At 33.6% G+C, this 132855-nt stretch overlaps 1 protein-coding gene across 3 annotated transcripts; it reads left to right on the top strand.

The window, feature by feature from the left end:
* The first annotated feature begins 13407 nt into the window (after positions 1 to 13407).
* On the top strand, positions 13408 to 112000 carry LOC111054821 (cadherin-99C). Of its 3 annotated transcripts, XM_039441771.1 has the most exons (27): positions 13408 to 13504; positions 19963 to 20028; positions 26418 to 26596; positions 29423 to 29545; positions 49214 to 49465; positions 72886 to 73035; positions 73767 to 73985; positions 74571 to 74765; positions 75562 to 75699; positions 77904 to 78218; positions 82754 to 82906; positions 83346 to 83486; positions 84299 to 84583; positions 85515 to 85688; positions 86701 to 86910; positions 87472 to 87603; positions 88222 to 88338; positions 88664 to 88913; positions 89897 to 90048; positions 90834 to 90977; positions 97260 to 97481; positions 103643 to 103908; positions 105977 to 106204; positions 107197 to 107293; positions 107703 to 107838; positions 108394 to 108517; positions 109405 to 112000. In XM_039441771.1, exons 1-27 carry the CDS (start codon positions 13417 to 13419, stop codon positions 109541 to 109543), a joined length of 4695 nt encoding a protein of 1564 aa, XP_039297705.1. In that variant the 5' UTR covers positions 13408 to 13416; the 3' UTR covers positions 109544 to 112000. The 3 variants fall into 3 exon arrangements, with proteins under 3 accessions (XP_039297705.1, XP_039297708.1, XP_022197635.2); XM_039441774.1 differs by lacking the exons at positions 13408 to 13504; positions 19963 to 20028; positions 26418 to 26596; positions 29423 to 29545; positions 49214 to 49465 and adding exons at positions 56735 to 56934; positions 62140 to 62338; XM_022341943.2 differs by lacking the exons at positions 13408 to 13504; positions 19963 to 20028; positions 26418 to 26596; positions 29423 to 29545; positions 49214 to 49465 and adding an exon at positions 62120 to 62338.
* The last annotated feature ends 20855 nt before the right edge of the window (positions 112001 to 132855 follow it).

Below are 132855 nucleotides of genomic sequence, written 5' to 3'. Positions count from 1 at the left end.
CAGAGCCTGGAAAAATATTCTTGTCAAAACCGACTAATAGTGACCGCGAATTTTTGACTGTCAGCATCTTTAAAATTCATCTTTTCCACCAAGGCTTGCTTACTTTCCACTACTTGAAGGCAGTAAGAATATTATTAGTTTCATTTCAATAATTAACCATCAAATGTACTTTTAATAAATCATCGAGCGCAATATGAGTGTCCCAATCTTATTGTAGCAATATGATGGTATATGTAGTGTGCGACCAGCATCCTGAAGATGCGTCGCGTTCCGCCTAGCAAGTGTTCTCACGACCACAATCGTAGATCCGACTAGGATCGCGGATCTGGGGTCGTCTCCGGGGCACATGGCACTGCAATAGTCCCATCGCAGCACGCGAATCGCGGGTGTATTGGCGACTGTGTCGTGGCCAATTAACAAATGCAAATCGTGGCCTTTCGGACCAGTTATTCATTTGCATTGAATGTTAGCAGCACCCAATCTGATTCCGAGAGAAATGGAATCTCTTACTTCATAGAACTAAATTTCAATCTTGCTCATGTTTGTGTGTTTTCGATGCTGTATGCCTGCAATATTATGTGAAGTAGGCTGCTGCATGGCAGTTGAAAGGTTCCAGGTGAAAGCAATTTCCAGTGATTGAATTTATCAATATCGACAATGATCTCTATGAATACGCGGTTCCGTGAACGAGGTTTCTAATGAATGAACTAACGTATCTGGAGAAGGAAGAATGCCTTCTCCCATCTATTTAACACTGAATTAAGACTGTTTTAAAATATGATATTTGCGTTTTTCAAACTCTATCGGTTCAGGTGAAGCTTTCATTGGAAATTATAAAAATTGATATTTTGATGTTACATTCATCATTTGATAAAAAATTAATAACCTATTTCTGGAGTAAATATACACTGATCGGTGCTGGGCAATCAGGATCTCATCTTTGATAGTTTTGACAGTTTTCAAAAGTGTTCTCTGTTTTCTCTTTCGATCACATATTAATTTAGTATTTTGACGAATTTGTTTGTATTCTCTAGACATAAACTGTATGTAGTTATCGTGTTAGTAAACAAATAAATGAGAATAGATCTCCTTCAGATCTCTTTGGTCTTTTAATCGATTGAGTTTGAATTATATCTTCACTTTCAATGAAGATCATGCTGAATAATATAATGTATACGGTATTCATCTTATTCAGAGAATTAATAAATCAAATTACAATATTCGAATGGTAATCGTGGAATGCTCATATTCAAATTATGGTAGGGCTTGTTCGTTAACTGAAATCGTTTGTGACTGCATGATTGTGTAGTATTTGTATGTATTGAAGTCGTTTATAACTGCATGTATAGTACATTATTAAATACATTTCTGTATTCCTCTGTGCTTTTTGTGTTTTCATGTCATAATGTCATGTTCTATGTTGTAATATAAGTCTTATGTCATAATATCTTCCTAGAAATGTGTTGCACCGTAGATCACAATTTTGCTTTATTGTAAAAAATTGTCCAGTATCGTCTTTCCAAAAGTCATATACTAAGTCGAGAAACATGTTGCCCATTATTTTTTCTTTGAAATATATAATAAATTCATTCATTGCTCAAGAACAAGATTTTTGTCAGTGAATAATAGAGAGACTTTAGTAAAATAAAATGGAAAGTTACATTCCTATAGTCTTCTAGAATTTCTTTTGATTAAGTTCCCATTCCACTAACAGGTATGACAAGTATTCCAAAGCTGGTGGAGATTTTATTAATAAACTTTTCATATAGTCTATTGTATTTATTTCACGTTATCCATAACAATTTGTCAAATTGTCAAATTGGTATGAAAAAATAAATTTTGACTGCAGCTAATACGATACTATTGTGAATTATATTAGCTTAAATTTTATTCTAATACTAATATGGTCACTTGATTTCTAAAACACTTGAAATTAAGTACTTCGAAAACTATTTCAAATTAATAAACATATTCGACGTCTGACTGTAGTTTTCGGCCTACTCATAAATAAAAGCATTTGAATTTTCACTTTCCATCTGGAATAACTTTTTCCTTTCTGAATCATACTCATCACTCATAATTACGAATGATATAATACATATACTTTACTAATACTGTAATGCAAAATACTGCACAATTGATACAACACGTTACAAGTTTACAAACTTCTGTCTGGTTAGACCATTGAATCCATCAGTTTTCATTTTTAGTAAATTATTAAACATATTCAACGTCTGACTGCAGTTTTCAGCCTATTCATAAATAAAAGCATTCGAACTGAGAGGATAGAGAATGAGCGGCTCGTGATGAATTCATGTTGGGAAATGAGTAGAATGTCATTCACTTGTGATAGGTTGCTAAAATCCCCATTCGTAAATGAATCACGTCAGTATTGAGTGAGTCAAGCCATCCATTTACTTTATTCAAAAAAGATAAATCCTTTTTTCATGAGTTCATATTCTCAACAAACAAAATTTCTAGATTTCTCTTGATCGTTATAATCCAGAAAGTCCAAGCACTAACGCATATCATAATGTGGGATGAATCTTTGTTTCGTTTGGAATTTCCGGTTTGCCACGATCGGAAGCTATGGAATTCACCAGAGCTTTAAAATATGTTTTTGACTTCTATTCATTTCCGCCACGTTTTCGTTGGAACAAGACATTCTAAAACTTCGATATGAACTTGCATTTTTTAGTGATGAGAGAGAACTATAATACAGTGGATAGATCGAATAGAATCACATAAAAATAGATCCGGATAATTGAAGTTACCAGTGAGCCTGACGGTTTGTTCTCCGAATGTAAAGCTTCCGACTACACCAATAAAATCAACAAAGACTAATTGTTGGCTTTCAGTCGTGACTTGGGCGGGTGAATCGAGCCGTGCTTTACCATGAATGTCACCTAATTGAATAGGACCGCTGTTTCTACAAAGTTTGCGAGCTTCGTTTACAGTAAACAAAGTTTACAGTAGCGGACAGTAAACGGGCAGTTGCGAATGGCCGTAGGTGTGGCAGGCTACCTCCTCTGTGCTCTGTCTGGACGTCCGGTGACTGGTGACTGGTGACCGGTGACGTTCTGCCTTTGACACCGAGCACAAGTGTGCAGGTGGCCAACCAGCATTTCCACTGATTTGCATTGCAAACGGCCATCAATAAAACACCACCAACACCTCTTTTCAGTTCACACTCTCGCACAAAGATCAGCCTCCTTCTTCTCACAGTCTCTATGAATCGGGCAATTAAAGAAGACAGACAAACTCACGGTGCTGCTAATATTCTTGCCCTTTTTGGAAATCGCCTTCTCTTCCATGATCGCATATTGTATTCAAGCTTCAGCGGTTTTCAATAACACTCTTTCCGTTGTGACAAGCCACAAGCGCTTTGGATACTCTGCCATCAACATGTTTTTGTTAAACTGCTCCTGGCTAGTATGGATCTGGGAACTGAGTTCGTCTCTGAAGTAACACATAATAGGACTGGAGCTTATTAGATCTGATACTTGAATTCTACCAAAATTAATTTCCTTCATCATCTCCTTACTCATATAAGAAAATTAATGCTGTATCTCTATTAATTTTGGCGAAGTTAACATCGATTTCTACTATCACATCTAACTGAAAGTGCGGTAATCAGAAGAAATTTTTTCGAGGTTTCCAATGTTTTCTTTCATCCTTGAATAAAATCATGTTTCAGAAATTGGAGGCTAGGGACTTGGAGGACTCACAAAATGAATGACTATCTTGGAGGACTCACAAAATGAATGACTATCTTGGAGGGCTCACAAGATGCTTATCACTTTGGTTATTACACGACATTAAAATTTTCCTTTTTCTGTGACACTGAACTGAAGTCGTTAGTTCTCAATTTTTTGTGTCAGTTGTTGCAATTTACTTGGAACAACATCCTGTATTCTTATGAATTTAATTATCACCATAGCTAGTTTTCTTCTAAATATCATTAACAGAATAGCAATCCTCCTAATAGGTCAATTTGTTGTTATGTGTTGAAGAAAAACATTCTCTAGGAATTCTTGTGTTAACGTTCGTTAAGAATATTTTTTCAAATACATCAAATCAACACCGTAATATTCATGCTCGAATCATTATCCTAACTGGAATAATTGAGATTGTTGAAGAATTCTCAAACATTCTCTACATCATTAGAAAGTAAAATAAAAACGTTCTATATCGCGCAAGAGGAGTGCGCTGTTGACTTATATTACACTTAACGTCCCAATTAAGAACCAGCTAAACATCATCTTTGAAATTTTATCACTGGTCTCATTCCAAGCTGAAACGGAAGTTGGTAGCTCGGAGTGCCAACACGCAATTGGAAAGCACGCGATAATGAATCTGAATGAATTAAACTATTTCTCTCATCAAGTTGTTCTCTCTCATCAGGTTTCAACTTTGTGGGTTTCTGTAATATCATATCAACCTATTGATGTCAACCACGTGAAGCTTGTTCTTAGGGAAATGCAATAATAGAAACGTTTCTTCAAATAAACGAGTATTCTGGAGATGGACCTGAAAGTTATCACTGCTGCTTTCTAGGATTCAGTATTTCTTGACTGAGATGCGTCATACAAATACGTTACCATTTGTATTATCCATCCTCCAAATTTGAACTTGACAAGGAGTCAAGAACTTGAGTGATCACGAATTCACACATTAGTTCATGTCAGTCTCTGTTTTAGAATTATAAACTACAGAAAAGTGTAAATACACCAAGTGATGAAAACCTCTCACTTCTCGTTAAGAAAAGCGATTAATTGTTTAATTATTTACACGTGCTAGACGTTTCTATAACTATAACTGCGTCGTGTAGTCTATTCCTATGAAATACATAACTCACTTTTCAGCTACCATGTGGTATTTCTTCACTAACAATAGTATTCCTCTCTCTTCATAAATGATACCTGATTGGCTTAGCGTCTCTTTGTGCGTTTCGATTATTATTGTCTCAGGTTACTTAGTGCGGTTATAAACGAGGCTTGATTCAAGAGCAGGTTATCGAACCCCGAACATCACTTTTCTAAGTGCTTGAAAGTTCACCTCTATTGACGAGCTTAGCAACGATCACAAAAGGATCTCTCTCCTCTGTACTAATGAGCCTATTGCTGTGCTCATGGGAGGTCAATGTCTGGTAATTGGTAATGCATAGCAACGCTCACCATCCCTGCCACATTTCAAGAGTGGGATGACTTTGCTGGAAAAAGGTATCTCGAACACCTAATCACAAGACACACTATTGTGAGGCACTCTCATACATTAATAGTCTCACTCATATTTATGACTAAGTACACTTTCCTTAAGATTTGCTTCACGAATTGATGGATGGAGCTCTGATTCATTCACACAGAATTATTCAAATCCAATCACACAGGATCAAAAGGACTTATATTATTGACTTGTTGAAATAAGTTTTTTTTTTAAGAGCGGTGATGAATCATCAATCTTCTTTAGGATTACTGATGTTTAAAATTTATTACTTGACTTTTTCAGTAAACTTCTATTTTCTTATTCAAAATCTCCGAAGTTAAATGAAGTGATAATATATCTTCATCACGAAGCGTGAAAATACTCTTCAATGAATTCCTCCAATCAAGATAAGAATTCATCCATCTTATTCTGATGAGATGTTGTAGCCTAATCAGTGATCCCAGAGTAGCGCTATAGAACATTATGAAACTCTTTCGAGATTTCGATACTGAGCATCCAATGCTGTCAATGTCATATCATAATGTCATCCATGCCATAACATGATTGAATAGTTAACAATGGCTATAAACTATCATATAACAATAGAAAAATAAAATGATAGTTTTGGAAGCTCATCCATTGATTGTTTCTGATACCCTGCAATCTACTTAGACCTACCACAATCAATCACTGATTCTTCTAAATGGGATATCATGGATCTTCATGGATATGAATCTTCATGAATCTTCCGAAATAACAACAAAATATTGAGAATTTAATAACATAGACTTTATTCTAGATTATTCAATATTACACTCGGCGCAGTAGTGTCCCTTCAAATGTGTATGATACCTCCCGGAACACAAGCCGTGTTGCGTGAATAGTAATTGTCGGTTAGAAACGCCGTCGTTCGAAGTGCATTGTGGTCAGACACATCGAGGCATTTGAGCGTGGAAACACAAGTTTCGGTAACTCCAGTCTGATGAGGTTTCATCGGTTTCGATTGCAAGAATTATTTTTTTTAACGATTGTCTAATAGTATCTTCGAATTGCTGAGGATATGAAGGTTTGATCATTGTATCGCTGGAGATATTTATTACCTTATGTGTCTTTTATTGATTTTATCGATGTCTCTAAAATGTCTTTTATTGACACATATTGCGATATGTGTCTCCTTGATTTGTAAGTACTGTACTATAGCTTTGTTGCTGTAAATAAGAGTACAACGATAGATTACATAGAGTAGAATGCAAAAGGATTTGTTCCACATTCTTCAAAGCATTCTCTTTATTGTTGATTTTTTTGAAATCATTAGAAAAATAAGTAATACACAAACTTAATTAGTTGAAGAGACTTTCAAATGTTGTCAAAAATCCACTTTATTTAAATCCTATTATATTAAGCGAGCATTTTCCCCCTGTGGGTAATGAAATTTGGAACAAAGTAGGTATATGATGTGAAAATTCGATTGCACTAGGTCTCCTGGGATAACTCGCTGAAGGACATTAAAAGGATAAATACGTCCTTGGAAAAACAGCTGGAAATTTTGTCGTCTGTCGATACCTTAATGGAAGTGAGTGAACTTGTGTGTGGGATCATCCAGCTGATCTCACGAGAAGAAAAATTCAGCAAAAGAAACTTATTTTCGTTTATTTCTCTTTTTTTAGAAAACATGTTTACTTCAGAAAGTCCAAAATAGTAACTGGATGCTGTTAGTGATACATTGTATATTAACAAATAATATTGTATCAAACATAGTATATCATTCTAAATTGAATTCATAGTATATCCATTTGTAATTGATGATGTGTTTGAACTGAATAACAAGCGATATAAAAATTTCTGTCAATAATGGCCGCCATCTTGTATTTTTTATTGATGTCGAATATTTTCGTTGTTTCATCGTCAATATTCTTATTCATCTTGTTGTAACGAAGAGATTGAGACCATTTGCAAGTCTCTATCCTAAAGTAGTAATGAAAAAATCGATTTTATAGTTCAAGCTTGTTACCTCATGCTTATGGGAAAACGCACCAGAAATCATGCAGGGTTTTCTTTGGAGGGCGCTGGAGAACTCATTTTTTGACGTACAGGGCATGAAGATACATCGATCCAAAGTTGAAAAAACTTCCTGAATTTCATAGATTTGAAATTTCTCTGTATCTCTTGCACAAAAAAGTTATAATGGAATAAAATTTGAACAAATTTAGAAAAAAAGTTTTTTGGGCTTTTGAAGGTTATAACTAAAAAAAAGCGTTTTAGAGGAAAATTTTAAGAAACAAAAATTGTAGAGGAAGATTTTAAAAATATTTTCGTTTAAAAGAACGGTTGAATATGTTGAACGGTTGTTGAAATACAAGCGATATAGCAAAACCCTGAAAATTTTGGCGCTCATCTTGTTTCCGAGTTGTTTGCTTGTGATTTCGACTTATCATCATCACGATCCTTATTATGCTAGACCTAGCAAAGGAATAGAGACATCTTCCACGGCTGTTACTCAAATATGACCACGGAATGACATTTGCGCCCGTACTATACCGTACCTCCCAACTTTACTGTAACTTACAGCTGATGATGATGTGTGAGCAGACACCAAAGCATGCTCCTGTCAAATATTAATTATTTTTATTCAAATAAAGTGGATTTTTGACAACATTTACAGTCTCTTCAATTATGGAAAAGTTCCACAACATCAACATTCACGCTACAAACTTAATAGCTTTTCACTGAATCAATATATTCTTCTATCATCAATCAGCATAACTAAATCACTCACATTTCTTATCTGTTTTCTGAATTAGAAACCAGTAAATATGTTCATGTGTTGGTGGTGGCATCTTTGCGCTGGTTTTTCATAGAATTCTCAATCATTCAAGAATAGAGTCATAACTAATCGTTCTGTTATCCATACTTATTCTATCTCATCGAAACTTCATAAGGTCCGATTGTATACTTATAAATTCCAACTTGGGATACCATTTTTGGTCTGTTTGTGTTTTTGTAATGAGAGTAGGTTAGAAGCTGTCAACTGGTTACGTCTGATTGGAAAACTCTAAATTGTATTACCAGTTTGCAGTACAGGCGTCAAATTCTTGGCACTTAAACTATCCAGCCAGCCGTGAAGTGCTGCGCAGGATCAGGATATTATTGCGAGTAAAAGGAATGACGTAACGGAACTAAGTCCAGCAAGTTTAAGCATCCTTTCGGAATGCGACTTGCTGGATGATTGAACTCACTTTGATCTGAGTGGACAGAGAGAGGTTGATGTGCTATTGAATACAGTATAATGCAGACTGTACCCATTCAACTCCTCGAATAGGCGAAAATGAAAGGATTTTACGGATTGGTGATGGCAAACGTCTATGCGCCTATGGAGGAGACCTCTAGTTTAGACCTATGGTTTGCTAGTCGTTGTAATAATTTTCCCATGAATAGTATCATTCTTTGGTTTTGCATTTGAAGTAAATTAATCAGATAAATTCAAAATTATAGGTAATTAATTTTTTCGGGCTCAAAATTGTGTAAATCAAATCATGAACTCTACATAACCTCTGGATTATATTTATTTTAAATTGAGGTTAAAAGCAGTTTTGGGCAAATACCTGTTATTTTCACATAAATTGTATTTATTGCCTATGAATGAATGAATAAATAGAATATATGGACTATTATCAGACATTAATAGAATACATGAATGGACAATAAAATCTTGCAGAGATTAATTTTAAAAATCCACCTAATTCGTTTTTATCAAAATACAGCAACTTGAATTGTTCACGTGGAAGTATAAAACAAAGCAATTCCTGATGAAACTCACTCCATGAGAAAGATGTTGAATATATTTTCAAGGGAAATGGAAACAGATATATCAGGGATATAAATTGATGTCATTTTATTTTTCTGCTGAGGTTGATGCCCACATGAGCACTCGGCTTTTGTCTGGGTAATGAGAGAGATGATTTTGAGATGAGTGGTTCAAGTGGTTCAGCTCTAGGTGGGTTCCGAACCACCAATAATCGATTTTTGAACTCTTAAATGGTATTCAGTTCAGAAATGGAGTAGGCTACTCACAAATGGAGTAGTAGGCGTGTGGAGCTTAACTTATTTTATCGATAGCTTATCAGCGTGACCATGAAACCAAATCGCTTCCCGAAAATTGGATTCGCACTTCAAGAAACGAGTTATTCAATCCCTAAAATAGTTGGTATTGCATTTATTTACATGTCCAAAGTGTCTTGAGGAACATGAACTATAAATTTTCAGCATAATATCTCATAATACATCAGTTACTCAAGATTCATATTAAACTGATTGATAATTCATTAAAATATCATGATAATTTAAGAGAGAAATAACAGTATTGAATTGCTTTCATCAAATTCACTCCAATCTCTTATTAATATAAGCAATCCCTGATTTAAACTTTAATCCCTGGTTTAGACTTTCAGGATATTCTCCATTAGGATTCAATATTTCTGAAAGACAATATAGATTACCGATTCAGCAGATTGAAGAAAATTCAGCTTGACCAATATTGTTTGCTTTATTACTTCATTATCATGTGACATCAATTCGAATATTGTTCTTGATTGCTTTTTATTGTTGGTTCCAAAGACCTCATTGGTATTCATATTTTTAGTCATAAACATGTTTATTGCTCCAGCTTTATAAGTCGCCCCTTAATGATTTTATCTTCAACAATAATGCCTCAAGTTACTACATATCATCATTATACTACACTAAAAACTAACAATCAATACTCATAACTCTTCAAATGCAACTATGCAAGTCATAGCCATAAAATATTTACTGGTCAATGTTTTATTCATGAATCAATATGAGTACTGTACTATAATATGAGTCATCATCCGAAAGTCATAAATTTCAGCTTTTTACCCTAGAAATGCTATTGGAAACTGGCCATGGAATTTGCCTCGATACTGATTCCTGACCTGATGTATCTATTGTTTCATCCATTCCAATACTATTTCAAAGACTCCTTTTACTGACAAATGAAACTATTGATTCATCGTCAGAGAAAAGCATTGATTAACCAACCTCTCGTGTCATGATCCTCATACATTTAAAGATCATTTGCTTTTCCATTGGGAATATTCTAATCCTCTTTGATTTCGAGCAATAAATAGTTTGTACCCTCAATGTTTGTTTGTGAAATTGGTTATTTTTTTAAACTAAGGAACTGGTGAGAGCTCGTTGTTGCACCTACTCGTTGGCCATGTTCCAAAGATATGTCATACCTACCATGTTAACTCAATCAGATATTTACAGTACAACATCTACTGTATTACGCCTTGATTGTCTGTTCCATAGAGACAATTTGATCGAATATGAACCAATAAAATGTTATCACATCAATTTCATTGAAAGTATGTAATTATTGATCCGTAATAGTTTATGGAACTCCTTCAATGCCAGCAAAGAAAATATTAATAGATGATTATTCCATTCCTCTTTGATGTAAGTGAGGGTGTCACAATTTATGCTATGAATAATCCATGATGTAGATGACTCATACTGTTGATGATTAATTGTGTTGTGTATTCGAAGTGGAATTGCACTCACTCCCCTATGATGTATTCATAACTATTTGGAGAGTGCTTACTAAATTTTTCACTATGTTATACATTTTGCAAGTTGGTTAGTTAGTTGATACGAACTTCTCAGTAAAATCTACAGGGACTTTAGATGTTTACTTCTTTACAGGAAATACCTAAGCTATAATCTGGAAAACATAAATTTATCCCTGGATTCTCCCCTCATATTGGTTAGAGAGCTAGTGACAGAGAGCCCAGGATAGAAGTCATCTGAAGCGGTCCCTAGTAAACTAGCGTTCCCGAGCATTGCATCCAAACGTTCAATGAGTCATAAGTTTCGAAACATAATATTAGGAGACACTACAAATCTGGATAATATCTGTTGCAAAGGAGTTCTCAGAACCCCACCAGCAGACTGGCAAAAAAGAAAAGTTGGCGTGAGAAGTCGAAAGGTGTGGGCGCAGGCGCAGTATACTGGCGCCATTGAGTCTGTATTGGAGTCGATCAGCAATGTTTATCCATGCTTGAAAACAAACTATCAGGTGGATGGTCTGCCCACTCAACTGAATCCCAGTCTCCTTTCTTTCTAGCTGCAGAAAAACTATGCAAGATTGTCCATTCTTGATTCACAAATCAGAAAAACCATACTGAGAAAGCCACACTAGTATTTTTATGCCGGAAATCCAAACCAGGCACACTGATGTCAAAGAGGATCTATTCAGTATGCAGATCGTCATTGCTGGCTGGCAATGCCGCAACTACCTTTTATTCAAGGAAGGTAACGTGATTCGAATTGTAAATGAATATTACAGGTGGAATCGAGTGATTCTTCTGGAGAGTACACTCACCCTGGTATTATAAATTTTTTCTTCACCGGAGTATCCATGGTTCCATGCCTTCAGTAACAGTAACAGTAACAAAATATCCTTGGAAACGAAATACTTTTTTTAAATTTAATTATTTGTTTGCAACGTCATCTCACTCGACTGATGCATCAGCTAAATGATATGAAACATTATCATCCACCCTGCTATGATTGTCTAAATAATCATGGAAATACTATCACTGGACATTTTTGTCTCTACTATCTACTTCTAGAATAGGCTCTTCATTAACTAACTTTTAATTTTTATTGTTTGTTTTTTAGTTTATTGTGATTATCTGAATAATTGATATGACAAAATATGTAGGTAATTGGAATCAGTTTGATATGTGCTTTATAAATAAACGTCAAATACTTTATCTATTTCATAATCCATACTTCACAGTTTTGTTTTCATACTCTACTTTATAATGATTTGTGATACCCGAACACGTTTTCGTAGAATTGACTTATTCAATATCATTCAATAGAAAAATTGTTTCAGATTATTTTTCGAAAGGGTTATGAATGTATCAAAATTTGAACGAGCCTTCACTCTAGTACCAATTCATTGTAGGTACTCGTGCATCATGATTATTGCTTTATGGTATATTATTGCTTTATTAGTATTCAAGATAGTGACATAATAATGGTTTCACACATTAAATTTTTATAGTTGAGGTTGAGTTTCGATCAACTGGTCCCCATCCTATTTCCTCTTATACTTGATTAATTAGCAGGTGAATATAATTTACTCTCAGCTAGATCCCTGTGTTTCAAAACAAGCAGAATTGATATATTTTGTAAACAAACTATTTTATTCACCAGCATTCCAACAATTCTCTTTTTCAATTATTCTACTGTTTCCACATTGTAAAGAGAATAATGATTCTTGTTCTCCATTTATGCACTTGCAACAGAACAGCTGATAGCTGTCAGTTGTATGCTTTGTAGTAAGAAGCCATATAAATAAAACCACTTCTACTGAATATAAAATATTGGACAGATATTGTATGCAAATAAGTTTCGGAGCGTGAGCTTTTTATGTGTTGCAAATCCGTTGGTCGAACACAGATTAAAGATACTATCAGGCTCATGTTTATGTAAAAATCATAATAACACCCTAAGCCAGGTACAGGGTTACCTTCGAGTGGCTTAATCCGAGAAGTATTGCTTTGTTAAGCTGTTTAGAAGTTTTGTAAACATAATTTTGTAAAGCTTTGTTAAGCTGTTAAGAATTTTTGTAAACATAGTGATCTAAGCTTACTATCTGTTTGAATGGCTATTGTTATACATCCTATTCCACATGTCAGTGTCAACTGCATATTTGTTATCAAGCTTGATGAATTTTAGTACAGTAACACAATTAAGATGTAGAATGTAGAATGAATTTGAGGTTCGCTAACATAATGAATTACTTTCAATACTGTTATATTGTTACCTCTTCTCTTCTTAGTTTATATAAGTTTCTTATTAGTTTGATTTTACAGTAAAATTCCCCAAATGGCGGAGATGATTCGACACACACACTCAATTAAATCGACTCAATCATATCACTTGGGGCACTACTATAAAATACATGGTTCAATAACGTAAACTATTGAAGTTAATTATTGTTATTCATTTCTTAAGTAATTTCATTCGCATAGGAAAATATCTTCGATTTTCCTATAAACTATTTCTATGTTATTTAATATTCATCTCGATTCAAAATTTTAAATTTTTTTGATGCTATTCCTCTTTTAACTCATTCCTAATTTGAGTTTCGATTTGTTTGTTACAGGAGACGGTGCCATGCCACAGGGCATGCCGAGAATGGGGGCAGCCCGGGCCACTCTCCTCAGCCTCCTTCTATTCGTAGGGGAGGCCATCGCAAAGACTGGTACGTGCAATATACATGATTTTGTTTTATATTTTCTTGAATTTTCTATTTCATTGAATGGGAGAATGATAAGCTCATCACACATACATTTTCTCACAATACACAGTTATGCTAAGGCATTTCCCGTTTCTTCAGCCAATAAATTTTTAAGCAGTTGAAGACGTTTCTTGATCTGATGCAGGGGATCTGGTTCATGTAATACTTCAATACCTGTTCTAATCCAGGTAACAGGGAAAGTGTGTCAAATAATTCAAAAAGATGTTTATAGAAGCATGGGGAAGAGAGATGCAGGTACAATACAGTAGCTTTCTGTGTTGTGAAGGTGATATTGTGGTGGATATCCATATTGAATGAAATAAACTTGCAGTTGTTGAAGACCATTGATTTATTCAAGCAATTTGAGATACTGAATCTCCAGGATTTTTATAATTATTAATTTATGTTTGAAATTCATTCTCATTCAATACAATACTGTATATGTTTTATAGCAGAGAGTTTCAGTAGATTTTGAATTTAGAGATGAATGTATGCAGTAATAAGATCAAAGCATGTTGTATGGACATCTGGGCATTCACAGGAATCGGATATAGAGACCGATGAGCTGTGGAGATTTATAGTGGATGGAGAAGTTACATTCGAAATAAAGAGTCAGTTGAAGTGAAAATTACACACAAATTCCCCAACAATTCAGTGACCCAACAACATGCATTAGGAAGATAGAGTAATTTCAGAGGTCGGGTCAGAAGAACGAAGATTTACATTCTGTTCTGTATAATTTGAGCAGTATAGAGCCTGAAGAGGAAATCAGTGGTCGGAAAATAGAAAAAAGGAACGATCAGAGGAAGAAGCTACATCGAAGATAAAGACGTGAACTGATTGATGATGATTTTTTCAATTGGTCTGTTTTAGTCCTTCTCCTATTCCGAACAGCCTCGATTGTTGCTCAAATTGGGCGTCTCTTTTACCAATGTATCTCTGATTGAACATAGATATTTATTTCCAACAACAACACGGTTGGAAACAAACAGAAAAAGCAGGGCCGGCCATGTTACTTTCGATTTGAAGCGACGCCTCTGAAGAGAAATGCTACGTTCATCCGAGACAGTTGGCCACACCCTGTGTCTGTATCATGCAAATAGACGCTTGCTTTCGGCGATTTCACGTGTTCATCTCTTGCTTCTTCTCCTTATTCTTTTCACCTGTTGCTCTGCCGCTGCTTCACTTACCTGTCAAGCGGCTCTTCAGCTTCTCTTGTGAAGCACAGAGAAAGTACTCAACTCATGATTTTTCTTGTCATTGAAATGCACTTTAAGAGAGTTACGATTTTCTCTGAATGCAACCGTATATTATTTTGAAATGTTTTGAGGTTGACACAGCAGAGGAGAGTAGAACTTAGAGCATAGAGAGAGAGGAAAGCATAGAGAGAGAGAGAGAGAGAGAGAGAGAGATGAAAGCATAGAGAGAGAGGAGAGCATTAAGAGCAAACTTCATGACACCTATAAGTTTAAATTGCCAATGATAATTAAATATAATAATTAATACGGAAAAATTTTAATACGTATATATTGCCCTCCATCATACTAAATAAATAGTTGAAATCAACTTTCTCATGAAGTTACAAAATAAAATGTATGACTGTCAAATAATTTTAATTATTAGAACAAATTTATGGATTTTCAATCCATATTTCTCGCTCCAGAACGAAGAGCCATTATAACTTTCCTTTAAGTAGAACTTGAAGAATTTTCAATAGTTGTTCGGAGCACTTGAACATCTTACAAATGGAAGGGTTCTCCCCTTCCAAATTCCGAAGGATTTCATATGATTTAGTCTAGTAGTATGTGGTCCATCATTCCGTAATTTGCGCTTATATTTCTTTTCTATCAATTATCCTCATGAAGGCTAATGGTAGTACATTACCAGACATTATTTTCTCTTGTCTAGTAATATACTAGTAATGATTATACTTTACTAAGGTAAAATGTGAATTTTTCATATTCAATTCAGTTACTGTAGGCTATTTTTATTACTCTATAATACAACTGTATATTTCTACTATTTTTCAAATTATTCTATTTTTATAATTAGCTAATTTTATATTTTTTTCTCTTGTATTTTCCATCTTTTTTATTAAAAATTGTATTATGTTGAAAATTATTGTATTGTGTGAAAGAGGCAAAATGGGGGTTAACCTGTTGTCTCCAAGAATAAATAAATTATTAATAACTAATTTATAATAACTGTCATTGGATAATTCATAATAATATCTATCAGTAAGAAACAATTTTAATCAACTTGATTAATATTAGGTCTCAATAAAAGGCTGAATGGATAATATCGATGTTCATGCTTCAGTGAATATACCCAACTTTGGCCCGGTTTCACCAAGCTTAGTCAAGAGATTTAATCATGGTCAAGCCGGGTACGCTTCAGCCTATATGAGTGCACTGGAATTGCTGATCGACATAGAAATCACATGCTCAGTGCACTAGTAAAGTGTGTAGGCAATTTTACCATGTTCAAATGTTTCGACCAAGCCTGGTGGAACCGGACACCAAAATAAAAATATCAATGTGTCAGTCTTATTTTATGTTAAATAATGAAAATATTCTCAGTTCAAATCACTTCAAATATTAATAATTCTATGGAAATTATTGCCGACTGGCCTAGTCGAGTGGCCGGCAGCGTAAACGTCCAGTCTGTTAGAATAATTGCACCTAGTAGTGGATTCGAATCCCTCAAAGAAATATTTGTCCGATTATCGCTCATCTTATTACCCAAGCACGAAGAAAGCTTGATAAAGCCCGGTCCAGACGCTCAAGTTTAGCTTCAGTCTTTTGCTCAAGCAAAAGTCGGAACATGTAAGTCGTTGCGTCTGGACCGTAAAACGGATGGGTCTTCAAGCTTAAGTGTCAAACTTAAAATGTATCGGCCGGGAATCTTTTTACCATCAAACCGTCCGTCTTTTGCCTATCCACCAAAACCTAAATTTATTTATTTATTTCATTGGCAATTACAGATCATAATTATAATAAATATAATATGATTGGGAGAAGACAACAGGCATAGCCCAAAACTGTCTTCTCCCAAATTTTTACAAATAAAAGTTTCAAAAAAGAATAAGGTTAAGATTTCAATTTCAAAACTAATGACTAAACTAAAAATTTTGAATTTTGATATTTAAAAACTGATTTAAAACAAAAATATTTCACTCAAATCTCTACAAATTGGAAATTTTTGTATTGAGTAATTTTACTAAATGACGTAAAAATGGAGATAATGATTTCAGATTCGGATTCAGCGCCCTCAAATTAATAAAATGCCTCGCGAGTACTTGAAAATAAGAAAGTTCTTTTATCGATTTTATATAACGCTTTTTTCTTTCTTGATTCTCATGATACTCTCAGAATTTGATGTTGATATTATGATTCTAGTTGTATCGACAATTATTATTAATATTAAAAATAATTATTAGCATTGGAATGCTAATAATTTGTTTTAAACAATTATGCTAATTTCATTAAAAGCTTACCGAGTTGAAAGCAGAGAAAAGTTGGGAGAAAAAATAATAAGCTACATCGAGTTATCAATATTGCATGCCTCATTGATTGCAATCAATAGTCCACACGACAGCTGATTTTTAATCAAATTACAATGGTTATTAATTGCATGCAAGTAATAATCCACTCGACAGCTGATTTATGATGTCTATAGTCTGATTTTTACGGTAATATTGGCGTTCGAAAGAGACTTCTTTTCCTTTTGTATTATCCTTAAAATGCCAAATTTCAAAAAACCTTGTATATAAGTCGACACGCAATTTAAAGAGGAACATAACATACCTGTCAAATTTCATGAAAATCTATTGCCGCGTTTCACCGTAAATAAGGAACATATAAACAAAATTATAAACATATTTTCAGATTCATCTTGCAATTCTCGAAGCAATGCAACGTGAGAAAATTTGTGTCTTTTCAACAACCAGTCCCTACTCCAATTCTACCTTTCTTCCTATTTTTTACACACAAAACAAAAGTGGCCAAGAGTACTAGCTCTTAGTTGATGACGAACTGAGCTTGTGAGCACAAAAATAGGAAAACGGACGACAAGACGGATACGTGTGGACGCAATTTTACATCCGTCTTTTGCTTGAACCAAACGATCAGTCTTTTGCTCAAACTTGAGCGTCTGGACCCGGCTTTACATACAGTAGCTCAAGAACTCATTCAATTAGTGATTATCCAGCAAAATAATTCATCTAGTACTGATTGATGATATAATGGTTTCAATTTATTGCTATCAGAGTCAGAGATTAGTCATCAGATTAGAAGAGATTAGTCATCATGTTGTGAAGACGAAAAGCATTATAATTATTATTGGTAGAGCTTATGATGAAGTTTCTGAATTGATTCAATGAGAAGAATATTTATGAGCTGGGCTATCACTAAGTGTGTAAGTATAGCTGAGTGAACTTTTTCAATCGAAATGAGAAGGTTCTCTGAGAATTAATCATTGCCTGTGCATGAAAAAAGCTGAATTATTCACACTGAATATTTTTATAGTTTTTTGTCTGGTCAAGTTAATGCTTTAGCCGCCTTTCACCTGATTATTGCCTGAGGGCGATTATTTACAGTCTCAGTAATTAATGTGTCATCTACTTTTTATGCCATCTACTTTTCATCTCCCGCTTATCGGTCACTGATATCATCTGATTCCAAGGTGTCAAGTTAGTTAGCTACAGAATAATAATTATGCCTTATTTTTCGCCAACTACGGAAACAATCTTCTCTAGATCTCATTTCCAAATTCTTACAATGATTCTCGAACACTTCATTCAAATTATCCTCCCACACAATTTGAACATCAAATTGAGAAAATCCGATAATTGACTTCATTAAAGATCATTTTCGAAGCTTACATTTGATTTCATCAACTATATTATTTGAATAAATTGAGGAAGAATACTGTTCTTGAGAGAAATATTGTAAGCCTTTGGATAATCAATCGATTTTAGAATGGAAAATTGAAACGCTGACTGAGTAATAAATTTATAATATTGGTGTTTTATTCTGCTGATGTTGATGCCTACATTAGCTCCAAGCTTATGCGTGGGTAATGGATATTGTTAAAGTAACTATTCTATCATGATTTATGCCTTTCTAACTGAAAACAGGAGTATTGCTTACAATCAGTCTTACACAGAATTACTATATTTTCTTATTCAATATTTTTTTTAGTTTGATTCTCACCCAGCCAAACATTTGAACTCTTGACAAAAATGTACAGAGCGCACGAGGTGGCACGCCTGTTACTTCTCATGCACCTGGACGTAATTGGTGCGTGATTACCGGATTGAAGAACATAAAACTTGATAGAATTCATATTTCCATGTATCTTTAGCTCTAGAATGATAGGTACAGTGGTAATGTATTGAAGTGTTGAATGGTTGTACATTGGGGGTTGCAGATCATACCAAATAAGGATAACAATAGTGTCATCATCAGATATATTTGAAAAGATGTTTTCCAAGTGGAAAGATAGCGGGAATTATGAAGTTCATTACAAGGTACAATCGTCTTATTCTGAGTGAGCCTCTCACCAGATAAGATGCGGTGCAGTCGACTGAAATTCGTGCACCACCTGCCCGCCCATTACAGCTCATCCTTTCGTTGGCATTAGAAGGGTCTCCAATGGGAGCGTGATAGGTTACTTCTGTGAATACAAGACCATTCCCACTTGAGCTGCTAGTGGAGATAGTTGTCTCATGAAACAGCATCTTCAATCTTAATGGCTCACTTGGAAATATACGATTTTGAGATTCAGGCTTTGATTTTTATTCTATCATGGGACTGACTATACTACTAAGTATATTTGAGTCAAATAGAACGAGACAAAATTCAAATACAATTTCTTCATCAATAAAGAAATGTACATGATCTCACATTGAAACAACCCCCTTCTGTTGAACTACTGTTGTAGGACTACCTCAAAAGAGAGTGATGGCTTTAGACGTAGTATATAGCCTGCTCATTGGTTATACCGTCATTCTTCATTCCAGACTCCTATTGATATTCATTCACACCCAAGTTCAGATAAGTCACTATTTCCGAATATGTGATGCAAATGCTAGTATTGTATATTTCTAATGAGTTTTGTAGGGAGAAACTAATACATTTCACTCATTAATCTCACTCGTTTGAGATAAATTCTTACACAAATTTCAAAGCTATAACGCTGGATGTTCTATTTATATGTTCTATTATGTATGTTGTTGTACGTTATTTTATGTTCAAATACTGAATCAGGTACAGATAAGGGAGGAAATTATTTTGAAAAGTGAAGGCTGATGGTGTTTTTTGAATAATTTCGTTATGCATACCAGTTTAAGATCCAATGTAAAACTAGTCATATTTCTCGACTGATTTAATTCAAGAAGAATATTTATTATTCCTTTGCAGGTCTTTGCGATGTAGAAACCGGCCAGTCCAACATCATCCTGGACATTGAGGAGAGCCGGGAAGGGCGTAAGTTTTCTCACTTCTCTAAGCATTGATATTGTTCAAATGATAAATATGTAAGGAAAACACAATTCTACTGGAAACTGCATTATTGATATTGTTCAAATGATAAATATGTAAGGAGAACACAATTCTACTGGAAACTGCATTATTGATATTGTTCAAATGATAAATATGTAAGGAAAACACAATTCTACTGGAAACTGCATTATAATATTGACAAATTCAAGTCCAAGATTGTGAAAGAATATATTCGGAATAATGATTGATGCTATTTATTATGAGACTGATTAATATTTTCAATAATTCCAAACAAGAATCATTTGTCTTAACTTGCTACTATTGCAATCACATAATCAGCTTAGGATTAGGAACCATTCTTTTATGAGGATTACCCCACAAATAAAAACCAAAATATTTTTGTAAATTCCAATAAAATATTGGATCTCTGTTTTGAAAATAGGAAGCTGGAAATCAAACTAAAGTGAATTTATTTATGAAAATCATAATGAAGCTATATTGAAAAATAGCCTTGGCGAGAAAAGTTTATTTATTTTCCTCACCATTCAAGGTATCAGACTATTTATGATATTTGAAATTATCTTTTGAATTCGGGCTGATACGATTCATTGTTGAATTGTGATTTAGCAGCACAATTCCAGTCTTTCAGGTTTTTTCACAAATGTGTTTCCTACTGCACCTATCTAATATCAGATAGCATTGATGGCATCATAATACCCTCTTCCAGTTGTATCCTGTCACAACCAGCTTCGCATTCAGAGTTTCAGCCAAATCTTAAAAAGAAAATACTTGTCAAACGCCATTAAAAGCAAACCACTATCTTTCTACTCCAATTCCAAATCTACATGCTATTGTTGAACTGTTTACACGACATTTGTATGTGTATAACATGGATTTGCTGTCTCGAGGTCGAGAAATTATCTTGTTATCCTCTCAAATGCCAAGGTTGATTGCAAATTGTACTGGAGGCATTGTTTTTGATAGTGTCAAATAATGTGCGTCAGCACGTGATCTACACACTAACTACATTCAATCATGTTCTACTTTCAAAATCACAACCACATTAGCGAAGCTGAACTTGACAAAACATCACGGAGAAATCTTGAACTCCACACATGGACCTTGTACCCTTACATCTATAGCATCAAATAGACAAGGACCCCACACGATTCAAAATTCTACTTGGAAGTTTTACTCCAGAATGATTCTGTGAGAAAAAATACCTCGATGTCTCCTATGTTATTGATTAATATGGAAAATTGTATCGTGTTATGGAGAGACTGCTTGTAAATTGCCAACATCCTCTTTGAAAACAATTGGAAATTTCAAAGCAAATTATTTGAATAGATGAGAGGAAATCATTGGATAATTGACTCAAGTATCTAGTATAATACTCCAACCCTCCAGTCATTAAGACAAAATAATGTGAATATATTTTCACTAATGATTTCTTTTCACTGGTTGCATATAGGTCAGTTTGTTTGTCTACGGCCTATAAAGAGCCAGTAGCTCCAAAAATAGGCAGATCATTCGAAACGGACCATAATTACGGCGGTAGGATCACAGCATTTTCAAGCTCACCTTATAATTACTGTGATTAGAATTTCGCAATATTCTTTGGTGCTTTCATTATGGTTGTTCGGCCCGCTCTGTTTGTAATTGATAGGTTTTCTTAGAGCCTTGAAAGCCCTGTATTGATGGTCTCAACCGATATTGTTATTTGAGACATTCGATACGGCCACCTTACCTCAGTTCATTCCTGCACAATCAATTTTTATGAGAGCAGAAAGCTGTAGGCGATCATTATTTTTTGAAGCGTGCTATTGCATTGAGTGTCATAAAAATGCATTGCATTTGCTCTATGTAAACGAATCAGGTCACGTGGAAACCAGATCTAGTCCATTATACAGGTAATTATTCACACTGTTTTTATTAATTCACTGACACTATGAATGCAAACGCTCTGTGGCTCTATAACTTTATACGGCTATGCCTCTCATAGTTCTCACCCTCATCACAATTTTATACTTTCACATTCTACGAGAATCTAGAAACATAAATTTTTAATCAATTTTTTACATCATTATACATGTTTTATACCAGGAAACGATAAAAAATGCATGAAATAGGCTCATTATTTCTGTATTAATATGATTTCATGAAATATAGAATCCAATCCAATTATTTTTTCCAGGAAAAGGTTAGTCGTTGAATCATATAGGATTACATTTTAATTAATCGTATTTGACATCAGAATAAACTGTGCTTACTGATTATTGAGTAACAGTTGCAGTTGTGGCTGCCCTGTATATGTACGCGAGCGAAAAATGCACTTTTCCTTCTACAGAATTCGACATCTACAATGTTGTATCAATCTTCTTCGAAAAAATTGAATGATTTCATCTCGACGTCTCACCTTCTTTCTTTTTTGAATGCTGCTACGTTGGATTCTCTACTAACCAATAGGCGATTACGCTTATCCGCCAATCCATCTACTTACAACGCGTTAAAGTAGCGCCTAATTACAGGGCGAATTTGCGCGATGCATTTAAAAAACAAGACAAAAACGCTCCATTCATTAGATTTCAGCTTCCAGCGATAGGCATTTACCAGGTTTGAAAAGTGGTCATTAAATTCATCACACGTGGCCGAGCTGTTCAAGAGAATATGGTATAATTTACCCGGATACTGTTTAAAGCGCTACTTCCACAACTTATAAGCGCGAATGGTTTTTAGCAGTCAGCAGTCATCAGTCACCCTACTTTATCATGATTCATGTAGAACACTGTAAGCTTATTACAAACGTGAGTGGTAAACGTGTAACGTGGTTACTGTGGCTGTGGTAAACGTTGCCGGATTATTCCCTTTTTGATTGATTCTTGTTAAACTTTGAATATGATTTTCAGTTACTACAAAAAACAGTTAATAACTGTTATCACAGGTAAAAGATAGCATATGATTGGTTTATGCTGTATTTTCTTTATGCTTCCATCAAGAATAAAACTGGATGTGTTCTCGCAAATGTTCAGCTACTCAAATTTGATCTTAATCTTATTGTCATACCTTCTGTGAAGAAAAGATTATTCGTTCATTTGGCGAACAGTCAATCTTACACGATCCGTCGTTTTTCTCTACTTTATTTATAATTTTCTATTTCGAAATTTGATTCTATTATTTTATCATAAATAACATATTTTTTTACTCTTATTTTGAAATCATTTTCGTCATTTTCATTGGAGGAATCCGTTAATCATGTAATTGAGTTTAGAATACTCCTTTCTATTGATTTAATGTTGAATCATAATGTACTTTTTCCGTTCTTTCATGATGTGTAGAGATAATTTTGATGACACTATTAATATGGAAGTGTATTTCTACCTGAATTATTAATCATAGCATCAAAAACATTGATTTTTTTGCTTCTTCACTTGCAAAACAGACAATAGAGGGGTCATAGAGGGTCCAACACTGTGATATAACAAAACTTCTCATTCTATCTTGAAAATGCCCTCATCACTCTCTATAGTTGACAATCTTTATACAATTTGAAAGAATGAGAATATTCTACTTTCCTGCAAATTCCAGGGTGTATTGAGTAATTTGAGGAATTACCAATCATTTGTGCATTGTATCTTGTAATCTTCGATTCCACTTCCTTCACAGCATCCTCAACTCCCAAAGCCTCCACAAAAATTGAAGGAAACTCATAACGTATCCTTCTCAACTGTCAATTTTGCAAGTGTTCTATTTTGTAGGAAGTTTTAAATAGTACAGAAAAATACTTAGCTCCACTACAGACTTTTCAGCTTGTCTCCATTGAATGTCTCCTTAGAACTTAGCAATACTCATCAAGTAGTGACCTGATTCTCAACTGACCATGCAACCAATACATTCACTTTCACGCTGTGTTCTTTCTTGGGCGTCATTACCCTAAACAGCTTACACAAGGATTCGGCAGTACAGATTGTTACTTGTAAAGTACACAGTTCTCACACCCATATGTAACATTGAGTAATAATGTTGTTACATTCAGTTAGATCTTTCTTCCAGATAATGTATGCAATGGGATCAATATTGCTGAATAGTCCACGTGGGTATACTCGATTTATAGTTCTGCTTGAATCAATTCATTAGCTTTAACCGACTCATTGGTGGATTGGGTCACGAAATAAAAAAGTACTCTTGTTCTTTAATCCTTGATTAGGAGTACTGTAATACTCATCCGCCCCGTCTCTCAAACTAAGAATCGGGATAAATTAAATAAATAGAATAGAAAATTGTTTAAACCACAGACTTAATGCTGACACATTAATGTGTCTGTATTTCAATAATTTCAATCATCTTATTTATAAATACAATTATCAATGATCTATGATGATAGATATCATAATCTGAAAGAGGAAAACTACGCTTAGCTTTTACTATTCCTCTTTCAAATGTCAATGGCAATGAAGTCCGAAAGTGTATGGGAGTTATGTGTATGTCACGCACTTCACATTCCTGTTCCGAGAATACTCATTGAGTATTAGATCTGTGGTTTGACAATTTCCTAGTCTTTTTATTCAATATAAATAAAAACCACAAAATCAATTTCACAGCTACACAAAAAGTAAGAATCGGGTTTCACCTCTGCCCATTGAGTATATTCTCAATTTCTTAATTTTCATTTCATCCTTGATGTTTCCCTTGTAATTTTATGATTATCATTACTGTGCTAAAGTCGTGCGATGTCAATATAAATGCAATTTATACACTTCAAAGTTGTATACACATACTCGCTAAAAAGTTAGTTATTCCAGAATTGAGAGGTGTTAATTGCATTTTCAACCCATCAAAATAATCCTCTTTCCACCACTCTCTCTCTCGAACTCAATTTCTCACGTTCCTGCGTGAGAATTAGTAGTATGCTAGATGTTTGTGTGTTAGGGATACCAGTTACTGATATTATAGCATCATAAAAATTGAGAAATAGTCTCCTTGAAACCTTTTATCCTTTCCGTGGATAATCATGGATAAATTCATTTTCATAGCAATTATACTGCTCTTTATTCAATCAGGAATATAATAGTGGATATAATCATAGAGAAACGATAGCATAAGTAGATATCCCATGGTATAGGGCGTTTATGTCGCAAGTTTTACTGTTATCCCAAGCCAATAGTTCACTTAGTTCTTTCCCATGCAGCTGTGTGACGCTGGTAGTCTCTCAAATTGTGACGTTCATTCACTCTCACCCCAACAAAACAGTAAAAATTTACAATAATCGACAGTAATCGGCTTGAGATAACAGTAAAAGTGGCGACACAAATTTCCTATACCATGGGATATCTACTTACGCTATTGTTTCTCTATGACATAACCGATAACATAACGGATTCACTTTTTGTGTGTAAATATGGGTACATTCAATTTCTGAAACACAATTTTTCTCAAACTACCATTTCAAATTCAAAGATGTATCCACGGATACTAGAATACCATGTTTTCTAGATGCATTGGATGTATCTAATTGGATTCAATGATGGATTAATGGATTGATGGATTGAATTTCAAATTTCAAATTCAAACATGTTCAACATTCGTTCCCCTGAAATTATGATTACATAGTGTACTCGAGAAGGCATTTTGTTATTCACCTCTTAAAATGGACTCAAATAAGAAACCTAGAAATAGAATAATTCTCCAAGGATTAATATTTTCTTAGATTATGATATTTATGCATTGTGATTTCTCTCCAGCGATCAAATTCACTTTCATCAAGTTTCAGATTCGCATTTGAGAACAGTACTGATGAATTATAGAAAAACGATAATATTACTGCATCATAATAATACTTGTATCGTAGATTGAGCAGTGAACACTGTGATCAGAGATGTAGAATGATGTTCTCCCATGAAGAAATAAAAGCCCAATATTATGCTTTTTTCTATGGAAAGGTATTATTCTTACAAAACCCAGGTTTCAATTCCTAGGGCATCACCAGTTTCAACTCAACCTACAATAATAATGATGATTCTCTGAACATTAAAACCTGGGTTTTGTATAGATGAAACCCTTTTCAGTAGAAAAGACTTCATATTGAATTCATTTTTCAAAATAAAATACGATATTCTGGCTCCAGTTGTATCCATCCTCTTCGATTCCATACTCATTCATACATGTTTTTCAATAATAATTCATAATTAGGGTCTATGATTAATTGAAGGAAAAGAATAATTCTTCCTTTTCAATTAAGTTATTCAGTATTCAACAGTATTCGAGCACTCAAATTCAGAACTATAATTTCTATAGTATGTTATCCTATAATTTTTATAAAATGGGTCACATTAAACTGTTGAATTTATAAAATAATGCATGATATTTTATCATTTCAGAGATGAACCAGGAGACGATACCACCAGAACTTCCTATTCTGGGGGATCCTTTCACAGACATTGCATTGGATTTAAACTTTCCGAAAGGCAATCCAATATTCATCCTGAATGGGAAGAAACTACAATTACTTGCCCCACTAGACAGGGATCAAGATAATCTATCTCACATAGTCTTCCAGGTATGTAAACAAATTCATACTCTTAATTCTCCAAGAAAACTTGGAATTTCTGTTTTCAAAATTTTCCTCTCCCTAAATTGAATGTGTTTCCTATGACAGTACTAATTTCAATTTCATTGATTTGTAAAGACAAATTTGAGACAAATTAGGAGACATCAATCTCCTACATATTTTTAATATTCTAAATTTATTCTTTATTCATGCCATAGGCTATATAGTCCAGTCACTATATACATTGGTGCATGCAATTTATATTGTAGTTCTGATTTTTTAATATATTATTTGGGTACATAAGAGAAGTCCAGAACCAATTTCTTCATGCAAAATTTCCTTGTGCTAGATACAGAGTGGCCCAAAAATCTCGTATTTTCGGCTCATTTTCCAGTTCTCAGCTATTTCTGCCAAATCTCGTAATCGGACAGAAAAATTTGCTCCCGCCTTTTTTTTAGATTATAAAATTCTGAATAAAATGAGATCATTCGGAACTCTCTATCTACAATGAGTATTGAGTTATGATTTTCAAAAATGAGTGAAATTTGAAGAAAAAATCAATTTTGATGAATTTTAGTTTTTGATCAACAATATCTTCCGATTGTTACCATTTAGATGTATTATTCAAAATCCCTCTGGGCGTATTTTTGTGCTCTACAATCTGGGATCAGGTAGAGCGCTCTATCTTATAAAGATTTCCAGGTACACCTGACATCAATGCTCCTTGTATTGTGAAAAACACCTAATTTTCAGCTTCAACCATCATCACCAACTACATTGTCCTCACATTGATATTTCGCACAATGACATAAAATCATGATATTATGTTCTATAAGAATCACCCATATTCCAATACCCAAAAAATGGCCAATTTCAATATTCAAAGCTATGTATCTCGGTAACCCCTCATTATAAAAATCATTACTTGATCTTGAAATGTACAATAGAGTTTTCTCCTTCATCTGCTCAAAATGATTCATGAAAAAATATGTTCGTAAAGTGAGTTTTGATTGTTGAAAAAAATCCGGAAATTGAAGATTTTTTTCTCATATTAACGGTTTTGGCAGTTCTGTGATAAGGATAAGTCATACAAGACAGATTTTAGGCAACTGAGCTCGTAGAGGATGAATTTATCTACAATTTGGAATCAATCGTGAGTTCACATGATGAATCTGACTCGTTTTAGAAACTCTAGATCAACAGTAAAATAACGAAAAAAAATGTAAAAACTGAAATCGCCATTTTTAAAATCTCCTGTAACTTTCGAATTGTATTGGAATCGAAAGTATTATTTATTGGAGTGGGTAGAGGGGGGCAATTTTCACATTCTCACTAGATTTGGAAATTTTATCAGAAACAAGACACGCGGCTTTGAATATAGAAATTGGCCATTTTCTGTATATTGGAATATGGGCTTAAGCACACTAAACAATAGATTTTCCATTTTTCGACCGAATTTGACTTATGATGCATGAATTTGGACCGCCTTGACGAGACGAGAAGAATGAAGTGTAGTACGATGAAATCTGAGCACTGTATCAAAAGTTATAAGTGTTTGAAATTTTGATCCTTGAGGTGTCCTTAAGCGCGCCTCTGCACTAGGAAATAATGAAATTAAGTGCATCTAACGGGTGATTCTTATAGAACATAATATCATGATTCTATGTCATTGTGCGAAATATCAATGTGAGGACAATGTAGTTGGTGATGATGGTTGAAGCTGAAAATTAGGTGTTTTTCACAAAACAAGGAGCATTGTTGTCAGGTGTACCTGGAAATCTTTATAAGATAGAGCGCTCTACCTGATCCCAGATTGTAGAGCACAAAAATACGCCCAGGGGGATTTTGAATTATACATCCAAATGGTAACAATCGGAAGATATTGTTGATCAAAAACTAAAATTCATCAAAATTGATTTTTTCTTCAAATTTCACTCATTTTTGAAAATCATAACTCAATACTCATTGTAGATAGAGAGTTCCGAATGATCTCATTTTATTCAGAATTTTATAATCTAAAAAAAAGGCGGGAGCAAATTTTTCTGTCCGATTACGAGATTTGGCAGAAATAGCTGAGAACTGGTAAATGAGCCGAAAATACGAGATTTTTGGGTCACTCTGTATCTTGCACAAGGAAATTTTGCATGAAGAAATTGGTTCTGGACTTCTCTTATGTACCCAAATAATATATTAAAAAATCAGAACTACAATATTAATTGCAAGCACCCCGTTTTTTATGTCTATATTGACTGGACTAATAGAGATGTTAGCATCAACAACAACAGTAGCATACGCTATTATTTAACATTCAAAACGTAACAATTAAAATTGATATAAATCTAGTTTTATCTTCGTAAAATATTCGTTATACGACTTCGTAATCGTATCTTCTAGCCGTTATATTATATTTCCTTTCAGTTAAAGCTTCAAACTCGATCCACATCAAGGGATACTGTAAAGAAAATAGAACAGTTTTTTCTAATAAGCATTGGATATGATTACAGTAACTTACTAATGATTACGTATAGTGATGGAAGATTAGTATGAATATAAAGCTACTCAAGAATTGAACGTTTTTCAGAGACTGATAAATGAATGGGTATCTTCTCCGTTCTCCATATTTGAATGAAATAATGGATAGGAAAACCGAACTCATGAATAATGGATAGCATAACTACTATCAAATCTGACTAGCTAAGCTTGAAGATGAAAAATCAAATTTGTTATTAATGATAGTAGTCACTCATGTGAATGAATATCATAGCGATTCTCAGCTTGATAATTTGAACGACGTTTTCTCGTTTTGACTATTCTTTTGGTTTGTTGTTTGTACAGGTCACCTGCACCGTAAAAGCAACCAACAGAAAAAAAACTCTTCCCGTGATTGTCAGGGTGTCTGACATTAATGACAATGCTCCTCAATTCATCAACACACCTTACGAAGTGACTGTGTCTGAGGTAAGTTTACTCACATATTTATTCTACTCAGCTATTTTATTTTTCCCAGTTTTTATTTCATACAAACAACCTTATTTACAAAATAGTTTAGAAACGTTTGTCTTGATTTTCCTTTCATTCCTTTGTTGAATATGTTCCAATTGCTCTGATTTTGCTAAAAAATATTAATAATTCTTGATCAATAAGTGGGAGTTCAGCCTACTCAACCGATTCTTGACTGAAATAATAATTTATTCCTTTTTCCTTATAATTACAATCCATTTTTCATTCCAAATTTCTGTCTCCCCCCCTATCCTACAGCGATCATGTCATATATAGAAACATAATAACTCATCATTCAACGATGGCTATCGTTTATCACCTTGGTAGTTATCATTATTGATTTATCATCATTAGGATCATCACCATCAACTACTGATGTAGTTTTATCATCATAATCATCATCATCATCTTCTTCTTCTCCATCAATCTTCATGGCTGGAGAAGATACTGTTGTCTCCTAGCAAGACTCTAAGGCACAATCTAGGAGTGTATTTTGCGAGTAGGACACTCTTGTCGCCATTATCGGACTACAAGTACTAATGTGCTCTAGGGACAGGTGATTAGTTTTACTCGAGGTTGATTTTTGTCCAGCGTGATTTATGCAGCAGGCGATAGTATTGGACAAGAAGTATACACTGGCCGCAGCCGGATAGGTTCACTATCCTATTGACATAGGTCCGATGACACGCTTCAATGATCGGCGGGCGATCACCTGATCACCGCTGACTGCATCCAGAGACAGATTTATGTGGCCGCTGATATGCTCCGGCCACCCCGCTCACTAACATGCTCTTCCCTTGTTGCTCAGTCTTATGTCTCTGCGTGAGTTGTAAATTTTATGAATATTTTTACTCGCATGCTCACTGAACCGCTGCGAACAACTAATAGCTCAGCCTTACTCCATACTCGCTATCATCTACTTGAAATCCCACTTTCAAATAGCGTCGTAATCTAAACATATCATCCTCTATCACGTTTCTCCAAGGCTACATCAACAACACTAACAACCCACTATCAACGTTGATCTTGGTTGTGGCAGTGCAGCTCTAAAGATGCAATCCACGGCAGATAGAGAGAGAGAGTGCTGCGGCTGCGGCTGCGGCGACAAGTGAATAAATGGAGCAACAACTCAGTGGGTAGTTGAGCAATAAGGAAGCCTGAGGGAGATCCATTTATAATAATCCATGCTTGAAAGATAGAGGTATGACAAAGAGAACCTGACTTGATACAAAATATAAAATACCTAACGTATAACCTAACAAGGATTAATGTATTCATACTTATGGAATATTGAATTACCATTAGGCATATATAGAAAAGCATTGTTGGAGCTATTCTCAGATTCCGGCTAAATTATATAAACATTAATCGATAATTTATGTTTCAATAATAATAATATCAGTATGACAAACTAGGTTCAGGTGAATAAATCTAATATTTTTTGGTTCACAATTTATGCAGGGGGAGCTGATTTTTTCACTGAATTTAGGAGGGGTGCGTCTCCTTAGACAGCTTGAGAAGGAGTTGGTCACCCATGGCTTATAATTATTATATCATACATATATAATATATATTATATTATACATTGTATATTGATTGCTGGATACTTGGAAATGTATATTCAACAATTTCAAGAAACACAACATTTATTAAAATGTTCTTATATCAGCCTTTCACAGATTGCTGGAAAACATTTTAAAGTTATTATTAAAAATCTATTTCCAATCCTTCGAAATGTGTGATGTCTTTTGTTCTATACTAGAGATTACAACTAACAATCCTGTTAGATTATCCATAAGTAAGAAAAAAATTGGATGTTTGAATTTGGACGTTTGAATGATCCAAGGAGATTAAAGATTTTTACTTCAATTCTAAAGAAAGACAGTAACCGAATATTATCTTGCTGTTACCAAACCAATACACATTTCACTGAGAGTTACAACGGACACATTGATGTGAAGTAAACTCTTAAGTAAAAGGTGAATGAGAACCGTCCAACGTCCCGACATGAAAGAAAAGGAATTTGAATATTATTCATGAAGCACAATAAAAAAGGCTCACACTTTGAATCAGTTAATAAGTATTCCAGGCATGGCCATTTCGTCACAGGGAATAGAAACCTCATGAATAATATTTCTAAATGTCCTACCCCCACTCATAGTGATTTATAAATTGTTAGTTATTCGAAGTTGATTACAAAGCACAGCTACTGTTGAGAAAAAATAATGTTCAAATCTATTGGTATTTCAGTTCATATTGACGGTTTATTGCTCAAACATTTTTAATATTATTTTTTCGCAACACACTTGGAAGTCTTCCAGCTGCATGCTATAATTTTTATTAATGTGACTTCTGTCTTTGTATTTCGTGAACAAGCTTTTGATTTCTCCATTTTCTAAAGCTTGTCAATTTTCTTGGTAGTTTTTGACTTGGATGTCAAGTATAATGATGTTATTCTTATAACCTACTGCTATTCAATGATGTTACAACATATTTTTCTGGCCATTCGATATTCTGTCGAGTTTTTATTGAGTTGTTCTGGCGGGTCGTAAAAGTCGATGAAATTTTGGTCCAGTCATGCAAAAAAAAAAAAAACGTTTAGAGTGAAATTTATTCTTTCACTTATTTGTATCATTGTGAAGTCTGTCTTGACATTTTGAGTTTGAAAATTGAGTTGAAACATTAACAACTGGTTATTATGTGCTTAGGCAAAGTTCAAAGTGTTTTCAATGCCGTGAACAAATCCATTGTTTCGACATAAATATAATAAGTAATTGACATAGTCAATATCGACGAAATGTACCTCTTCCTCCAGCTGCTCCAGTTACAATATTTTTATTATTGTGTTCTTTGTGTAGTTATTCGTATATTGATATTATCCTATAACAGTATGGTTCAGCCTTCTGGTTAGCTGAAATGAAAAATCTCGATTCTATGAGGAAGCAACATTTATGAAACCTGAAGCCTAATCATAAGATCAGGAGCTATATACTGGTAAATAAAGAGGATAACTGTATGAACACATTCAAGAACTGGTCTTTTATCTTGAAGATTCTAGTTCATGAGTATGAGCTCTCACTCTTCAGTTTTTGTTCTTTTGGACCAACACTCCCAGTTTCAGTTGGAGATCATAATTTTTGATAAATATTCAGAATATACTCACATTCTTATGAGAGAACTCTTTGGCTATGACATTGTTAACTGGAAGTTGAAAATATTCCACTGCGATATCTTCTTAATATTTCTGAAAATAAATTGAAAACCATCTAGCACTGTAACAATGAATTACGCTGATAGAAGTGAATCAATTGATGTTGTAAATTCACTCAGCATTTAAATTCTCGCTTTGACGAATCAACTTCCAGACAATTCTGAAAACCATGGAGACAATTGAAATCATTGCTTGGAGATATTTCTATTCTACTTCTATTCACCATTCATCTCCATAATAGCTGATAGAATTGTACTGACTTTTTTATATTATAATAATTACAATAGATGCTAATATTTTCATTGGCTTTAATTGAATAATGAATAATGCTTTCATTAAGAGCATTATCTTTTTCACCATAATTGATGTCTTGAAGAAAGCTCCCTTCCTCAACCTTAATTCAGTTCTCATTCTTGAAAACTAAATCCTATGTGATTCTGGATTAATCCTAGAAGCATTGCAATATTCATTCTATTCCTTGAAGTTCTTCAACCAAGATTATATTGCAGATCAAAATCTTGTAAACTGGCACATCGATTGAAAAACTTTTCAAGATTTGCACCTGCAATACCTACACGACTCGTGAAAGTTTGCAGAAACGACGATGTTTGGTCACATGATTGAATCGAAGGAACTCGTTTGTAAAAACGAATGTTGGCTGTATGAAAGTGAAAGCTTAATTTATTCTAGCTAAGTCGAATTACTTGCTGCATTCTTGTGTCGGGGTGACATTTGCACTGTGTTGTCAGCGCTGAGTTGCTGAGACGAGGTGAGACATCTTCAATCTCATGGAGATACGATGCATTCCAGACCAGTCGTGACATTTGGTCCGCATTGGCGGCACGTATCTAACGCATGTCTCAAACTTCTTACAACTGGCCGAGTGATGTATCGCCCTCACATATGATGTGATGCCGCACCAACGACCTGGATACACGTCAACGCTAAATTCGTTCGCTTGTACCTGTCAAATGTGATAACTTCCATCATTTATCTCCGAGGAGAGAGCTTCGAAAATCAAGTATTGTATGCTATGTTATCACCCCGTCCACACAAACTCAGTCTATTCCTTTAATAAATTACTTCCTGATGCATAATGCGCTCATTTACATTATTATGGTGGAGAAGTGGAGTTGATCAAGTAAGATTCACTGAAACACATACTGTGTGATATTTTCATATTATCAGTAACCATACTATTGGTGCATGAGGCGTATCTACTACTGGTACATAAAGAGGATAACTGTATGAACACATTCAAGAACTGGTCTTTTATCTTGAAGATTCTAGTTCATGAGTATGAGCTCTCACTCTTCAGTTTTTGTTGTTTTGGACCAACACTCCCAGTTTCAGTTGGAGATCATAATTTTTGATAAATATTTAGAATATACTCACATTCTTATGAGAGAACTCTTTGGCTATGACTTTTCAACACTGGCAACATTGTTAACTGGAAGTTGAAAATATTCCACTGCGATATCTTCTTAATATTTCTGAAAATAAATTGAAAACCATCTAGCACTGTAACAATGAATTACGCTGATAGAAGTGAATCAATTGATGTTGTAAATTCACTCAGCATTTAAATTCTCGCTTTGACGAATCAACTTCCAGACAATTCTGAAAACCATGGAGACAATTGAAATCATTGCTTGGAGATATTTCTATTCACCATTCATCTCCATAATAGCTGATAGAATTGTACTGACTTTTTTATATTATAATAATTACAATAGATGGTAATATTTTCATTGGCTTTAATTGAATAATGAATAATGCTTTCATTAAGAGCATTATCTTTTTCACCATAATTGATGTCTTGAAGAAAGCTCCCTTCCTCAACCTTAATTCAGTTCTCATTCTTGAAAACTAAATCCTATGTGATTCTGGATTAATCCTAGAAGCATTGCAATATTCATTCTATTCCTTGAAGTTCTTCAACCAAGATTATATTGCAGATCAAAATCTTGTAAACTGGCACATCGATTGAAAAACTTTTCAAGATTTGCACCTGCAATACCTACACGACTCGTGAAAGTTTGCAGAAACGACGATGTTTGGTCACATGATTGAATCGAAGGAACTCGTTTGTAAAAACGAATGTTGGCTGTATGAAAGTGAAAGCTTAATTTATTCTAGCTAAGTCGAATTACTTGCTGCATTCTTGTGTCGGGGTGACATTTGCACTGTGTTGTCAGCGCTGAGTTGCTGAGACGAGGTGAGACATCTTCAATCTCATGGAGATACGATGCATTCCAGACCAGTCGTGACATTTGGTCCGCATTGGCGGCACGTATCTAACGCATGTCTCAAACTTCTTACAACTGGCCGAGTGATGTATCGCCCTCACATATGATGTGATGCCGCACCAACGACCTGGATACACGTCAACGCTAAATTCGTTCGCTTGTACCTGTCAAATGTGATAACTTCCATCATTTATCTCCGAGGAGAGAGCTTCGAAAATCAAGTATTGTATGCTATGTTATCATCCCGTCCACACAAACTCAGTCTATTCCTTTAATAAATTACTTCCTGATGCATAATGCGCTCATTTAAATTATTATGGTGGAGAAGTGGAGTTGATCAAGTAAGATTCACTGAAACACATACTGTGTGATATTTTCATATTATCAGTAACCATACTATTGGTGCATGAGGCGTATCTACTACTGGTACATACTACAGTACCTGTCAGCAAGATATCATCCTAGTATGATTTTGTTGCCAGTAATTATGCTCTCCTCTTGTTCTAACTCTTTCTACATAACGCGTAGTTTTTCTTATTCGCTTTCCTAAATAGAATATTATTCATCTCGATGCTATGTTCGTCCTATTTCGTGACTGATTTGGCAACCGATGTGTTCTTTACTACCTTCCACCGGTGTGTATCTCAGTCAGGAATGTGTCATATATATATATATAGCGAGTTTTTGCAACTTCAGTTATTTCGCTTCTCGCACCCCAATCGCCATCTTTCCTTATTTATCCAGTCTCCTTCAAAGAGACCTCTACTCTCCATTTGAATGTGGACATTGGATACCCATCTCTTTCGCGGTCTACCACGCCTATTTCTGTTCGCTGGTACCCAATTCCATACTTTCAAAGGAAGTCTTCCTTCATTCATTCTGCGCAGGTGTCCATACCATTTCAATTGTTTCTCTCCAATGACATCCATTATCGTGTTTTTGCGCTCATTCTCTCTCTTATATATCATTCCTGATTCGATCCAGCAACGTCAATCCTAAACTCCTCCTCCAGTACATCATTTCCGCTGAAAGAAGTTTCTTATTGGAGGGATTCGTTCATGATTACACATGACTGCCATGTTATTTAAACTGAGCAGAAAGCAATTGACCAAATTATTATCTGCGGGTGACTATATACTATTCCTTATACATTATTCCTCACAATTCATCACTTATTCTCATTATTCATTCGCAGTCCATGCTTCAGAAAAAAAACATTGAAGTGCATGTTATGTGGGAGATGATAGGATTTCCTGATGAAATTCCTTCCATCCTTCCTTCATTTTATCATGATCAGTCCACGTGTTTTTAAAATTCAATAAACAGGTGAGCTAGTCGCATTTATTCACCTTAAAACATGTTCAACTATCAACTTTGATAAGACTTCAACACTGACCACTTGCTACTTGACTACATATTTTATTTCTTACTTTTCCTATCAAAAATAATTTAGAATTTACAGATGGAAATCCAATTTCCATCTAGCTGTTTACCCTGTTGGCAATATTTGCAGTAGCAGAAGTCTTCGGGGTGAATTACAGCATTTAATTTGGGTTTTCGTTTAATAATAAATTATTAATTTAGAATTTAATACCCTACCTGGAATGAACTGATGCTATGCAATCCACTAGAAGGGTGAAATTGTATTTGTATTATTATGAAGAGAGTTGAGTACCGCTGAACAGTAGCATTGAAGAACTCATGGACTGGAATCTGTACCTACAGTCTGCACTACTTATATAGTTCAATGCTGATCAAAATATGCGGTTACCATTTCTGAGTTAAGAACGTAATCCTGAACTTGGCTGTCCAAGCTCAGTTATGCGGTTATCAAGCGCATTCATGTGCTGGCGCCTATGTAATTTTCGTGTCTCATTTGATAGATGAAATAGGAACAAGAGTGAACATATTAGTTAAGAATCCGGTCACACAACATGTTCCACTAGCTTGTTATTGTAGACACCTGACTATTTTCTTATCAAAATCTTCTTTTAGAATAAATTTCTGTCAAATTCAATTGGATAGCTAGCTTAATTTTCTAGTAATAACTTTCGCGTCTGATAATTGATAGTTTTTTGGAACAATCAGCCAACCTCCTTATCCATTTCAACCAAAAACCTTTCTACTTGAGGATGAGTTATGATGGATCAAAACATCAGAATTTAGAAATTGAATATTCATAAAAGTTTGTTAACGATTTAATATTATTTTTGTAGTTTAATCTGTTACAACGGCTAGTTTGCAAGTGACGACTGAATCAATTTGATCAAAGTGTTTATAAATATTAATATCGGGGCACCGAGCTTCGCTCGTTATTTTTATTTATTGATAAACAGAACACAATTCTCTAGAATGATCGTGTTTATATTTTACAGCTGGCTATACGTAAGCTTATGAATTTCGGGGATGCGATATTTTAATTTTCCACTGAATCACTTGCTCACTTTTTGCTATCAACAGATGACGAAAGTCTCAGCTGTTTCAGCCAAGGGTGAATTATCCTTTTAATATCGTTTTTATCCTTTTAAGCGATTTTTCCCAAGGATGAGACCTAGTGCAATAGAATTTTATATCATAAACCTACTATGTTCCAAATTTCGTGAAAATCGTTAGAGCCGTTTTCGAGATCCGTTGAACATAAATAACCAAATATAAAAATAACCAGATAACCAGATATAAAAATATAAACAGATATACAGAAATTGCTCGCTTGATATAATAGGATTAGCAAGCACAAGATCATTCGTTCGTGCGTGTCAGATGATTTATATGCCAATATTGGAGTAGTATTCAACTGTTTTAACAGCTTTGTCATTAAATTAAATTTGAAAAGATCATGTCTTGTGCATTGTGGAGCAAGACGACATTTTATCAGAATTTAATTACCTCACCTAGAATGAAGAGGTGGTCGGTCATCTGACTGGATATCACCGCAGTCGCAGTGCGGATCGTCAATTTGCCTCCAGGTTGTGCAGTTTTCTCTATCCTAGCACAAGTTGTTTTGACTGCATTGCCAACATAAACTTAAATGAGATAGAAAAAAGATAATGATTTATTTAGATAATAAGACTTATCAATATCCAGTTTCTCTAATAAGAAAAGCGGATCCTTCTAATGAGTTGGTAGGGATAATGGATAGAATTGAATATTTACAATTTGTCAACGTGTTTATTTTGGTTTAAATAGAATAATTTGAACTTACTTTTTACTACCTCGAATTTTTCTTCAAAATCAAATAGCATTGTAAGATGTTAAAGAATTAACTGTAGATGCGGATGGAGTACTTATCCACCTGTTTATCTACGTATCAACCATGTACACCATTTAAGAAGTTTCTTCAATCAATTTGAATTGATCCTTACTTTCTAACAAGTACGAAATTTATTCAATTTTCTATAATATCAGCGTTTTCTGAACGTATTCCAGTCAATTTCGTAATTCAGATGCAATATTGATTCTGAGCAAAATTCGAATTTTACAAGTACTGCCAAATGCATGAAACATTGTAATAAATCAATGTTCATTTGAATAAATGAACTTTCTATTTTACGCTTTGCACTTTGCAACCTCTGGAACAAGCGCATTATTAATACCTTTCCTCAAGTATCACTCTTCAGAGTCAACTTCTTCGAGGAGTCAAACGCTCTTAAATAATCACTTCAGCTCTAAATAGCTACATGAAACTTAGCAGACCTCAACCAGTAGTTCTGCTAACTGAAAGTTTATTGAAGTAAATAGATGTTGGTGTCACTTATCTGTCCGAGGACAAGCCAACTTTCGCACCGTGGAGTCTGACAACATTAATTACTGAATTAATTTGCTGAACATAAACGTTCTATAAACTACAGACACCTTGTCACTCTGATTAAAAACTGGTGTGACACTCATGAAATAGAATCCAGCACAGTTGTTACTGAGGTAGTTTACAGTTACGCCTTGTGTGGGCAATTTGGCTTCCGCTTCTGTGGGTAGTGAAAACTACTTTTAACACTATTCGTTCAACAAGTGTTCATGTTTTTCAAGTTTCATTCTGAATTGTATTATCTCTGTAACACAGAGATATTATATGTTTGTTTCTATATTATTGTACCATCAACTGAAGTAGGGAAAGCTCCTCACTTTAGTTATTATTAAATTGTGAATTCATATCTTAGAACAAACCTCAATGTTGATCTTTCTGGCTCTGAACTCATCATTCTGAAGGGGAAGAAATCATGCTATTTTCGTTTTAAAATATTATTGTTAGGAAATGGATTCTGATGTGTTTGCTGAATCCACAACGAATTTGAAGTTAATTTTTAACTCGCTGTGGGTGGGTCAAATATAAACAATCAACAAATCAGTTGGTCAGAGTTGGTCTTTCAATTGATGATGGAGAAAGTACATCTGACATGTTGCTGCAGAGTCTTGTGGTTTGGCAGTGGCTTCAGGAAGTATTGCTGATCAGTGAGGATAGAATGTAACATTCTATGCATACATAGAATTCAATGTAACATATAGAAAGTTACATTCTATACTCTCTGTCGCTGATGGCCTTGAAACAGCAGATCACCCTAGTGCCTGGTGATGGTGTAATAAATAATTTATCCATTAACGATTGTCTGTGCAAAATCAGATCCAACATGGGTATTTTTCCCATCATGGATCTCTTATAGTTATTTAGCTTCTAATGTCCCGTTATCATTGGATGAGTTTAATTATCAAATATTATTCAATCAAAAGCTCACATTTGAGAAAAAACCTTTCGACAGCGGGTACACGAAAAAGTAGTTTTTGAAAGATTGAAATTAAAAATCTGTTTCCAACTCCAGTATTTTGTCAACACATGATGTGCCGAGCACTCCTTTTAATTCAGGCCTTTTCCCAAGTTATAATAGTAAATTTAATACGCAATAGACTAGAGTCATTATTGTAAGTGAGTTAGCGAAATAAATTATTTTCTCTCTCTATTATGAACGGCCATGACTTCGAGTTTCCCATGATAGATATTTAAAAATTGTGGCTCCGAGTCGTCGAGGAATGTAGATTATGGAATTATCTCTAAAACTTAGCCTTCTTGTCGCGACATAAAGTGCGATAAGTTGGAAAACAGCAAGCAATGAAATTATAACAAACTACCGATTTTGCAGTTACTATTTGGTCCAAAGGCTCTAGAAGCCACGCGACGATTGGTCAAATTGATTCCTTTCGCCCAATAGGAGACCTGTTTCTAAATACAGTAGTGGGGATTCCCCAGTCGAGAGACCAGATTACGTTTCGGAGGACACTTTGCTAGGAGCACTACGAGAGTAAAGATGTAGTCACTATGTTTCGCCCTTTTTGGGCAGGTTTATAAGTTATTTCATTAGTTAATGTAGGAGCTAGTTTTATTTTTTATTAATGTTTAAATTTTCTAGTAGTGCCATGTCCTGAAAGGTTTAATTGTGTTTCTTCTTCATGTACGAATAATTGTTTCTTCAAATAACCGCTAAGGTACGTAAAATAAGGTTAAAATATAATTTAGGGAATTTAATTGATTGAAACTTCCATAAGAGTATTGAATTAATTAAGCCTGTTATTTTTCAAGTTGATAATATTGATTGAGAATTATCCTTTTGATTTTATTAGTGATGGAAGATACTTATAAATTTTTTCTAAAGAAGTATAGAAAGTTTTCAGTTACGTTACATTTGAGTTATTGTTTCTGGAGATATATTATCGTAGAGTATTGCTGAAAGTCAGGAAGATAGCCTTTAAATTGGAATGAAATTTTAAGATTATGTTCATATTGAGTTTAAGACTCAATTTTATATTTTTCTGACTGTGTTTTCTCATGGCGTTAAGGCTTTTAACTGAACGCTAATTTATTAAATTATAACAGAACTTTTGAATTATTTGTGAAGAAAGATCCATTAATTCTGATACAAAGAATCAGTATAGTTTAAAGATAAAAATCTATATAAAATGAGGATTCAAATAGAATCAGAGAATTTAATTAATTGTAATCAATAGATAACTCCTGTTTTAGCTTTTGATGAATTGTAGGAAGAGTTAGAAATTAATGCTGTAATACATTTATTTACAGCGGTTCATGTGTGTCCCCAAACCAACTTCTTGTACTACCACCCCTTTGGTTCCGCAACTTTATGTAACACCGCTTCAAGACACCCGTTCAGACGACAGGTCTAGGGACGTAAGAGGACGTCGCCGTCAAGCCAAATTCAACCGGTAAAAGCTCACCGCCAAAAACAAGGTACTGTAACCCCGACGATAAAGCAACGTACAGACCAACGAAAGTGCGTGTAGTGAAACAAAGGTTCATTCGAGAATGTCAATCAAAAGTGGGGATTCAAAATTATTATGAAATGGGTTATATGGGTTACTATCGACGAAACTTGGGTTCAACGGGCTTTTCTTTCTTGAGTAATTCCATGTTGAAATAAACTTGTTATTTGATGACTGATATTGTTTGGTTTTGTGACGTATTGCTATCTAATCGGGGATAGTAATGCGCCCCCGAATCAGATGAAGAATGTCACCAAAGTAACATGAAATTGTTGTTTCTGTTGTTCGATTTTAGTTGCCACTGTTTATTGAAGCTGTTTGTATTTTTCAATTATTTCAAATTGTAGTGTTATTCTATAGTATAAACCTATTAAATCAGGTATGGCAAGATTAATTGAAGTTTTCTTGACTCTAGCCCGTTCACCTGCATGAATTAGGTATAGACTCAGGTATTTTCTAGATGTGTCGGCCTATTTCTAAATTCTAAATTTTATTCAAAATTATCTTATCTATTATCTTTTAAAAGGGGCAGGCACAATGACTTGAATTATTCATGTTTACTAATCCGCTTTCGATTTCAACATGTTATACCTGAATCTTGTTTGGTAATTAACAATCGGATTTCAACTTTTTCATTGTGCTCCAAAATATTTTTGCTCTCTCAACATATTTGGGTAAAACAAGCGAAATAAACAGTGAATGTTATTTTCACCACAGATTAAATAATGGGAACCAGTTTGAAGGTGGTCCCTGGTCCCCTGAAGGCACAGCCAACTTAATCAGCATTGTATATTGTTACTCTCGTTAGCACCCTGCTGTTTGTTATACGTGTAGCTCATTTATAAATTATGGTGGCAACTTCATTTAGGAACCAGAACTCTATTTCCGAGAGAAGTGCCGTTTTTCGTGTTCACGTTTCGTTTACCAAACAGGCTATTTTCTCAAAATATTCTCAAACTATATTTCATTGCAACGCTTTGAATCCAACTTGGAATATTTATGATCTATACTTGGTTTATCATCTCTACCTTGAAAGATTTTTATCCGCCACAAATCATCCAGCAAATTTCACCCCTTCATAGTAAATCACCCAAGCAAACTTAAATTGAACATCCCTTGTGGTCTACTAATAATAAACTGATATTATCCTATTATATTAAGCGAGCAATTTCTGTATGTCTGCTTATATTTTTATATCTGGTTATTCATGTTCAACGGATCTAGAAAACAGCTCTAACGATTTTCACGAAATTTGGAACATAGTAGGTTTATGATATAAAACTTCGATTGCACCAAGTCTCATCCTTGGGAAAATTCGCTAAACGACATTAAAAGGATAATCCATCCTTGGCTGAAACAGCTGAGACTTTCGTCGTCTGTGGATAGTAAAAAGTGAGCGAGTGATTCTGTGGAAAATCTAAATATCGCATCCTCGAAATTCATAAGCTGACGCTGACGTATAGCCAGCTGTTAAATATAATCACGATCATTTTAGAGAATTGTGTTCTGTTTATCAATGAATAAAAATAACGAGTGAAGCTCGGTGCCCCGATATTAAACATGTAAAAAGAGAATCAGGTACACTACATGGACTTGGATGATGAGAATTATGTGTAGTACCGGATAAAACAGAAATAATATCTATAGTATCAATATCACGTAATCGTTTCTATAAAGCATAGTACTACAACGTATTCTACTGTATCATGTGAAATATTTCTATAACAATTTGTATTTTCACTCAAATTCAAATTGATCATCAACTTTAATCTCTTTCGATGTCTGATTCTCTCGATGTTCTGTTCTTCTCTATAATCATTCATCTTTTCATATTCATATTATTTATCCATAAACATTCACAATTTTGTTAAAAAAACAACAGGTATTCGCCCAGGCATCTAGACAACCTCCCAGTTTTACAATGTAGATTGTGAATTCCTTCATGTTGAAATTTATATAAAAAATTGAACGTTCCTAGCATAATTGCAAATATTTATAGCGGAAACAGTGGTGCAGGAAGCGAGACCACAAAACGTGAAAAGTGGAAAACAATAATAATTGCAAGTCACTCATCCACATTACTCAACGTGCCAATCTGGAAGTACTAATCAACAAACTGATTTACACTCTTTGTTATATTCCCTGGGTGGTCTTAACAGGTACCTGTTAGAAACTTACTAATAAAATAAGTTTCCATTTACCTTGTTCAATTATTACGCAAAATTAATCAAGGCGAAATAGAAAATTGGAATTTTAGAATTTTCTCATTCTAGACCTCAGTTTCACAAATGTGGGAATGCTATGAGTTCATTGTCATATCTTATTCAAGCTAATCAGGCGTTTTTGACATGCTTTAAAAAAAGGCCAGGCTTGATGGAATATTCCGATAATAAATCATAAAAACATGAAGATGATTTAAAAATAAATACATTATTTACATAAATAATACATTCTTGAAAATAATCCATAATCTGTGTTGGATATGATAATTCCATTAACTAGCATATATTCTATTATCATTATTGATATTATAATTCCTTCACCTTCATCTTCCTGCCCCACATTTATTCATCCTCCTTCAGAAAATAGATGGCAGTGAATACTGGCATGTTTCTCTGCTTGTTCAATCAAAAAATAATGTATTCATGGATCTCTCACTGTTATAACAAGAATTATTCCTCAGATTGAAGATACCCATCATCTGAGTCTTAGAAGACATGGCAAATATCTATTTTTGATTCATTCACATAGATATACGATCCATGCTACAATGCTCTCATAGTTGTTCACATTATTAATACACCATTTCTAGTTTTAGCTTGCTCTTTTGCAAATGAATTCAGGTCAAGAAAATTTTGGTTATAGATTTATTCTATTTCACTCTTTTATCGGATCGAATTTGAAAAGTAAGAGAATCTTCATTCCTTATAGTAACGAATCATCTTGAATAAGTGAAAATACCAACTCATTAACATGAAATACGTATTTCCGAAAAATAAGCTATCATTGGTTTGAAGCTCATTTAAGAATTCATTTCTTTCCTCTTTATAACGTTCTTTTATTTCTTCCCTGATTTCTTCCATTTTCATTTATACTATTTCATTACTTCAATTGTTATATAGAGGTATTTATATGGATGCTAGATGATGTATTACACTGTAACGTAGGTAAATTTGAAACATTTGAGACTTTAAATAGTCTTTATGAATGTAACAGATAAGAACATTGTATTTTCTGTACATCCCTAAAGTAACGGACAGCGGACTTTTTCACAGCTAGTTCAAGACACAGCTGGTTCATAGTTACATCTGGAATCAAGTTTATGAGTCTACTAGTTTATAAGACAACTAGGATTCCTGCCAGAAATATGGGGAATGTTTTTATTGTACTTCCAGTTAGTCAAGATCAACTTGATATAATATAGAATATTATCTTTTCAAAAACCCTCTTTCTATTTGAACAAGAAAAATAATAATTTTTTCTCTGATTTCTGAATAAAATGGATGATCGGATTGAAAATGCAGTAAGATGTATCACAGAATCCCATTGAGAACAATAATTTGTAGCTGAAAAGGCCCATGCGCTTTACCTGAGCTTAATCTAGTTTCATTCTAACGCTATCATGGTAATCTACTAGAATTTTCAAACTACTACTGTACTTCTCTTTCTACTAGTACTAGAATTGGGCTATTAGATAAGAAGCTATGCAAATCATGGGAACCTTTTAGAATTGGGGTAGTGTTTTGAGCGTTGATCTGTACGTGAAGAATCCTGAGCTCTGAGCTGTCAGTCGGTGTTCAGTGGAGCAATAAGTGCTAAACTGAAAACGGGCCAGTAATGATATGCACTTCACAATGAACGCAACGCAATGTGCGTTGGTCCCACCAATTAGCTCCCACTTGACTTGTGCCATTATCCTGTCGACTAACGTTCTCTCGCGGTATCTCTGTGAACCAGTTCACCTGCAATTACGCTGCTAAACCGTGGTCCTCTCTTTCCGCGTTGCCATTTTAGGTAGTTTTGCTTACTGCAAATGGCTTCGGCTGTTCAATAACCGTTCATTCATTTTCCTCGATTCCAGTCCAATTCATTATTTTCTGAAATGAGATAGTAATAGAGGCACTCCAATAGCAGGTGGAACCAGTTTTCGAGAATCGACTTCTTCTTAATGTCAATAGCATAATCGTGTAATGAATTTTTACATTCCATCGCAATACAGTTACGCTATAGGCTCTGCTTATGTTGAAGATAGTCACAGAGATACCTAATTCAAATAAGTTTTGCGCGCATGAGAGTAATACTAATAGGAATGTAGGATCTACCATGTGCTCAATAGAATCTCTAGTTCTCCCCATGCTCTTATTTAGTCATAGTTCTCATTCTTATTACAATTTTTTATCAGCTCTGATTGCTAAGGTCTTTATGATTATCCAAGGAAACAAACAGGAATATAATAAATGCTATTTATAATACCCTTTTTAATGTATTAGTATAAATGTATTTTTTAATGTATTTCCATAATACATAAGAGTATAATGCACATTTCTCATCAATCTTCAAACTGCTACAATTAGAAAATTGTTATACTTTGAATAACTTCGAAAGCTCTTAGCTGATATCAACCAATATATACTTCATCACAAGCTACTTGCTTCAGAGCCTCTTGGATTCTCGATTTCATTATTTGATTCTCCATAGGCGTTGAATCTCCGCGAAAGAAACTCCCTAGAAGGTTGCTACTCATTAGGGAAATTGAGCAGATTATTGCTTATTCATCAGTAAATACTGCAACGCCAATGGAAAAGTGTTGAATCTATTCCAGGATTTTCAATGAAAACAAATTGCAAAAATACCGTCAATATTTGAAACTCATGTTGTTGACCTCCAATATTCATGATATTTGAAGTCTCTTGAAGCTTATCAGAGCGTTAACTTATTAATGCAGGATGATGAGTGTTTGGAAATGATGGTGAGGCTTCTGTAGAGGCAGGATTGTTGGAGTCATCTGTTGGTGCTCGGTTCGCATTAGGATCACGTATTTACTGCGTTTATGAGACAAACTGGAATCGAACTGGAAGTCGAGGGTCATCGATCGCGTTCTTCCCTTTTTCTCTCGATTCCAGCTCCTTTTTCACATGTTGCGCTTCTTTTTCTCGTCACTTTCCTTCCTTTTTCAGTTGGTCTCTTCACTTCATTAGCTGTCTATACGTCCGGTCGGTCGGGGCACAAGCGGCCAGCGGCCCTCATCCTGTTCCTGTATAATTTTACTATCAGACCTGTAACTCACTCGCTTCCAATCTCACAAGTGTGTAAAACCGACTGAAGCAGTCCGTCCATCTTGCAGTTGCGTTTTTCATGCCAGATCCAGTGATGTGTGTACTCCAGGCGCACTGCACTCAGCGCTCACAATCAGCCTCCACTTGATTGAGAACGTGTGCAGTTGCGACCACTTTCAGATCCAACCTCACTCAACAAGAAAATGACAAATTCACCATCAATTACGCAACTAGCCACTGTGAAAAAATCGCGTGCTACCTGAGACACACGCAATTTGTCTCTACAAGGTGGCGAATGTAATAATTCGACATTACCTTCACTGTAATATTATTTCATTATGATCCAATCATATCAAGAAAAGTAAGGACATTGCTTTGGAATTGTGACTTTTGAAAAGTTACTAACAAATTTACTGGACGGTTACTCAAATCAAAATCAAAGTTTGATTGCGGTTTTGGAATTAATAAGGTTATCGAGGGCTGCCTCAATTTATTATTCTGTTCCTAAATCCAGAAATACAGTAAATTGAGTTTTTATTCTTTTGCCTCAATTGAAATTGAACTTTCTATTGTGTTTGCTCGTCTCATCCAAATAATGAGTATTCTAGAAAAAGAACCGTTGCTAAGTTATCAATTCATTAATTACTTTTGAATTAAAACAACTAATTCCGGTGAGATTTTAACATCAATGAGGGCGACGTATTGTAGCACCTGATGGATGCATTAAGTCAAGCTACTTTTTAATAAAATAAAATTTCAAGATTTTTCTTTGTAGATGTAGTGTGGAAATGAAATATCTTCTAGTCTATTTCAAATTTTCTAATCAATCCCATCCTAGAATATTTATGTGGATCTGTTTCCTCTCACATCCCAAGATACGGTATGGCATATTCTATTTCAGATAGTCATTATTTCCATCTTTATTTGTATTCAAATTATTCAAAACATATAAATATTAATGGTATATACCTTGCTCATTTTGTAATGTAAACAATAAATTGATTTCATGGATAAATTGAGCCTTTTGTCATAATGAAGACAACTGTATTAGGAAGTGAGTAGGTTTAGTGCGAGTCAAGTACTGTACTTCAAATAGAAGCGTGGTCTCCAGTAATCGATAGGTACAAATCCAAATGCGTGGTGTGAGTTATTGTTTATTTATTTATTACCGTCTAGTAATAAAGAAGTGCGATGACTTGATCATTGCTTGATGATCCTTCATTGTTAGAAAGAAGTTAAACACCAGTAATACCATTTCCTAATTGGTACTCACTTACCTTGGCTGTGATAATTTAATGCTTGTACCAGCATCACATTGCCTTCCGTGCTCAAGCAATGTCTTCTATCTCTGTGAGCGGCAGACTGTTTAAAAGAAATATTATCAATCTTCCAGTATAGATAATATGTACTTATCATTCCTCTCACAAAACAGTCAGCAACATTGTTTACTGTGTATGGAATCAATATATTATGTGGGAGAAATTCACTAACAGGCTAACAGGTCACCAATGTGAGCAGAATTGTGAAGTGACTATTTCAGTGCAATATAACTAGCAGAACCAGTACTAGAATCTAATATAAATGGAATCAATATATTGTGTGGGAGAAGCTACTCTTACTGAACTATATAGATGAGTATTGATGAGATTACGCAATATTATGTCATCAATGAAATAAAAATGGCAAAAGGGATTCTTATGATAATCCGTAAATTAATTGGTTTGATATTTAAGATGAAAATTATACTAAAATATGTAAGTTTTTTCAAATCTCCAATATATTGTGAAATCTACTTGATTTTGACACTTGATTATTCATGAGTGCTTTTTTAGATGCGCCCGGACTTCACTGTCGAAAAAACAAGATGGATTTTGGAGTTTCAGTTGGTGCACTACTTTTTTATAATCTTGTTTTGGTTTCTTCTGGATACTTCTCATTATGAAGTATGAACATAATAACTATGTCTTCTTGGAGAACCTTCATGTTGTGTCAGTTTCAGGTAGCAATATATTGGAGAACAAATTTCTTTCTTCTTTTCACTTACTAGTCGTCATTTAGTGTTAGAATGCTTGAAATTGATAAGAAGTCTTTATATTTGGACCCTAGATTGTACATACACAGCATTTTGAGTAAACCTTATTTTGATAAAAATCGCCTAGTATGAGCAATGGTTCGTATCGTTCCCATGATATTGTGACGTCATAAGAATGACTGCCAGATTAGTGTTAAATCAGCCTCAGAGTCGTATATGCACCATGACAGCCACCATGGATGTACAACTGATGTTGGTTTTAAACTTGGAATTTAACACCATGAATTATATGATTATATATATTACACATAGATTATAACATTATAGATATGTTACTACATTACATTGATAGTATTCTTTTCTCTGTGGTAACACATTGTAACAAACGCGACAATCCTTTAAAAACTAGATTCGCTCTAAACTTTCATTATGCCATTTTTTGTTGAAAAAATGCACCCAAAAGTAACAAACTATAACCTCAACCCAAAGAATAAAAAAATTGTATGGAATAATAGAATTATCCAAGAAATTGAGTCAGAAAACAAAGTTTTCAATGTGATTCACATTTTTGAAAACACATTTTTTTTGTTGCAGTTGACACCGGTGGGCACGACGATCTTCCAGGGGCTGCGTGCGGTGGACGCGGACGCGGGTGTGAACGGACTGGTTGAGTACCGCGTGGCTCCGGGCGACGGCGTCGGCCTAGGCGTCGGTTCGGACCGCGTCAATGTGGCGGACGGCGCCGGATTCTTCTCCATTAATCTGCCACACCAGGGTCAGGTCACCGTCAACCGCAGCCTCGACTACGAACGCACTCAGCGCTATCTGCTCACCATCGTCGCAACTGTGAGTATTATTTATTTATTCATTTCATTTATCAATACAACTTCATTAGGGTGAACTTAATATCCTTTATTTTTTCGACTTCTATAATCTCCAATCATTCAACTTCATTTATCTATTCATTTTTTCCCTCACATTTTCTTGATTCACTGATTTTCTAGTTCCACTAGCAATTCGTGCTCACAGCAAATGATAAAATTCAAGAATATTAGGTTCATAGTGTTGTTGTTACTCATTTGATTTCTCACAGTATTCTAGCTATTGACATTAGCATAGCAACGATTTTTAAATGTTTCACCGTAACTTTTGGGCCTCCTATAGGCTTCACCTATTGTAGTTTGATGGGGTGGGGGGAGGTTATCTTGGATTTTTGGGCTTCTTTTTCGGACTCATGGGGGGTGTAACCTGGAAACACCTCCCTTCGCAATTGAAATTAAATTATTCAAAACATCTCGGATCTCCATATTCGAGTTCATGATTCTAGAATTTATTATAGAACTTATTATAGTAGAATTATTTATTAGTAGTAATGTTCCACTCACTGTGTGATTCACATTCAGCTGTAGAAGATCTTCAACACATTAACAGACTTCTTCTAAAATGCTATCAAATGACTTGGTAGTCTCTCAACATTTAATATCGGTATTTATACTTGAATTCAAGGTTTAAAATTATTATTATAGCATATATTTGAAAAATGATAAAAAATTCTGTTTTCACCTCAGTGGTGACCTATTTAGGAAGTTCAGCGGTAACTCCCCCATTCAAGTAAGTTCCTATCTACTCGCCTATTTGAAAGATCCGGCTGCCGTTTTCAGAGTTCCAAATAATTCAGAATGAATATTATATTTATTAAAACTTGAAAAATTAGATGATAATCTCATGTTCTCCGTATTTATCATTTTCTGTAAGTTTGCTGTTGACAATATTTTAGTATCTACAAAATTCAGCTTTTAATACTCTGCATTTTCTAATTTAGAAGCATCTAAGACTTTAACTATGAGGTTCTTTTTTAGCTTAAAGTGAAATAATTAACTAAAAATAGTTTGAGTTTGGAAAATGGTCATTAGTAGTAAGTGAATCATCACGCAACATATAAGGCGCGTTTCCATTTCGGCAAATGATTGGCGATGTTGAAATTATACCACAGCTATTGTTAATTCGGTCACGATTTTTCAAAACAACATCCATCATGGAAAAAGAACCATTAGACTTCTCTCAGGCTAAATAGTTTTTCTGTAATGAACCTATGCAAAAATGGGATTGAATTTTGCCAGATGCAACGATGATTCTGTAACCTTAAGGCCAGAAAAATTTCCCATGATCCAATTTGTAACCTCTCTATGATTTTGTGACCTTGAGACAGAGATTATTAGTACGATTTTCAAGTGGACTAACTTATCATCTCATTGTTATTACGTAGTGATTCATGAGCCCACATTATAACTGCTTACTAATTCATACTATTGATTATTGTGCGTTCAGGTTTGCATAAATAGAACCAACAGTTCTCTGAGATCAATGTTGGGTGACGTGTGCTATTCACATTCTAAACTCACTTCAGATCTTTTCCTCATTTAAAATATTGTCATTTTTGAATATCTATCTCATAAATGAATATTATATTCATAATGAATATATTAGTCTGGCTTGTTTATTTCAAACAGTCATTTCTTAGTTTCCTTGCAGAATGAGATGGAGTTTGTAATTTTGTCCATAATTTGTATATTATGATGAGAATTATCAATTATTGAGACTTTAGAGTTGAAAAATCGTGTTCAGCGACCGAAAATACATGAGATAGCGTTCCTGAAAAACATAATTTGAATGCATAGACTAGTAGGAGCGATGTGATAGACAGGCCACTACGCGTATTAATCATGGGGGAGGACCGCGCCGCAGCGTAACAGTGCTACTTATCTATCTAGTCCAGTCACTATATACATTGGTGCATATGCAATTTATATTGTAGTTCTGATTTTTTAATATATTATTTGGGTACATAAGAGAAGTCCAGAACCAATTTCTTCAAGCAAAATTTCCTTGTGCTAGATACAGGGTGGCCCAAAAACCTCGTATTTTCAGCTCATTTTCCAGCTTTCAGCTATTTCTGCCAAATCTCGTAATCGGACAGAAAAATTTGCTCTCGCCTTTTTTCTAGAATATAAAATTCTGAATAAAATGAGATCATTCGGAACTCTCTATCTCCTATCTCTCTATCTTGATCAAAATCTAAAATTCATCAAAAATTGATTTTCTCTTCAAATTTAAATCATTTTTGAAAAATCATAACTCAGTACTCATTGGAGATAGAGAGTTCCGAATGATCTCATTTTATTTAGAATTTTATATTCTAGAAATAAGGCGGGAGCAAATTTTTCTGTCCGATTACGAGATTTGGCAGAAATAGCTGAGAACTGGTAAATGAGCCGAAAATACGAGATTTTTGGGTCACTCTGTATCTTGCACAAGGAAATTTTGCATGGAGAAATTGGTTCTGGACTTCTCTTATGTACCCAAATAATATATTAAAAAATCAGAACTACAATATTAATTGCAAGCACCCCGTTTTTTATGTCTATATTGACTGGACTAATAGAGATGTTAGCATCAACAACAGTAGCATACGCTATTATTATGCCAAAACCGTTAATATGAGAAAAAAATCTTCAATTTCCGGATTTTTTTCAACAATCAAAACTCACTTTACGAACATATTTTTTCATGAATCATTTTGAGCAGATGAAAGAGAAAACTCTATTCTACATTTCAAGATCAAGTAATGATTTTTATAATGAGGGGTTACCGAGATACATAGCTTTGAATATTGAAATTGGCCATTTTTTGGGTATTGGAATATGGGTGATTCTTATAGAACATAATATCATGATTTTATGTCATTGTGCGAAATATCAATGTGAGGACAATGTAGTTGGTGATGATGGATGAAGCTGAAAATAAGGTGTTTTCACAATACAAGGAGCATTGATGTCAGGTGTACCTGGAAATCTTTATAAGATAGAGCGCTCTAGCTGATCCCAGATTGTAGAGCACAAAAATACACCTAGAGGGATTTTGGATTATACATCTAAATGGTAACAATCGGAAGATATTGTTGATCAAAAACTAAAATTCATCAAAATTGATTTTTTTCAAATTTCATTCATTTTTGAAAATTATAACTCAATACTCATTGTAGATAGAGAGTTCCGAATGATCTCATTTTATTCAGAATTTTATAATCTAAAAAAAAGGTGGGAGCAAATTTTTCTGTCCGATTACGAGATTTGGCAGAAATAGCTGAAAACTGGAAAATGAGCTGAAAATACGAGGTTTTTGGGCCACTCTGTATCTAGCACAAGGAAATTTTGCATGAAGAAATTGGTTCTGGACTTCTCTTATGCACCCAAATAATATATTGAAAGATCAGAACTACAATATAAATTGCAAGCACACCCCCTTTTTTATGTCTATATTGACTGGACTAATCCCCCTCCCACCGCCGATCTATGATCGTAACCCCCAAACTATTATATATACACCATTGGATTCAGGAAGAAACGGCCTACAACGTTTATTGGAAACCTTTTCCTCCAAGTCGGCTAACGACTTGAATATTCGAGAAATAACAAAAAGTCCATAATAAAAAAATACATTTTTCGAGATATTTTATATTTTACGTAAAAACTATGCGGTTTATCGCAAAAAGAGGATCACATTGAATGCCAGTTATGTGTACATAATATTGAGAATAAATTAAAAGCTGTACTATGAATAGTAACTGCAGGACAGGCGATTTTATAAGCGCGCGTTTTTTACAACTTACCTCCGTCCCCCTCAAGCTGTCGACCAACCTGGGACGTGACGACATCGAGTTTCATATAGACTAAAGACCCCCTAACAATAATCCGAAGTCAAATTCTCTGCCTCTCTCATGTATGCTCAATGTAAGCCAGCGCCTGGACTATATAGCATACGTTCACAAATTTTTAAGGGTATCTCAACTATGCTCTTCAAGTCAAAACGAAGTCAAGTTAACTTGACTCAGTTTGAAACGCTTTACTTATAAATTAATTTTATTAGTTTGATGAGAGCTCGAGTTTTAAAAATAATATAGAATCAATACCATGACAGTTCGTTTGTTAACATTGTCTTTCATTTCATTTCATTTATTGTATAAAATACTATAATCATAATACAATTATGACATTGGAGGAAAAACTAGGCTGAGCCTGTACTATTTCTCTCCAAAAATTTTGATAAAATGTTAATGTTGTCCAAAAGATAAGGTTATGTAATCACACACTGCTTCGTTACTTGATTTTCGGTCCAGGAATGATGATTTAAAATTTTGAATTTTGAAGGTTGATTTTATACTCTAAATGAATCACAGAATGTATCACAATAAATTAAATATTTTAGAAGTATTGCACTTTTTTGAAAAATGTTAATACAAAATCAAAAACCTACTCACTATTTGTTATTCACAGCAAATTATAAATTCATTCTAATATATTTTTTTTGGTTTATATATAGAAAAAATATCAGATGAAATATAATTTCTTTATATGTTTAAAGTTCACAAAAAATCATTGGCTGGTACTATTTTAGATACTTGAACTATCAAGTATTATAACATGATATTTTTATAATATTTACGTGGATACTTGAGGCTGCATCAGTTAACAGTAAAAACACTGCGCGATAGTAAAGAGTGAGAACTCTATGATTAGCAAGAGAGTTCCTTGACTCATTTTTACAAAAAAGTAACTTTCTGGGTAACCAGCGATTAGCAATAAAAAATTATTACTAGTAAGCCTGTCATCAGTTGAAAACTTAAAAGCCTTACTTGAAATTAGACAGGCCATAGGTGGAGTAACATGATAAGCTGCTGCCAACAAACTTGGCCTGAATTCACTGAATTATTGTACGAAGACTCAACCAAGCGGAACCGGGACATGGAATGCCGGTTGACTTACATCAGTACAAATTCCTCAAACACTGATATTAGTCTTTTTACTATTGCAAAAGAAATAATCATATTTTCAAAACAAAATTTAATAATCTTACTTTGTCCAAACGTGCTTTTAATCATCACAATGTTTGCTATTAATTTTCAATGGAGAATGCTGAATTAAAATACCGTAATACCAGAATTTTGAACTGGATAAATTAATACTCTTTAATACAAAGGTTGATGTTAGAATCCAATGATTCATGTCGTAAAATAGAATTTAATCCAGCTTAAGAGCCATGCATCTGATAATTAAAAGTATCATTATTCTTAGTTTTACAATCTTATGTAGGCCTAGGCCTACTTTCAATTCAATTTTCGTATTCTGGTAATTTTAATATTGAAGAAGTTAACTCCTTGAAAATGAAATTACCAATGTGTTATTATTCTCACATGACATTCAACATTCATCTTACGTGATAAATCAAATTTCTTGAAGTTTTTATATATATTGAATTGAAGTTCTGATATATGAGCAGAACTGATTCTCCTACATCATACTTTCATTTCTAGATTTAATGTAAATCTTATGAAAACATTTCCTCCGTGAAGGTAACGGTTCACTAAGAATGCTGTACCCGCCTATAAATGATGTAGATTGCAGGGATTTTTCGAATTAGATGGTGCTGTATGTAACGTAGTTTTCCTAGTCAATTTATCTCATTACCCACGCAGGTGAAGCCTAAGCCTAATTTAAGCATTACCCTCAGAAAAAAAGAATGAAAATAAAAGTTATATAGAAGAGTCAAAGTGATGTATGAGAAAAATCATCCCCAAATCAATGCATACTATTATTGCATATATTATTGAGAGCAATTTCCATATAGTAGACAAAATTTTCTCTTACAATAACCAAGTCTATGACTATGATGCAGTTGAGCAGTTCCATGGATGATTGTAAGCAATAACTATGGATATATTATTATTCGACACACATTACGTTCTGCTGCATTCGGGTCTCACGATCTGAGTCTTTCTCGACAATTTTACTCTCGGCAGAACCTGAAGAATTTTCTTTTTATTGCTATAAGTATATTCGACCTAGACAGTCACGGTTTGGCTGCCGGATTTCACAGGTATATAAGATATTCTGGGAACAAACAGTGAACAGATCGTCTCGCGGTGCATTTTAGACCCAGTCACCCGTATCGGCGAACAGAGAATGTGACAACGCGGTGGTGGGACAAAATCAGCCTCCAGACGTGCTGCAGGCGCTTTTATCATGTAAATTCTTTTCCAGATATGTTTGGCTGCCTGGAAAAAAATGTTAGTGTCCTCTGGAATTCACACTTCATTCAATCGAACGTGTCCTGCCAATAAGAATGGATCCTCTTTTCAATTCCCGTTCAATGGATTGGTGCTCCTTTGTTGGAGAAAGATATCACAAAAATCTGTTCTGCAAATGTTACAGATTTTCACAGCTCAATGGTAGCGAATTATTGTAGCGGGAGAGTCGTGGCTGGAAGTATATGGCTATTATGATTGTGATACAGCAATACCGACGATAAGTAGGCTAAGCCTGTATTATTGGGAAATACGAGTATCAATGAAAATTAAGTACAGTTCAGTGATGCTGATGTGGTAACGGTGAGGTTGATTTTTCCAGACCTTTGCTAAGTTCAGCACTTCAAAATTAACATTTTGTGATGGTTACGATTATTATTTAGATTTATTACCCTGGTAATCTCGAATTTACTGTTTCATCTGAATTATACTGTATTATCAAATAATAATTTGTAAGTTGTAGAGGCTGATTGATATAGGAACTATTCATTTATTCATGGAATCGAGTTATGAAAAAATCATCATCTTCGAAGAATATAAACTTCCTCGTGAAGACCAACATGGAAAGTAGACTTGACTTTGTAATGAAGCACATTCTCCAGAAGCCTTCTCGAAGACCTCGGTAATTAAGTAAATCTCCAATAAAACCATGACCATCAATCAATATGTTGAGGTATTTCGGCCTTGAATCTCGGCTAGCAGGTGAAGTCAATTAAAGCGGGGGATAAACTGCACACTAGCGTTGGGCCAACTTGAGTACTTTGACCTTGAGAGGATACAAGTGAATAACATAAAACAGATTTTGCCATCATAGTGAATTTAACTAGTGACGCCTCGTGATTTTTGTGATTGTTTTTTCGACATTGTGTGTGTCGGTGTGTGTTTGTGTGATAATTGACATGCGCTGTAACGCATCAGCTGTGTCGGTGGCATCCACTTCCACCTGGGTCGCAGTCGGCAGTTGGTGCGGACTCTGTACGGCGGAAGGTCACTTCCATGTGATTTCCATTGTAGCGTGTCAGATGGTGAAATAGTGAGACGTGATGTGGGTGGTTATAGTGTCAGTGTGGATTATGAGTGGATTACCTGCTATGAAATTTTCATGAGTGAGCAATACGATGCTGTTCAATTCTCATCGTTGTTTCAATTTTGATTTGGCGACAGTTTGATTCAAGTCTGTATCTGGATTCCTTGTGAATTAGAATTACAATAGAGGATATATTATTCAGTTAATTTGGATGTAATTTTGGATAGAATTGAATTTCAGTTAATGGAGAGTTAAATATTGTGGATTGCTGGACTGATTTTATAAATCCAAGAACTATTCAGTTCTTAAGCTTTACAAATTAGGTACCTACTATATTGTTTCAAAACACACACTTGAGTTCAATAATTCTGTAGATTACCAAATAATGTGTATTTTGTAATTATGTGTATTCTCAGAAATCGTTTCCCAAATGTTTAGAAGCGTCAACCTTGACAATTATAATGTTTCTAGTATACGAATTCACATCGCAACTTACTCAGATATATATAGACATCCTTGTCAAGTAAATTTAACTTGTAATGACTTCACTAATGCTTAAATCATTTCTTGAATAAATTAGAGGAATAGTCATCCCTGTTTACAGAACGATGGCTTCAATTTATTTGAATTGTTACGAGTCTGAAAGGACTGATGAATTGTTACTCAATATTGATATTCAGTAATTCAGTATTCATTCCCTTGCATTATATGATTCCTTAAAAACAATATATGCATAAAAGTACCCTCCATCGTCCCATTTATCTATGAATTTCCTTTCCCTTAGAAGCCTTAGATAGAACTTTTAACACTCATATAACAAACTTGAAACATAATTTTAGAACAATATACACTCTCTGCTTCTAAATTATCAAATTCACACTCGTGAAAGTTCACGAGTCCAAAGAATATGTTGTGAAACAAACAAATATTGTTAGAATTGTATACAATATACAGTGAATAGAAAAATATGGATTTTTCCCTGTTTATTACCGTATGTAAATATCATGGATATGAAATTTCATGACATAGAACTCATTCCTCTCATCATTTAGATGGATAAAGTCCCTATTATTTTAGTTGGACTAATATTGTGGAGGTATGTGGGTGGATAGGCACACTTATTGCAACATAGCTTTTTCGTTCATCCTTGATAAGTCAGTGTAGTGTGAAGGTCGCTGTTGTTGGCTGCTAACTACAGTGCGAACAGTTTATGTCACATTCTAATCAGGGTTGTTGAGTTGAGTCATATAGAGTTGAGCTCTAGTGTTATGCATAGATTTTATTTATTTTTCTCCTCATTATCATCAAGATGAATTCCAATTGATGATGAGACAATAGTTACAGAAAAAAAAAACGATGAGGCGATGGTAGGAAGAAAGTAAAGGGAAAAAACGAAAAGTTTTCATACATCCAACGTCATTAATCACTTCAAAACTTTTTGTCAATGTAAGTGACAAGCAGGAAATTCTGAGAATGTGCTAACCTATTTTTACATGACTTTTACCACTGATAGCATTATCTTGTCGAACAGTACTAAAATAGGTCTTACCTAGCAGCCGATTAGCTACAAAAGTGTTTGACAAAAGTTGCGTCACCACGTGAAAGGGAGCAAATGGGTGCACTTGCATGCATCTCAGTTGGCTGGTGCGTGGTACATAGGCCACGGCTCAGACTAGTGAAAGGTTCTTTCCTATTAAAAGTTGGGAGCGGGCCTGACAACAGATATAACATATATAACGTTATCAAGGCCAGACCAATTTGCATCGTAACAGCCGGTAATATCCAGAATTAATTTCTGACACGATTCTATCATCACTATTTGATTAGCGACTTGTTGGCTTTGGTATGTGCCGCCTTTATGTGTATAGCATAGGCTTTGAAGCACGAATTTCCCAGTTCCCAGTGTGAAGCTCTATTTCAGTTGACGCATCAATATTTTTTGTGGTGCTTGAAGGCTTTATATGCATTGGAATTATCCTACATGAGCAATTAATACATTTGTCAAAGCTTGAACAGTCTTTGAATGCTTTTAATCATGCAACTTTCAATGAATGACATCAAAGAGATAAATTTTTTTGTTCATTATATTGTAACATGATAAATTATTTAGCTGCACACTGCTTCCTAGAAGATCGGTTTAAGTGAAACTTGATGAAAACTCAGATAAATACTGGCAATCATTGAGATATATATTTCGACTGAGGAGTAATCTAGTCTTACAATGTGTGAAGATGGAATTGCCTTCTCTGGGAACGATTAACTCTCTTCAATTTACAAAGTCATCCAGTTACATTATCAAAATAATATTAACTCAAAATAAAACTCTATTATCATAATCCAATAATAAATCTTTCCAATACCAATTACATGAATCAATTCATCCGCAATCCATTCAATGAATTTATCTGAACATAATTGAGTTTAGGACTCGTTGTGTTATCATATTTAATCATTGAATATGAATGAGAAGATGCTCCATTGCCCCTCTGGGCAAATGAGTTGGAAACCAATCAGAGCTGGAAATGATCTTGACCTGCACCACTTGATATCTCATCAGGCAGGTTTCTGGAAGAAAGCTTCCACCTACTCATATTCTTCTAATCCATGATGTCCCACTGGTTGAGAACTCGAATGCATGCATGTAGCTGCATAAATCATGTTCAGTGATGCCCTTCACTTACCGAAGCACATACAAAAAGCAGTGATTCATCTAAACTTATTCAATTCCTCACTGCTTCAATACCGTCGCAATCAATACGTAACAGTCAACCATGTACGAGTCAAATGTCAAAGATCAACCGTTTTTCATCCTCTATGAGCGAACGTGTAGCTATAAATCTTTTTTATGAATACAAGCTCTTTTGAAAAGACAGTTCCATTAAGCGAAAGTGAAGAAGAGTCGAATTATTATTACAAGTATTGGGCGGTGATTCAAAATCGGATGGAAGAGATGATACCTACACACTAGAAAAGTTGTTCAGCCATAAAATTTTATGCTACGACTCTCACGTTTCCCTGAACTGCGATTTACAAATTTATTATAAAAATTGACCAATACCTCCCATTTAAAATCTACAGACTGGCGTATAAGCTTATTGACTTGATCACATTATTCCATATAGCTATTTGATCCATGAAACATAGTAAAAAAACTCACGATTTGAGCCTTCAAGAGTGTGGTGGAGAACTATTGCCTTATTAGTTTTCTGTGAGTTTTGAACCATACTATTCTAATTTGTTGTTGCCTTAACTGAGTAAACTCTGTTAATAAAACTTGATTCACTTATTGAAGAAAGTTAATCCACTTCCATCTTGTGCCACATGTGAGTAGATAGATATTGTACCATTCTAATTTCGATCAGAAATGAACTTATTAACTCGTTTATTTATTATTCCTTTATTAATTGTTTATTTATTAATACAAACTACATGACAGAAACTACAGGCTTGAGACTGAAACCTCCTTTATTCAATTTCAAATATAGGTTATTTGTCTCATTTCAAATTAGAATTATTTTAGATTTTCAATAGGAGTGGACTTCCTTAGTCCCTCGTTCTCAATGAAAAATCTTTGCCCATGATTAAGTCATAAGTGAAAGTAGTTATCAGTATCTCTTGTTGTGAAGTTTAATCATCTCAACTGAACTGGTTTAGTGAAGTATGATGGATGATAATGGACAATAGCCCTTCAAGAGTATGATGCTACCGATAAAGGAGACAATCCGGTTCATTCTGCAACCTAGTTGTATTGTCTGTTATGTGTATTGTTTTTATCTTTCCAAAATGGAAAATGATTTGGAATGATAATTATGAAATTATAGTCTTGAGAAGAGTTGTTTTGATGTCTTCAAAGTTAAAAAAGAACACGTGCGAGATTTTTTCCTTGTCTTGTTATACAGATTAACAGATTTTTCAGCTGCCAGTACATTGGTGGGCTCTGCTTGTAAAGCTCGATTGATACTATCAGCTGTCTAAAGATTGAAAATGTGTCTTAATTTTAGACAAGGGCATCAAAGTCGGCTAGATAGAGGCTATAAAATGCAAGGCAGTAGCCATTGCATCAAGGCGAGTCCTTGGGACGTCTAGTGTAAAGCCGATTCTCAACAACAGAGCGTCGCCGTTCATCAGACTTGCAACACTCTATCGAGTATCGACCGGCACTAGAAAGTATCCGATGTTCTTGAACTCTTCGATCGACTCCCAATGGGATAAAAGTCCACATCCAGTGGATCAATATTTTATCGGCTCAATCTGTCCTGTCTGAACGTACCTCTTCCCCATCTTTCCTCGCCGCTAAGAACTTATTTCCAACCATTATCACTAGCGGCAATCCACTTTCCAATATACTAATTTATCAGCTTCCATTGTTATAATGTGTAACAAGAGGGTTGTTCCACCAGTTATGATAGTTCAGTCATATACAACCTTTCTTTATAACAATTCATATTAACAAGCTCCAAGTTACTGCGGTACTGGGAAAGATCTTCGCCTGTTCCATTCCATTACAATTAGAACAACCTGCCGGAGAGCCATTTTCGTGTGCGTGGCTTGTTAAGCTTTCAAATTGATTGTGTAGTGCTGTATTAAATTAAAAGTTTAATTGGAAAATTTAAGTTGCTTAGATAATTCATTTAAAAATTATCGAGATAAGATCTGTTCTCGGTAGGATCCAGTCTTCCACACTCGCACGGCAGCGAATATTTTTGTACAGTGAACTCGCTTTATTACAAAAATGCGATGTCTCAAATATTAAGGTTGGCGTTTCTAATTTCGGTTATTAGATTATTCGCTCACAATAAAGTTTATTCATAAGTTTTTCATATAGTAATGATATTGAGATGAATCGAGTGACGATCGATTTCAATAAAACTTCACGATTTGAAGGTACCTTAGTCAATTTAACTATTCCATCTTCTTGACTCAATAATAATAAGACTATGATAAATTCTATTTCCATCCAACTTCCATGGATCATTTGAATATGATATCCCGTGCTTCATTTTGATATTCCATCACTCAATAAAATAAAGTTCTTGGAGATTGAATTATTGGTTATTGTATTATCTTGCTTGGGCCCTGAGAGTTCCCTTCATAGATTATTGTTGAAAATAATTGACGTCTGATCATGGATTACATGGATTTTTACTATTCTTGTTCGAATAGAATTACAAAAATCGATATTAATCAACTTAAGCAATAACCAATAATACAATTTAATTGTTTTATGACGACATATTTCTTCGAAATGTGATAAATCCTAAATATTCACATTCAGGATCGATTGTGATAATAATTGTACAAAGAAATGGAATTGCTCGTCTAATCCTGAAATATTACTCATGAAAATTTCAGTGTTCAGCAAGTGAGCTTAAATCTAGCACAGTTAAAAAGATGAAAATCTTTATTAGTGCTGATATTAGACTATTCCAGTGATAAGTTCTATTCGTAGCAACAAAAAATGTTGAGTGTCAGAATAGGCATCCTGTTGGTTCTACTGAATTCGGACACAGGAAACTCACAATCAACACCCCCACCTCGTCAATCTTTCAAGGTGAGTAATGATGCTTAATAATCGTACAAGTAGTAACAACCTTTGTCCTGTTCAGGAAAAAAAAACGAGTGACTTCCTCGATTCCAAAACGTTGTAAAAAGAAAATAGTTTTTTCTTTTCAATCCGCAGATGCAAATTCCGTTTTCAATAATTTATTTATGATACTGCTGATGTGTGGATAGCTTCTATTGGGCTGATAATATTTAATAGAAGGCCTTCAAGCAATTTCTCATCTGAACAATGAGAAATGAGGTTCTATAATCTATAGCCTAACAGGAAGAGACACACATTGTAAACGAAGTGTTGAACTTCTCCATCTTGTATAATATCTTCCAGGACCACTGTAAATAGATCACAGCAATGCCAGAAATCTTTTTCATAACCCATGAGTCTTCTGATGTTGATAAAATTTTTGCTAAACGATATTTACTTGAAATTTTGCTGTGGAATATTACTATGCTATGAATAAAATTTCTCGATAATATTACTGAAAGCACAAGTAGTAATGATTATCTCATCCTCCATAAAACTTTTATGCATTAATGAAGCTCCTTATATAGACTCAATTTGTATAGTCGGGGCATAATAGGTACCTGGATACCTATTATGTCAATAATATATCCCAGTGAATCATTGTTTTGAAATCGATGACTGTTTTGTGGATATTTTGAGTATTTTCTAAAGCCTTTAGTCTAGTACTTACATGAAAATGCCGGATCTACCAATCATGTTTGCACTATAAATGAAGGTGGCTTGCTAGCGGATGTTTTTATGCCTATTTTGTTGTTTTCTCTCCAGAAAATGTTGCAATTTAAAATTGTAATCTTTGTATTCAGCCAAGTTGAAGATAGTGATTTTTCAAGGTACCGTAAGCCTAAAATTAGTGTCCATGAATTCTCGTGCATAAACCTTCAATTCTTCTTCGACGCAGTGACTCAATAGAAATGCAGTCTAGTTTCTTGAATGAGTAGTCTCCAATTATCCACACTGATCTCCGTGGATGAGGATTGGAATTTTATGTTGTTTGAGAAAAGAAAAGATAATATCAATGATGATGAAATAACAAAAATCTTACCGTTCGTTCAATACAGAAGAAAAATTAGTCTCATGCTAAATATATTATTATTCCATTTATAATCAAACACAAAATAATTCGAGATTATTGTCCAGATCAGTAATCTATTAATGTATCTATACATTAATAAATGTATAGATACATTATTAATGAATGAAACATATGTAAATGAATCTAAAATACACTACTTTTGAATCCAGTGTCTGCTAAGAATGTAATAGTGTAGACCTGTAAGTTGTTCTTTTATCAAATTCTTTCTCGCATTGTAGTGAATAACCTGCAATATCAAATATGTGTGTAGGTTGAAACTCTCTTGTACGTGATAGGTTCAAATTATTAGATTAATTCAATAAATGCTGGATACTCTATGTTTCAAATTAGGTTTCTGTTGAATTTTGTGGATTCGCATGGATTAGGCAGTTTTTCCTAGAAATCATTATCAAATAATATCCAATTTGAAAGATTATTTATTCAGAAATTCTTCTTACTGTTAAAATTTAAAATAATTACTTTTTCGCCCCACTTGGATGTAATGAGCTGGTTTTCGTGCGTCATATGGAGGCCGAAAATGATTGTTTTCTGACCAGGCCGGTAAAAGTTTTACGGCCCTAGGGCTGTAAAATAACCTTGAAGTCAGCTGATTCTGATCTGATGTGAACGTGTTTACAAAATGGTTTATGAAACGGAATCAGTTTATGCTTCTAGAATTGAAGTATTCTGCAATAAGATACTATCATTTTATCTGGATGAATAAAATACAGATAAGATATGTATTATAAACTATTCAAATTCGATTTTCAGAGTAGGATAGAACTTCTAACCTAAACTTCCGAAGACAACGACAACAAGCATTCTTGACGTTGACATTCAGATTGGCCAAATTTCAAGTGTGCTAGAACAGCTGGTCAAAAAACTTTTCATTATTGTGTTTATTATTCAAGAATCAAAACATTTATAATAATATCATCTTATTGTCATTTGGAAGAATAAAAAGTATAAACTCAACCTCTTACATAATTGAGCATCATCTTTTAGGCTATTTAGACAAATCAGAATAAAAAATAAAAATACTTGGACAATTTCCTGATATTCAGATTACCTCAGATTTGTTAGAGCTATGGCCTTCCTGTTTTGCTTTCGGAAGTGCCTAATAACAATAATTATTCTCATATTTATATTGGCGAAAAATAACGTTCTCACCATGCGCAAAAAAATTTTTCCGGCTCTCAATATTTTCTATTTTGAAAACCGATTTCGAGCCGGAAAAGTGTCATTTTTGGCCCTAGGTGCGAAATATACTATTGTTGCCGTCTTCAATTTGTGAGATACTACGAATTAATAATTCGTCCCATGTATTATAGTTGAATCTATTCCCATTGAATGTGAACTCAGTGTCTAAAAGAAGCAGAGAGTATAGAATGAATCATCAATGTGAAAAAATCTATACTATACTATTCCGATCTATTCTATCCTATACTATTCCGATCCATTCCATACTATACTATTCTTATTTCATTCCATACCCTCTGGAGAGAATTCGATTCTATGATGAATGATTTTCATAGGCTTCATAGAGTTATGCTTCCGTGGAGTTTTCATTGGTCAGTAGAAATGTAAGATTTCAATCATTGGCGACTTGGATCCAGGAGAGCCGACCCCAAATAATGGGAAAAAGGCAAAGGAGAAGAAGAGTGGAAATGTAAGATTTCGTTTCAAGGCCTACAGGAGACTCTACCTCTCCACTCCAATAATTCCTTCATTAAACCGTTATTACAAAAATTAAGTCAGGGTCAATCCTTTGATAAGTGAGAAAGAATAACATGTGAGAATTCTCCCAGGAGCTATTCAGTAATTTTTTTCAGAATGATTGAACCGCTTTGGTCTGATCTCACTCATGTGTAGTGTATTTTCTTGTTTTGTAAATGAGCTAGGAAAAACCAATTTTATTGAAGTCAGAAAATATGAAAAGTTAAAGCGGGAAGAAATTATAGAATTTTGTTGGAATTGTTTTGCTAATATTAATTTGTTCTCTATCGAATGCAGTACATAAATAACTCATCCTATCTCTTCATTCTCATTGAATTCTACATCAAATGAGTGAACTGAATTGCATTTTCTTATCACTGATGGTTCTTCCAATTTCTAGATACATCATTGAAATCGAAACGTATCCGTAAGATTTCTGACAACTAAGTTATTAGCTACCGGTTTCACTTTCTCTATTGGGCTATTGAATGGTAGGAGGAGTAAACAAGACAATGTCTTATCTGTTTTAATGCGGGTTTAGGGTTTACATTATCCAACGTCTTCCCACTCTATTGAAATGATTTTCTTATGAAATCCTATCATCTCTCATTCGCTCTTCTCCACATTATCAAGCTTTTAATTTTAACCCATCACTTTGAATTAAAGTTTGATCTTCAACTATTAGGCATGTTGGATGTCGTGGTCTTTCGGCATGGCTTAATAACGTTACATATAATTCTTCAACACGTGGGAATTGGAGAGCTCTAGTAGCGTCTTCCTAGTCCAATGATTCAAAGTTCACGACTCATAACACTTTCTCTTCCACTCAAACACAAGTCATTGACGATTGAGAACAGTGACTACAGGGTTTATGCTTATGGCTCACTGCTCAACAATGCATAGAGGTTATTTATACTAACCTTGTAGCTCATCTTATATCCATATCACGTATACAGCAGTAGTAGTAGTCAGAGCAGTGTAGATTTATGAAGCAGTACTGTATGTAGATGTTGGGATTGTTGAGACGTTTCTTACAGTTGTTTTCGTCCTGTAATCGTTGTAATATTGTAGTTGTGAAGGGACCTCTCCAACGTAATTGTGGCGGTTGCAATTGCATCGTGAACAATATACAATGATAGAGGGCGTTCGCGTGCAGCTAGATCATGTTGATATCATCTGCACCTGCACTATTATGTTGGAGAAGATAACTGGTTATGCCACGATGTTCCTCTCGGCTTTTTCACTGAATACTAGGAAACAAAGCCGCGGTCTGAGTGCGCGCCATCATAAACGCGGTGAATGAACGCTTCTCTTGCTACAGTATTTGTTTTTGAATTGAGTATTGAAAACAGGCGTGGTCAGAAAGCTTGCCGGTGAATGTGTGTGGAAAAATTTTTGCCGCCACCGCTAGATAGTGAATGCTGCTAAGAAGTCTGCTAATAGAGAGATAGAGCCGCTCGCCGGCCCGTATCATTGCCGGTTGTTGAACCCTCTTCGCTCCGAGTCTACATTATGCAGATGGATGTAAACTGCACTGCACACACACATACACACATACATGTGAACAGTGTGGTACTGCTGACAGTGTGTCGAAAGAGAAACAGGATTGAGTGTGGGTCCTCCTCGGGCCTCGGGCTGTTATTGTCCGTCAAAGTGTCAGTCGGCACGCAACGCAACGCAGAACACATCTTCACCGGACAAAGCCGGAAAACTCGAGTCCCACGCAACCAACATTTCTTGTACAGATAACCGAAACTGATAGAGCTTTCTCAGATCAATTAATTAAGCTATAAGGAAGATAAAAAAAACGTGAATGATAGTTGAGAGCCTGCGTTGTCATTTAGCTGGATTTCTGGCTCGGAATGAATGTGAATGATTGTTGTTGTGTGTATATATATATATATTATATATATATATATATATATATATTAAATAAATGTCTGTTGTGTGTTTGTTCCCTATGACTTGAAAAATATTTGACATAACGGCATGAAACTTTGGGAATATGTTGTGTGATGGTTTCTGACCAGAGATTTTAATAGGGTGGCTAATAATGATTATTTTTTTATTAATCCAATCCATTTTACAGACCTATGTTTTTGAAATTGTCGACCTAGCGGCTACCGAAGAACGGAAAGATGATCATGATTCAAGATTATATTGAGATAATATGATTTAGCATCTAAAGTTTCCAGCTGTAATAAACACGTCACCCTATGATAAATTGTGTAGGCTACTGGTATTACAACGGTAGTTTGGAGTTGAAGTATAGTTTATTGGTACCAGCTGTAGTTAATGGTTCCTTAGAAGACCTATACAAATAATTATCACTTCCCTATCATTGAGTAACTGGAAAATGTTGGAAAAAGATTATTCACCGCATGGAAGAGAGTTGTTCATATTGCATTCATTAATGGCAGAATATATATTTTTTTCAATTTAGCTTAGCTTATATTCATCCTAAAATGGAAGATGGAAAGAATATGTAATTCTGTGTGATTCATCGTACATCGCATATTTCGTTGACCATCTTATAACAATCAACAACTATGAAAACATTGAATTCATCTTTGAAACACTGGTTTATCCTATCTAGTTTTTTTTTAATTCAACACTGTACTGTTAGATATTACTACCAATTGATTGAGGATAATATGTTTTGGGAATAAAGAATGCTGCATGACTAAGCACATAGGAAGTCCGTATTCAGATGTAAATGAAAATATTGATTGTCAGATAAATTTCATGATTCACCAAATAAATTGAAGTGTGACATGAGATACGTTAACTTTTTGGCGGTACGAAGTTCCCAGGTAAGCTAGTTGTAAATAAAGCTTTATTATTAATAGTCAACGCTGAAAAAAGACAGGCTCAATCACCAGGAATACTATAAATTCTATGAAGGACCAGTAAGCCATTAATTTTGAGTAGTTCAATCACTTCCATTATAGACACTGGATACATTATGGACAATCAATACATATGAAATTTATTATCTACAAAAGAAAAACTTTGATTGAAGTGACCCCGACTACTACAATATGAATAACCATTCAGATCAAATATAAGAAATTACTCACATCTCTCATTAACTCGTACTTTTTGTTCACAAAATATTAACAAAAATAAAAAAATTTCATATTGAATGGACTCACGGCTAGTAGCCTACTCAGGTTTGTCTTTTTCTGGCCGTGCTGCAAATAAATGTAGGTTTATGTTTGACATCTCGTTTTTGTAATCTTGTTGTCTATTAAGAAATTTTTCAATGTGATTTTTGTTTGCAATAAAATTTGAATTTGAAAAGAGGATTATCAACAAACTCCTAACCAAAGAAAATCTCAGTGCTCTGTTCTAATCAGAAAGTATGAGACTCCATATACAGCTGATAGAAGGCGCGAACCGAATTGGCCAAGCATACAACAATGGAACAAACACGTGGCAAGCTTGTGCTTTCGATTTACACGGAAAATTAAATTCGATCAGCTGATTGATAAAATTATTCTAAGGTTTTTCAATGATTACAACATATGTTACAATATCATGATTGTGTCAAATATCTCAGTTCCATATAGCATTCACCTTACCATGTTCATAACCTTACTAAATAGGATCCTTTTTCATCATTTGAAAGCCTTAGAGACAAAATATCTTAAAATCCGTTCTTAGTGCGCGTCCAGCATGTTTGAAGAATATTTGTGCAAATTTTTAAGTCTGTATGACAATTAGTTTGAGCTGTAGTGTGATTTTACATCAAAATTTTCGAAAAATTCCCTCTCCTGAACCCCCCTGTACTCCTGATCAAAATTTTTCTGCATAGATCTAATTTTTTTTCGAAGCTGAACAAAAAAGTTCCTCATGACTTTGCTGTGCAATGAGCGGCTAAAAAGTACAAAATTTTGGGGGGGCCCCAACTCCCTCAGGGGGGCAAATTTCTGAAAATCCTTTCTTAGTGGATGTTTTCAGGCTACCATAAACAATCGTGCAAAATTTCAAGTTTTTAGGCTCAGTAGTTTGGGCTGTAGTGTGATTTCAGTCTGTCGGGGCTTAGCCCTTTATAAGTATATATATATATATATATATATATATATATATTATATATATATATATATATATATATATATATATTAGAATTAACTTCAGGGCACCCCTCCATGGAACCAGTATTATTTCATCGTATATCTTCTTGCTCACATATTTGTGCAAATGACAGATTGATTTCCATCGTCAAGATTGAGAAATGACAAATTACTAACATTGTCATTTACCTGTTATCTGAACTTATTTCTTATTCGTCTTTTAACTTATTCAGCTGGATCGATCATTCACTCATCGATTTCGATTGACATAGACTCTACATTTCTCATGTATATTATTTTGACCAAGTATAAGGGAAATCAAGAGAAAATAGTTGAATGGCTCAGTTCTCTAAATATGGAATGAGAATATTCTGATATGGAATTAAATCATTGTTTTCCATTCCTACATTATAGTACTCCTTTTTGAACAGAGTTTCGAATTCCGAGATCAGGAGACAGTTTGGGACCTACTCGAGCTTATAGTATACCATTTCCCACAATACCCACAAATATACAATTTATACACATGAAAAAACATACAATGAAAAATTCAAGATAATTTGTTTGATAATTTATTGATATTGCCAGAAATAATCGAGTGTGGGTTGAAAGTGATTTTATAGAAATTGGTTACCCAAACAAGTCAAATGTAGTCTACTGTCTACCTTGTTTTAATATACACATATACTGTATCTCAAGATGATATTTTGATCTTTCAATCTTTCAAAAATTGGTGAATTCTATTTGGTCTCATTTGATTTTGATATCGAAGTACATAGCTAATGATATAATCTCCGTTATTTTCAATCTGCCTCATTTTATGCAGTCAATAACTGAGACGCAAACTTTACTCAATAGAGGATACCAAATTCCCAAGTAATTGAGCTATTTGGAAGATGAAGTTGCTGGGCATCGACTGTAATTGACTTTTCCAGTACAAGAGAATATTCCAACCGTTGGCCTGGCATAAGTTCATAATGAAATGTAGCCGTGCTGTAAGGCTTCGTCCTTCAATCGTCGGCTGGAGCGATACGATCACATCGCTGTCCGCTGGCTGCCAGTTGCGGTTTCGATCCAGTTGCTGTGTCAATCTTTCAGTGTCCTCTGTTCATAGACATTTCTTGCTTCGCCCTTTTCTCACGGTCTTCGGTTACCACCACGCGACGACGGAAGTGGCCAACCGGCTGCATTCTTTCACAAATGCGCGACTTCTGTGATATCCATCACATGTCAAGTCTAGCTAGACCTCTGCGTTTGTCCTGGATCAAACTAAGACTATCACACCGTTAGATGGCGTAAATTGGAAGGATTCTCTCAACAATAATAGGCTATATTGAACATATCATGTGCTCAAATTCAAAGGAGCACATTTTTTATGCACTACTGATAAAGATTATTTAGATTATAGGCAGCTATAATCTGGTTCATCTTTTTCAATAAGTAATGAGATCAAGATAGTAGTTGAGACAAATCAATGTAATGAAATTCAAAAAGTACTGTATCGATAAAATTTATATTTTTCTGTGAAAATGTATTTTGAATGCTCTTCTCAATTATTTTTTTGATGAATGATGTTCATCTCTATTATAAAATGGGAACTTATATTTTGTATGAGTAACCAAGATTTCTTGACGGCACAGCTTGAGCGTTTTCAGCGTTGAATGGAAAAATTTTGTAATAACCCTTTAATTGTTCAGCTCTGTAAGAGAAGCCTAATATTTTAGCGTAGTCTACGTTACTTTTACTACTCTTACTTTCATTGCGTTTTAAAGCTTCCGTAACACCGTTCATTAGCTGGAACCCCACAAAGGCTTTACTGGCATGGCCAACGGTATCTGGAGGTGCTCCAAGTAATTTACGATTAATAAATGCTTCGTTGATCGCATAAATCCATTGCTTCGTTTCGCCTGTTGGTCTTTTTGCGCCAGCAACATCTCGTTCCTCACTCAATTATTTATTGCCAACATCCTGCAAAGTGAAACTCCTTTATAGCGATCCATTACGTTGTGAAGATGCGTCTGACCATTGATTTATTTAACGTTCGTTATAATTTGAGCCAATGAGAAGGATCAAAACTGATTTTTGTTGAAAAGTCGTAAATATCGGTGGCTGCAATTAACGCTGCCGCAACTCTCATTACTTTTTTACGCTGTCGACTGTAATTTATGTTTAGCACTGCGCCATACTAAGTCAATACTTGTAATCGATACAGCGTTCACTAAGGCAAGACTGCTCCTACAATAATGACAGCAATCTGCATAACTAAGTCGTGAGTAGTCTACAGACGAATACCGTAAATTATACTACGGTACGGCATTGGAATTTATAGGACACATTTGTGAATAAGTTAAGTCGAATGTGTGTCCAGTGCGACACAGCGCTTTTGTAGCGTAACATTTTCGTAGGAGTGATCACGAAGTAGCTTTCCGTGTCCTCACATTTGATACCAACTCGAATCACCCGCCAGCTAGTCCTAGTATAGTGACCATTTGCTTTTCCATTCAAGTTTTGGCAGTCACTCGCATTGTATCTTATTAAAAGGGAACTGTGGATTAAATGAATGACCGATAAAGATTAGCTGGCCGCTGAAGTGTTCTAAGTGATTTGAAAAAATTACTCTAGACTTGATTGATAACAGTTCTATTCCAAGAACGTGAGAACTGATCTCCTACTAGGAATCTATTGTTCTATTTATCTCAATGATTGTATTTTTATCATGTCCCTTCTGTAAATCAATCTGAAGTATTGGAGAAGACATGATTATCGATTACAGAGAACTGAGAAATTTTATTACTTTTATAATTCACTATAGTCCCAGGTTGAAGGTTGAATTGTGTAACAATTATTTCTATTCTTATGAGACTTCTTTCCATTTTGTTAGTTTATTTGGTTTTCCATTATTGTATTACATTGAGAACATAATAGGAAAATCCGAAAATATGTCTCCATCGAGCCATGTTACTTAGAGAATAGCCCAATAGTTTTTGAAATTTTCATTACTTTTGAACTATTTCTCCGTTGAAATTTGTGTAGAAATACATTTTACACATAAATAAAGAGTCACAATGAACATAGCTAGCTAATAAAAAGTGTATATCTCTCCTGCCTTCAGCAAGGGATGGCTCATCATTCTATCCAAAATAGTAAATGTTAACCAATAGACGCTAAGAGCAATAAAAACCTGAGAAACGGAAATAAATCAAAGGATGAGCTCGAAATAAAAAGTGGAATAAGAGAGGAAGTCAGATGAAAAAAATTGATAGCCATCATTGGATGACGATGAGCTGTTTTTAAATTCGAAAAAGGGGAGAAAGCTTTATGCACTGACCTTCAGTGAGTATGAGAACACCTTGCATTCGGAGTTCTCTTCTTTTGTGAAGACCCTGAGGCTCCAAATCCTCAGCTTGGACCAGTTGCTTATAGGGAGTCGACAATCCATCGCTACTTCCAAACTTGTCTATTCTTCACTCCTGATACTCTTTAAATCACAGAACATCACTGGAAATTATAAATAGAACCTCATTGGAACAAGAAAAAGAATAATGATTTGAGCATTATCTATCAAATCACTGCAGTATTAACAGGGAAATGATTTCACATTTCCAACAATCAAGTTTTCCAATTCAAATAATTATATTTTTTATTTCCAGGATCGAGCCCGGAATCCAGCTGAAAAATTCTCAACGACTACAACTCTCACCATCAATATCAAAGACGATGATGACCAAGATCCTTCGTTCATCTATCAAGGCTGTATGCTCCTTGATGGCTCCTGTAGCAATCCTGAATACTTTGCTACCGTAAGTTCTAATGAACTATCAATAAGCTGCTCACAAATTATTATCAAGTTGTAATTAATTTGAATTGTTTTGAAGTGGGAGGAAGACGTGGTATCTAATTGTTGAGATAAGATTAGAGCTTCTACTTGGATGTGTAACCATCCCGGTGGAAGCGATTAGGGCTCCGATAAATATTATTTATTAATTTAAAAATCGCTTCCCGGTGGTTCGGAATCCAAAGCTGTAGGTCCTCTCAACTTTTATCTCTCATCCTTCCACTAACCTACTTACAACTTGGAATTCATGTGGATACATATCTGCACAAAATAATGTGGAATCTCAACAAAAAAGTAATCTTCCCTCAATCAATCTCAGATAGATGATGTGGTAGAAACCTCGAAATATTTTTATAATTCTCAATCCTTATTCAATAAAGAGTTATGAAAACTTAGGTTTTGTTTTCTAACCATTCTGTCTTCTTATTTCTTCTAGGAAACAAATTCAAGAAATATTAAAATAGCATGATCTTTTTTATCAATATAAAATATGACAATTTTCACAATGCTTCAATTAATAGTTTAGTCCTTAGGGAAACTTAACTGCTGAAATGGAACAAAGTTCCATTGTTGATTTGAAATGAATGACATTCTTTTGTAGCGCTGTAGCATTTTTTATAATTATCAGGTTATTATGTCCTACAGCTCAGTGTTCTCAGAAGTTCCATTGATCAATGATAATTTTTTTCTGATCAGGTTTCTAGTGGTGTCCTCTCGGGTATCTTGGCGATTTCCCCCGAGAAGATCCAAGCCGTTGACATGGACTCGATCAACGCTCCGATCTCATACAGTTTCCAGTCTGGCTCTCCATCTTCATTCCGAGACTTCTTCGAAATAAATCCCACCACTGGAGCAGTCAGACAAACCAAAGCTGTTGACACTACGGTTGCGAAGAAATTTGAAATCATTGTGAAGGTATTTATTGTTCAGAAGACTTATCTTATTCATTTTATCATGTTGAATATTGTATGAAATTGATAATGCTACTACAAAAGAATAGAGTGTAGTACAATACTAAATAGATAGAATATTTTGATATGTTACATAGACGGGTGGAAAGTTGAATTAATCTCACTCTATTCAATATTACAATTATTGTAAGTATTGTCATACACATAATTCGAATGTTGGATTAGTGTAAATCGTCCGGAACAAAATGCAAAATGCAATATTCTACCTACTTTGTAGGAAAAGAAATCAATTGTTTTCAAACTCTCTATAATGAACTCAAGCGTTCCACCGTTACTAGTAAACATCAGCTAGTGAAATGATGTAATGGATTACTGAAATTAAGATTTTACTGCCTAGTAGTGAAAATATTGTAGTATTGAATTTCAAATCAATTCACCGGTAGTTAATAATAGAAGTTTGATCTATGATTTCAATCTATCAACTTTCATCCCATTTCATTCGAAATCGAAAATGCTTCAATTCCAGTGTCTAGCTGTTACATTTTTTTTAAACTCAAGTCATTTACGACAATAATTAATTTTTCTCCAGGCTGAAGAGGTGACAGAAGCAAAACGTTCAACGACAGCGAAATTGTTCATCACTGTGAAGCCGGTTGATAGCAATCCGCCTCAATTGACTGCATCGGCTGGAGAGGGATTTGTGGACGAGAATGCTCCTATCGGAACCAAAGTCATAGATGCTGATGGAAATCCTATCAAGTTATCCGTCTCTGATGCGGATTTGGTGAGATATCTGGATCATGTTATTTTTAAAAACCCTTTTAAAAATTTCATAAAAATTCAATCTTAGTAGATGATAAGATAATATAAATGATAGCCAAAGTGCCACACTTCTCTGGAAAATGATATTTCACCAAATGATATTTATTTATAATAAGTTGATAAGATGAATTATTATTGCAAGTGTGTAATCCCATTCTAAGGAACTTCTAAAACATATAATGAAACTAAATTATTCACATAATTTCATCAAGAGTTTATCAGGTAATCTAAAATAATTGACGAGAATATAGAAAACACTCCCCCAATTATGATTCCAAGAGTGATATCAAGCAGAATTTTTCCTACTTGACTGCAAATTCCTCTATTTTCCAAATTCAAATATCGGTACGGTATCTCATTTATTTCGAAGAATTTTAAGTAGTGTTATGTACTGTATTGTGTATTGAAATACTGTACTGTGTTCAGGAATGTCTTCCTCATCAAAAGCTAGCTTTATCCTGAATAATTGCAGTAGGTGAATTGGATTTAAGTACTGTTTGTAATTGGATACTGCAATCTTTATTCTGAATTGCAGTAGGTCAATTGGATTAAGGTTCTACCTGTTTGTAAGTGAACACATCATCAACTAAGTTGCAGAGAATGCAACCAAAGTTGTATTATGCTGATGGGATTATCATCATCGTACTGCAAAAGCGCATCATTCCCAGTGACTGATTTGTGTGAACAATCCTTTTTCATCCATTGGTCTCAAATAATGAATTTTATGTTAATTTCTGTAATTGTATCTATTCTTCTAGGGCCCCGATGATCCGAAACCTGCATACACATTTGAGTTGACAACTAGTTTCTTCCAAATCAATAAGGATGGCCAACTAATAGTTGCTGAAGAGAATTTGGACAGAGATCCACCAAGTCCTGGCAAATTTCGTTTCCAGGTAAACACATTCACTATTTTTAATGGGGCATTGGAGTGATTATATTTGTTCAACTCGTATAGTTCATGTTATAGAATAATTTTCAGATATATGATAGTAGGAGCATTTTCCAACATGACGTCAATTAAATATCCAATAATATTATTCATTACAAGTATGTATGATCAAGAAAAATTTGCCAATCTCATATTTTGAGAAACTGAGTCTGCTAAACAGTAAGTTTAGTATTTGTAAACTATTTGACTAATATTAATCTTGAGAAGTGATTGTTTCTACCTGAAAGGCACATACAAAATGGTTCCGAAGTACCGTATGTCAATTCATCTAAGAATATGATATATAATTTATCAATATAACTTATATAATATCTTATCGATAGATGAAAACTAATTTCTGGAGTTATATCCCACATTTCACTCTTATAATATTTTATTTGTTTCCTCAGGTCTTACATTGGAGGTAAGGACTTGAATACATTTTTTGCATATTATGAATTCAACATCTTCAATATTATTGATCTTATTTATTTAATATACTAGTTCTACAGTTTCAAAAAGAAAAATAATAATTTTTTGGTATTTTTTCAGTTACAAAAAAACACGATTTTTCTCAAATATAAGATCGGAATATTCACTGCAGACGAAAAAATCAAAGGAAATTTTGTTTTGTATTATTAATCAGAAAATAATATGTAAATAATTTCTTAGAGTTCCTTGCAGAAATAAAAAAGCAAAGAGGATTTGAAGAAAATCCTTTTACGATCATTTGCTAGAAGTAACATAATTTGGAAAACTCTATATTAATCATCTTTTATTTGTAGAATATACATTTTTTTGAAATTCCTCTGAGTTACTGATTATTAGTTTTTCTATTGTTTCATTTCATATCAGGATAGCACCGTTTCTTCAAAATCGAGGCGGACTGCAATAACCAGTTCGAAACAGAATAAAAAATTGAATAGTGACTAATAATATAATTATTAAAGGGATGATTTACGCTACTTCACGGAAAGAAAAGTATTCTAATTTGGAACTGAGCCGATTTGTACAAAATTACACTCACACAATTACAAAAAAAAACTTTAAGAAATTTAGTAGAGAGCAGGCATCTCTGTATGGAAAACTATTGTTATCATAATAATGATAAGTAGTACCTACCAGTACTACTTATTATTATATTGCAAAATGCTTCAGACTGTAGTTTATCTTTATGAATAACTACAGTATTATTGAAACGTGTGTATTTTATCTAGAAACTAACACTAGATGAAAACCGAGATTTAAATATGTTCCTTAAAATAAATTTCAAAAACATCATACAAATAAAGTTTAATATTATTAATACTGAACTAAATGATTACTTTCGTGATTAAACCGTTTCATGTAGTATAATTTGGAATTTAAAATATTGGAAAACTGGAATTATTTTATATTTTTATCAAATTTCTGATGCATTAAATTATTATTCAAGAACTTCATACAGCATTAGGTATCTGGAATAACTGAAAATACTTATATCACCGAAAAAACACAGTTACATTTTTTTCACATCCACATTCATTAGATTTAAAAACAGGACTAAATTTTAAAAGTTTGTTGGTTTCATCACGAAACTACAGTCTATTTACAAATGAATGTGGATGTGACAAAAATATACCTGTTTTTTCAATTATGGAATAATAATAATATCGAATGAGCTGGCTGGCTGAATCTGATGTCATTTTTTCAATTATTTTATTTATTTATTTTCTACATTCAACAATACACACATCAAATACATGATTAGAAAAGGATCAACAGGCCTAGCCTGTATTAAGGATATATTTCCTTCATTAATTTTATGGAGAAATTTCACAATATCATTATACAAATAAATTAAAGAAAAAATTGAATTCAACAAACTTATATAATCTGAAATTCCTTCTCAAAATCAAAATTTTTTACTCTCTTTCTCTCTGTGGTTTAATTTATTGAGAAAAACGAGAATAATATTGAGTATTGATTCAATGAAACAAAATTATTTTTTTAAATAATTTGGTGGAGGATCAACAGCCCAAAACTGTTCCTCCCACGAATTTGATTCATGGAAATAGTCCAGAAAATAGGTTACGGTATATGCTTTCCACTTTGTTGTCTAATATTTATATGATGATGAATAATATGCAAGTATTGGTACTAATTAATATTATGTGTTAATTTTTGTAGATTGTGGCACGAGAAAAGAGTGGCACCGCAGCTAGTGCACCTCTCACTCTGACAGTGGTGCTGAACGACGTGAACGACAATGCTCCGAGGCTGCCGATGATCGCGCCGCTCACAGTGCAGGCGGGCGAAACGCGGCGGGAGATCGTGCAAGTGGTCGCCACCGACAACGACCTGGGAGAAAATGCCGAGATCACCTATAGCATCTATCACATCTCCAACAATGGCCGAACCAAGTTCAGGATTGATCCCAAGACTGGAGTCATTGATACCATTGGCAAACTCAATGCTGGGGAAACCTACAGTATTACTGTGCAGGTAAGTGGGAACCAGAATAACTCAGTGGAGATTGCTCCTTTTTCCTTAGACTTGGAAATCCCCTCAGATTCCCTTGTGATATTTACAAAATGTTGTACTCAAGCCAGGCAAGTTTATTTTGTAGAATAATTAACAGTTCTTCTGCTACTTTCTCTGTTGTCAATAATCAATAATGTTGGAGATGTCCGTAGTTGTGGAATAATCCAGACTATTTCAAAGCACTTTTCAACTGGATTTTCTCAGATAAAATAAAATTTATAAAAATATTCAATAAGGAACAAAAGATGTTTTTCAATGTAGAAGGGTTTCAATTAGGATAAACAATGTAGTGATAATCTGAGAATGAGATAAGTTCTTATAATCAGATTCGAAGAAAAACCAAGATTGAGGTTACGGTGTCAAGTCGATTCACCATATAGAATTTGAAAAAGTATTTACCTTGCTATAAGGAATAGCCACCCTCGAATATACTTCGATTTCTGTTTCAAACTTACCCTTTATTTTTAATTCTGAAGATGGAAGATTTTTTGTTTTGTTTTTGTTTTATTAGTTGCAGGGATATTATTACTGTATAATAATTAATAATAATAATTAATAATAAATATCCCATAGAAGCTACATAAATAGAACCAAGGAATTCCGCTACTAACTACAAATATTGACCGAAGAACTAAAATAATAAAGAATTAAATAGAAGAAGGAAATTTTTGGACAGCTTCATTATTCAAATTTCCTTTTGCTATTTAATTAATTTAATCAATATTTGCAGTAGAAGTCCTTAGTTCTTTTTATGTAGCTTCAATTGGAAATTTGGAATAATTATTATAAAGTTATCATAATGTGCCGTGCTATGAATTTGGAAAGTTAATTTGGAATTTAGAATTTAGAAGCACACACAATATAACTTAATAAAAGGGATGCTTGATAAACAAACCTAGTGCTAGAGAACGGGAAACCAGAAATGACAAGAGAGACAACGAAATAGAGAGAAGATATCAACTATATTGTCACCTCTTACAGTTAAATTCAACAGTTAATAAAACAAAATGGAGTTACATCATGAAAACCGAAAATCAAATTACTAAATTTAGAAAGTTATCTCTGATATAGATAATTCGGTAATAACCTACTCTTTCTGCTTTACATTGAAAACGTTTCAGATTGAATCATAAGAAGCTTAAAGGACTCTAATTTCAGAAAGAAGAATTGAAAGTTATCATAATTATTTCTCAGAAGTTAATCATAAATAACTATACATATGTTAAGAAAAGATCAACATAAAATTCAGGAAACTCTCAGAACATCCAGAACACACTTGGAAACTTTTAAAACACTATCAAAATGCTATCAAATGTTAATCATATCCATTCTTTATCTTTACAATTATTATGAAAGCAGCAAAGACAAATATTCCTAAAAAATCACATCACGGAATTCTACCTTGGAAAACTATTCAAAAAATATATGTCATCAAAACAAATTAAGAAAAGGTTAGGGTCCTTGAAACTTCATTTGATCCTTTACAACTTTAAGACCAAAATTATTTTAAAACATTAATTTATCAATAAGGGACCTTTAAACATTTCATATACTAATTCAACTTTAGTTGTTTAGTAGATATTATCAAATATACATTTAAAGAAAACTGAAAATTCCCAGCTGGATCCTTACAGAGAAAATATGCCCTCACATTTCAATGTAAAGATACAACCGAAAATCTATTACTCAAACCAAATTAATAAAATTAGTAATCTATCTATCCCCAATAATATCTCAAAATTACGATTTAACAAAAAGTCTAATTCCGCACGTTTTACACCCCTCCCTTTTTGAAAGTCTATAATTATTAAAACCCATTCTGTCACATCCGGAGTTCCTGGGACGTTCGTTTAATTTGGAAAAAAGTTGTTACCTCAAAGCTGTTTCTTCAACTCAAATTTAGGCTCGGTGATCGAGCTCTACCATCAGGAGACAGCATACCCCAAGCTTCTAGGACTGCCATTGATTTAGAGGCATCTCAGCGGCTTAGAGACACACGTTCATGAACCCGTAAATGGATGGACTCGTACATTGATCCCATACTTTGATCGACCCGTACTTTGATGATCCCGTACTTTGACCGCTGTTAGAATAAAAAAATAAACTAGGATAATACAAATTAACTTAACTTCAGTTATATAATAAAATCAACCTACTTTAGGTTATATAAAACTCAAATCAATACTTATTACTTTAAAACATAAATAGACATTACCTACTTCAATATCTTGATTTAATAGAGAATAATTTATTTGTAATTAGGGTCATGCCCTTTATACAAAGAAGTGAGTACATAGTATTCCATAATAGCAAACTTTAATTCACTAGTTGATTGAACAACTTTTCATAACAAGGTCTTTCGAGTATTGTTGTTGGTTTTTTAGTCTGTTCTCTTACATAAATTACATATAGAGTGTAATTTAAAAAAAATAAATTACATGATAGGTGTTTTCTAAATAATCAAGAAAGCTTTTCATTAGAATCAACAAACAAATGAAATCTATAACACAAAATACTGATAGAACTCATAACAATATACTATAAACATGAGTAAATTTGGATTTAAACAACAGTAATTGAAATTTAGGTTAATAGCTTCCTCTTCAAAAATAATTTAAATAAAAAAATATCTTAATTCCTACTAATAGGTGTTCTAAATTTCTACAAAACATATATCATTCATTTTCTTCCAACATTTATCAGTTTGAATTACCATTACCATCTTCCATTCAAATAAAAAGGACTATTCTCAATTATTACACTTTAATTACGGTACATTACAATAAATACTTTGATGGAAGCTTTCATCGATAAAAATTTTCTTAATTATATTATAAATCTATGACGTACCTTTAGTAGCGGTTATAGGAGGAAAATCTCCATTGTGAGGTGACAATTTCTGATACTCTCTCTCTTCTTCAAAAAACTTCTAAAACGCAAGGGAACTAACCATGCTACTACAACAGAAGGTTGCAGAGCCAAAAAAGGAAAGACTAAAGCCGGCCGAAAGCCATAATAAATATCAAATCACTACATAAGTTCAAACAAAGTCTATAGAGAGACTACATCTTCAGTTCTGTTAGCAGCAATGGACAGACGCTGAATGAATGCACTTCGCTTTTCTCGTCTTGCCGTGGACAGCTGTAAACGGCCTTACCAGATGGGAACCTAACCAACGTTAACTGTGATTGGGAGTTACTATTTTCTAGAAAAATTTCCACCAATAGAAAGGAACGTTACAACTACAATTTAAGATACATTCTCCCACCAAGTGACAGCTATTTTCTCTTGACAGCTATAAATTCCTTACCTTATAAGGTCCTGAACTCGACTGATACTCCAAGAAAATCGTTGATTTTCTTAGTATCATAACTTCTACACACACACTTACAGAGTCGACACTACACAACACAGAAAAGCAGAGGTCATGAACTAAGCTGATGCTCCAGGAAAATTGTTATTTTTCTTAGTACTACAACTTCTATGCACACACTAACAAAGTAGACACAACACAACGCAGAAAAGCAAGGCAGCGAAATGAAATGTTATACAGGACTGAATTCTCATGATAATTCGCACAATTCTCATCGTTCACAATAAATATTGTTACAATAAATATATTCAATATCATGGCTCTGATATATTTCCTTCATTCAGTGAATCTCAATAAAGCTCACTCATTTGAGCTTATTGAGTGATACCAATGTACATATTCTATCTATAGTGAGGTCCACGTTGTAATGGCAGTAGAGAAAGATAGGAGAAAAACGTTGCCGATCCTCTGTTTTGTCAATGCCTTCTATAGAAGGTGCTGATGCAGGTTTAATGATGTAATATTAACTGCTCATTCTCGTTTAAAATAATCAATTATATTTTTTAGTAATTTGATAATAAATATTCATAATTAAGATGAAATATTTTGTTAGTTAATTATTTATACAAACTAGTTAAAAGACGATCTGGCAACAAAGCAAAGCGAGAAAGAGATAGCGCTATCCGCTTTTTTGAATGATAGACAAGGATAGCAATACCATTGTTGAACAAACACTGCCATTATAACGTGCACCTCACTATAGCTATTAAGATTAGCACGTTTCTTGTCATACCTTCGCAGTTTTGATTCTAATGCTTTGGTCTATATGATGATAATAATGAAAAGCATTATTTGAATAACTTTCGAGGACAAGAGGCTCTCCATAAAAAGGAATTTTACTTCATAGATTACTTTATATCATACTGTAGATATATGTATGATCAACTCCCTGAAAGGATCATTACAGGCTTTAACAGGCTTTATATTTTTCGTTTTTCAAGAACTGTGTCATTTCAATTCCTGTTTCAATGTGTGCAAGGAACAAAGAATATCTATAGTATAATAATTATAGAATATAATTATTATATAATATTAATATTATTATATAATAGATAGAATTATCCTATCCATCCCAATGCAATTTTCATTCATCTATTCTATGATTCATATTTAATTTTTCCAGGCAACCGATAATGGAGGGAAGTACAGCCAGACTATAGTGGAAATAGCTGTCGTTCCCGGCCCCAACACGAGGAGCCCTGTTTTCCAGCAGAATGTCTACGAAGTTACCGTTAGTGAAGGAGCTGCTATCAACTCCACTGTAGCAACAATACAGGTAATTAGATTTTGTTTGGTATTGAGAACTTTCAGTTATTGGCGATATAAGATACGCGATAATGACTAAATTGTTGAACATTTTATTAGATATTAATATGGCTTCAATACATTCAATTTCTGGTTTCCATAGAGAAAGAAGACATATAAAACTAGAAACAGTTGAAATATGCAACTCTGCAATACTATTTTTGGGGTGAACCTACTAAATCTATTCCAAATGTGATTCTCGTACATCACATGAGCTAGCTTATGATTTGTATTGCATATCATTACAAAAAATCTGTAGTTTCATGAAATTTCAACGATGGATGAATTCCTCTTCTGAACCATTATCGATCACAATAACAATCCATCAATATATCAATGCTGTCTTGCATAATCATAGCTAATGTCAACCAAAATAACCATCAATAATGATCCTTTCTTTTGTTTTGAAGGCCACTGATCCTGAAAACGATCCTGTTTCATACTCGATCATATCTGGCAATGATCTCCGTCAATTCTCGATTGATGACAAGACAGGAGTCATAAGTGTTATAAGGAAACTGGACCGTGAAGATCTCACTAGATACCAGCTGGTAAGTTGAGTAGTAATTCATACTATTCAACATCCATTCTCTTATTTTCATAAAGTACTGAAAAATATCAATATTCATGATGATCTATAGGAAAAAGTAAAACATGCTGGGATTTTCTTCGTATGGATTGAATGCCTTGTATGCAGTTCTAGGAGCTCTTCAATTATCAACTCTTTGTGCTTCATTTCTGATATTTTTGAGTAGGTCTGATATATTTTATCCATATCCATTGGACTTCCTACAATTTAAATTATTGAAGAAAGTGTTATGTAGTTCAAATGTGTTGTTTATATCATTCTCAACTCATCCAGAATCAAATACAACAAACTCGAATAATGTATGACATAAATAATTAGTATTCAATATAACTAGAACTACGATCACGATCAGGAGAACTAAATCAAGTAAGACTTCCTTGTAAGCTGTTGATTCGTTTTCACTCCTCAATCAGAGGACAATGCAATTAGTTCCAGAAAAATTAGGTGTGTAAGCTTCCTTTGCTACAACCTGCAAGTCTCACTAAGCTTGTTCAAGTCATTTGTCATGGTCAAATCGGATACGCTTTATATAATTATGTGCACTGGATTTATCTATAGAAGCTACTCATAAATAATATATTCCAGAGCACTCATCCTAAAACGTAGGTGATTTAACCATGTTCAAATGCCTTGATCGAGCTTGGTGAAACCGGACAAAAGAGCAAAACTTTTCTCCTTTCCAATATATACCACTTATTGTGTCATAAATAACGTCTCAATGATTATCAGTAGACTATTTCTATTATGTAACACTAAATTTATTTGATTTTTCAGCTCATTAAAGCAGAGGATGAAGGAGGTTTGTCAAGCACAGCCACAGTGAACATCAGAGTGAGTGATATCAACGACAAAAATCCGGAGTTTGTGAACACACCTTATGAGTTTGTGGTGCGCGAAGGTGCGGCTAATATCCCAGTCGGTCGAGTCAAAGCCATTGATGCTGATGAGGGTATCAATGCCGAAGTGTCATACTCTCTGCCCACCGACATGCCCTTCAACATTGATCCACATTCTGGAGAAATAAATACAAAAGTTGCTCTGGATTATGAGAGTCAAAAAGTGAGTTCAAAAATCATTCATCACTCATAAACTCATCATCATTGTATTGTTGAGTCATGAACTCATCAGTTATTCTACTGCTACAATCATTGTATTCATTTCATGGATACATTGGTTATTATTAACTCGATTCAGGACTTCCAGTATGATTCTCCTGGTTTTAGAATCTATTGATGTATGAATTTTGATTTTTTTTATATCTATAGTTATTCATACCCTTATGAGAATTAGAAACGTGGGTTCATTATTGTTGATCCACATATAGATTTGTTCAATGTTATAAAAATCACACCCAATGCATCAAGTAGACTACAACAGAAACTATGAAGACCTTATGTAACTCGTGTTGTTGTGAAGGTGATTTTGTGATAGAGCTATCCATGGAAAATATGAATGTAAAATATTTGATATTGTCAGAAAAAAGTTTCATAAACCAAATTATAAAAACAATTCGATTTAGGCTACTAGTTTAGGTTGTTACACCATTACCAATCACTATAAACTAAAATATTAATATTGAGAACAGAATATTATAGTGTCGGTGAATTTTTACGATTTGCCATTAGCTGTTGTCCAATGTTTCTCAATCACTCTGAACAAATTCCTCAATTTATTTTGGGCGTAAGCCTGTGGTACTTTTTTGTAAGTTGTGTAATTCTGAATGAATAAATAAATAAATGAATCTCTTCAGTTTAATCTCATATATGCATTCTTTCCCTTCATCATAACAGAAATCCATTTTTAGAAAAATATGAGCTATAGAAAATAATATTCTAAGAGAACCACTTCATTATCATCCTCATTCACGCTCCCTTCATTATGAAACAATCTATTTTTAGGAAGATGAAGAGCAATCTTTCAGAATATAGATTTATCACAATTCACTCGTATTAGAACTTTGAATAATATGAACCCTCTCTGATGGTTTCAGGAGTACAGGTTCGTTGTGACAGCTAAGGATGGAGCCCCGGACCCTCGCATCGCCACAGCCACAGTCACAGTTCAAGTCACTGACATCGAAGACGAAGTCCCAATATTCCATATGCCCACCTATGAAGCAAGTGTACCTGAAAACGTACCTGATTATGTAGTTACCCAAGTCAAGGTGAGTTAGTTCGATGAAAATTTTGTTTCAATTTGCTACTCATTCACTATCAAGTTTTTCATGAGTATTCAGTTTTTAATGAGAATTTAGTTTTCATTGAGAATGTAATTTAAAATAAATTTGATTCAGTTTTGAGAGGAGAAGAAGTTTTGGGCTAGCGACTGTTTCTCCTTTCCAATATTTTAATGTGCTTGATCGAATAGATATGGATATTAATACTATTTGGACACAAACAGTATTCATCATAAAATTATTATTTTGTCTTTTTATGATTATCTCCTACTAGTTTAATAATGTCATTATTCCTGCAGAGGACTGTAAAGGACCGACATCATTGTGTTTCTCTGATTATTCTCTTGTTCTCATAATGTCATTATTTCTGCTGAGGAATGTAGTGGACTGACATCATCTGAATATTTCCTCACCAAAATATTTTATCTAGTAAATCTAAAGATGATTACTATCTAGAAGTAGTGATGTAAAAAATTAATAAGATAACACAATTGTGAGTTGGCAATGGTCCCACTTCCAAATAGGTCCTAGACAACTCTATGTAACTAATGTCTATGGATATAGAGGTTATAAGTTCATTGTAAGTTTGTAAGTCGAGTCTCCTCAAGTTCAAGTCGAGAAAGTTTGATTGCGTGTGTCAATAATATTGGCAATTGTGCGTCTTATCATTATCAAACCAACCCTGAAACAATAATTATGTTGATTTCTACAAAAATATACTTTCATATGCACAAAATTTTGTTTTCATGTTCATGGTATCTTAATAAATGTTCAACTGAGCCTACTACTAAGTCAGTTTAACTCAAACTTGGGTTTGAGAAAATATACAACTATGTTTTTGTAAAAAAATGGAAGATTCTATCTCATTTTGGAAGTTCTATTACACACATCTCTGACTACAGAGCTGAATTTAAAAAAAAGTTGTGATCTCTTTTTTCACCTCAAAATACTAATTAAAGCTTTCACCTACCATCCACCTCAAAGTTGTTCTTGTTCCCAGGCTGATGATCCAGACACCGTGAAACAAGTGACTTACATCATTAAACAAGGACCAACCGACCTCTTCTCCATAGATGCGAAGACTGGTGTAATAAGAACTGTCAGAGGCTTGGATTTCGAAAGAGAGAGTCAACACATCTTGATTGTTGGAACTTTGGAAAATGATGGTGATAAGCCAGGATCAACTACCAAAGTGATCATATCTGTTGAGGTATGGAGACTACAATATATTAGGTTTTGAAGTGTTCACCTGTGATATATAATACTGTGGGAAGACTTTTGCCGAGACCACCTTATACTTACCACTACCCAATGATTTCTATCATCATGTTCTCTGTTTTAAAGCTATCAATTCTAGAAAGGAAAACAACAATTCAAATAATATGTTTTTTTATTATTTTCTTGAAATATATTTAAACAGTAACTTTTATTGTTATTGTGTAATCGATAAAATAAACTGAAGCAGTCTACTTTGGAGAAAATCATATCATTAGGTTATTTTTCAATGATCTACTTCTACAGTGTCCTATTCATAGCTTTGTGAATATATAATTTCATTATTTGATGATACAACTCCTGTGAGAATACTGTACAACTCCTGTAATTTTATAAAAATAGTTGGCATTGAAAACTTATTTAAATAGTTAGGCCTAAGTAGGCAAGTTTGTTCTGATTTTTAATAACATTAACTGTTCTTGTGAATGTAGAAGTATGTATTTCTTATGAATATAGAAGTATGTGTTGTATGGTTGATACCGTATATCATTTCTAGGATCGGAATGACATTCCTCCAACATTCCTGTCTATACCCAGACCGATCACACTGGATGATGATGTAGCCATTGGCACCAAAGTTACCAGTCTTATAGCAACTGATTCCGATGGCACCTCTCCTGGAAATAAGGTAACTACTATTGCCCAACTTATATTCACAAATGCATATAGGATGGGTAATTTCTTATAAGTTTATCAATTTGGAAAATGTTCATTTATCATCCAACATGCTCGAATTATAAACTTTGGCATGTATGTAAGATTGGAATTCTCAAATGTTTATTGTTATTTAGAACATGTAATTGATATTTTACTCTTTTGGAGTGAAATATTTATATTTATAGAAAATATAATGACAGAAGATCTGCAATAATTAAAGAGTGTCGAGCGGTCGACTCTATGAAAGCCGGGCCACACCTTTCATGCAGCGTTTCGATCCTACTCATGTCCGATATATCTGTGGGGTGGAGGGGTGGTATAACATGATAATATGATCTAATAAGACCAACCATAAGAAGGTCTATATTACAACAGTTCATTCATCGGGTTACAAGAATTAAGTGGTAATGATTACTAGAAAACACGATACATGATCTACCGTTCATTGTCCGTAGCTCATGTTTTGACTCGATTTGGTTTAACTTACATTGGAAAGCTTGCTTTTGCATGCAAGAATATCTTCATGTTCATTCAAAAGGCGTTAATCCTATGATATTTACAAATTAATTTTTGTAATTTTTCTCAACAGGTGAGGTATGAGATTGTTGGTAGAGGGAAATCTCCTAGATATTTCCAAATCGATCCTGATCTCGGAGTTCTTCAAGTAAGAGACGATCTCAGAAAGGAAATTGACAGTGAATACCAGGTAAAAATTTGATATATATGAATTTCTGTTATATTATGCATGTATCATATTAGTTTCACTTGTCACTAGATACGAATCTAGGTCTCATGTAACCACTTCTATCAGGAATATCATTGATAACTGTTTCTCATATTGATCTAAAACTTTGTCTCTTTCCGTAAAAAAGAGATTCCTTGTTTAAAAAACAGATTTCTTGATAATATTTGTCGTTATCAACATATTTTTTAACTTCTGATTCAATTTGATTTTCCATTTAATTACCAAATAGGCTAGTTATTTTTAATCTTTTATTAGACGACCTAAATGTGATATAATTGTTTTGCAGGTTGATGTGAAAGCGTACGATTTGGGAGAGCCTCAACTGTCTCAGTTGACGTCGGTGACAGTGTTCGTGAGGCATGTGGCGACTGTCGCCCCAGAGGTCGGCTTGGGATTCGCTGATGACTCCTACACTGTTCAAGTCAAGGAGAATGCGCCTCCCAACTCATTGATCAAAACATTCACCGTCATAAATAGCAGATCTCACCATCAATCTCTACCGCTTCATTGTTCAATTGCCAGTGGAAACGAAGCAGGTGCGGTAGTGATTTCCCTCTATATCTAAATTTATAAAATTCAAAGATCTGTTACAAAACGTTGATCTATCCATTACAGTAATGATCAATCAATTATTCGTGTATTGAAACTTGTACTTCCCACCTTATATAACCATGATTACTTACTGTAGTACTTCCTATCTCATTCCCCAATCCTTCTGCTTTGATTCTGTTCAAATTGCAATACGGTACTTCTATATAGCCTATCTTCACCCACAAGAATAAACACAACGTAAAATAATCCTTCTATTTAGGCTTCTGTTACAAATATTTTTCTCTTTTATTGTAAGCTTGCATGTAACCCGTCTAATTTAAAACTTGAGAAACTTAATACTTAAATCTTAGAATTCTTAATAGGTCTATAGCCATCCTTGGTAAATTGAGAATCTATATGCAAATTTCAAGTTAATCAGTTTAGTAGTTCAGACGTGATGATGCGTCATTTGTGAATTTCCTATCCCATATGTGTATATAAGCCAATTCTTCCCTTTATTATACGAGTATTTTAGATTATTGAGATACTTACTTACTATTTCATTATATTATTTCATATTCCTCATTCTACAGTTCAATATCATATTTTAAGAGGATATAATGATGATTAAGGTATGCCTCCTTAGTGCTCTGGAATGTATAATATTTCAATATATGGAAATAATTACATTGAAAAAAATATAAACACTATGTAAAATAATCATCATTGTTGGATACCATTTCATTTAAGTAATCTATTTTTTACCTGCTTATTGTCCAATCACGCATTAAACTTGTAATAAATATTGTTATTATTTTTAAGTAGATTAATAAGGCTCCAGGTAGGTAAGGCAAGGGCTCCTTTAAGGGAGACTTTGTTCTGTAGCCCTGAAAACTTGAAAAGCTCTGAAGCCCTGAAGGCTAAGAACCTTTGAATCTCTACAAATTCTACCAAATATTCATTAATCAATTTTATATGTTTTTGGCAGGTTTATTCTATGCGAATATAACTGAGCAAAGAAATTGTGAATTGAGGCTTGGAGAGAAGAAACTTGATCATGAAACCACATCTGAATTTAATTTGAAATTGAGACTGGAAACATTAGCTAATCTTATCAATCCTGCACGGAGCTCAACTAATGTAAGTTGATCAATCATTCTTATCCGTATAACAAGCGAGTTTCACTATATATTATAAATGATACCATGCAATCCATTCTGCCTGAGCTTCAGCTATTCAGATTCTGAATAGTAAATAAAACTGCAATAATGCTCAAGTAACTACGCTTTTCAGGAACCAATATTTTATTTTTTTGTACTGTATTTTGCAAGAAATCTATTTATTAAGATTCGCTTTTGAATGTAGTGATTGAAACTTGTTTTAGAACAATCCAATCAATTTTGTTCAATAATTCTGACCATTTCATTAAGTTGTTTCATTGAATAAGAAATAATTATTATTTCAATTTCAATGAAATAATAATCGGGTTTCTAGTATATGTATCAGAAAACACAATGTGCATGAGTGATTTGTGTATAAAATGAAGGACATATGAATATGATTGATATTTGTGAAATTTATAAGCTCTAAAACAACTATTAATAAGCTCTAAAGCAACTATCAAACAACCTATATTAATAATATTTAGGAAAAACTTCATTAAAAAACATTTAGCTCCAAGAACTCGTGAATAAAAATAACATCAAAATAATGCCGAATGATGTCAATGAAAGGCATAATTTGAAGGAATATAAAAATCATATACATTACGGCACGGAGTGAAGAACACTAATTGTTATGTATTCTTTGATCACGGTCTACTAAACAGTGAATTCCATCAATAGCTTGTAATTTGATTCACTTCAAAATAAAGGAGCATCAAAATGAAGAAAACTAATTAAGGTTCAATGTTTCACATATTTTAGGTGAAGGTGCAAGTGGAAGATGTTAATGACAATTCTCCACAATTTGTCTACCCAGAATCGAGTCGTCGTTACCACAAGCAGAAGTATTTTGGTGCCGTTGCAAAGGATAAGAAAGATGTGGGAGTTACAGTTCTTCATGTGAAGGTAGTCAATTCTTTCTAATATTCACATTCACATTACTCTCATTCATTTTAATATTTCTCAATTGTAATACTGTATCTTTTTGTGCTTTCTATTTTGTTATTTTGTATTTAATCATTTGATGTATTCGTGGCTTGAGTTAAACGCGAACGAGCGAATTCTTGTACTGAACAAAGATTATAATAAATCTGGATATACTGTGAGAATTTTGGATTTTTGACCTAAGGGTCCCTTTTACTAGTTTTCCATAAGGAACGGACTCACCGGTTTTAGTTTAAGTATCGTCCCCAGACAGCAATCCTCCGGTAGAGCATTAGGTGGTAGTCTTCCGTCCGCCAGCCTTCTTTCACACGCGTATTCACTAAAACCACTAAATCACTTCGATTCTCCGCACACCTTTACGTTTGCAAGTCCCGAGGAGTCTAGGAGAAGAGTGACGAAAACACAGGCGGAGTTCCTTCTCAGTTGCCGGGAGAGAGTCCCGTTACTCTAGCAGATAACGCCGATATTTCCCCAAAGTTATGGAGGTGGGGGTAAGCACCCTCAATTGTAAAAGAGGAATAGATAATGAACATGGAGGTAGAGATAATTTGAGGAACACCTTTCCGAGAGAGGGTAAATAATAATAATTAAAAATATAACTTGACAAACATTTATAATACCACAGTATTGGAATGAATTTTTATTATAATTAAAGCTGTATGAACCGAAGAAATAGCAGGCTGGCATCTTATCTAATCGATAATGCTGCTCGCTACTATCAATTTCAGCTATGCCAGCCCACTTATGAAATGTGATGTCACATAAAAGCCCCAAATTTGCAAGAGGTTGAGTCTCAAGGTCTTGCCAATTTCTCACCCATACAGCACATTTCAGCCCTCACATCGGGTCAACTGCAGCAAGACTAGCCAAGCATCTCCAGCACTACACTGTTATATTTTAAGATTATGGTAGTACCCAATGGGAAACAATCAACCATCAGTACAAAATTGATATGAGTCTGGGTCCAAGCCCTTCGACTTTACAAGTGGAATTCTCTCCACAACAATTACAATAATCAGTGAAGTGGGCAACAAGCCCCACTCACCTAAAAAAAAAAGAAAAGAAAATCCCAAATAATAATCTGGCCCGGAGGACCAAAGAAGATGCAATACTAAGTTTGCTGGCCCGCCATACTCCAATATCTCCAACATGACAACATCTGTGATGCCACATAAGTTTGCAAATAGCAATTCCTACAAACTGAATACAATTAGAGCATTATGTCACATTTCTGACTCACTTAATTTGTCTTTGATTTCTCCAATTTCAATTATAACTGTTTCCAAATTTTATATCTGTGTTCATTATTCATTCCGTAGACAAACTTGTCTTTTCAATTGATTATTTCTCCCTCTTGGATGTGTTCATTTTGTGTTGGGCTCTATTCTTTCATTTCTATTTCATGATTAATCTTTCTCTACTCGATTTTTTCTTGTTTGTTGGCTGTGCATTGTTTTCTGTTACTATACTCTACTTCCTCCTATTCAACTTGATAATTACTTATTGACTATGTTTAGCTTTGAATCTAATAACTTTCTCATTTTCCTTACAGTGGGGCATGCTGATAATAACAAATAATATACATTTAAATAACATCTAACAAATATAATAATAATCTTAACAATGATACTAATCTTAATGCTAATAACAATAATAATACTGAGTTAGTTTACAATATATCACAGACATTTTTCTTTGGTTAATTTTTATTTATTTTTTTTTTTGCTTTGTTCTGTTATTTCATTTTATTACTTGATGCTTTTGTTCATTTAAGTAATTTTCTTCAATATGTTTTTTTTATTCATTTTGTTTTTGTTTTGTCTGTGTTGATAACATTTTCAGTTTATATAAATATAAGATCAATGAGTATCATTGTTAGTTCATGCAACCATGTGCATTGCATGTTAGTTCAACGTTTTGTGCAGTTATCCAATGCAAAAAACTGTATAGTTTTATTTGAAATATAGCTTCAAATATTTCGTCTTGCAGACCAGAAGGGCTACTCCTAACAGTGGAGTGCACTTAGGGTGCTGATAACTGCACTGGCACATAAAGAGACATAATATTCTTACATTTAACACAAAATTTATCACATTGTCCTGCTGCACCATCTCATAACATCAAGTGAACACAAAACTCAAGAATAGAGTACATTAAATAGGCTCTGCTTGAATTAAGAAAAATATTCTCGAATAGTGAATATTATGATAATTAAATATATGAATAATAACAATAATATGAGCATACTGCAAACAAATTACTCTTTATTACTTGCATTCCATGTGAGTAGTAGGTTGATGATTCATGAAGTGAAGAGACTTTCGCGACGACGGTGATGAAGAGGCCTCTATGACAAAGATTGCATTTCCGGTGGAGCTCTCTCCAGGATAGAAGGTCTTGAAATGGCCAACTTATTTGAATTTTCACTCCGATTCTGGTAGGTCAATGATTCAGCAGCAATCTTGAAAGGAAACAGCCTCCTGTGGAGTAAGATCCTCCTGAAGTTAGACCAAGCGCCCACAGACATCACCCTGCAGATATCACCTTGGCTGGATGCTTGAGCAATGGTGTATGGCCCCGTGCGAAGATGAAAGAAACCCTTTTTCCATTTTCGAAGGGAATCAGAAGTAAGATGAAACTCGATCAACAATTCTCGTCCAAGTGCAATTTCTTCAAAAAATACCGAAGGATTGCTTTGCAGTTGGCTTATGAAGTTCAGCTGACATACATCCCGACCTTTCGTAGAGATCTCCAACCTCGTAGATGCAGTTGAATCTTCATGTTTTAGCAACTCAACTTCCCTTTGGATTGAATCATCTTCCTTAGTAGTGATGAGCTGTGTTGTTTCTATCTTTTCAACTTTCAAGTCGATAACTAGACTATGACTGGCTGTAGTTGAATCCACTCCAACCTCCACAGAGTTTGTAAGGGCGATATAGTTGTCATTTTTTTTGAAAGCTTGACTCTCTATTGACGCTTGAGTCAACTCCACTTGACTGACAATAACTTTTCCAATTTCCGCATTTTTTCCAATCACTTCCTTCTGTGAAACTTCAGCTAGGCTTATCACTTGTGAATGAAAGCTTTCCTGCATACGGTCCAATCGTGTATTCATGTCCACATGTGCTTCTCGAAATATTTTGGTCAGACTTCTTTCTAGATCCTCCTGATGCGCTCTCCGTTGATCGCGTATCTCATTCAAAAAGTCCAGCATACTATCTGCCATGGTTGGTGAAGTTGATTGATTCGATTGTTGAGCTCCTATCTCGGTAGTCTCGCGATGAGAAGATGGTTTATCATCAGGAGGCGCCGGTGTGACGTCCCTCTGCGGAGAGAATGATTCTGTGGCCATCAGTCTGGTGGGCGACGCTCCTTCCTGAAGTGCAACTGCCGCATCGAGATGAGTGGACGACCAGCGATGTTGGATCTCTTGCATGGACGTAGGACTACTGGACCGTGGATGTCCGCCGGGTGAGTCGTCCGTGGCTGTGCTGACGTCAGTCGTCAATCCGTTCCCCATATTTTACAAAAAAAAAATCAAAGTGAAGATCATGGCAATGATAGCTGAAGAATGCAACAATGGAGCTCTCAAGTGCATAGAAGCGAAGTGAAACATCGGAATAATTGATAAGATAACAACGAAGTTCCCAACTGCAGTGAAGTGGTATAGCTGCTAAGGTAATAACCAGTCAATGATGAACAACGATGATTATACTGCGCGATGAAAGTTAAGCGGTTCTTGCTCATTAATTAATATAATATTGTAGAAAACAACCAATAGGTATCGCAAAGTTTTCTGCCCACATGAACGCAAGTAATACTCTATTTTTATTAAACGATAGACTATTAAAATGAATTATTTTGATTACTATTTGCATTCCATTATATGCTCATATAATTACCAAAAAAAAAATTTATTTGCAAATGATTGGCTACTCCAACATTTCAAGCATGTCGTGGTATCTTTCATGTAACAATATAATATCAGATAATGGAGCTTCCAATAAAACGTTGCATGAATAAATATTACCTCAATTTATAACATTCGTGCATTAAAATAAAAAATTAGACTGGTAATATGCTCTAAACAAGATAGTGAACCTAGTAAATCATTCCATAAAGTGTTACCATAAATTTCGATAACATCAGTATAACACACCATAACAAGGAATTATAGGTATTATATTAATCTAATATAATCACTTGTTCGTTCAAATAATAATTTTGGAAATGTTGAAGCATTCAAATCGAGACACTTAGCAATCGTTATAATATCATATATTATAATATTAATCAGAAGAATATCGTTACTTTGGATAATAAATAGGTAATTTATTTGTAAGCCAATAACATTGGTATAAGATAATATTATTTCGATTTGAAATATTTGCTTACACGAATGAATAACTTTTATTAATGGAGTATCTACAAAAAGTCTAGTAGCAATTGACTATTGAGCTAATCCATATAATATCAGTTTTATAATATCGTAATAAATTCATTATATTAATTATCCTCCAATAATAATACATGTAAACTCAGCATATAATTTTCGAATAAATTATTCATAAAAACTCTGCTTATAATAATAATTTTATAGTATGATCATCACAGTTGGGTTCATTCAATATGCCTATCACAAATCCTTGGAATGACCTTGAAGCTATCACAATTATAGGCCTATTGCAAGCTCTTGCAGGACAGGATCTGCGATCATCATGTCTCGTCAAAGAACTATGATTTATTGATGATGAAAATAATATATTTCCCTTAGAATTTCCAATCTAAATTTAATTCAATATGACTAGAATAGGTATAATTTTTTAATATTAACAACAGCAGGCTTTTTGTAGGATAGGACCTGCAATAATAATTTTTTATTGATCGTAGAACTCTGCTAGTCAATCATAATACTGTATAATCATCTTAAATAAATAATCATCTTAATTACATTAACATGAATATCACAGAAATAGCCTACTTAATTTATCCCAAAGGCGTAAACTTCTCTCTCGGTAAGGTGTGCTCTTTGAATTTTTCTAATAAATTTAATAATTTTCGAATCGTGTGTTCTATCTTAGGTAACTTGATCTTCAATTAATCTAAATTAATACTGGATCAGTAATAAATTAATATGCTGATGGTATTTCTAAATGCAAAATTTATAAGAAAAAGACTGATTGCTTTTTCAACAGGAGATTATTTTTCATGAATAATATTATTCACAGTGAGCCCCTCCTAAAGTCCCTGTTCGGGCGCCATTTTGTGAGAATTTTGGATTTTGACCTAAGGGTCCCTTTTACTAGTTTTCCATAAGGAACGGACTCACCGGTTTTAGTTTAAGTATCGTCCCCAGACAGCAATCCTCCGGTAGAGCATTAGGTGGTAGTCTTCCGTCCGCCAGCCTTCTTTCACACGCGTATTCACTAAAACCACTAAATCACTTCGATTCTCCGCACACCTTTACGTTTGCAAGTCCCGAGGAGTCTAGGAGAAGAGTGACGAAAACACAGGCGGAGTTCCTTCTCAGTTGCCGGGAGAGAGTCCCGTTACTCTAGCAGATAACGCCGATATTTCCCCAAAGTTATGGAGGTGGGGGTAAGCACCCTCAATTGTAAAAGAGGAATAGATAATGAACATGGAGGTAGAGATAATTTGAGGAACACCTTTCCGAGAGAGGGTAAATAATAATAATTAAAAATATAACTTGACAAACATTTATAATATCACAGTATTGGAATGAATTTTTATTATAATTAAAGCTGTATGAACCGAAGAAATAGCAGGCTGGCATCTTATCTAATCGATAATGCTGCTCGCTACTATCAATTTCAGCTATGCCAGCCCACTTATGAAATGTGATGTCACAATACATACCTAGTTAAACAACTGTAAAGCCGTGAATGGAAAATGGAATAATATATTTTTGGAGTCGTATCTTCTCACGCCTACCATAAGTTGAACTGTTCTTTGTGTTTTCTACTCCAAGATTCGTATTTTAGCTCTTTGTTCATTTAGTCTAACACCAGCCTGTGAAGGCGACAAATTTGGGGTTGTCTGCTTTCTTTATTAATAAATCCTGGAGAGATGTTTTTATTTTCAGTATTTTTATCAGTGTTGGATAGTGTAGATCGTAAATCATAATAACTACATCATTGTTATTCATAAGAATATATTACTTGGATTCTAGGATATCATTTGAACATTCTTTTCCCTTGATATGTGTAATATCATTTTTCTCAGGCTGAAGACAAGGACAGTGGTAAATTGGGAGCAGTTGAATACAAAATAGTGCCAGATGAATCTGGGTCGGCAGAGTACTTTACTATTGATGCGAATTCTGGAGCAATAAGGACAAAGAAGACTTTCGACAGTGTAACTGGTGATGAGTTACCTTTCAGAATAACAGTTGAAGCAAGAGATAATCCTCAAGGCGAGTCCAACTCGGAAAAAACTGAAGTTGTGGTGAGTACCCTATAATATCCTCTAAATACTCATTTACTAATAAAATGAACATGATATTCAATAAATTTATCATTCATAGAGTATTCAGTTCTTTAATCCTGCTCGTATGGGTTCAAACCTCAATATGTTGTAAAAATGATTGATCATAACCAAATATTGAAATAACTTATTAAGTTCATTGTTTATTAGGTTTATTGTAAAAATAAATCTATAATATATTATTTTATAAATGTAGGTTCTCTAATAATATAAATATAAACATTTGACATTTATCAGTAAATACAACTTAAACAGTTGATATATCAGGGCAACGGCTGCTGATAACAGATAATCGCTTTCTCAATTGGATTTACAGGCTATTTCTAATGACGTGAGAGAAATTATATGTGCTGAACTGTCTCCTACTTTCAAAGAGGATTTTTATTCTATGAAAGTCTCCATAGAATTCATGTCTGATGAGTTCGATTCGTTTAAAAACGAACTTGTCAGTTGCAAGGAGGAAATTAAATCTTTGAAGAAAGACGTTGACTCGTTGAAAAATGAAAATTTGAAGTTGAAAAGTGAACTGTCCGATATGCAAGGCTATACTCGTAGAGAGAATGTAATTGTTACCGGCGTTCCAGAAACAAATAATGAATCGATGTTTGAAGTTTTTAATAAAATATCATCTGCTATCAAGAATCCAATTGATTCGAAGGGTCTCAGTGCCGCGCACAGATTACCATCAAGGGAAAAGGATCAGATCAAGCCCATTGTTTTCAAATTCGTCCGCAGACAAGATAAAGAAGACTGGTTGAACCACTTCAAACAGGCTGCGAGCCGCGATGTTGGAGGTCCAGGTATTTCAACTAAGATGGTGAATCAATCTTTGGCTGATGGTCGAGTGTGTACTTATCAGCATCTGGCCCCCTCTACAATGGAATTGTTCAGGGAAACGCGAAAACTAGCGATTCAGAAAGGCTATTAGTTCGTTTGGGTTAGAGACGTAAAAATTTTCGTGAGGAAGGAAGAAGGTAGGAAGGTGATACCGGTAAGAAGTGCAATGGACCTTGAAACCATCTAGATAGATAGCATACATTGATTTTTCATCTGGTTAATGTTGGTTATTGATTTACTATGCCGAATCAGGATCATGATTTGTCTAAGGACATTTATGAAACACTTGAAGTTAATGATTTTTTTAGTTTTTAGTTTTTTAGTAATAACTGTATAAATATAATTCATATGAACATTAGAAGTATTAGGAAAAATTTTGATCAATTCGTTTATTATCTAAGTAATAGCCAAATAAAATTTGACTTGATCGTTTTAACTGAAACTTGGATTTGTGGCGATTCTGAATTTGATTTTAATTTACGAGGCTATACTAATGTTAATGCTGCATCTAAATTCTCAAAAAATGATGGTCTGTGTATTTTGATACATGAATCGGTAGTTTTTAATTTAAAGGAACTTATGATTGATGATGTGAATCCTCTGAGTATCAGTTGCAATATTGATGGTTATGACCTCACAGTGATCGCTTTCTACCGTTCTCCTTCATTATCTATAAATAACTTCATAACTAGTCTGGATAATCATTTGAAATCTCTAAAAAATCAACGTAATGTTGTAATCATTGGTGATATGAACTTGAATATTTTAGATAATACCAATCTCACAAATGAATATCTAAGTGTTATGCATTTAAATGGGTATAAATCCTACATAAATAAACCCACAAGATTACATAATTGTATAGATCATGTATTTTTAAAACAAGATACTGTCAATGATGGTGAGGTTGTTGGTGCAATACTAAAAACATCCATAACCGACCATTATTCTACTTCTCTACATATTAATAAAGCTAAGCAAAGAAAAAACCCAGTCCTTTAATTAATGTCACTAAAATTAATTTGTCCAGTATCATTTCCGATCTCTTTCTTTCTTTCTTTATCCGGCGCTACAGCCCTAGGCGAGCTCTGGCCTCCTTCACAACACACCTCCATTCTTCCCTGTTCATGGCTCTTTCCTTCCATCCTCTTACCCCCATCTTTCTCAGGTCATCCATCACTTGGTCCACCCACCTGTTCCTTGGCCTACCTTTCTTTCTTCTGCTGTGCAACTTGCTATTAAAAACTATTTTCGGCATTCTAGCCTCACTCATCCTCATCACATGCCCCAACCACCTTATTCTTTGGGCTTTAATGAAGCATACTATATTTTCTCCTTTTATTGCTTATATTGCTATATTTTTTCCTTATGCTTCTATTTCCTCATTTTTTCTTATTCGCCACTGCTGCTAATTAACCTGAACGGGACCGTAAATTCTTCTTAGTATGGATCTTTCAAAGATTTTTAACGCATTTTCGTCAGCCATATTCATCACCCAAGTTTCTGCCGCATATGTTGCCACTGGACGCACCAATGTTTTATATATTGTTATCTTGGTGCTCCTGCCGACCAACTTACTTTTAAATAATCTAACATTGGCATAGTAGGCCCTATTAGCTGGTTGAATTCTTTCTTTTATATAAGCATTATTACCTATGGCATTTATTGGGCATCCTAGATACTTGAAGTTCTCTACACCTGCAAATTTTTTGTTATTCACGTAGATATTTCTTGGTACTCTGGACCTGACTGCTGACACACACAGATATTTACTCTTGTTCTCATTTACAACCAGTCCGACTTTTTGTTCTTCAATTTCCAGGATTTGATAAACTTCTTTCAAGCATGCCACACTCCCAGCCATTATTACCACTATAAATAAAGCCAAGCAAAGAAAAAACCCCAGTCCTTTAAGTAATGTCACTAAAATGAATTTGTCCAGTATCATTTCCGATCTAGAGAATGAAACATGGGGAGATATTCACAGCGGTACTGATGATATTGATTCCCTGGTTGACACATTCATTAACAGGTTGACTTACTTACTATATCGAGAAGCATTCTTTTATTGTCAAAATTCTTCACAAAATGAAACAGCTGAAAAAATGGATTACTAAGAGTTCAGTTGAATCTATAAGAAAGAGAGACAATATGTATAGGAAACTCAGTAAACAACCTTTTAATATAAAATTGAGAGAGGATTATATAGCGTATCGAAATATATTAAATAATACAATAAAAAAGGCTAAATCAGATTATTTCAAGCTGAAACTGGAAAATAGCAAAACAACTCTAGAAAGACATGGGATTGTATTAATGAAATGCTTGATATAGATAAAAATCACGTTCAGCCAAATATAGATCCAGATATTTTGAATGATCATTTCACAATTATTATATAATTATAATTATTAATTATAATTAATAATTAATTATTAATAATAATTAATTATTTATTAATTATTAATTTTATTTTATAATTATTATAATTTTTCACCATTATTGGTGAAAAATATGCATGTCAAATCCTGGATGATATCCATAATATTGAAATACCTGACTCATTATCTCCCAGTCCTAATAACAGCATTTTTTTCAACCCAACTAACAGCACTGAAATACTTGATTTGATAAAATCATTGAAGAACAATGCAGCAACTGGTGTTGATGGTATGTCAGGGGTGTTCTTGAAAAAAATTCTCAGTTCATAGTTAAACCGTTGGAATATATAATTAATAAATGTTTTCTATCAGGCTACTTCCCAAAAAGGTTCAAAATTGCAAAAGCTCTTCACAAAGCTGGTGATCATACACAACCCGGAAATTATAGACCTATAAGTCTTTTAAGTAGTTTTTCAAAGATATTTGAAAAATTGATCAAAATTAGATTAGTTTGTTTCCTAGATAAAATAAAATTCATTCATAGTAATCAATATGGGTTTCAATCTGGTAAGTCTACCACTGATGCTGTTCTCCACTTAACTAAAATCATAAATAACAATTTCAAATCCAAGCATAAAACACTATCAGTTTTTTTAGACCTTGCAAAGGCGTTTGATTCCATACCACACAAAATACTATTGCAAAAATTACATAATTGTGGAGTTAGGGGCATAGCAAACGATCTGTTTGCGATTCATCTAACGGATCGCTCTCAATATTTGACAATTAATGATAAAACAAGTTTGAAAAATCTTTCTGTATTTGGTCTTCCTCAAGGCACAGTCCTTTCACCATTGCTCTTTTTGATTTATGTTAATGACCTTTTGAATCTGAAAATACCTAACTGCAGAGTAATTTCATTTGCTGATGACACGGCTCTTGTTTTTTCTGGTGTGCCATGGGGGGATGTATATAACAATGCAAATGAGGGCAAAATCATGGTTTGATAGACATGTACTCACCATGAACCTGAAGAAGACTAAATTTATAACTTTTTCTCCTATTGAAATAGGTCAACCAGTACAAACCTTGTCTTTACAAGTGCATTCTCACGCTTTGTTAAATCATGTGTATTGTGATTGCCCTTGTATTGAAAAGGTGAAATCCTTAAAATATTTGGGTATAATGATGGATGATCATATAAAATTTATAAGTTTTATAAACTAAATCAAATAGCTGATTTGGTGATAATGAAAAAGATTTATTATGCTTATGTGCAATCACTTTTCCAATATGGAATTGAGATATGGGGGGCTGCTTATGATATCCATATGAACAAATTATTCACATTACAGAAACACCTTATCAGAGCTGCATTATACAGGCTAAGATTGTACCCTAGTAGACTTCTTTTTCAAGAATTTCAGGTGCTTACAGTGAGGCAAACATATGTTAAAAGAATCATATTATTCATTAATAAGAATAGTGATACATTCAACTTAAGGAATAATCCATATAGTTTGCGTCCCTCCAATCCATTACAATTTGATATTGACTTTACCAGCTTAAGTGTATGTAGACGTCAGTTTGAATATCAGTGTTACTTGTTTACAAATAAAGTCCCAACTGATTTTATTATTAATAGAATTACAAAATCCATAATGAATCTTATACTGGATTGGATTAGGATAAATGTTTATTTTAAATTATCTGTATCCATTATGTAGTGTTTCATTCTTATGTTATAAATTTTAAAAAATATTATTGCCATGGCTTCCTTGAATTGGTCTTTTTGAGTTTGTCACTTGCTTGTGATTTTGTTAAATTTGTAAGTATTGAGATGTGACCTGGTTTCCATAATTTTAGTTAATCTAGTGGTTTGAATAAGCTCTTTTTCTTTCTATTGACATGTTCACCTACCTAGTTGTTCGAACTCACTGCCGGCGCACAAGTTTTCTTTGCCGGTAGTGCCATTTTGTAAGTTAGAATATTTATTTTATCAATCTGTATTATTTTATGGCAAATAAATGAATTTGAATATGTATTTATTGATATGGATAAAATTGTACAAATATTATTTTATATGACCACAATATGACTTGCATAATGAACCAACATCCCAGTTCTCAGTTTATGAAACAAATATAGATCATGCATTGTTACTGTTTGATTTTCTTCATCATTGGTGTTCAAGAGATGAACCTGAAACTGATTACTTGAATATCAATTTATGATACTCTGGTATGGAATACAATATAAACCTAATAGTATTGACGATAATGAAGATAAATAAACCAAACAGATTCATAAATGAACTCACTGCCTCTTCTTATAACAATAACTCACCTCAAACTGGTTTTCTCACTCAAAATATGGAGACGTTCATAGATATTCAGTAATTATATTACACAAGTAAGTATTCATGACAGGTAATAATGAAAAGTTGAAAATTATTTTTTTAATTATTTTAAAAGAATTATAAAAATTAACATAATTACCCCAAATAGGGGTAATGGGTTGGATACCACATTAGTTAGAAATTAAAATTACTACGGTATGTAATTACCCTAAAATAAAATTAACATAATAATTGTTCTAATTAATTAATATTAAAACGTAAAAAAAATGAAGAGATACTGAAATTTCATACATAGGCTACTATTTGAATTCAAATTATAATGAAATTTTGAATGTTTTGGTGTTGTGTATTTTGGTCTAAACTGATGTAAACAGTATAACTTTATATTTGATTTGTTGAGACGGATTCAACAAATAGGCCTACTGTTGAATTGAAGAATACTTACTATTCTAATGAATAGTAAAAAAACCGAAGCTTACCTCTTCACACAGATCACTTTCTTACATTGTCGAATAACAAATAATACTAAATATTTATTCGGACAGGTCAATGTCATAGAGGATCGACATCGACTCATTATGGTTGTTTACGATAAAACGGCGGATAAAGTGGAGAAGCAGGAGAACTCGATAGTGGGCATTCTGGAGGACAAGACCAGCTTGATAGTCGGCATTGAGAAGCGGTCACCGCGCCAATTCACCAAAGACAACATGACCATCGAAGTGGATGACAGCGCCACCGACCTCTGGTTCTACACCATCGATCCCCAAACAGAAACCATCCTTGATCGCAACAGTACTCGTGTTATTCGGTGAGTTCAACTCATAAACCAATAATAAATTAATGATTGTTTCGTTTCGTCATGATTGTTGAACATTGAGCACTAACTTTGATGAATAGAACTCTCTACCATCCAAAATCACAGAATAGAATACTAAAATTATTATTGATTGATTGATTGAGTACTTATAGAACATTACATATAGGTACCTAATTATAATATTCAATAATTATATTAATTAGTAGATAGATTACAATATAGGTATACTGGCTTATACACTTATATACAATAGCTTACAATACAGCAAAATTATAGATGAATTTACAAAATATAAATTGAGAAAATAATTATTGAGCTGTATATGATATGAAAAAAAACAATTAGTAATAACTACTATAGATAAAATAGATAATATTGTTATGCATGTACATAAATTGGCGGAGCTTTGGAAATATCAATGTCCATTCTTCGGAAAGAATATTCGAAGTATCCTTCCCACTAACTCTCTACCAAAATAATATTTAATATTACATTATATTTAATATGATAAACTTTAATATTACTGAGATAGATCGGTAAAAGGTTATATGATAATAAATCTATAAATAAGACAATATTCAAATAGCAAATATAATAATACATGTATGAATAGTATGGAGAGTCGAATAAAATCGTACCGAAGCTTAGTCTACTTGGCACAAGCAAGTGACTCAAACGTGCACCATACAACAGAGCACCATTCATACAAACATTCGTCAAACTATAATTATAGTGAACAGTAATTTTGAATATACATTATACTGTTGCTTTCAATCAAATTCCGTGAAAAACATATTACTGCAATTCTATGAATAAAGATTATAAGGCTAGATTGATATTGTAGTTTTATTTTATGTATTCTTTTGAAACATTGAATAATGTTCCCCGCATAGTTTTAAATGGAGTTTATCTACCATAAAAAATACAGTAGATTTTTTCAATTTTATTCTTCAAAGATAAAATCGCATGGAGGACAAAAAAAATAGTACACAACAAATTTGAGAACATTATATATAGGTACCGGTACCTAATTATAATAATTAATAATTATATTGATTAGTAGATAGGCCAAGTAGTTATTATAACTGGATCAATCACTCATTTACGTTATCAAGCTGGAAAATTGAATTGTTCTATTACACTATTTTTCTTGTAAGACTTGATTCAGCATTTTAATCTATATACTCGTAATACACTAAAAAATAACAATCGGGAGCCGATTGACGGTTTGAATATAAAATCCTTTGTTGGAACCTTTTCTGAAGGAACTACCTACCTACTAAAACAACCATGTTTACACTACAATGTGGTGCCTGAATTTTACAATCTCCTGCCGGAAGCCATGGAGGAAATTAACAATAAAAATATTTTTGAAACGCTTGAATACCTCATCCATCTGGATGACATAAACAGCTTTTTCGTCTCCATAATATACGCGTAAACCAACAGGAAATACATTTTATAATTTACAATAAAATTTATTTCACATACCGTACATTCATGTACATACATTTAGCATGAAATAGATTTTATCTTTTGTAGTTAAAATAAGTTCAAATAGAGCAACAAACCCATACAATTACCTGCTTATGTTTTCAACCTGAACAACAAATTGTCTGAAACTGATTATGAGTGCAGTGTAATAGAAGCGAGTTAGCTGGTCTTGTTCTCAATACTGTTCAGAACAAGATTATAAGAAATAATCAAATGAATGAATGGAAAAATTCATATGAGTAAAACTGATACTCCATCCCCCCCCCACAGGCTTAGCCTCGAGATGCTTCTCTTTTGTTTTCTTCACTTGGTATTTATTGATTATTGTGTTAGCAACTATTTATTATTTACTTATTACTTTATATTGTGTTTTGCTAGATTTGCTGTTGATTCAATTGTCACACATTTTTATGTAAGTGTTTTTGTAAGTATTGAAAATAAAATTTCATTCAATTTGTAATTCCACACACGAATATATCTTTATTCTAATTTATTACTTATCAGTCATGTTTTAAGAGAATAAGTAGCCTACTAATATCATAATCTTGAATTATTCTGTTTGCAGGTCAGTTCTCAGTTCAGAAGCGCAAGCGAACATAACATTAGATGCATCAAATAGTCTCCAAGCCACAGTCTCCTCCATTCATGGACCCATAAAGGCAGTGACACCGATCAAAACTGCTATTGTAGCCGTGCAATTGGAAATATTCCCTTATGCATTGATTGTCATAGCAGCACTCATACTTGTCCTTGGAACGGCAGGAATCATCTACATATGTGTATCATGGTCAAGGTAAATATGTCACAATTATCTACAGAGTATTTAAAACAGAGAATAACATTGCATGTACAGTATTGAAATAGATATTTATTTTGCATGCGAAACAATGGAGAATCAATCCTGAATTACAGGGGTTTTTCTATACATACGATTTTATTCATGTACTGTATAATGCATTTGAGAATAAAACTTTATTTGGTATTTGATAAAATACCTTGAGGTTCCTGGAGTATTAGAAAGGAATCATGACCGAGATTATATGTGAGAAATATCCGCAAGATTAAACATCACTGTTTTTCCTTTGACAGCATTCTATTTTCAATTTTTCTTGAAAGATCCCCAATAACCGGTTGATTAAAGAATTATGAAACTTTTTCAAACTTTCAAACCGCACAAACAGATACAAGAAGACTACTTTTTAAAACTCTCGAAAAAATATATTCTCACAAATAAGATTACCGGTACACTATGATGTATTTTATCATAGAGTGCATGTTCATCAAGGATAGGATCTAGTTTTTTTTCTAAATTCGCTCATGGATTTAAAATGAATTGAAATCAATTTTCGAATATTTTATTCGGTTTTTGCTTTGAATTAGCAATTTTTACTACTTACTCCCCGAGACTTTAAAAAAAATAAAAACATCGATTCATGCATGTTTCCATTTTTGTCATTTTTCACTGTCATGTTCACATTATTCATTTGAATAATGTAAACATTTGAACAACTGAATTTTCTGTTCAGTTAGTTGTCAGGCGTTAAAATATTTGAAACATAACTCTTATCCATATAGTTAATTGAAAGAATATGACGTTGATATTGTCAATACCACTTTATTTTTTTCGAAAATTGATTCATATTACAGAACCAGGTTTCATGTTAATTAAAGTGGTATTGACAATATCAACATCTTATTCTTTCAATTATGAGAAATATCACAACATCTCATACCATACAATCAAATTATCTTATAGTTAATATTATATATATTTTGTCGCTTCAGATACAAAGCTTATAAGGACAGAATGCAGAGGATGTATGTAATGCCTAGATACGATCCTGTGTTTGTAGAGCCAAACCTGAAAGAGTATGAAACACAGGTGAGTGACATCTTAATAATATCCGTTAAAATATATCATAAGCAATTTTAAAGTTTGTAAGTTGAACTTCAAAGATGATATATTTTAATAAAGAATTTGTTTTGTAATTTGCGGAAATTAATAAATTGCAGTTTGGTGACTTTTATTATAGGTACCTATTGCAATAAGTTCATTTGTCAAGGAAATGTTAATCAATTCAGTAAATGTTGATACATTTAGTAAATTCATAAATTCATAATATTCTCAAAATATAATATAGAGCTGTGAGTCATGATATTCTGCAATACAACACTTTATTGACTTGATTCTTTACTCGACTTGATTTATTTCACGTCTACAAGTCTACATTACCATTGAAATGATTGAAGCCCTCTTATTAAACCCTACTATAGAATCTAATTCCTTCCAGGTTCTACAGATGAGTGTACCAGTTGATGACAATGATAGCTTCAATGATTTGCAACTGGATTTTAGTCGTAAAAACCATGCATTTAGTCTTGACAACGTTAGTTATATCACCAAAGAGCATGGAGATAATAGTATAGGTGAGTAGATTAAAATTGATAATTGATTAAAATGATAAAATTTATTAAAATGAATTGGATGCTTATTTTTATACTTCTTTGATAGGCCAACTTCTCAATTCTGATCAAAATGTGTTCAACGAGTGAATTATGTTTCTAAATCATGATTAGTTGCGGATTTAGCGGTTGCGGCTGTTATCCATTTTGTATAAATATATTCTCTATGTAGTCAATAAGTTTGAATTTTCGAAATTCTATTTCAGTCAATTTAATACTTATCTATGTGGGTTCTCCAGTGAAGTAACACATTGTTCTTTCCAATATGCCAAACTTCTCAAAATTATTTTCTTATTGCCGTTATTATCGTTGTTCAATTTTTCCCCGTTCAGTTTTTCTTCAGTAGTGGAACTATTTCTTCTTCTCAAAATTCTAGCTCAAATAATTTTATGTTTTCTAAGTGATTAAATTTCAGTTCGATTCAGTTTTCTTATTCCGATAAATTTAATTCTCTTTAAGAAAGAACTCACCATGGTTCCGGTTCAACACAGTAACACAACATAACTTTTATTTTTTTAGGACAACAGAGTCCAGTAAGCTCAGATGCAGCAACCACGGCCAGAGCATCTAGCATTGCTGGCCACCATAACAATAACAACATTCATAACGAATCACTGGGCAATATCAACCCAGTATATGACAGGTATAACAAAAATTAAACTAATTTTCAATATTTTCAACAATTTCAATTCTAATTTACCAGGGCAAGTAAGTTATAATCTTTAGTCGGCAGTCACCTCATTTTATCTCGCTTTCTGCCTGCGTTTTCTTCAAATAACCAGAATGTCTGTTGGGATTAAAAATACAGTACATTGATACTGATTTTTAATTACTTATTGATATTCGAAAGAGTTATGGAATTGACATAACCAAAATATTTGACATTTTCTTATATAATATCAGTTCAAATTGTTAGTTTAATGGGATAACAATCAATTTTGTCACAACTTTGTTCTGCAGATGAGTGGTTCAATAGCTTTCCAAATTGCTTTTGTTCAACTGGATACAAAATTCATGTTGAATTTTATTTCTGTTCCATGTAAGCAGAGAAAACCTAATATGGGGGTGAACATTAATTAGTCTCAGCTATTTGAACGTTAGTATTTAACGTTTAACTAATTTCCTCCATCATTTTTCATTTAAAAATTTCTTAATATCATTCCCATTATAGGTTTAATATCAAACCTATCTATAATTTTATGAACCGAACCTATGAAAATTCCATGTCTGGAAAGAAAACTTCTCTCTGAATTATGGTGTCACTTCATTTTGAAGTTGAATAGCAGTGAATCGTACGTACATTAGACATAGATCACACAATTCAATTCGTCGGCAATACCATCTCACTTTCTCTAAAAAAAAGTATCTGAATTTTTAAAATCAAATTCAATTTTTAAGACTTCCACACTGCTGAGGCCAAAGGAAATCTTCATCTCGCCTCCAATATTCCAATAAGCAATCAACTGTTTCTTAATGAAATTATTTCATTTATGTATTTATAAATATAATATTTATGCATTTTGTTTTCAGATCAGAAGATGAAAGGATAGCTAGGAACGCTAGTGCCACTAATGAGAATGTCACATTTAGAGAGAAGAAGGATTATTCCCACCTTGGATTCAATTACATGATAGATAGATCGCCTATAGAAACAACAACCGAACTATAGTAATTAGTATTTTTTAGAAACGGAAAATATATCAGTGACATTACCGTGATTAATGACTTGAAAACATCAATTGAAAGTGATGACAAACTTTCAGATTAGTGTATATTTCTATGAAAATTTAAGACTTTGTGAAAGAAAGTATGAAAGTCGAAAGCCAGTGTATGCATTTTCTTCTGGCTCTGGTCATGGACAAGAAATTCTTTCTCTTATCTGTGTTTGGGCTCACTCATAGGCACATATCAGATTCACCTGTTGGCTGTCTGAGTATAAATATCTAATTATTGTATTCTTGAAATACTCGTGATGTGTATTCAATTTGATATTGGCAAAACTTCACTGATTTAAAACAGAAAGTTTAAAAAGTTAGGGCATTAATTTTGAGAAAAGAAGGCTGTTTTATTATTCTAACATCACCAATGAATATGCTGAATGCATTTCTTTTCTGCAATGATCAAGTGAATATCATCCTGATTCAGTGAATCGCCTTGAAGTCCATGGCTTGATTGTGAGTTATTAACTTTCAAATATTACACAATTGGAAATGATATGAGAGAAATAGGTAGGTAGGTATACAAGCTATGGTATTTGTCGGTAGGATACATCCAAGATCTTTTTGTTCCACTTCAATCAATAATTTTCATTTCAATTCTCAAAATTTCTATTTGCTACAAATTACTCGAACTCCTTCAATTTGGTAGTTCCAACTTATACCCATGATCCGCATTCCAGTGTAATGTGATAGGAGTTTGCTGATAGTGTACCGTAGCATTTGAAGTGAATGTTGACTTGAGTTTTAATTTTGTACATTGTTGAAAATAGTATAATATTATAATCTATATGCTCAATGTAAAAATTCGTTTGAATGTATGCTGATGTGAACAGTAGTTAGGATTCAAATTATACTAGAAATTAATTATTATGTACAGTAATTGCTAATTCGGTTATAATTATTGTTATTCTCTGATAGTTGATAATTCCTAGCTAATCAAGGCTTTGTAAATATATATATTATTAATTTGTAGGTGGCTATGAGAGAAAATTGAATACAATAATATGGAAATTAAAAATCCTGAAAATTTGGACCAATAAAAAATCACTATTACTAGATTTTTGCATCGAAACTATAATGAATAATTTACTATATAACGTACTTTCTATGTACGGTAATACATCGATGCAATGTAAACAATTCCTGCCATTTTATGTTTAGATTTTTTTCTTTTTCTATGGATTGCCATTAATTATTATTGAGAAATACATTGATAGTTTAAAAGTCGAATAAGAGAATTAAATATATCGAATTATGTGTTCTTTTTCACTTTATATCATTAGTACTTACAAACATCAAAATGTTTTCAAATGTGTCGCGAGTATTCTAGTTGTAAGATATGGAATAAGGCTGATGTAGGAAATGTTATATATTATATTTTCTAATATTCTCCCCTTAATTTCAAAACGTTAACCGCCCATTTATTTTATTGGAATGATGATTCAATTGAGATAATGTTGAATGTAATGATAATATCTAGTAACCTGGATCTAGTTCTGTACTAGTGACAGAGTTCCAAGGTAGTCCCTATTCAATTTCAGGTACTTGATATGACTGATTTAGGCGATTGGGACATAATATCATTATAATTTCACGGTACATTCTTGCATTAAACTGTTATTTGAAGTAACAATAGTAGATGACTATAAGAATGCCAATAACAACTAACCAATATCTATCTATCAATAATATTTGACAAACTCAATATTCCTGTTTCTCTCGTTAAATGATAAAAACTATGGTTAATACTTTCGATTGATGAGAGGAATTTGGACAGATTAAATAAATTAAGAGAAGAATAAAATAAATCTTATTTTATTTATTCAATCTGAGATCTAATTTTATTGTTGTAAAAACCAATGTGAACAACGCTGTAGTTATCAGTACAATACGTTTTCGCAAATAATCTATTATTCAATAAATTGATACGTATAAATCGACCCTATCAATAAATTTATGTACTTGAATAGCATATTTTATTTTCAATTGAATTCGATCGATTCATTATAATCAATTCATCAATGTCACATTTATCTAGTCATTTGACATTGACTTGAATGCATCTAAAATTGTTAAAAACTCTATACGGTACGGTAATAATAGATGTCCATTAAATAATTCAGAAAATTCTTCTTCGTCACTGATGAAAACTTTATGTTCAATGTTCATCAACCATGAATAAATTCTATTCCCGACAGAATTCAGCAATAAAGAAACTAATCAAGCAATGCAACATTAATTTATTACCTACTGTTTTTTCTCCGTTATTTCACCAACAATAAACCATTAAGATAATTTCCATTTCAATTCAGATCATAATAATAATTGGCTATATGTTTTTTTTCTAAATTCATTCTTGCTGTACTTCTGCTTAACTATAAACTAATTTGCAGCTTGAAATAATAGAGTTGGAGGATAGAAGTAGTACGTATGGTTGAAGAATTGGAAACAACAATCAAATTAAACAAAATTAAAAATTGAAATTGGTTGTTGATTAAATTGATAAAAGTAAACTTCAACAATCAATTAGAAATAGAACAAAAGTTAAATCAGATAAAGCATTTCGTTCGTTAAAAAATAGTGGGGGAATAATAATATTATTAGAATAACTTTTTTGTGTTGATAGGTTGTGCTAGTTATAATAATAATGTTTCGCATTTTTTTATACACAGTAAATTCATAATATTCTTCATTTGGAATGAAGAGCATACGTTAAAAAGTTTTGATTGAGGAGTGGATCAGAATCCTTCTTCCTGTTATTGTTGATTGATGCATTTTTAGTTTCGATTTTGTAATTTATATTATATAAGATAAATCTATGTACAAATTTGAAATATTATATAAATGTAACATTTTCATAGCTCTTTGCTTTCTTGAAACATCCTACTTCATTAGTTTTCTTCCTTAAGTAATTCAATGAACATTCCTTGAATAAGGGATCTAAAGACCGATTAAAAGTTTATTTGCAATTTGCAATGCTATTTGATTACGTACGGTATAAGCGTTATAGACTACTTATTCATATACATAAGGTTTATTTTGAAGATCAAGTTTAAGGGGAAATATTCGATAAAACTCTATCATTGGAAATAATAAAATTCATATTTCGTATATTTCCAAGTGAAAAATTGAAAATATAGGCTAATGAAGTAGATACAGTATTCCAGGAATAGTAAACAATAATACGGTAATTTACCTTTACGTCATAATTTACGTCTTCTTATTAACTCAAGTTCTCAATAGGATCTGATACTACTACAATACATTTATTAATTTTATTCATAACTCAATTATAGTGGTTGCTATTTGAAACTAAAATAAATTTCCAAAATTGATCCTATTCTTAGAAATCAAGTGGGACAGTAAAAAAACAATACGAATCTATCCTAAAAATCTCATGAATTGAGATGCTTCCAATAATTCTGGGATGACTCGCCCAAAGATTTTAATTTAGGCACTCATATCCCAATATAAATTAAAAACGGTAGAAAAAACTTTTCTACAAAAATGTATTAATATAAGTGTATTAAGAAAATAAAAGTGAGTGAGCGAGTGCGTCTGTGGAAAATCAAAATATCTCATCCCCGAAATTCATAAACTGCCAGTGTAAAATATAAACATGACCTAAACTAAAAGATGAACAAACCTTAAGGGTTTGAAAGGTCAAATTATTGATAATTAATGAAAAATAATAATCATATTCAAAATAAAAACTTATATTCGCGGTGTTTTCAAATTCATCATAATTTTCAAAATTAATCATTATTTTAAGCTGCGTTTACACCGGAGTTAATAACACAAGTTTTTAACATTTCAATAACATCATGTTGAGTTGCGTTTTCACCGGTAGTTCATAACATGAGTTATTAATAAAAGTTGTCAATTTGACTGAATCGACAAGAAATTCTCTTGAAAAATGTTGATAACTCGTGTTTTCAACAGAAAATTCTTGTTATTAACAAGATTTATGCTATCCATCGAGAGTCAAAGAGTAAAGATCAAAGGAAATGTGTTATGTTGATAACAAAAGCCTCTTTTATCGCATTAACTTTTGTTAATAACAGGTTACTATCTTCCCCGCAACCCCCTCGCCCAGCATCCCTACCCTACAACTACAGCTGTTCCCTGATAACTACAGCTGCAGACAAAACACGTGAGGAAGTTATTAACTCTTGTTGATAACAAAACTAGCAGCCAAAAGAAAATGTTATTAACTTATGTTGAAAACTTTTGTTTCAAACTCTGGTGTAAACGCATTATGATTCATTTACATTAGATTAGTTGAAGATCATTGTGTTAATGATCACACACATGTTTCAATTCAAATTTGAAGACAATTGTTTGCTTTTTATAATAACTCGTGTTATTAACTCCGGTGTAAACGCAGCTTTACAGTTTTAAGTGATTAGTGAGTGTTATTACTTTCCTTGCCCTATTACCATAGGTAAGGAAAGTATCGCTTTCCGAAAAAAATTAAGGTACCCCAATTTCTAAATTTCTATACGTTTGAAGGTCCCCTGAGTCCAAAAAACTGGTTTTTGGGTATTGGTCTGTATGTGTGTGTGTGTGTGTGTGTGTGTGTGTGTGTGTGTGTATGAGTGTATGTGCGTCTGTGTACACGATATCTCATCTCCCAATTAACGGAATGACTTGAAATTTGGAACTTAAGATCCTTTCACTATAAGGATCCGACACGAACAATTTCGATCAAATGCAATTCAAGATGGCGGCTAAAATGGCGAAAATGTTGTCAAAAACAGGGTTTTTCGTGATTTTTTCGGAAACGGCTCCAACATTTTGATCAAATTCATACCTAAAATAGTCATCGATAAGCTCTATCAACTGCCACAAGTCCCATATCTGTAAAAATTTCAGGAGCTCCGCCCCATCAATGCAGATAGATTCCCAATTATCAGGCTTCAGATACAATTGAAACAAAAAAATCAAGTGGAGTAGATTGAGCATGAAAATCTCTACAATAAATGTTCAGTAACATTTTCACCTAAAATTGAAAATAAGCTTTAAATTCGAGAAAATGTGATTATTCAATTGCAAATTATTGTTGATTCTATTAAATCATTCACTATGAAGAGATAGCAGACCTGATGTGTTTCTCCAGCGTTATTGCCCTGTCACCAGCTGGCTCAAATCTTTGAATAGTAGACTTGAGATGCGCGGGAACACTAGCGTCAGGTGATCAATTTTCATAACGGCAAGGAAAGTTGTGTGAGTGCGCCACACCAGATTTTTTACTTTCCTTGCCCTATTACCATAGGTAAGGAAAGTATTGCTTTCCGAAAAAAATTAAGGTACCCCAATTTCTAAATTTCTATACGTTTCAAGGTCCCCTGTGTGAGTGCGCCACACCAGATTTTTTACTTTCCTTGCCCTATTACCATAGGTAAGGAAAGTATTGCTTTCCGAAAAAAATTAAGGTACCCCAATTTCTAAATTTCTATACGTTTCAAGGTCCCCTGAGTCCAAATAGTGGTTTTTGGGTATTGGTCTGTATGTGTGTGTGTGTGTATGAGTGTATGTGCGTCTGTGTACACGATATCTCATCTCCTTATGAATGACTTGAAATTTACGGTATGACTTGAAATTTGGAACTTAAGGTCCTTACAATATAAGGATCCGACACGAACAATTTCGATCGAATGCAATTCAAGATGGCGGCTAAAATGGGGAAAATGTTGTCAAAAACAGGGTTTTTCGCGATTTTCTCAAAAACGGCTCCAACGATTTTGATTAAATTCATACCTAAGATAGTTATTGATAAGCTCTATCAACTGCCATGAGTCAGTCCCATACCTGTAAAAATTTCAGGAGCTCCGCCCCATCTATGCAAAGTTTGATTTTAGATTCTCAATTATCAGGCTTCAGATACAATTTAGACTAAAAATTTCTAGTGGAAAAGATTCAGCATGAAAATCTCTACAATTAATGTCCTGCAACATTTTCACTTAAAATTGAAAATAAGCTCGAAATTCGAGAAAATGTGATTAGCCAATTACAAACTGTTGGCAACCGTTGATTCTATGTAATCATTCACTTTGGAGAGATAGCAGACCTCGTATGTCTCCAGCGTTATTGTCCTGTCACCAGCTGGCTCAGATCTTTGTTTATAAGTAGACTTGAGATGCGCGAGAACACTAGCGTCAGGTGATCAATTCTCATAATGGCAAGGAAAGTTGTGTGAGTGCGCCACACCAGATTTTTTGTAATTCAATTTGGTCTGTAAACAATCTAAATGAGAACTTTTCTGTTTTCAAATGTTTGGACTGAAAATTGGACCTGAATTCAAGTGTATGGAACATAACCTTCTTTTCAGACTATATTTATAGTGTATAAAGCAAAATTCCGAGAAGAAACAGTTTTGGGCTGTACCTGTTAGTCCTTCCCCAATCATTTTAAAAAATTGTGTTCTGTTTATCAATAAAAATAACGACCGAAGCTCTGTACCCCGATATTTAATAAATAAAAAGGGAGCAGTTTCCTGCTGAATTATAATTTTGACAAGAATTCTTGGATGGCTTGAGCCGCGTTTACACCAAAGTTATTAACAAAAAGTTAATAAGCTAATCTTTATAGATTCCATTAGATTGAACATAACTTTTCATACATATGATGAACATATGTGTTTGTCATGTTCCGTTCAAAGAATCTATCCTATCCTATACTATTAATAGCCCAGTTAAAGATCCAGAAGGTCCAAAAAAGCAGTTTCGATCCGAAAATTAAATAAAAGATGAATTTCCCACCATCGATAGAACCCTCCCAGAGGGTTATTCTCCCAAAAGTCCCAAGAAATCCCCTTGGAGCTTTCCGCTCCAGCCCCCTAAAACATGAAAAATGCAGGTAAACACGGGAATTCAATTATATATGTAACCATTGATTGGAAACAGTTCTATTATATGCCATTCGATCCGTTACATTACGGACTACAATATTAGTTATATTCATTTTTCCAATAAAATTAACAGTTTTCTTGATAAAATAATATATATGTAAAACTTTAGGGGGTTTGTGATTTGATTTTTTTGTTTTCTCCGATTAACTTCGAAACAAGTAGGTAGTTTTAAAGGAAAATGAGCCGAATAATTAATGTAGCCACTGTCATTGCAAATTCATTGATATATATTGTTAGGTATTTGCGATTCGATTTGACGCTGTGGAAGGGGAAACAGTCGACGCGGAACGGCGCGGCTTACTCTCTTAGCCATAGTTAACAGCAAACTGGAAATCAAGCTTCTCTGTAACCATTAATCAGAAAAAAAATCTATCATATGTCATTCGATTCGTTACATTATGGACTAAAATATTAGTCGGATTCATTTCCTCAATAAATCGAACAGTTTCCTTGATAATATATATATATATATAATATATATATATATATATATATATAATATATATATATATATATAATATATATATATATATTGTAAAGCGTTTTTTTACTCGCCTCACATATGTAGGGTGATTTGCCAAATCATGTAGTGCTGTATCTAAATGCCTCACGTTGGGCCGGCAAATCATGTAGAGCGTTTTTTAACGGCTTCACACATGTAGAGTGAATCTTGTACTGAATCAATGGTGTAGGGGCTATAAATTTTGCAATTGCGTGTGTGGACGCTGAGTGTACACCAGACTGATTGATTCACTACAAGATTCAATACAATTGTCGGAATCGCGGGAGGCCTAAACGCTCGCTCACCCTTGATTCTTCTAATGACAGATTGTATAATGATGAAATTTTTATAAGCAGTGTAGCGATCGCTAAACACTGAATACGGATACCTTAAAATTATTACCTGTGAAGAATGAGCATACAAAATCATACAGGTCGAGCAAAAATCCCGATGTAGATAATTTATGGGACTGCGTCTCTAATAAGTTCTGAAGGATTAAAATACGGTATTTGGACCAAATATCGTTCAGAATATACTTCGAGAACAGAGTCTTGTCGGGTTTTAAGCTCTATTGTAGGAATTTATATGATCTCTGGCTGCATCTGCTGTACAATTGATGTGTTCGCTCCTAAGTCGAGGTTGGTAACAGATAAAAGCTGATATATGAGCAGGTAAGGACAAAGAATAAATATCTCGATCTGACCCCACTCACTACATCCACTTAGACCTGTTCCAATATCCAGCTTAATTCAATTATTCCAATGATCGTATTTGATCGGTTCTTGATGATATAGAACGTATCATACACAATAATTGACAGGCTTAAGAAATAATCGAACTCAGAAAACGAATTAACAAAACTGGAATATATTATAATAAAATATATGATCATACAGTGCAGATTCAGAATTTGATTTACAGATTGATAATAATTTAGCATTGACAAAAAGAGTTAAAAATGTTCTTGTGCTTGCATGATACCATGCGTGATTCGACAGAATTTTACAATTGATGAAGTTTAACAGTTTTGAAAAAATAGTGAAAAAATGAATTATAGAATATTTTTAAAATGCTCGGGGTCGTGGTTCTGGCAGCGGAGGATAGCTAATCAACTACAAATTCTTAGAAATTCTATATGGATAAATTCTAGGCTCTTAAATGCTAAAGCGCTTGTCGGCGTGGCCAATAATTTAACGAAGAAAATTTTATATCTTTCTGCACTGAAATATTTTCGAAGCGTAGATTGGGGCCCCTTTAAACTTATAACTCACGTGAAATTCCTTGGCGGTCGTGGTTTTCTTCTTTAGATCAAAAATCGTTTGATCGGCAGCGGGTCCAGGCTTCGGTTTCAGCACGTGGGGAATTTTAATTTAATATTTCCTTCACCAAATTAATTAAGGGATAATTTACTTTAAACTTTTAATTTATCGATTGATGAAAAAATAGATTTACAAATAACAAATAGATTGGCCTAAAATATTGACTCACAAATAGAACATATAAAATCAAACGAGAATTTTTTACGAATAGGTCTTGGTAACTATAAAGAGATCTGAATGGTGAGGATTTCAAAAGGGAAGTGCTGTCTTTTTCTCTAAGCTTCTTGGCTAGACCTTTCTTCTGAGAATCTCGATGTAATAATTTGCATGAAAATTTGCCATTGGTAGAACGATTGTGACCTAGACATGACGTCAGTGGCAAGCAAGAGAATATAATTCCTTTAATTACAATAATAATTCAATTTATGTAATTCTTAAAACTGCTTAATCTTCTAGACATAGTTCCTCTCATACAATGTACATGTGCTAGCGTATATGATAAGGCAGGTTTGTTGTCTGATAGTAGATTAACATATGTTGCTTTCAAACGATCACCTTTTTGGTGCTATTTTTATGCACTATGATTGGCTTAGGCTTGCCAAAGAGATTTAATTACCATGTGGTTCAGTTGAAGTAATAATTAATAAATTAATATTCTTATACAATTTTTATTATGTCTGAGATTGTTATAATTAATTTCTGCTGTCTATTATCAATAATATACTGTTCATGCTATGACCTAGTTAGTTACAATAAGACCTGACATTTATAATATAATTTCTTAAGTAATAAATAATTTCAACAATAATATAACATTTTATTTTTTATTCGAAATTCTTGGTCCTTTATTGATAGTTTTATAATTTTTAGAAATGATATTATACTTTGCGTGAAACTGGCGTGACATTTGACAATACTTTGAATCAGTCAGCTGCGTTCGAACTATTTTAAAAAACATCTGATCGATAGTAAACAAAGTGTAACCTCAAAAATTCAATGAGCAATTCATAAATAATTCGTGCTTTATTTGCAGAATAATTATAATTTTGTTGAATAATTTTCTAGAAAATGTTCAGTACAGAACGGTACTCTTATCTAATATACAGTTACTGATAAGTAAGCTTTATCGCTCGGTCGCGAACTATTCCTTTAGCAAATTCTTTCATTTTAAAAGGTAATCACAATTTTCTCTCTTCTCATGAGATCTATTTAAAAGATTCATCACACAAAAGCCCCCAGGATATTTTAAATAGGTAATTGGGAGACGAGTCGAAACAATGACTATTTGAAAAATCCGATATTGTGATGAATACACCATTTCATCTCCTTACTTCTACTAAAACTCCACACTTAACACTAAAAACGATATATCGTGCACTTTTGGCTACGAGAAAATAAATAATTGATTGTTCCTTCCATTGGATACAATCGAAATACAATAATTAATGAGGTCTCTTTGGATCCTTCATTAAAACAACTCCACAACTTCCATTCACGGGTGGCTTATGAGCAGACCCATAACTATAACAAATATACAAAATTTCACATATTATCCTCTTAGGATTCAAACAGTATTTGCAACAAATATAGATTTTCATCATTTTTCATGGTTATTACAGGTTTCGACTCTTGGTTCTGGCTTTTACATAAATTGGGTGAGAGTGTAATTTAACTTTGGTGACTTGACAATTGTCTACCGTTTGACTCGAGCAATTTCTTTTTTACGCTTAGTACATTGTGTACAAACAGGGTTACACTTGAAGTGATTTCTGATTTTTATCAATGCTGGTTACAAATATTATGCTTTCAAGATTATATTTATCAATTTGAATTACAATTCATGATCTTTTGATGCAACAATAATAAATTTTCATATTTGAAGGTAAGAATTTCATTTTCTTTTAAGCTTTTTAGAGATACATTTATATGACATAGAACATGCGCATTTCGTGCAATTTAACATAAATATATATTTTTGGTTGCGTTTTTTACTTATAATTTCACATTAAATAATAGGTTACAATAATTAATAACGATATTGCTTTGATTCCATTAAAATTGACCCTATGATCTCGCACACATTGGTTGGTGTGACGAAGAAAATTATCGAACAGGCTTTGGCTCTGAATAGATTTTTCTATCGATTCTGTATTTCGAGGTTAGATTTACACATTTTTTCAAATAAACTTTGTTTATTTTCTTTTTTCCTATTCACTACTAACTTCATCTTATTTCTAATTTACAATTATTTTCTGTTGATAATACAATTTTTGTTTCTGTTTTTCAGTTGTGCGGATATAAACTAGGCGATTGTTTCTGTGATGATTGTAGCATGAGGCAGATGGCTTGATCAGGTTGGTAATTTTTTAAAGTTGTTTTCAGTTTTGTTTTCTTGACTTAAAGTTGATTTCAATTTCTTAATTTGATGTGGATTTATAATATTTTCCTCATTAGCTGAGATGCGGCGAAGTTTAGGTTATGTTGATTGATTAGGCTGCAGTAGAAAGATGCTAGTCTGCAAAGTAAGGATTCAATGGGTAGGCTGTGATTATGAAGAAGTTTGATGATTGATGTATTCCACAAATGTAGTTTCTAGTTGATTGAAAAATTATTTCTTCCTTAAGCCCCCCTCTAAATTTGATTTGGTGTCATTCCAGGTCCAATTCCGATTTGTTACTGTCCGTTTTACTAAACTTTGCTTAAAACGGACATGCCTGTGGTGTAAATCAATTCTTACAAACGTATTTCCTCTTTGTCGGCCGGTAACATGCAGTTTGATCTTTTTAAACCTGACATGCCGGTGGTGTCTGTATGTTTTTCCAAACAATATTTTTCTTCCCTGCATGCTGGTGTAAAGTCTGATTTTAACCGGACATGACTGCGGTGGTTGTAGGTCCTTCCTAATAATATTTTTCTCCTATCATGCATGCTTGTAAAAGATTTGATGTACGATTTCAGCCTAACATGACGGCGGTGTAGATGAATTCTATCAATGCTTCTTCTTTTCCGTTGGACTGCTATTTTGCTTGTGTGTTGTTTTGATTTATAAGTTTTTACTTTTAGTTGTGATTTCGAGTTGTTGTGGGTTTCCGTTTTTCTATTGTTTAGTAGGCGATCTTCATGAGTGTTGGGTTTATCTGTTGTAGGTGCTGTCCTTGGCAGATGGACGATGATGTGGGTGGTCGGCGGTCCGGGCTGCTCTTCAACGTGGCAGGCAACGTCCTTGGACTCCTGGTAGTCGGCGCTGTGGTACGGGCTGTCCCTCCATGCCATGGATGACGTCCTCAGCTTGGCAGGTGATGTCGTCCAGCTCTTCTCGGCATCCTGCGGTGTGCGGCGCGACTTCAGTCTTGACATTCTCGGTAGGTTGGTCTCCCATATACGTGCCATATTCGTTTGCTTGTTTGACTTTCACCTCCTTCATTGTATCCTTTTCCACATGTACATGTTCCTTTAGGCTGACTTTGATGTTAATTGTTTTTGTATGCATATCTTGGGATATCCTATCTAATCGACTATTGGTTTCCAAAATTGATTTATCCAGACACTCAGCTAATTTTTTGATGGTATTATCGGTGTCACGGAATGCTCCATCCATCCGCTGACTCAACTTCTCCAAACCCTGTTCATTTACCTTCTTTGCTTCTTGAACTTCCTTTTTTAATTCTTCCTTTGCTTGTTTGTTATCTTCCTTTAATTGTTTGTTGTCTTCCTTTAATTCTTCCTTTGTTTGGTCGTTTTTTTTACTTAGATTGTTTATTGCTTCGTTTGTTTGTTCATTCATCTTGGTTATTGCTTTCAGGAGGGTGTCCATATCCATTGCGGGATCGGGTGTATGCCTAACGGTTATCTTCTGGTTTTTTATCCAAGCGACGGTACGAGAAATGGGAGTTCCTGTCTCTGGGGCGTCGTCGTCCGTATGCTCTCCCAATGTTTCGTCCTCCGGCTCTTGGGCTGCCAACGGATCCTCCACTAGAATGCAGCTCTCCTCCACCTGCGTCGATGACAAGTCATCCAGTATATGTGGATGGAAATCGACGGATGCGGTGGCAGATGCGGATGGCGGTGAGCGATCGGGTGAGATGTCTTCGGTGTCCGACAGACTTGAATTGACCTGGTCGTTTCCTGCCATGGTTTGCGAGAAAATAATGCGAGGAAAAGGTGTGGTGAATAAAAAATGTGAAAGTGTTGATGTGATATACAAAATAATTGGTAAGAAATCCAATAGAAATTGTTATAGCTTTGTAGTGAGTGAAATACAGAAAAAGTGGTTTAGCAATGTGTTCAGTGATAAAATGAATCAAGTTAGCAATATCGTTAACATAAAAATGACAAGAACATACAGGATACACAATGGACACTTATGCGGTAATACAGGTACGCCTCTTATAATTTATTACTCTTATTATTATTTAAATATTTTACTCTTATAATTTCTTGCCGCAATTATATATAGGGCCAGTATTCTTCGCAAAATTTTATATAAAAGCTGCAGCGTTCTACTTGAATTATTCCGCAATATATCCGTGATTTAATTTTACTTCCCTCTTTATGCTTTAAAAATTTTTTAAAAAATGTAAATAACTTCAATCCTCTTTTCCGTAAATTTTTTTTATAAATTGTTTCAATATAGACCTAATATTCTTCAAATAATATGACCTTTCTTATGGTATTTCTTATACCTATGACTTATAGTATGACCAATTCTCGAATAACACAATAATGAAATTCTGAGTTCGATTTTTTTCTCTAAAAATTCATCAATCGATAAATTTCTTTTCTGTTCAAAAATTGGGTATGGTACGTCTTGTTATTTTATATAACAGTGAACAGTTAATATTAAATTTGAAGAAATTCACAACCATAAATTTTTTCAAAAATTTTCCCGTTGTCAGCGCTATAGTATACTGAGCAACTAAATAATCTTCGCAGTCAATTATCCACCTCTTCAATGCCTATCACTGTTGGGCGCCAAATCATGTAAAGCGTTTTTTTACTCGCCTCACATATGTAGGGTGATTTGCCAAATCATGTAGTGCTGTATCTAAATGCCTCACGTTGGGCCGGCAAATCATGTAGAGCGTTTTTTAACGGCTTCACACATGTAGAGTGAATCTTGTACTGAATCAATGGTGTAGGGGCTATAAATTTTGCAATTGCGTGTGTGGACGCTGAGTGTACACCAGACTGATTGATTCACTACAAGATTCAATACAATTGTCGGAATCGCGGGAGGCCTAAACGCTCGCTCACCCTTGATTCTTCTAATGACAGATTGTATAATGATGAAATTTTTATAAGCAGTGTAGCGATCGCTAAACACTGAATACGGATACCTTAAAATTATTACCTGTGAAGAATGAGCATACAAAATCATACAGGTCAAGCAAAAATCCCGATGTAGATAATTTACGGGACTGCGTCTCTAATAAGTTCTGAAGGATTAAAATACGGTATTTGGACCAAATATCGTTCAGAATATACTTCGAGAACAGAGTCTTGTCGGGTTTTAAGCTCTATTGTAGGAATTTATATGATCTCTGGCTGCATCTGCTGTACAATTGATGTGTTCGCTCCTAAGTCGAGGTTGGTAACAGATAAAAGCTGATATATGAGCAGGTAAGGACAAAGAATAAATATCTCGATCTGACCCCACTCACTACATCCACTTAGACCTGTTCCAATATCCAGCTTAATTCAATTATTCCAATGATCGTATTCGATCGGTTCTTGATGATATAGAACGTATCAGACACAATAATTGACAGGCTTAAGAAATAATCGAACTCAGAAAACGAATTAACAAAACTGGAATATATTATAATAAAATATATGATCATACAGTGCAGATTCAGAATTTGATTTACAGATTGATAATAATTTAGCATTGACAAAAGAGTTAAAAATGTTCTTGTGCTTGCATGATACCATGCGTGATTCGACAGAATTTTACAATTGATAAAGTTTAACAGTTTTGAAAAAATAGTGAAAAAATGAATTATAAAATATTTTTAAAATGCTCGGGGTCGTGGTTCTGGCAGCGGAGGATAGCTAATCAACTACAAATTCTTAGAAATTCTATATGGATAAATTCTAGGCTCTTAAATGCTAAAGCGCTTGTCGGCGTGGCCAATAATTTAACGAAGAAAATTTTATATCTTTCTGCACTGAAATATTTTCGAAGCGTAGATTGGGGCCCCTTTAAACTTATAACTCACGTGAAATTCCTTGGCGGTCGTGGTTTTCTTCTTTAGATCAAAAATCGTTTGATCGGCAGCGGGTCCAGGCTTCGGTTTCAGCACGTGGGGAATTTTAATTTAATATTTCCTTCACCAAATTAATTAAGGGATAATTTACTTTAAACTTTTAATTTATCGATTGATGAAAAAATAGATTTACAAATAACAAATAGATTGGCCTAAAATATTGGCTCACAAATAGAACATATAAAATCGAACGAGAATTTTTTACGAATAGGTCTTGGTAACTATAAAGAGATCTGAACGGTGAGGATTTCAAAAGGGAAGTGCTGTCTTTTTCTCTAAGCTTCTTGGCTAGACCTTTCTTCTGAGAATCTCGATGTAATAATTTGCATGAAAATTTGCCATTGGTAGAACGATTGTGACGTAGACATGACGTCAGTGGCAAGCAAGAGAATATAATTCCTTTAATTACAATAATAATTCAATTTATGTAATTCTTAAAACTGCTTAATCTTCTAGACATAGTTCCTCTCATACAATGTACATGTGCTAGCGTATATGATAAGGCAGGTTTGTTGTCTGATAGTAGATTAACATATGTTGCTTTCAAACGATCACCTTTTTGGTGCTATTTTTATGCACTATGATTGGCTTAGGCTTGCCAAAGAGATTTAATTACCATGTGGTTCAGTTGAAGTAATAATTAATAAATTAATATTCTTATACAATTTTTATTATGTCTGAGATTGTTATAATTAATTTCTGCTGTCTATTATCAATAATATACTGTTCATGCTATGACCTAGTTAGTTACAATAAGACCTGACATTTATAATATAATTTCTTAAGTAATAAATAATTTCAACGATAATACATACATTTTATTTTTTATTCGAAATTCTTGGTCCTTTATTGATAGTTTTATAATTTTTAGAAATGATATTATACTTTGCGTGAAACTGGCGTGACATTTGACAATACTTTGAATCAGTCAGCTGCGTTCGAACTATTCTAAAAACATCTGATCGATAGTAAACAAAGTGTAACCTCAAAATTCAATGAGCAATTCATAAATAATTCGTGCTTTATTTGCAGAATAATTATAATTTTGTTGAATAATTTTCTAGAAAATGTTCAGTACAGAACGGTACTCTTATCTAATATACAGTTACTGATAAGTAAGCTTTATCGCTCGGTCGCGAACTATTCCTTTAGCAAATTCTTTCATTTTAAAGGTAATCACAATTTTCTCTCTTCTCATGAGATCTATTTAAAAGATCCATCACAATATATATATATATATTATATATATATATATATATATATATATATATATATATATATGTAAAAATTTAAAAGTAAATATATATGTAAAAATTTAGGGTTTTTCGATTTGATTTTTGTTTTCTCCGATTAACTTCGAAGCAAATAATCTAAAGGAAATTAGATAAATAATTAATGTAGCCACATTCATTGCGAATCCATTGATGTATATTGTTATTCATTTGCGATTCGATTTGACGCTGTGGAAGGAGAAACAGTCGACGCGGTACGGCGTTGGCTGACTCTCTTCACCATAGTAAACAGTAAAATACAGTACGGTAGTAGGCCTACTGCTTTCTAAGTTGCATCTTATTCACACTATGGCGCTCGAAACAATCAATTTTGTCTATTGTTTTGACATGCGATGAAACTAATTTTTCACTTTTTAATTCTCTAAATACTCTAAAATCATTTTGTTGTTATATATGTGCTGAATCATGCATTCTATGACAGACAAAGATATTGTTTGCAACCGATAAAATATCCATACTATTACATCATAATATTATAATACATATTTAAAATATGTGTGTATGATCATAATTCTAAGCTAAAATTTATCATAAGTTATGAATGTCAAAAACAATCATAGATTACAATAGTGTTAACAGTGGCAATTTCCTGAAAAATCATAGCGTGCAGTGTTTGCTGTTTTCTACAGTTAATATTCTCCAAGCCAGGTCGATAATATACCTCCAGTTGAGCCAAATATATATAACGGCTGAGGCATAGATAAAATTATACATTGGGCTTTTTGAGTTGAAACTTTCTATGATTCTCTCTGTAAAATAGCTTATGTTCCGTTCTTACTAGTTGAATCTACATTATTTAGACAGTCCAATATAAAAATTCAGTAGATTCTCAAGATGAAAGCCATGCAAACATACAAATTAAGGAAGAGTAAGCATGCATAAAAGGTAGGAAAATCATTAAAGTGTTTCACATTTAACCACAAAGTACCCTACCGTATAAGATTAATATTGAAAGATGATGAATAATCTTCTATTATTTTTGTTAACATATCGATTTTTCACCTCCACTCGCATCTTGTCATTCATTACACAAGGTTGGCAGAAGCTTTTCTTTATGTCGATTAATGTTGATTGAAATTGATTTTGATTAGGGCACCAAAAGAATAGATCATTTTCTATTTGAAGCATTCAAATTAAATCTATTGAACATGATTTCTTATGACTTAGCATTCACAGATTAAGTTGGGTGAAGCTATTTGAAAAATGTACCTGATTATCAATTTCATGGTTTTTATACCATTCTAGTTCATTGTGATCATTGAAGGGTTGAAGTGATGAGTTAGTTCAAGTGAATTCTAGTACACAAGTATATTGTGCTTACAATGGGCTCTTCCTTATTTTCTATCGATGTTTTGCTCCAGTAGAGAAAATTTAAAATGTTTGTTTTACATTTTATAAGCTTTATAAATAATATAAATTAACGGTAATATAAATTTGATAAGTCCAGTATTAAATTAATCGATGTTGATTTTCATTGTTTCGCTTTGTATCAATGTTACTTGCACTGTTTGCAATTCATCACTCTTCTCTCAAGAAATAGTTTTTTTTTATGAATTTCATGATCTGAAAATTGAAATTCAAATGCTATTTGGATGACGTTCACATTCCACTGGTTTTTTTACAATAATTGTTACGTTGAAGAGTGAGGCAATTCAATCCATTTGGAAGTAAAAGGAAATCACAGTGCGATTTGAACAGTGGATAGTAACTTTGAAATTCAGTTGCTCAATTCATTACGGCTTGATACTATCATTTGTAATTAATTATAGTTGATCAGAAATATGCATTGTATAATATAATGTTTCTATTTCAGTTTGACTAATCTTCTAACACAGTCTCGCTTTCATTCATAAACATGATAATCCTAAATACGTTGATTACCTTAAAGATGTAGCTTACCTATCTTACGTCGATCAATGTACAATGCAAACAATTTTCATTAAATTACTATCATGATGATCATTGGAATTTCTGCCTGTGATCGAGAAAAAGTCATTTTATGAGCCTTGAAATTCGTACCTAGAAAAAGTTGCATTATTACTAGAAATTTTGTTATTTTTACTATTTATTATAGGTACTGTACATTGATTTTTGTGATATTAGAGATCATCAACTTTATTCTGAATCAGGAAAAGGATAAATAGGGAAATTGTGAGATGGGGATAACATCCATAGTTGCATCAATTTGAAAGCTCTGATAATAATGATTGTGAACGGAACTGCGATCCTGGCTTGGCATTGCCTCTTCATGTTCAGTGAGAATAGAAAGCTTCAGAACTTCAGAGTAATTCGTTCTCACTATATGTGATAATATTGCTGATATTTGGTAACATTTGGTAATATTTGAACCGAATGTGCAACAAATTAATCTACTTTCAGCTCGAAAATTATTTTCAACTTATCAGGAGTACAGTGTTATCATATAGTATCTCAGGTAGGCACACCCTTTTATTTTTTTTTTTTGTTCACGTGATCTTATGATATTCATTCCATTATCAAGTGTTTAAATTATAAAGAGTGATGAAACAAGATAAAACACAAGATAAGCTATGAAAAGAAATTCTGAATCTTCATTTTTCACAAAATAAGGATAAGATGATAATATATCATGAAACTTCGTTGAAAAACATCAATATCTGAAACTAGAGTTATCAAATTGTGTTACCTCTGACTCGTATGGAGAAGGCACACTTCAAATTAATATAATCAATTCTGTGAGCATACAACGAAATCCTGATTTTTATCATGAGCATGGTTAAATCAAGAAAATTGTAATATTTTTTTAGAGTATTGAAAAGTGAAAATCTATATACAGCGCATGTCAAAACAATAGACAAAATTAATTGTTTCGAGCGCCATAGTGTAAATGAGATACAATGTAGACAGCAGTATTATTCTGTTTACTATGGTGAAGGGAGTCAGCCGCGTCGGCTGTTTCCCCTTCCACAGCGTCAACTTGAATCGCAAATACATAACAATATAGATCAATGGATTCGCAATGAATGTGGCTACAATAATTATTCGTCACATTGTTCTTTAAAATTACTTGCTTCGAAGTTAATCGGAGAAAACAAAAAAATCAAATCGAAAAACCCCTAAATTTTTACATTATATTATTTTATCAAGGAAACTGTTCGATTTATTGAGGAAATGAATCCGACCAATATTGTAGTCCTTAATGTAACGAATCGAATGACATATGATAGATTTTTCTCCGATTAATGGTTACAGAGATAATTGATTTCCAGTTTGCTGTTTACTATGGCTAAGAGAGTCAGCGAGTTCATGTGTGTGGGACTGTGTCAAAATTATGACTCAGTTGTTGAAGTTTTGTAACCGTTCAATCAGGTACTAAGTGCCGGTTGCAAAAAAGCCGGGTTATTTTCAATCCTCATTAATTCTAGTAGATCTATATTTTTGAAATGGTCTTCTCTGATTTGGTTCACGTGATGTTAATCAGGATTAAAATTTAACCGGCTTTTGTGCAACTGGGCCTTTGTGAGGGAAATTTTTGCATTCTTCTGGGAATTAATCTCAATTTACTGTAATTAGATAGAACATTTCTGTATGAATGTTATTATAATTTCATCTTTCGTAATAAATTGTTTATGTTTTTGTACTCCAGAGCGAAGCTCGGTCCTCGATACTAAGGATTAAGCTATTAACATTTTGTTAATAGCTTTGGTGTAAACCGAACTTTAGAGGTCTTAAGCCTGACTATTTAGAGATTTTACTTTGAAATTCATATTACAATTCTATTTGCCTTGAAAAAAGAATGTAATTCCGTAGTTTAAATATTTTGATTTTGTGGCATGCAATATGCATTATTAGGGAAATGAGCTCTTATTGAAAAGTGTGCAAGGTGAGTAAATGTGAAAGTGATTGATAGCTAGTTTTTTCTTGCTTTCTTCTCTTTATTTCCTCCACCTCTCCAGAAATTAAGAATAAATTGACTGAATACTCATACTCTTACTTGGAGACGTAGAGTATCGTATACTTTCAGCAAGTACCGTAGTAAACTTTATTTCTAATTCACAATTTTGTCCTGATAAAACACCGGTATTCAACCATCATTGTGCATTGTATGGATAAATAACTTAATATATTTTTTATTAAATATTTGCCATCTTCCTGAACTGTGTATTTTCTATCTTATTGCTTGTGATTGTGAATATTCTGAATTGGAATAAATCAGATTTGAATTGTATGCATCTTGCTGCACTAAATGCAGCGTAAACCTTTTTTCTTGACTTTTCACTGCTTTCAACTTGGACTGAACAGTCGACAGCACTACTTCACAACATTGCCCTTCTTTTATAGGAGGCTGTGGTATTAGTCGATGAACATTTAATAGTATTAAATCTATCATGATATTAAAAAGAACATGTATTATGGATAAGACAATGTGGAAATATCTCAAAATATTACTGGAATTTCAAACGAGTTTCCTTTTTGAAAATATTTGTATCTCAGACACTGTATACCGTAATAGTTAAATTAAACTACTTTAATTCAAACATACCGTATTTATACTTTCTTCACTATATTTAATTAACTTTTTATTTTTCAAGTTATATTGTAAATATTTATTGTTTTCTTTTTAGTACCGAGTTATTTCTCTTTAGAAATCTTTCCCTACACACAGATTTGTCTATGTGGGGAAAATTCACAAGTGTTTTATATTATTTATACATGCACTGTATTTGTGATGATTTTGTGAATAAAACTCAATTTGATTTGAATTGATTTGATTTGAGATCAATGAAAATCAAGTGATTTCCTTGTCTTTTATTGACCATCAAAGTTTACACATGTATTATATTTACACATTGGAATAATATGGTTATAGAAAGGACTGAGAACACAAAACAGGTAATGTTTGCATCTTATTGAGTAGTTTATACGCCTTCAACTGACTCACACTGTTCATGCTCATACAGCTAAGCAGGAAATTATTGGTTTCAGTTGATTGAAACAGGTAATTCGTTACCTATTCCATTGCTGCCCTGTTAAATCTCCTGTGATTTCTTATGTCCTGAATCTAACCTTGAATGAGAGAAAATTCCTACTAAAATCAAAAATAAATGTACGTTTCTGCTGGCTTGTAAGAATAATTTATTACTTTGAATATTCACAATTACTTCCTTGGGCAGAAAATGAACGGATACAACTTTTTTTTAATATTTTTATATATTAAGCCTTTTCGTATATTAGATTGTTTTTCAATTCTACAATTAGACCCATTTCAGACCCAGATCACCTAAAAGGTAACTTCGTCTTTGTTAACGCCTTAGAATCTTGACCATTGGCAACCCTCAACACAGAAAATAAACGTCTTCAAAAATTATTTAAGTAGCAGGTGAAAAATTGTGAGCAGCTTATATATTTTGTAACTAACATTAGCAATTTATGGATTTTATGAAAACTAACAAAAAATGAATTTTTTTATAATAAAATTTTTTGAGTAAGAATTGATATTGTGGAATTTCTCCATAATTGAAAAAACACAGTCTATCTAATAGATGTGGAAAAATAAAACTGTGTTTTTACTTATTCGTGTTTATCAAGCCAACATGACAGCAAGAAACTTGGAATGAAGTCTTCACTTGTTGGTAGCACTCAAGGAGCTACCATAGCACAGATAACATAACATCATCATTGCCAACGGCATTCTAGTCGATGCCCTGAGCCTTGCTGATTCCACCACATCGCAGCACAACTTTTCACAGACTTGAGCAGCAGTGGCAGTGAGGTAGGTGATAATCGTGCAGATGAGTTTTCAACAAGACAAGGCGATCGGAGAGTTTACGTGAAAGGCAGAAGAGCTGAGCTCTCTTTGAGCTCGTGAGCGTGGTGCCCATCCAAGCGAGAGGATGCCTTTGGCGGCCCTAGGCTGCTCTTGAAGAGTAACAGAGTAGTAATTCGAGCAATTATTCGCTGCTTATCGGGCCGGAAATATCAAGGCGAGCCTTCTGGTTGTGACGAGCAAAGATCAAGAGCGAAAGCCTGGTCTTCGCTGCTCAAAATAAATACGAATCCGCCAGTTTTCGAACGAAACTTTGCGTGTGCAATTAGGCGCCTTTGTGTGCTCGACCATGTGTGAACGACGCTCACTCGCGGCAGCGGCCATCGTCTCGCAAAATAATTCGTTTCGCAATAATTCGCCGAAAGCGAAAGACAAGTCATAAGGATCCAAGAAGTTCCGCTGCGCCCTCGTCCGCACTCAAGATGCAATCTCAGATCCCCTAACGAATTGGATAATTGCCAAACTTCAAACAAACTGATTGAACTGTATCCCTTCCAACATCAAGATCAAGGAGCGTTCACTGACTTCCCTCAAAGTTCAACTGTAAGTAACTGCTGTAATCTACAGCTCATCACACAAATATCTGCTAGAGAATTTCTCAAATGAGTGAGCTGTTACAGTTGGTAGCTCTCTCAATGTAGTCACAGAAGGAGGCTTCGGTATTGTATGGGGTTTCTTCGAGTTTTGCTGTAACGGAAGCAAAATCTATGAGTTGAGAAGTGATAAGGAACGAACAACAAAAACAGAGACATGCAGAAAGATGAACCAAGGAGTTTAAATTGCATATGAAATCAAATGTTTTGTTACATTGCTACGAAACAGTATGAAGCACAACCCAAGCTAATTCTATATTTGTGAAGGGCAGTTAATATTGTCTACAGTGAAAATTAAATGTGATAAATAATATGAAATGGTATAATTTCCAACTTGACCAAGTTACATTCATCCAACGAATCTGAAAAAGTGAATTGAATCAAAACAGCTTGTGGGAAGATGGAACTGCTGTGGGGAAAGCATAGTTATAGTAATAACCAATGTACCTAGAATACATTAGTTATTAGTACACCAATGGTAATTGGCATTGGTAATAACTATGTAATTCATAAACGTGTAGTAAAAACGATCCGAAAATAATAATATTTCATGAAGTATAAATTGTATATCCAAT

This window comes from Nilaparvata lugens, chromosome 1, assembly GCF_014356525.2.
Source record: "Nilaparvata lugens isolate BPH chromosome 1, ASM1435652v1, whole genome shotgun sequence".
NCBI lineage: Eukaryota > Metazoa > Arthropoda > Insecta > Hemiptera > Delphacidae > Nilaparvata > Nilaparvata lugens.
This window is presented reverse-complemented; position numbering and strand designations above follow the sequence as displayed.

Coding starts and splice junctions, on each gene's coding strand:
- LOC111054821 (XM_039441771.1), top strand. CDS start 13,417: ATGCCACAGGGCATGCCGAGAATGGGGGCAGCCCGGGCCACTCTCCTC. Junction 26,597..29,422: donor TATCTCACATAGTCTTCCAG/GTATGTAAACAA, acceptor TTGTTTGTACAG/GTCACCTGCACCGTAAAAGC. Junction 86,911..87,471: donor AAGTGATCATATCTGTTGAG/GTATGGAGACTA, acceptor TATCATTTCTAG/GATCGGAATGACATTCCTCC.